Source organism: Microtus oregoni, unplaced genomic scaffold (genome assembly GCF_018167655.1).
Source record: "Microtus oregoni isolate MIOR12 unplaced genomic scaffold, Mior012 000003F_ref0000135, whole genome shotgun sequence".
Classification (NCBI taxonomy): Eukaryota; Metazoa; Chordata; class Mammalia; order Rodentia; family Cricetidae; genus Microtus; species Microtus oregoni.
In genome coordinates, this window is record NW_024543062.1 from 32427308 (window position 1) to 32570800 (window position 143493).

Here is a 143493-nt window from a genome sequence, read left to right on the forward strand (position 1 = left end):
GCAGGCTGAAGAGCTCTTTGGAAGCTTTCATAGGTAAGCGACTTGGAAATGGGGGAGGGCTGCCAAGGAGAAACTGAGCACACAGTGTCAGGAATCTGGTCTACTGGATAAGTCAAGCAACTGTCCAAGCCCAGCTCTACCTGTAAGACTGGGAATCCAAAATGCCTTGTCGGACTTTGTGCACATTCAGCAAAAACAAACCCCGGGCAGCATCTGCTGGATTGTGTGCTTGGGAGCTTGCCTGCTTGAGGAATCCCTACCGGTGTCATAGAGGGAAGCAGACCACAGAAAGAGATGAGAATGAAAACCTGGGTCAATCTTTGGGGAGTCTAATAACAGGCAGTTTATTCTCAATGTATTTAAGCCCAGTATAATTCGAAAAAAGTTTCCTGGTGTAATACAATCCCTATTGCACAAGGAATCGTAATTACATTGAAACTCAACTCAGGGTACAAGTCATTTCTCCCAAAAGATGGGTCCTAGAGATACCTGTACCAGATTAAGGGTCTAAGGGTCTGGCCTGGTTTAGGTCACACAGATAGTACAGAGGTCATTTGGGCTATTGGCCACCTCTGGTTATTTAGATTACTAGCGGTCTCGGTCCTGGTTGTAAGAGCTCGGTGTGGCATGATTTAAAGATAACACAGATCACCAGGCTGTTAATCACTTCCAAATCTCAGCTTTCTAGATGGAAGAACAAGTTTTTCATCTTTCCCACTGGAAAATGTGTTTCTCATATTCCAGGTTTCTCGGGAGATCTGTGACCGCAAGGATCTTCGTGCTATGCTCCCAACACTTGTTCTTGTTGTAATGGCTTCTGCTGTGCTATCTCTGGGGCCACTCCTAATCCAAGCCATCGATTTGGGAAGCTGTGTGCATCTGCTTACATCTGTGTTAAGCTTCCAGGAGTGTTAAGCTTTGTCAGTGTGGTGAGAGAAGAAAATGTAATGTCTCTGTTTGTAGTTGACCCGGAGTATCGTGAGGAAACCTCAGGCCCATCACAGGTTCAGTGGGGTCCTACCCCAAACATATATGTTGACATCCTTAGTTCCAGCATCTTGGCATCTCTCTGCAGATGGTTTTTATAGAAGTCGGCAAGCTAAAGGAAGTCCTTGGGGTGGCCGAATCCAGTATGACTAAAGCCCTATGCGAAGGGACTAATGCAGGTCCAAAGGGGAGATGAGGCAGAGGAAACCAGAGGCCATTTACCTGCAGGCAGGGAGAGAAGAGACACCTCACAGTCCAAAGAAGGAAAAAAATCCTGCAGATGTGAGCTGGCCTCCTGCGCTATGAGCACAGCCTGCATTGCCCATGGCCCATGGTATCTTCTTGAGCTCTGTCATCAGACCCAGCAAAAAATCCTGCCCAGTTGTAAAATTCCAGTTTGAGTGACAGCTGATGTGCCTCAAGAGCTTCCTCTGGATGATCACTCTCAGTCCTTCCCTCTGGGTTGTCACGTCCCCTCCCTGTTTTCTGTGGGCGAAGAGGGTGTGGTGGGGACAGTGTGACTCCTAGGGAGGCATGCGAGTTGAGCATTTCCTCTCCTGGGTGTGTTGCACATCACCTGTGGGCACATGAGAGTTCGTAGAAGGAGCCTGTTCTGACATGGCAGACTGGGGTCCCCCAGATGTGAGTTTTAGCACCTCAGTCTCACACCCCATGTAGCTTTTGTTAGACTACTGCTCACAGGTCCGCTGGGATTTTCCCAGCCTTCCCCAGGGCTGTCTTGATGGCTCCCAGCGCACCTGCAGGTGACATGCATCCCTGGTGAGAGGTGGGTTGAATTCCAGAGAACCTTCCTGCTCTTGGAGGAGCCCAGCCCAGGCTCCAGGGCTCTCTCCTGCTCTCCTCCCCCTCTCCTTCTCTCCTTCCCCTTTCAGTTCTCCTCTTGTGATGCTCCGTCGACATTGACAGCTTGATGGGATCTCGAGTCAGGCACCATGGAGACTTACTTCTGGGTACCAGTCTAAAGATTGCTTCCAGAAAGGTTGAACTGGAGAGGAAGACACACCCTAACTGTGGGCAGCACCACTCCACAGGCTGAAGTTCTGGTTGAGTAAAAAACGAAAAACTGAGCAGAGCTCCCACCTTCCTCGCTTGCTTTCTGCTTCTGACTGTAGATACAGCGAGACAGGCTCTTGGCACTGTAATTTCTTCACCACGATGGACTGTACCCTAAAACTGTGAAGCAGAATAAACCAAACCCTTCCTTATGGTGTTTTTATGCCATAGTAAAAAGAAAAGCAACAGGCTTCTAATACACCCAGATGAGCCTGGAGAAACAGAGCCAAGGTGGTGTCCCTGATCCGGAAGAATCCGGGGCTGGGCTTTTCTAGGCTTATCCTCCGTGTGTTAAAAATAATAAAAGACGCCTGGGCTGCAGGTCAGTGGTAGAGCACTTGTCTAGCAGCCACGCGGCCCTGGGTTTTACCCCAGCACCGTAAACAGGCGAATCAAAGCAGAAGTTGGGGAATCCTTCAAGGCAGGAGAGCATCGCTGGGCTTCGAATGTGGCAAATGTGGCGTGTTCCCCGTGAGCATCTGGCTCTCAGCTGTCAGTGCTGTTTGGGGCGGGGAGGAGGGTGGTGCCTAGGGTGGACTCCTGAGGGTCATTGCCTCATTGCCACTGGTGTCTCGCACACACTCCCTGCTTCCTGGCCCCTGCCACGAACATGGGCTCCTTGGCAATGACCTCACCTCCCTCCCCACTTTGAAGGATCCAGCCCTCAGACTGTGAGCCTGAGCAATCCTTTTGACCTTCAACTGTTCCCACCAGGAACTGTGGCCACAGAGATGCTAAAGTAACAAACACACCCACGGCAGGTCCCACTTCTTAATGCTGTCATATTTGAGGTTAAGATGGATCATGAACCATGTAGGAGACACAAACGCTTCAGCCACAGCCCTAGGGATTCTCACGGCAGAATGAAAGAGCCTTAGTGGTCCTTAGGACAAGTCTTCTGTCATCATCCATACATTCCCCAGAGTCCACAGATGGTAGAACCAGCCCTAACAAGGCGGCTGGTGACATGCAGTTTAATTCAGGGCCAACTGCAGACGGCAGCAACAAAGGGGAGAGAGGTCTCCTCCCTAGACGGTTTCTTTGCTGCTGCTCTCAGGCTCCTGTGTGCAGTCACACTCGGTTTTCTGCTATTCACAGGGAACTCCATAGATTTCTAGAAACCTGGCGATGGGCGGTGGCTGGCAAAGATGGACGGAAAGGGTGGAGTGGTGTGGCGGGTTCTTAATGCAGGTGGAATGGGATTAACGCTGCCTGGAATCTGGGCTCCTGCTGCCGCCGCTCCTGAGCTTCTTGCCTGAGGGGTCTGAGAGGTCAGAGTGCTTGCTGGCATGCTCAGCCCCAGGTTCCATGCCTAGCACACACAAACAGGGGTGGTCATGCATGCCTTCAATCCTAGAGCTTGGGATGTGATCAGGGTCATTCTTGGTTACATAAAGAGTCTTGGGCTAGCCCAGCCTGGGTTATGAGAGACCCTATCACAAAAAAAAAAAAAAAAAAAAAAAAACAGAAAAAAAACCAGAACAAAAATCGCACTACACTAAGGCCCCTTGGTCAGCCCTTTCGGGGTCCCCGGCATGTTCCTCCAGTCCTCACCTCCCTTCCCTTGATCTGTTCCATTTCACCAGAGTCTGCTTCTAGCAGTTGTCTGTAATTAGATTGAGTAGAATGGAATCACAGATGCCTTTTGGTTCAGGGGCTGTAGAGACTTCTAGGTAATTTGTTTGTTTTTTAACAAACCAAAATAAAGAACTGATATGCACAAACAAGCCCATTTTAATGGGATTAAGGAAAGGGTTTGGACTTTAAAGCACAAAGGGTCCGAAGAAGGAAGGGCTGCTGGAGACTCCGGCCTTTCCATGTGCACCTCGCTCCCATCCTCCTGCACCCAGCCCCAGCTTCCTGCTGAGCACATTATAGGCTGTGTTCCCTCGGAGTCTTGGAAGGATGTGAGCTAGCAGTTTCCCTCAAACATCTCCTTCCCCAGTTGCTTCGTTCTCTCCCACTTGATAAATGGCTCAACCATTGGCTTTGGACTCAGACTGAAGGTCTGTGTCCCGGCCCCACCTCCTTCCAGCTCTCAAAAAATCTACTCCAGCCGCTGTACTTCAGTGCCCTTTGTGGTGGAAGGAGGTGACAGTGGCTTCCATCCAGTAGGGTCTGTGTGGGAATGCCTGTTGCCCACGCTGTGGCAAATCAACCCCCACTTCACAGGTTCGCCACAGCGGTGGCCTTAGGACAATGGAGGGAGGGTGGAAGCCAAATGCTAGCTGGAGGGAGACCCAGTGAACTGAAGAGGCTGACCCCAGCAGGTGTGACCTACACTCTCTTTCATGGCAGGGAAGGTGTCAGTTCAGCCTCCAGCCTGAGGGACTAGGGATGGAATTTTGGAGTTGATGGTGTTAATCCCAAAGATGGGAGGAAAAAAAACAGATCATCGTGGCCAATTTTTTTTCCCAAGACAGGGTTTCGTTGTAGTTTTAGAGCCTGTCCTGGAACTAGCTCTTGTAGACCAGGCTGGCCTCGAACCCACAGAGATCCGCCAGCCTCTGCCTCCCAAGTGCTGGGGTTAAAGGCATGCGCCACCACCGCCCGGCTTCAGTGCAAGCTTTTTTATTCGTGTACATGGGCTGCCTCCCCCTAAGACGGGGTTGGAGAGGTCGACATTGGGTGTGAGGAAGACAAGGCTTTTATAGCTCAGGGGTAGGGGGTTTCCGAATGGGGGAAATGGGCGGGTTACAGGAGCCGAACATAACAGGTAGTCAAAACAAGGTCATCACAGAAGGTAGTCATAGGGGCTCATGTAACCTTTTCAAACAAAGGTAGGTTTGCAAAATGGGTATAAGCAACTTGATGAATAAAAGACACGGTGGCCATTCCTGTAACAGGCAGCACAGAACCATTTGTAGTTAAGGTTCTAAGTGGGGATAGCCCAATCCTCAGGAAACAGATATAATCATAAACAGGACTGAACCTAGTTTGTCTTTACTACAAGATGGCTTTTAAACCTGAGATGGAGGCAGGCTGGTTCTTCAATGGGATGGGCCTTGGAGTTTGAATAGGAGGGGCACAGCTGCTCCTCCTTAAGTATAATCCAAAGAGGTCCTCCTTCCTCCCTTCCCTGTCCCTCCCTCCCTCCCTCCCTCCCTCCCCCCTGCCTCCCTTCCTCTTTCTTTCCTTTCCAGTGCCAGGATCAAACTCAGGGCTACACCAGTACTTCACCACTGAGTCCCAACCCCCTCACATTTCTTTTCTTTTAAGATTTATTTATTTATTTTGTATATAGTATTCTGTCTGCATGTATGCCTACAGACTAGAAGAGGGCACCAGATTTCATTACAGATGGTTGTGAGCCACCATGTGGTTGCTAGGAATTGAACTCAGGACCTCTGGAAGAACAATCTTAACCTCTGAGCCATCTCTCCAGCCACCCTCATGTTTTTTCAACACAGGAGGACAGTGGTGATTGTTTTAGAGCCCAGGAAGGCCTTGAGTTCACTATGTAGCAAAGGCTCCTTCCCCCACTTTTCAGACACCGGGATTACAGGGTGTGCTACCATAGCTGGCAGTGACCCCTCTTGTCCCTGAACCTCCCTGCCTAGAACTACAGATAGTGGCGAACCCTATACACATCGTGCTTCCCCTTCCGTATGCACAGACACCTAGGACAGCATTTGTAGATTGACATAGGAAGAGATCAACAGCAGAACAAACAGGACAGCAACGACAATGCACTGTGACTCTGCTCATCATCTCTGTCTCTCTCAAGTCAAGGCACTCTTGTTTTCAGAGTGAACCCTTGGGTGAGGTGTGATGGTGACACGGACCCCAGACTCTGGTCAGGGTCTGGAGCAGGGCCTGAGACGGAGTCCACTGTCACCTCCTAGGAGACACTGACAGGGCTGATGCAAGGCCACACCTTGAGGAGGTAGAAGCTGGTGAGCCGGTGGGTGGGGATGAGCTCATGGCGGGTGTGGACTTCGACACAGCGCGTGAGAGGACGGTCTGCAGGAGAGGACGGTCTGCAGGAGAGGACGGTCTGCAGGAGTCGGCTCTCTCCTCCTGCCTGTGGCTGAGAACTGAACTCGGCTTGTCAGGCCTGGCAGCAAGCACCTTTACCTACCAAGCCATGTTGTTGACCGGGGGCTGACTTGAGCCCAGGCATCCGCCCTCTTTTCTGTGCCCTGTTCACAAACCCCCAGCAGGATCTGCAGCAGGTGGTTGTCACATGGCCAGTGTGATAGAAACAGCATGGGGGGGGGGGGGCTTTGTTCTGTTTTTCAGTTTCCAAGGGTTCAGCTTTTGTTGTTTGACCACATGTGTCTGGGCAGAGCAACAGGGAGATGGGAGCATGTGGAAGAGGAGGCTGTACTTCTCATGGTGAGCAGAAAACGGGGGGGGGGGGGGGGGGGAGAGGAGAGAGAGACAGAGAGAGAGACAGAGAGAGAGAGAGGATCAGGGACAAGATGCCCCAAAGTCCCCAGGGACCTTCAACAGGTCCCACCTCCAGAGGGTTTCCAGAGCCTCCAAAAGTGTCATTCCTGGGGTGGGCGGCGGGGCTAAGCATCCAACAAGGAAACCTCAGGTTGATTTCTTTCTTTCTTTCTTTCTTTCTTTCTTTTTTTTGTTTAAGAGAATGGCTTCTTTCTTTCTTTTTTTTTAAATATTTATCTATTAATTATGGATACAATATTCTGTTTGCATATATGCCTGCTAGAAGAGGACACCAGATCTCATTACAGATGGTTGTGAGCCACCCTGTGGTTGCTGGGAATCGAACTCGGGTCCTTTGGAAGAGCACGCGATGCTCTTAACCGCTGAGCCATCTCTCCAGCCCCCTCAGGTTGATTTCACACTGGACCATAGCACAGGGCACTCTCTGGATGGAGTTGGGGTGGTGAGTTTGTTCTCCTGTAAAATGTATGCTATGCATCTCTCTCTCTCTCTCTCTCTCTCTCTCTCTCTCTCTGAGGCAGTCTCACTATGTGGCCAGGGCTGGCCCACAGAGATCCATCTGCTCAGCCTCCTGAATGCTGGGATTAGAGACCCACACAGCCTTGTGCAGCTCCTGAGGTTTTATTCTAATGCAGGTGGTGACAGGGTCTTTCCCCCATTTCCTGGAATCCCACCTCACAGTGTTTTGTGATTGGCTAGGTTTTTTAAAAAAGATTTATTTTATGTTGCTCTGTGCTTTGCCTGCATGTGTGTGCACCACGTGCCTGCAGTGATGAGGGCAGAAGAGGGGAGCAGATCCTCTGAATCCAGAATTACAGATGGCTGTGAGCCACCACATGGGGGCTGGGAACTGAGCCTGGGTTCTCTCCAAGAACAGCAAATGCTCTGAACCACTCAGTCATCTCTCCATCCCCATTATTGGCTAGTTTTAAAAGAATAGGCACAAAAGAAGTGGAAAAAGTGGGTGTGGCCAGCTGCTCTGGGCCATGAAGTTCTGGGGGGTTCAGGGAGGAGGGACTTTGCTTGAAGAAGAGTTTGGCCCAGGAGGAAGTATGAAAAGATATGCATTAAAGTTTTACAGGTATGTGAAATATTAGCCACGACTGCCGGCTACCTCCCGCAGAAACAGAAATAAAACATTCCTTACACGTGGGCGGGAGCACCACTTGTCACCTGAGATAAGGGAGTGGAAAGTTAACGCTCATGGTGGAGGAGCCAGGCTCTGTGAATGGTTCTGTTGATGGGAAAGTCAAGAAAAGACAAGAACATGTAAGTGGGTTTCTCCAGCCAACTCTCCTGTTTGGCCAGAAGTCCAAAGCTCAGGGGCTGCCCTATCCTGGCTGGAACTTCTAGGACCCAGAGCTAAAGAAACCCTTTAACTGTATAAATTAACCAGCCCAGGTGCTTACTGTAGCAATATGAAGCCAACTAAGACATGCTGTGTGTAAAATACCTTTCAAAACAGCTGGCAGAAAAGGTAACCCAGGGTGGAGGCAGCAGTCCCACAGAGGCTGCGGCCACCAGTGCTCCAGAGGGTCAGGTCCCACAGTGGCCGTGGCCACCAGTGCTCCGGAAGGTCGGGTCCCACAGCAGCCACAGCCACCAGTGCTCCGGAGGGTCAGGTCCCTTAGTGCCTCTCACTTTCCAGGCATGGGGTAGGGGTCACATTCCTAAGGCTGAGCCAAAGGAACTGACAACAAAGTGACTTTGGAGTCCATTTTCTTCCCCAAGGACCCTACTTCACCCCCTTTCGAGTCCCAAGACCATCAGACTTACCTTCTAAGGACTTGAGAATCGGGTTAATGACTGAAAGTTCTAACACCTGAGGGCCTGGCTTCTCTTTGGGAATTAGCTAATAATTATAGAATCCGTGCATTTAATTAGGCAGAAAACAGCCCCTGATAACAATAATTAGCATTTAAATGTCGCTCTTTAACATCAACTTCCATTAAAGGCGTGTTTATTAATTAGACACTTTCCATAGCCCACAGAGACAAGGGGTGGGCTGGTTATTGCTCTAGGCTGGCCTAGGAAGGCCAGGCAGTGGGTGTGGGTTTCCCTGAGTCAGGCTTCTCCAGCCTCTGGGTCACTTAGAGACTTGCAGAGAAGGGAGTGAGGAGAAGGGGTGAGGTGGGGCTGATGGTGTAGGGGAAGCAGGTGTGACCAGCCTCTTCCCTCTCTTCAGTGCTTCAGCCATAGTCTGGTTTTGTGACTCCAGGTCTACGCACAAGCCCTTCTTTGTCCATGAATCCACAGGATCCTTAGGGGCTCACCTAGTTCAGCACGATGGATTTGCAGAGAGAGTACTGAGCTCAGGAGATCTCAAGGCCTTGTGACATTTCTGAACCACAGCAACCCTGATGAGAGTGGGAGAAATGAATTGAGGGTGAAGGAAGAACAGATGGAAAAATATGGGTTCATCTCCCACAGGACTTGAGCAGGGAGTGGTTTGAATGAGAAATGTCCCTCATAATCTCAGATATTTGAAGACTCGCTTCCCAGGAGGTGGTACCATTTGGGGAGTTTTAGGTGATGCAGTCCTGCCAAAGGAAGTAGTCATGAGGTGGGGGTGGGGTCACTAGATGGAGGGGGCAGGTATGGTGGGTTTTTTTCTTCTTTTTGTCAACTAGACAAAAATATAATAGAAAAACCAGGGAAAGAATCTAATAAGGAAATGCTTACCATCAGTTCTGCCTGTAGGCAAGTCTGTAGGGTATTTTCTTAATTAGTGATTGATGGGGAGGGCTCAGCCTATGGGGGGTGGAGCCAACCTTGGGTTGGTGGTCCTGTTTATAGAAAGCAGGCTGAGCAAGCCATGAGGAGCAAGCCAGTGAATAGCACTGTAATGGTCTGTCCTGTCCCTTTAAGAGAAAAGCCCCGCCCACTTTCCCATTCCACAAGTGGATCTTCCTTCTGCTTCCAGCCTGTGAGTGCTTTTTTCTTTTCCTCCTCTCTCACAAAGAGGTAGCTTCTCCTCTCCCCTCCTCCCTGTTTCTCTTTCTCTCTCTCTCTCTCTCTCTCTCTCTCTCTCTCTCTCTCTCTGCCTCTCTCTCCTCATCCCCCTTCTCCTTTTCCCCTCTTTCCCCTCCATAACCCACTAAATAAATATCTACTTTCTCTGCACGGCATGCCTATCAGTCTCTTTCTCTCACCTGCAGTGGTTCCTCATGGGACGAGGGCTCTCACTGGCCACACAGCTCCCTGCCTGGGACCCACCACCCCTTGTGGCACATTGCCTGCTGTGGCCCCTGCCCCTTGAGAACCTGCGGTGTTTTATTTTTACCATTTCAAGCACCCCTCCTTGGCTTGTGCATCAGTTCCTGCTTCCAGGTTCCTGCCCTGTTTGAGCTCCTGTCCTGACTTCCTTCAGTGAGGGACTATAATGTAAAAGAGCAAGCCAAATAAACCCTCCCTCCCCAACTTGTTTTGGTCATGGCCTTGTGTCACAGCAATAGAATGTCAGAGACCAACTTCAACAAGGATACTACTTGGATACAAGGGTTGGTGCATGGGGACTAGAAAATAAGTAAAGAGAACGAAGATGCAAGTAAAAATAATAAAAGAGAAAGAGGATAGTACTGGGAGGAAGTTCCAGCGAACACTGAAATCACCCATGTGTAATTTCCATTTGCTTAAATACCCCAACCCCCCAAAAGTAGGAGTAAGATAAAAAAAAAAAACTGCATTAACACGATACAAGGAAATGAAAAGATCACTTGAAGATTGTGGGCTACATTCTTAGTTAAACATTCTGTTGCTAGAACAAGATAAGTCATGCTCACACCCTAGACCAAAACATTCTGTAGGCAAATCACTCCCTGGGTGGAATCCAGTACTATCTCCTTAAAGGAGTAAAAACTTAGTTGGGTCCTGAGACTTTTGTTTGAGGTAAAAACATATCTACATCTCTATTCCTGAAATACTAGGTCTGCATATTAGCCACGCTTGTTGACAATGACCTTGAAAAGAACTCTGATCTAAATCAAGGTGGACCTTTGAGGTAGCAACACACAGAAACCTTGAAGGAACAGAAGTTCCAACTCTCTGACCTTTGGTCAGGGTGGAGTGGATCTACCTCCATGGGTCATCTTAATGTCCAAAACCACTAAGTAACCACACCCTAGGTCAGGGTGTGTAGCCACAGTTGTTCTCAACAACTTTGAGCAAGCTGAAACTCTCTGACCTTCAGACAAGGTGGAAGTAGGCTACATTTTCGGGCCTCCGTGATAGAAGATAGAAACCCTAACTAGGACACACTCTTCCCCTACTCAGACCTGATTATTCATCTTTGAGATGAATCCTGATTTAAAAATCTGAGTAGGGAGCTGGAGTCTGATGAGGGTATAATGACCCCTCAACCCTTGAATCGCTAATGAGTAGTCATAGCTGCTCTGGTTAAGATGGTGATGCCCAGTGGACAGTGTCTGCCACACTGACTAGGGGCAGGGACTTCAGTGTGACCATGACAAAGAACAGGATACTTGCATCGATGGTTTGAAAAAATCATTCAACAGCTGCAACCCTCAGAAGCCAACAATGGAAAATCCAGCAAATGTGGGAAATCCAGGCTTGCAAAACACCTGGCTCCATAGCATGTGGAAAGGGGCAGGAGAAGATAGCCCATTCAGAGGGGAAGAAGCCATCCAGTCCTTCATCCATCCAGTCATCCTCCCACCCATCCATCCATCCATCCATGACTCATTCACACTCTCGTCCATCCATCTCAGGCATTCTACATTTGCTGGTTCACTCTCTTCTCGGCCATTTTCTGGTCCATCTGTGCATTCATTGCCACCATCCTGCCCACTCCTCACCAGGGAGCTTCATTTGCCCAGTGCACCCTACAAATGTGTCCAGCCCCGTATCAGTCACTTTTCTGCCACTGGCATAAACACCGTGACCAAGGAAACTTACAGATGAGCGTATTTGGGCTTATGGTTCTGGAGGGATAAGAGGCCTTCGTTGCATGGAAGCATGGCAGCAGGGGGCAGACACGGCAGCCAGAGCAGGAAGCCAAGAGCTCACATCCTCAACCACAAAGCATAAAGCAGACCAACCAAGCTGGACATGTCTCAGGTTTTTAATCTCAAAGCCTATCATCTCAGGTTTCTATTGCTGTGATAAACAACACGACCAAAAGCAACCAGGGAAGGAAAGGGTTCAGCATACGGTTCCACATCACAGTTTATCATCAAAGGAAATCAGGATAGGAACTGGAGGCAGAAGCAGAAGTCATGAAAGGGTACTGCTTACTGGCTTCTTCCCCGTGACTTGCTCAGTCTGCTTTCTTTCTTTTTTTTTTATTTTTTTAATTTATTTATTTATTAAAGATTTCTGTCTCTTCCCCGCCGCCACCTCCCATTTCCCTCCCCCTCTCCCAATTAAGTCCCCCCCACCCTCAGCCCGAAAAGCAATCAGGGTTCCCTGTCCTGTGGGAAGTCCAAGGAACCCCCACCTCCATCCAGGTCTAGTAAGTTGAGCATCCAAACTGCCTAGGCTCCCACAAAGCCAGTGCGTGCAGTAGGATCAGAAACCCATTGCCATTGTTCTTGAGTTCTCCGTAGTCCTCATTGTCCGCTATGTTCAGAGAGTCCGGTTTTATCCCAGGCTTTTCCAGACCCAGACCAGCTGGTCTTGGTGAGTTCCCAGTAGAGCATCCCCATTGTCTCAGTGTGTGGGTGCACCCCTCGCGGTCCTGAGTTCCTTGCTCGTGCTCTCTCTCCTTCTGCTCCTGATTTGGACCTTGAGATTTCAGTCCTGTGCTCCAATGTGGGTCTCTGTCTCTGTCTCCTTTCATAGCTTGCTGAAGGTTAATATTCAGGAGGATGCCTATATGTTTTTCTTTGAGTTCTCCTTATTTAGCTTCTCTAGGATCACTAATTATAGACTCAATGTCCTTTGTTTATGGCTAGAAACCAAATATGAGTGAGTACATCCCATGTTCCTCTTTTTGGGTCTGGCTTACCTCACTCAGGATAGTGTTTTCTATTTCTGTCCATTTGCATGCAAAATTCAAGAAGTCCTTGTTTTTTATTGCTGAGTAGTACTCTAATATGTATATATTCCATACTTTCTTCATCCATTCTTCCATTGCTAATAGAATCAAGGACCACCATCCACAAAGGGCTGGGCTCTCCCCATAAATCACTAATTAAGAAAATGCTTTGGATCTTTTGGAGGTATTTTCTTAATAGAGGCTTCCTCCTTTCAGATAATTCTAGATTGTGTCAAGTTGACATAAAAACTAGCTAGGACAGATAGGAAATAAATTTTAAATTTGTAAGATAGAGTTTTATACAAGCCCACTAGATTCCAGGCCCTTCATCTGAGATTTGAGATTCTCAAATATCTCCTGGGTGGAGAGCTCTATAATAGAGGCAATGGTCAACACTGAAAACAGGGTCCTACTGCTTTAACTTGGAGAGTCTAATTTCCTAATTCAGGCCCCAAGGGATGGATTTATTAATTTTTGGTTTACTGAGACAGAGTGTCATGTAGCTCAGGCTAACCTTGAGACCACAACAGATCAGGATGACCTTTAACTCCTGATCCTCCTACCTCCATCTCCTGGATCCTGTGATTACAGATGTGCACCACCACACCTGGATTATGTGGTGTTGAGGATGGACTCAGACACTCCACCACCTGAGCTACATCTTCAGTCCTTTAGTGGATTGAAGGACCACAAACAAATTTTTCTTGAAAAGACAATTCATGGCTTTGACTCAACGCCTCCTTCTCAATCTCTTCCACATATGCTAGTTGGGTGTTTGTGGTTTTACACTCTTCCTTTTTTACACTCCACCCTAAATTAGTCCTGTACCCTCATTTATCATCAGGAAAAGGACCACACCTTCCTTTCTCTCTGGCACATTCTTTTTTTATGGACTATGGGGTGGGGTGGGGGTAGTTCCAACAGGAGAAAATGTTGCAGAAAACCTATGAATCCAAGAATTCTTTCTTGCCTGGCAGTTGTCATGGGAACCTGTAAGTGATCTGTGCAGCTAAGAACTGGGGGGCATCTGCATGGCCACCCCTGAGCCACTGCACTCAGAGTGTCTTCTGTCCATTTCACTTCACCCGTATGTTCTGTACACTGTGGTGAGGAGTGACAGTCCTTGCCTCTACCCACTAACATGCCAGCAAAACTGCAGCTGTGGAAGAACCCAACAGCGCCTCCAGCATTGCTAAACGCCTGTGTGGGAAGTTGGGGTTTCATTGTGTGAATCTGGGAACCGCAGCTTTGAGAGGCTTCTTATTTCTCAATCTGAGTCCTAGGGTAACCTCGGAAAGCCCAGCTGTGTGCCCCACTTCTCCTTCTCTTCTCCTTGGTAGAAAGTCACCCTCAGTTGGCAGAAAGTCACCCTCAGCACCCCTCCTCCCCAGTGTCTTGTTGGACCCATGGCTTCCTTCTTCCTCCTGACCTCATGTCTACCCCATGCCTACCATCCAATACATGATTACATAAGTAGGTTCTCAGGTCAGATGTCTTAGTATTCTGTTGCCTTGAAGAGACACCACAACCAAGGCAACTTGTATGAAAGAAAGCATTTAGCAGGGAGTGATGTGGGATGCCCCTCTGTATGCTATGAATATATTTTTATTACCATTGGTTAATAAAGAAGCTGCTTTGGTCTATGGCAGGGCAGAATATAGCTTGGTGGGAAAGTCAAATTGAATACAGGGAGGAAGAAGGAGGGAGAGCCACTGGAAAGCAAGATATATGGTAACAAGCCATGAGCCTCATGGTAAAATATAGACTAATAGAAATGGGGTGATTTAAGTTGTAAGAGCTAGTTAATAATAAGCCTTAGCTAATAGGCCAGTTTGTAATTAATATTAAACCTCAGAGTGGTTATTTGGGAACTGATGGATGGTAGAGAAACATCCAGTTAAACAGGAGTTTCAGAGGGTCAGTTCATGGCCATCATGGCAGGCATGGTAGCAGGCAAAGAGCTACATCCATAACATAAAGGGACACTGGGACTGGCTTGGGATTTTGAAACCTCAGAGCCCACCCCAAGTAACACACTTCTTCCAACAAGGCCACACCTCCTCATCCTTCTAATCTTTTAAAATGGTGTCATGCTCCCATGACTAAGCATTCAAATAGATGAGCCTATGGAGGCTGTTCCTGGGTTCAAAGTCCTCTTCCACCTTTAAGCTGTGCAACCTTGGCCAAACTACCTTCCCTCTCTTAGCCTTCATATCCTGAAATAAAATGGGGAGGATAAGAGTTCCTTCCTTACAGGGACCTGGGAGTGATTTTGAGATGCTAGCATCTATCAGCACACAATTGGTGCTTAGTAACCAGCAGTTACCATCACCATGGGAACCATTATTTCCCATTGTTCCCCTTCTCTGGCCAGCGCCCAGAAGATGGATCTTTCCATCCCTGAACCTCAGATGCTTGAGCCCTGTGGGTGCCGGATGTGACAGGATGGGCACATCGTTCTCCATCAGGTGAGTGCTTGTCGCTGCCTGAATCAGGAGATATCTGTAAACGAAGGGGGAAGACTGGAGAGTTCACAGCTTGAGGAGGTATGTGACACATGCATGTACATGCACACACACATATACAGTCATATGTAGTGTATGAGCACACATGAGCATACCTCGGTGTGAACACACATAGGCAAACACACATATACACATTAGCAACACAAAAACACAGCTCTCACCTGAAAAAAAGAGAGAGTTTATTCTGGAGATAGAGTGACTGTGGCTGGGAAACACAGGTTTAGGTCTTCCCAAATTCCATGTCCCAACTAGTAAGCCGTTTCATGAAGTTTTTATAGGAACAGAAAAACTCAGCCACAGATGAAGACACTTTCTAAACTCACTGGTGGATGAACCTTGGCTGAAGGCCTCGGTTATGTTTTGATGATACTCAGCTTCCAGGTTGGTGGGAGCTGGGGGGGGGGGTTCTGCTGAGTTAAAACATCTTAGGATTTACCTGTTAGTCATAGCATGTTAGGGCCAACACAGGCAGTTAAGGAACGGCTATTCAGGGAGCTGGAGGTAGCCCAAAGTGGTCCTCCACAGATCAGGCTCTGGACCTGCAACATTCCCAGCTCCCCACAGAGATGCCATTCTGGTGAGTCAACCGGCCTTTGACAACACAGCTTTAGTCTCGTGCACAACACACACAAACACATGCTCTGGGTTCTAACATGACTACATACTGTCATATCCAAAGGCAAGATCAGGGTGGCTGAGGAGAAGCTGATTGTGGTCTGTGTGGTCAGGTTGTCTGGGAGAAGAAGCCTGAATAGAGTCCTATAGACAGTTAGCCATCAGCCACTTCCTGGGAGGACTGGGAGGTGCCCCCTACGTACATCTGTTCTGTAGTACTGACCAGTTCCCATGTGGCATCACTACTTGTGCACAGCTGGCTCCTGGGGACCAGGATAAGGGCTACACTATACGGTTAGCTTTAGGAATTCAGGTGTGGGGGGTGGTGAGAGCAAAAGAGATCTCAGTGTTTATGGGAGACAGATCCCAGGCAGCAAGAGCTATCTTAGGCCTGCTGTGGGATGGATCCCAGGCAGCAAGGGCTATCTATCTCAGGCCTGTCCTGGTTGCCGACTGTGGCTTCTCTCAGGAGCTTTACTGGAACACCACTCCTTCAGGAATCCCTGGGCACCTACTCTGTGCTGGGCACCAAGTGGGGCGACGGCCATAGTCATCAGTGCCACGCCCTTGGGATGATGTGTGAGTGTTCTTTCATATGTGACATAGGCAAGCTTGGAGGACTTCCATACTGCCCCCACCATTAGCTCTCATTACTGTGGTCCTTATAGCAGGAAGCTCCTAACCTTGGGCCCAATCTGTGGGAAAATAAGGTTCAGAAGATCTGAGATCAGCAGTCATGTCGTGTTCAGGAAGCCTGGGTGGCCATAATGACAGGATGAGTGCCCACCTCAGGCCTCACCAGAGACTTCTCCCTCCAGCCCTTCACTTGGGGACTCATGAAGGTCACCAGCCAGGCTCTGCTCTGCCACTCTGCCGATTCTTCATTCCCTGCAGTCTAGAAGCCCATGCCTCCTAATGCCCCAAGTTATTTGCATCAATGAGCCGCCTCCCTCAGGGTCTGCCCATTTCAATCAGACACAGTGCTGCCAGTCTGCTGGAGTATTGTGACCACTTCTGAGATGAAAGCCAGGGTGGGGGTGGGGAAACGCCTCACCATTCCCTCCTTTTCAGGCATCTCCCCTGAATGCTGGCAGATAACAGGCTCACATCTGAAGGAAGCGCTAAACTGGCAAAGAGGAATAGATAGATGCGCTGCTGTGTGCACCTCACCCTGTGTGCCATGCTTTTTGGAAAGAGGTGGACATGTTTGTTTCCACTAACAGCTCTGTGCCCTTCATCCCCATGCCTCGTATATCCCTGACTCTTGAACACCAGCCTAGAAGGGGGACCCAGTCTGTCTTTCTAGAACGGAATACCTCTGGACAGATGTGTTCTTTGGAGACCGTCCTTTACAGCTAAGCAGTCTGTAATGCATTCGGGCATGTAAAACAACTTGGGAGCAATGATTTAAGGCTCCTCAGCCCTCTGTCCCTCCTTTCCCCTTCCTGCTCTCTCTCTGCCCCCCCCCCTTCTCTCCAAGTACACCCTTTGCCTCTCCAGCTTCCAAACAGGACTCTGATGGTTTCTGGTTCCAACCCAAGCATTGTCACCAACTTCTGTGCCCCAAAGTGAACAACTTCTTTGAGCATCTCGTGCCTTGGCCACACTCTGGGTGGTTCCCACCTCCGTGTTTCTCCTTGGAGGAGGATGGAATGGGAGATCTCTGCATCCTTCTTTATGCTCTCCTACCCCCATCCCTGCTAAGAGAAACAGGAAACCATAGGAAACTTTCCCACCCTCACCTGATCCCCCTATGCTCCCTTCAGTCACAGGATCCCCCTGATGTGAGGGGCTGCTGAGCCTGGGAGCTCCAGACCCCGTCTGCCCTTTTTGTCTTTTCTACCTATCTGCCCTTCAGGCGCTTACCCCAACCCTCTCCACTTTGTCTCTCTTATCCCTCACCCTTTCCAAAGCATCCAACAATGATCTGGTGCTGGAGCACTGTCCCCTCCTGGAGGGACCAGAGCAGAGATCACATTGAGGCACTCAGCCTGACATTTGTTCTCTCTTTCCTTCTCTCACTCATTTCCTCCCTTCTTCTTTCTTCCTTTATTCTATTATTGTAATAGCAGAGTTAAGGACAGGGCAGTGCAGCCCCAGCCTGCAGACTCTGTTGCTAAGGAAACCACTTCCTTGGTTACCAACCTTGGTACATTTGTCTCATGATGCCTGAATCCCACAAAGCCACCCCCACTCTGCAGGATGAGGAGATGGGGTAGGAAAGAGGGAGGAAGGAAGGAGAGAGAAGTTGAGAGCTCCAAGGTCAAGGGGTAGAGATGGAGAGACACTTGTAACAACAATGCAGCGACCAAGTGGATGGTGAGGACAGAGAAAGGCAGAGGGACAGTCGGGGGCAGGCAGAGAAGGAAGAGGCACCCTAGGTAGCTGGCGGAAATCAGACCGCAAGGAGGGAAACCATGGCTGTAAGAAAAACAGTAAGGAGGAGGAGGGATGAGAAGAAAGAAAACAAAAGAGATACGTAAGGGAAAAAGGGCTGAGCCTGAGCCAGGGCAGCTTTGGAGGACCTGCCCGTTCCCTGGCTCTCTTCTTCCCTCCCACGCTGGATGTGGCCACCTTCATGGCGCCTGGGAAAACCTGGAATTGATTCCAAGAATCAGCCTTATTCTACTTGAGTCTGGGAGCCACTGTGAGAAGACAGCAGGATTCAGCTTGGATGCCCCCTGCCCTCCCTGTACTGGGGACCACTGGGACCCGTAGCTATTTTTCATGTTGCTTTCCATAGTGAGAGCCTTGGCTCTGAAATTAATCTCTGTGTTGGGGTTCAGCAGTGTCTGCGGCTCACAGGGGTCACCAGAGACCTTACCATTCTCTTCCCCAAATGCTTTCTGATACTTGAAATGACTGCTGGGTACCTGGTAAGATGTGAACTCTATAGGGATGGAGGCTTTAAATCCTCTTTCAGACTCTAAAACAGGGAGCAGGGTGTGCCACACCAACAGTGCATGCTTAGGAAGTATGTGCAGGGTGTCTCACACTGACAGTACATGCTTAGGAAGTATGTGCAGGGTGTCTCACACTGACAGTACATGCTTAGGAAGGATGTACAGGGTGTGCCACACCAACAGTGCATGCTTAGGAAGTATGTGCAGGGTGTGTCACATCGACAGTGTGTGCTTAGGAAGTATGTGTAGGGTGTGTCACATCGACAGTGTGTGCTTAGGAAGTATGTGTAGGGTGTGTCACATCGACAGTGTGTGCTTAGGAAGTATGTGTAGGGTGTTTCACACTGACAGTACATACTTAGGAAGTATGTGTGGGTGATGATCACAGAAGCTACTTTAGTTCCTCCTAAGTCTGAAATAGAAAGATTTGAATGCAAATGGCCGCAGGCTGGGCAGATGTTGGCAAGTGCTTTAGCCTAGCTTCACCCCTGGCCGTGGCTGGACCATCAGGGAAGAGTGGAAGATGGATGCAGCAGGTTCCGTGTGATCCTGAGACAAGAATCCAGGCCAGCTAGATGCTACATGGCTTCCCTCACTGGGAGTGGGTGGGCACAAGTGGCCTCAGGGACATAGAGAGACTTAGGTTCAAAACAGTTTATTGGTTCTGGCCACTAGGACTAGTCAAGCCTTGATGTAAGATCACATCAGGGGACACACGGCCAAGGCTAAGACTCCTCCCAAGCCAAGAATCTAACTTAGTCAGCACCAGAGTCAGTCAGGACACAGATTAAGGACCAGTCAAGAGACATCAATTGCATCTGTTTGGGGCAGGTCAGGGATCAGCCTGGGAACATGGTCAGAATGGTCAAAGAACCAGAAGTAGGGTTCAGTATGCATAAAACCAGTCTTGGGACTCAGTCAATGTGGAGTTAGGATAAGGAGTATGGTTAGTCTAAGACTGATCATGGACCAGCATGTGTCTAGAATCATATAAACTGTATCAGGATTTAGCTGCAATCCAGGTACAAGGGTCTAGGTTTGGGTGACCCAGGTTCAAGGGTCTATGTAGATGGAAGTTTCTGTCCTGTCCCATCCCAGGTGACACATGTTCAAGGGTCTAGGTTTGAGTGACCCGGGCTCAAGGGTCTAGGAACGGATACATCTGTGACAGGTAAGAGTTGGCTTACGATTGAGATCTGAGTCAGCCCAGGCCCACATGAACTTATTCACCCAGTATGGTTCTCAGGAGCAGCATTCCCTCCCCCATGACTCTACCACTCAAGTCCTTCTTGCTCCTGTGTCGGGGGCTGGGACTTTGAGTGGGGTGAAGCCCCCCACTGCCAACAAGGCAACATTAAAAGCCCTTTCTCCCTCTGGCTGGGAAAGTCTCTGGTCACAGCCCTCCCCAGAGAAGCTGCAGTCTGGTGTGAGAAGCCAGGGTAGAGGTCTGGGGACTGAATGGGCCAACCACAGCATTCTCCGCATCAGAGAAGCTTCCCTGTGTCTCTTTGTCACTGGCTCCCCTAGTGAGGAGACATGTACAGCAGCCACACGGGGCCTCTGTCACTCACATATACAGAAGAGACCTTTTAAGAACACGTCTTCCACATCTGTGCACAAGCGCAGAGAATTTCACACCTCAGCCCTTTCTTGGATATTCTCTTCTCTCTCTCTCACACACACCCAAGAAAACGTCTCATCTGTGAGCGCAGCATCTACAACAGGGCCACATTGTAGAATTAGCAACAAAACTCTTTAATGATCGCATTGACCTGAGGAATCTTTGAACAGAAAGTTCGTGACCAGAGGTGGCCACTAGCAAGGAACTGGTCCAGGTTCTGGAGCCAGAGAGAATGACCTCCAAACTGGAGGGGAGAGGTGGTCATCTGCTACCCAGTAAAAGAAAACTAAAAATGAGCCTGGAGGGAAAAAACACCATACAAAATACATTCAGAGCCCTCTGGCCGAGCCCTGGGGTGGTCCAAAGCCTCCAGATGAGGGCACTGGAGAAGGGAATCAGGTAGAGTCTCTGGCCCTTCCTTTTTGCGTGGCCAGTATCCAAGGGGCAGAATGTCTTGGTCATATTCCTCTTAAAAAAATATATCTCTTTTCATGAACCTTCTCCTGGGTTCCTTGGCTAGCTGGGAATGAGTGTTTGCCCCCAAAGCTGCGGGCGGGGAGCTGCTCCAGACAGAAGAGCAAGGGGGCTGTGACTATGGCTTTTGTTTCTGTGCAGTGGAAATGATGAAGGTGTGGGCTGGAGGGGAAGCCGCAGGGATCCAAGGTGGGGAGACAGGATCCTGGATGCATGCGCTTGAAAACATGACCAGTGACCTAAGTCAGAAATCCTTTGGTTTGGTGTCTCAGCGTCGAGAGCGGTGGTGCTGTGAAAATGGAGGGCCATCCATTACCCCATTTCTAAGGAGTCCCCAGTAGGGACTGGCCCTGTTGGGCTATATGCAAGGGAAGGGAGGCTGATGTCTTGGCAGGTAGGGGGCTATTTTGAGTGTGCCACCTTCTGAGTTGGAGCACTTTTGTGCTCCCCTGGGTAGTAAAGGACTCCCCAGTTAAGGGACTCAGGGGGGCAGTGTAAGATAGACATGTTGGATCCCACCCTGAAAATATGGGTCACTGGGGCTCTGTATTCGGCACATGGCCAACTGCTGGGTTGGTTTTTGGTACCTAAGGGACTTTGGAAGAAGGATCAAGAATCCCAAAGTCACTCCCAACCCCAAGACATAGTGTGGGCAGAAAGGACAGTTTCAGTCCTGGTGGAACGGTACCCAGCTTGGATCTCACATGTGGGGGCAGCTCCCACGGTGGTGCCAAAGCACCGGTCTTCCTACCTCAGAAGTCAGACTTCTAAGGCCATGGAGACACATACCAGACACCTGTCTGTCACACAGAGGATCAGAAAGCCGGTGCTTGCTCAGGGAAAAAGACAGGGGCCCTCACAGTCAGCTGCAGGGTCACTGCATATAACCGTCTATCAGCTGTCACATTCAGAACCTCCCAACCACTGCCGTCTCCATGATAAACATTTCCCTTTTCTCCCCAACATCAGGGATATGGACTCCCCAAACCAAGCAGTCAGGGAAAGGTGCCTGGTTGTCTCCTCCCCAGGCATCGGAGGGGCCTCTCTGATGGCAGGCAGAAGCCCGGGGTTGTCTTCATGCCAGAGGGAAGTCAGCTCTTGGAGCCACGGGGGTTGTTCGGTCCCTCCCTGGCTATCTATCATCTTGGGCCGTAGGCATCGGGCACCCCTGTGAGGTTGCGACTGCGCAGTGCTGTGTCTACCATCCTGATGTAGGCGGCGATGGTCCTGCGCATCTCGGCCGTGTACGGGTCATACTCCAGCTTGCGGAGCCCGGAGCGCTTGAAGTTGCCGTCCTTCTGGCTCTCCACGCACAGCAACCGGTCTTCCCTGACCACCACACCCAGCAGGCTGACCATTCGGCCCAGCTGGGCAAAGAGGTCCTGCTTGAGATCCTCGAAGTGCACCACTAGTACTGTCTTGCCAAATTTGAGCCAGTCCAGCGTGTGTGTGGCCCACCATGGGGCATAGTTCCTCACGAACTCAGGCCACTCTGCAGAGACAGCAAAGGGTCAGCAGATGACACACCTCCCAGACATCTGAACCCACCTGGAGTGACATTCCAATTGTATAAATAAAACTTGCCTGAAGATCAGAAAAGTAAAATAGCCATTCTGGCCAGCCTTACAGACCAGGCAGTGGTGACACACCTTTAATCCCAGTAGCCACACTAGTTTGCCATAGAAACCAGGTGGTAGTGGTGCACACCCTTACTCCCACAACTAGAGAGATTATAAAACAGGAGGAGACAGCTCTTAGTCTCAGTCTGAGGATTCCTGGAGGCAGGATCGCCATTTCGGACTGAAGTCAAGATAAGAGCCAGTGGCTGGCTGCTTTGCTTTTCTGGTCTTCAAGTTAAACCCCAATATTGTCTCTGAGTTCTTATTGATCATGCTACACCCACCTGTGATCTCTGGGGTCACACACACCTGACTGGAGCCTGGTTCACTGACCAGACACAGTCAGCCCTATATACAAGGAGACCACAACATGTAAGTAATGCTACCACTATGTGGAGGTGCGGAGATAAGAGATGCAGAATTATACAGGAAGGTCTGGGGAGTAGGCCCTTGCTTGCCTAGAATGCTGCAGGCCCCAGGTTTGATCTCAGGAACCAGAGCTCTTAGAAAAAAGCTGCGTCTCCAGACCCTGATTGATTAGAACGGCAGCACCATGGAGAGGTGGGATGTGTAGGAGCAAATTACCTTCCCTTGGACTAGTTCTAGCTCCTTGGAACCGCCATTCCTTGCCCACTCCTGCATCAGAACTAACTCCCCTGACCAGTAGACAGAAACTCTTTGGAATCCATTAACTTAGCAGATCACTAGTTTCCTGCAATTCAGAAACCAAGACCGCCATCAGAGAGCTTCTTGGTCTACAGCAACGTCTTGCTGTAGCCACCTCTCTGACAGACCCACCAATGCATTTAAACTTGCCTTGATTCAGGCTGTATCTGTCCTATAAAACTATAAAAACTTTATAAAATTGCTTCCATGTTAGAACATGGAATTTGGGGTAACCTAAATCTGTGTTTCTGAGCCATGGTCACTCAAAATGACTCCAGAATAAACGAGCTCATATTTCCTTTAAGATGAGAGCTGTAGTTTTTGTGTCGACAGATATGGTGACATGCGGCGTTCTAAAAATGGTTCACTTTTCACAGAGGAACTGCCTGAATGGAAGCCAGGTACCTGCATGCATCCCGTGAGCCCTGGCCATCTGGTGTGATTTCCTCAGGTGGGTCGTTGGTGAGCTCTTTCCTGGGTTTTGTGGACAGTCTATTTGTCGACCCTGAGCTGGTTAAAAGACCATATTTCGATAGCAATCTCTTTAGTCTGCTTTCAGAATATTTGCTTTGCGGTTATCTGTTTGTTTGTTTGTTTGAAAGCATTTTGTTCTAATATTTGGTTTGGTTTGCTTGCTTGCATTCAGAATTCTAAAGGCAATTTAGATTCTGCTATTTGGCTCCTTTTCAGTATTTTATCTGCTTCTGGGACTTTGAAGGCATTTTAGTTTCTGTTTTGTTGTGGTTTTTCTTGTCCTTGAAATGTTTTCATTTATATCACTTGACCTTTGCTTCCTGACATTTGACCTTTGCTTCCTGATGCTCCTCAAATCCTTAATTCTGCTTTTTTTCTGTTACTTCTCCTGTGACCTTGTCAAACCTTTAGCTTAGGAGTTTTATGATAGGGACACTGAAGGGGAGAAGCACTTGTTCGCCCCCACCCCAAACCACGCCACAGAGTTGAGGCATCAGGGGGAATGCCTCTCTGTGTGCAACGGCCTCAAGGGAACTCAGCAAACGTGCCTATTCTGGGTCAGAAGACATTTCACTGGCTCGTCCGTCTACCCGGAAAGACACCGGTTTGTTCACCTAGAGTCTTGAGCGCCCTCACGCTTATGTAACATGTAAGGAAGACCCAGTAGGAGAAGTTGGTTTCAGGGTAAAAGCTGAGAAAGCCTTTGCCAAAAGCAGCACACAAAACTGACCAAAACCACGTAGTCTCTAGCTAGTACAGATGGGTAACTTCTCAGAATGGAAAAAAGAAAGAGAATGAGGTTTCCACAGAGGGGGAACTGCCTGGAGGTAAATGGCCATCTGCCTCTCCAGCAGCTCTAGGAGTGATAATTGCTGACTAACTTGCAAGTGTTTGGAAAAAACACACTAAAGATAACCCAAACAGTTACCTCCAGAGTAGGAGGCAATAAAAGCAAAGTCCTAGGCAAAAATCACAAATAGGCAGCTGGCTTTAACTGAGATGTAAAATGATCTCCCAAAACTGATCAAATAGGCAATTCACAACAAATAGCTCTTAAGCCAGAGGAGTTAAAGTAGATGCTAAAATAAAAAATTAATAAAAACTTTTGGGAGGTTTATGTCAAAGGTCAATTCTGAGATAGCTCTCCCCTCCTCCCTCTTCCCCCACCCCTCCCCTCTTTTCCCTCTTCCTCCCCTTTTCCCTTTTTCTCTGGTCTGCTCATCGTGGCCTCCTACCTTACCTTCTCTTTGAGCAGCTTCTTTCCCTTTAACTCCCACGCTTACATCAACGTGTCTTAACCAGCTCTAAAAGTCCTTTTGGCCTTAAAACCCCAAATCTCAGCTTGGACTGAGCTTAGGGGACCACGTCAGACTATTAAAGATAACCAAATGCATCTGTCTGTGTCCCCTCTCCAGCATTCCTGGGGACTTATCCTGAGCCCCATCTTCAAGCATCTTGGGGAGTTTCCCTGTTTGTTATCTTGATCTGCCAATCCTCCTAAACATGGGGTTCTGCGTCCCTCTTATCTAACAAGAAACTCTCTAAATGTTTAAGTGCCACCGACACCAACGGTAGACATTTCCCAGAGCCACCAGCTCTGCTACTGGGTCACATGTGGTTTTTTCAGGAGAACTTCATCATCAAAACTGATTCCCGGAGTAACCAGTCTGTTAGAAATGGCTCTCAAGAGACACGGGTCTCAGTTGACTGTCACCATTGAAGCCATGGAACCTCAGGACATAGGAGTTCCCCAGGTATCTCATGTTGGGAGTGGGAAGGGCACCAGCTGGAGGGGGACCTTGTCTCCCTGACTTCAAACAGTTCTAGCAACTTTTCAAATCCCTCAGAGAGACTGAAGCCTGATGACGGCACCACCTCCACCAGGTCTGATTAGTCTTGCATAGCCTCAGCCCTCTATACACTGACCTCACTCCAGGTCCCGAGACAAACTTGCAGGTTTGATGGATCTTATTGTCTCCCTTCCCAGTGTTGATCACATGACTAAATCTCCTTTTTGTCCATTCCACTTTTCATTTGGCTCTTTTAATGGTCCCAAATCTTTTTTTTGGGGGGGGGGCAACTAACGTGAGTTTTTAGATTAAAAAAAATTAAATCTGCTTTTAAGAACAAGATGTGATCTCCTGATCCTTAACCCAGTCTGGTTTACAACATGGACCCTAACCCTTGAGGGTGGAAATTAACTATATGATGCTCCTTCTCTAGGATGTTTTTCCCAGTGAACAACCGCCACCCTCGACACACTAAACGCTAGCCCATAGACTAACAGGCTAACTCACACCTGTGCTTTCGTAGGTCTCCTTCACATGTGTTTGTATGTGCACCAACATTTCAAGGGTGTTTTTGAGCAGCGCTGCCTCTTTAAAAATAAACGAGGGGATGAGCAGGGTTTCAAGCAGGGTTGCGTACCTTGGCAAGGCCAATGGAAGAGAAAACCCCACATCTGTATTTTTTGAATTGTCATTTTAAAAACTTACTTTGAGGTTTGCATAGACATCTTAGAGTTTATAGATCATCTTAATGAGTTACACCATAGTTCAGAATGTAACAGAATTATTCAACTCTGTTTCTAATTAAAAAGAAAAATAAAATCATGAATGCTGAGCTCTGCCCCAGTCTTTACGCCTTATACTTTTGGTGACTAAAAAAAAAGGAAAGGCTTTTGCCAGCCATGACAACAGAAATCCCACACACATAAAAGCAAAACACTTCAAAGTACCTGCTATTGAAACTTTACTCTTTAACAGACACTTAATTTAAGTTTGCTTAAGTAAACCAAAGCTAATCTACTTTACCTGTATTAATGACTATTGAATATTTAATATACCATATTTTGTTTTATATTACAGCCTCCTGAACTTACTTTAAAAATTACCTCATTAAAGTTTTTCTAAGATAGGTGTGGTGGCGCACACCTTTAATCCCAGCACCAGGGAAAGGCAGATCTCTGAGTTCGAGGTCAGCCTGGCCTACAGAGTGAGTTCCAGGACAGCCAAGACCTCATAGAGAAACTCTGTCTCAAAAAACCAAAGAAAAAATTCTTTTCTAAATTTTGTAATAACAATAATAATAAGATCAAAATATGTTGCAAAAGGATTGTTTGAAATGGATATGGTTATAATGAGGCTAAAATAACACTGAAGTTATAAAACTTAGAGGTCAATCAGTGCCCTGAGATAAAATTGATGCTTAATTCTCTACAATGCTTTCATTATTGATTTGTTTTTAGTAATGTTTACCCCTCTCTCCAAAATAAAAAACCACTTAAAACAACACAATCCTTTGTTTATTTAGCTTTCGACTTAAATGGACATTTAAAACCTGTGATTAAATGTTTTCCCACTGAAGAAAGCTTTTGTGTTTTGAATAGTTAGTCATTGCTTTAATCATTAAAAAGAAATCTGTTTATAGTCTTATACCTATCTAGAATATACTTACCAAATTCAGTAATGGTTGTAAAACTTTGAAAAGGACAAATATTTAAATCTGTTTACACAGTTTGGTCTACTAACTAATGAGCAACACGGAGTATTATAAGTTTTTTAAGTAGGGTAACTAAATTCAAAGTTAGTCACAGACTCTTCCTTAAAGGGTAAAGACAATCAGACAGTTTCATCAACTGAAAGGAAAAAGATAACATAGCAAAGACTCCATTCTGTGTCCAGGTCCTTGTGACTCAACCCTGGAGACTATACTCTGCAAATTATATAACAGTTATATAAAATAGATTTTGTTTTGTTTTGTTTTTTTGAGACAGGGTTTCTCTGTATGGAACTCACTCTGTAGACTAGGCTGGCCTTGAACTCAGAGATCCACCTGCCTCTGCCTCCAGAGTGTTTGGGTTAAAGGTGTGCGCCACCTTTATAAAATAGATTTATATTATATAAGATTTATGTAAATATAGTCATACCATAGGGCTATAATTTCCACCAATATAGTAATATAAAGGTGCATTGCTGGATGGTAATTGTGTTTTCACCATGTTGACATAGGAAGGAGTTAGCTCTACTCAGTTCTCACAGGTCCGTGTCATGGTGGTCATCATTTAACAGAAGAGGAAACCTAGGCAGAGAGTGGATGAGCCAAGGTCACTCAATGAGCCGCAGAGCAGGACTTGGGAGACGTGGCTGCAGAATGTGGGTCTTTTGCTACCATTAAACAATGACAGCCTGCTCACAGGGAGTGGTGGCTGTATACAGGGAGTGGGGGCTGTACACAGGGAGTGGTGGGCTGTGCACAGGGAGTGGGGGCTGTGCACTGGGAGTGGTGGCTGTGCACAGGGAGTGGGGGCTGTGCACAGGGAGTGGGGGCTGTGCACAGGGAGTGGTGGGCTGTGCACAGGGAGTGGTGGGCTGTGCACAGGGAGTGGCGGGCTGTGCACAGGGAGTGGTGGGCTGTGCACAGGGAGTGGCGGGCTGTGCACAGGGAGTGGTGGGCTGTGCACAGGGAGTGGCGGGCTGTGCACAGGGAGTGGCGGGCTGTGTACAGGGAGTGGCGGGCTGTGCACAGGGAGTGGTGGGCTGTGCACAGGGAGTGGTGGGCTGTGCACAGGGAGTGGTGGCTGTGTACAGGGAGTGGTGGCTGTGCACAGGGAGTGGTGGGCTGTGCACAGGGAGTGGCGGGCTGTGTACAGGGAGTGGCGGGCTGTGCACAGGGAGTGGTGACTGTGTACAGGGAGTGGCGGGCTGTGTACAGGGAGTGGTGGCTGTGCACAGGGAGTGGCGGGCTGTGCACAGGGAGTGGCAGGCTGTGTACAGAGTGTGGCCAGAGCCCAGGGCAGTGGGGGATGGCTGAGGAGGTGGGGGTGGGGTGGGGACAGACTGTCAGCACCCTGACCAAGCCCTGCAGCTGTGCAATAAGCATGTCTACTCTCCTCCTTGCTGTGGCTTAAGAAGTCATCCTGCGGGGCTGGAGAGATGGCTCAGTGGTTAAGAGCATTGCCTGCTCTTCCAAAGGTCCTGAGTTCAATTCCTGGCAACCACATGGTGGCTCACAACCATCTGTAAAGAGGCCTGGTGCCCTCTTCCGGCCTGCAGGCATACACACAGACAGAATATTGTATACATAATAAATAAATAAAATAAATATTAAAAAAAAGAAGTCATCCTGCTGGCTCCCAGGGCTCAGGCCTCCTTTGGGCTCTGCAGGCCCAATTCTTCCTCCTGACCACACAGTGAGTCATTACTGTGTGGTCACCCTGCTTACGCATCTGTCTCCACCGCCCATTGAGCCCGTGGGGATGGTTTAAACAGGATTGTTAATCTTGATTGTGTGGTCTCTCAACTCTTTATTTAAGCTGTCACGAACTGTCTCTTTGTGGAGCTCATCAGCCATCTTGCCATGGCATAGAAAGTCATGGGAGGGCGCCTATGAGGTTGCCTGTCTTGAGAGGCAGGTTACACGGAGCACTGCAGGCAGGTTACACGGAGCACTCCAGGCAGGCTACATGGACCACTCCTTGGGTAGTTGTAGAGCAAGCAAATGAGAAGAGCTGCTGAGGCTCAGGTGGGAGGGAAGTCAGGAGACTGCCCAAGAAGGGCACTGGGATGCTGGGATCAGCATCAGCCCCAACTCAGCTGGAAAACACCAAGGAGGCACTGAAGGCTCAATGGTTGATAGGGCAGCACATGACAGACCAGTGAGTCTCTCAAGCTAGGTGGGGGACCTTAAAATCCTCCTAGATGCTCTGAAAGGAAAAGACTATAATGCATCTGTCACCAGGAAGGAGGCTAAGACTCAGACAAGTGAAGTGACTTGGTCAAGGTCACGCAGCAGGGAAATACCATCCAATCCAGCCCGCCTCACTCTGGCCCAGATCCTCTCCAGACATCAGCAGCCTAATCCTGGCTTCCTCCCACAGCCTGGTACCCAGCAGGAGCTGGGGGTAACCGCTGCTGAACTAAATTGAAATTCCAACTGCTAAATTGCTCCGTGATAAAAGGCTGCTTTTCTTGACGGAAGCTGTCCTGAGATGCCTCTCTTCCGGTCCCCTCCTGGAACCCCACGGCTACTTGGGAAATATTTATGCTGGTGACAGGTTATTTTTTATTCCTAAAATAGATTATTCACAAGGCAGCTGACTAATTGGGCCCGTACTGTTATAATGGGCTAGGACCAGATGTATCTGGATGATTGGGAAACTTTAAGTACGCATGGGGGCTCCTTCCCTTAGCCTCTTTCCCACTCTGGAGTCACCTCCCAGCATCCTTAGTGACTCAGGACAGCTACTGCAGGAGAAACCCAGGTGAGGCTGGCCTTTGTCATCTAGCGCCCACAGGTCTAGACTTCAGGTGTGTCTCCGTGTGACCATCTTGAAGCCATTTGCCTATGTGTCTTCCAATCACACCACCTGCACTATCCCGAGGAAGCTGCCTCTCTGTCTATCGGCTGTGTCCATCTTTCACCTCGGCTGCTGGCTAAGACATAGCTGTCCACGGATGACTTTCCAGCCAGGTGGCTGGGCTGGGAACCCTGCTCTTCTCCATCCACACTGGGTGACCTTGGAAATGCTGCTTGCTCTCTCCTTGAGCGGCATCCTTAACCTCTCAGGCTAATAAGCTTTGCAAAGGTCCCGACAAGGTACTAGGTGCAGAAGAGTAAATACTACCTATGACCATCCTTGCACTTAGCTTTTCCTGAGACAACCCCCAAGTGCCCCATCCTGCTGGTCCGACTTTCCCTCCCAAGGCTTAGCAGCACCCTAAGCTGTTCTGAGCTCTTCCAACCCTTCACCTCTCAAAGCCCTCAAATGACTCCTCTGCAAAGAAGAATAGAAATGGAAACAAAAGCCCTCCCTAGCTCAGGGCTCCTGGTAACTGATTAGCACCCACAAATCCGGAAACAAAGGCACCCCGGGGAGCCAAGACCACACAGATGTGCCTGGCTGCACACTGCGCAGAGGTCTCCTGCTTCATCTTCTGTTGTCAGGAGAGAGCAAGCCCTGATGAATGGCTGCTCGGTGCCAGTTCCCCACGGAATCGTTAAACACAGGATCTGTTTCATTACACAGATCCAGGACAATTCACCTTGTGTAATCATATCACAGAAAATTTTGCCTTGGTCCTTCTCCAGAGGGGCTGTAAAATTAACGTTATGGAACCAAAGTTTGGGGGTGGGGAGGCTTATCTCCATCTAATTAGGAGGGGGCAGTGCTATGGTGATTGGATGCACACAGCAGCGGCTGAGGGGCCTTCCCTCCCAGATAACCCTCCCACCTTACATCAAGGGTGTCCCAAAGCAGTTCTTAAAGCTTGTGAGAACACTGGAGCCCTTGAGAAATCTGCTTGGACACAGACTCTGAAGTATCCAAGGTGCACTGGTGCCATTGGTCCCAGCCACCCCTGAACAGGAAGGGTTTAAGGCAGTGGCACTTAAGTTGGTGTGTGTATCAGGAAGGTCCCCAGAGGCTGGTAAAAATGCAGCATTTCTGGGTGGGCAGCTCTGGGGTGGAGTCTGGTAACTGGCCTTGCTAATGAGTCCCCCAGTTGTCCTGGAACATAGGGTGTCAAAGAAGAGGGCTGGGTAGGTGGAGCTTGAGGGCTCTTGACCTGAGGAGTTGATGGGGCTAGTCTGTCGCCAGTAGGAGGTGAGTCTGGACCAATCCCCCACGTACCCTCTGTTGGTTCAGCCCTGACTCAGCACTGACCTAAAGGGCCCAGGTGTCCAAAGAAGGAAACAGAGCAGATGAGGCGGCTGCTGGGGGAGTAAATGTCTCTGGACGTGGAGGCTGGCATGTGCGTGTGTGTGTGCGTGCGTGTGTGTGTGTGTGTGTGTGTGTGTGTGTGTGTGTTAATCAATGCCTGGGTTGGAATCCCAGCTCAGCAGCACCCAGGGTGCTAACCAATCTCTGTTTACCCTGCTACAGGAACCATAGGGGTGGCTGAGTGATGAGTTGGGGGCCACACTCCCCAACTCCCCTCTTCTCTCAGATCACAGGAAATCCAGGAAGAGGAGAGCTGGGCAGCTTGGTCACTGGGCATCCCAGTGACCTTAGTGGTCTCTACCTCTCTGGGCCTCACTTAGTGGTCACCTCTCTGGGCCTCACTTTTCTCAGGGTCCTCAGGGCAGATGCTGGGTCCATGTTCCAGCCTCGGCATGTTTGCTGGCACCACAAGCCTCTCACACAGCTGGGGAAGAACTGTCAAATCTGCTTTACCTTGGGCCTTGCTCTCCACCCAGTGGGGTGACACTAACAAGCCTCCAAGCCCTTTGAACCTTGTGGGTTGGAGCTGCTGGGTGGCTTCACACAGCTGTAGGGTCTAACCGCCATGGAGGGAGGGGCTGGACACAGGCCATGTGGTACCCAGGGAAGGACCCACAAACTTGTGGCCATCAGTGCCATCTAGATTTCACCAGCAGTGTCTCTACCACCATGATGAGAACCATAGCTGGTGAGTAGAGAAAGGTTACCTTCTAGATCCTTGCACCCCACTATTTTCTCATCTCCCTAAGTCCAGAAAATTAGAGCTATTCAAGAAAGTGTAAGGGCTGGGAGTCCCCTTACAAAGGAGTTCCTCTGCAAAGTCTGAATCCTTAGCTCCTGGGCTACATAGCTGGTACTTTGGGTATGGCCCCATGGAGCCTTAGCAACCAGTGCTGCTCTGCACAAGCTAAACTCTGCACAAGCTAAACTCTGAAGAGTTTCCTGCAGAGCACCCTGCACCCCATACCGCCCCAGGCCTGGCTTGTCACTCCATGCTGGCCACCTTGCACCCCATACCACCCCAGGCCTGTCACTTCATGCTGGCCACCCTGCACCCCATACCACCCCAGGCCTGGCTTGTCACCCCATGCTGGCCACCCTGCACCCCACACTGCCCCAGGCCTGGATTGTCACCCCATGCTGGCCACCCTGTACCCCACACCACCCCAGGCCTGGATTGTTACCCCATGCTGGCCACCCTGTACCCCACACCGCCCCAGGCCTGGATTGTCACCCCATGCTGGCCACCCTGTACCCCACACCGCCCCAGGCCTGGATTGTCACCCCATGCTGGCCACCCTGTACCCCACACCACCCCAGGCCCTCCCTCCAGTACCTTTGCCTTTCCAGTGGGCATGGGCAGCAAATCCTATGTGGCCTCCATACTTGCGGTTGAACTCAGCCATGAGGGCCTTGTAGGGGTTTCGGATGAGCAGAATAGCTGCATCAAAGGCTTCAATCTCCTTCTGGCCACTCTCATGGGTCTTGATGCAGATGGTCCGCCCACTGCGCCAGTGGTCTCGCTCACCTTTGAACCCTGTCCCCAACCCCAGGCAAGAAGTCAGAAGCTGGTGAGAGGGGAGGCAGGAAGCACATACCACTCCTTCCACACCCTGTCTCAGCATTCCTCACTCTCTTGACTCAGGGATTCCTTCCTGTGCATTCTGAGCACCCACAGTACTGAACATCATGACAGAAGCTGAGCAGAGCCTTAAGGCTTCTGAGAGCGGCGTCTGTTAACCCAGGCTGCAGGAACTGAAAGTCACAGCCACTGTCAGTCAATGCAGCAGGACAGGAGCAGGCCTGGGAGGGATTAAGCTGGGTGGTTCTGTTTTGGACCTGGGCTACACCTTCACCTTCTGAGGTACAGACATGGCCCCAGCCTTCTGGGTAGAGATGCTTAATTTGAGAACCGAAGGTTGAAGAGGAACCGGCTAGCCCAAGACAAGAAAGGATAGGGACCACAGATATCAAAGACCTGGGGTGACTGAGAGGGAACATTGTAAGGTGGTGGCGGAGAACAGGGAGCTAGAGAGGGCTGTGGGAGTCCTGATGCATTCAGAGGCACCAAACCGAGGCTCCCAAACCTATGTGTCCTTACCCCTCAGGACTCCCACACTCTGAGCTGAGGCATTGGGGACAAAGTCAAGTGTGGCCTTCATGCTATTTCTAAGACAGCGAGTGACCCCGACACTACGTCACAGTCTCTGGGCCTCAGTTTCTCCATCTGCACCTTCTTTACACAGCCTTTGTGAGAAACTGGTGAGGCACACAGCACGAGGACTCTGTCCTGAGGACTGAGCTGCTCCCTATCCCCCTTCCCTGTAATTATGGACTGAACGAGCCAAAACAGATCCTCCTTTATACTGTTTTTGTTAGGATTTCTGTCACAGAAACTAACAGAAGTCACAGAAAGTCCTGGGCTAAGAGGTCCCAGGACCTAGCAGGCTGTGGGGTACGGCGTCTTCCTGCTCAGCCTATGTCTAAAAGCTTACATACAGCTTTTAAAGTGGATGGAGGTAAGGTCTGGCATGTCACCTGATCCTGTTCTAGGGGTCCAGAGAGTCGTGGCCGCCCTCCTAGGGCCTCTGGGCAGAAGAGACGGGAATGGGCTGCCCTTTCCCGAGTCATGCTGTACCCTTGGGCTGCTTGGGCCGAGTCCTGGGATTAGACCAGCCTTGCAAATTTGGAATGGCTCATACCTGTGACAAGATAAACAGTTTTGGGGGTTCTCTGTGGCACAGTATCCTGAGGACACAGAGGTTGAGGCTTGGGAGAGAGAACAGGAAGTTCACCACACACACCCCGGCTAAATGCCATGGCACACGTCCCGTTGGTGGGATGCTGTACAGCCCACCTGTATTTCATTCTGTGGTGTCCCACCTGTGGCTTCATTCTGTCTTCACTGAAATCCATTTTATTACAGGCCCAGCAATGGGCAGATGCAGGTGGCATACAAGAACGCACACGCTCTCAGAGGAGAAAATGTCCTCAGAAACATGGCATTCCAGATGTAATGGCAATCCCCATGCCCAGGAGCTGAAGCTGATGGACTAGCATTGCCACAAGATGCCATGAAGCCATCCTGGTTATAGTGTGGACCCCATCTCCAGAACCAAACCCAACAAAATATAAGGGAAACTTCCTAATTCCCTATACAAGGAATCATGATGTCATTAACAGGGACAGTATAGAAAGTCACCTCCCTGTCTTGGGAGACCTGAGATGCTGTCTCTTTGATGCCATGATGACATCAATTGAGCTTGATATTTGTGGAGACTAAAAATAAATACAAACAAACAAAGCACAAGCAAGATGAGCCAGGATTGTCTAGAAATACTTAGAGTCCCTTGGGGAGCTGGCCTGTGGTCGGGGTGGGGTTGGGTGGAATGCATTCTAGAAAGAAGCTTCAGGGAGACGATGGGCTAGGCTAGGCGTTCCTGAGGAATGTTGCTCAATTGACAGAGTCACAGGGAATTGCTGAATTCCACTACCAGAAGCCCCACTTCTACACCCCTCTTTTCTACAGGACCTGGCACCACTATTACACAAATGTGGCATATTTAAATATCACTTTCCAGAGTCAACACAGGGATCTACTTATTTGGGGAGCATGTGACCCTTGGGCTCTAAGGAGCCACCAGGAAATTGTTCTAAGACATGGGCTCAGAGCTGCAGGAAAAAAAACCCTGTACACACACACACACACACAAACACATATGCACACACACACATACATACACACACATACACATACATACACACATATATACATATACACAATGTTTTCTCTTGTTTCTCTCTCACACTTTACACTACCAATATTACAGATTGTGTGTGCCTTGTATCACAGTGTCCCTAAGGTCCCCTCCTGGCACTACCTGGTCATGTAAGAACATGACCAGAAAATCTCTGATGCCAACTCCCCACGTTCCAGATGAAGAGCCCAAGGCTCAGGAGTGTGAGGCTCTGAGCCCAGGCCCTGTTTAGAAAGTGTTGTGAACTTTCAGACTGATGGCCCCTTTGCTCTCTGACGCCAGGAGGGAGTTGGTGGAGGAACAGTACCGGGTGTCTAGGCAGCTGCTTCCCTTCCCTCCTTCAAACCTCTGAGGGAAAACAGAACTTCAGAATCCATTTTAACATGCCTTAGCAAAGTGGGGTTCACTTAACTTGACACAGGAGATGAAACCACGTTAGGTCTCTGACCTCAATGATCCTACAGACACCCTCCTCTGAGGGTGGAGCCTACCTGAGACGGTCTGATCTGTCCCCAGCCACCAGTACATGAAGACAACACAGCACAGGTTCTGCTGAGGGTCTGAGTTCAAATCCTGACAGTCACTCACTCACACATAGTAGGTGCTAAGTAGCTGAGGACAGAAACCCAAATCAAATACAGAGAACTGGGATCCAAAGGTCCAGGCCCTGTGTGCTCTTTTGTGTTTGTCAACAACACAACTTCGAGACATTCATGGAGAGGGAACCCCAGCTCAGGAATTCCCTCCATCAGATTGGACTGTGGGGCATTGTCTTGATTAATACTTTATGTGAGAAGGCCCAGCCCACTGTGGGTTCTATAAGAAAACAGGCTGAGCAAGCCATGAGGAACAAGCCAGTAAAGAACACCCTCCATGGCCTCTGCAACAGCTCCTGTCTCCAGGATCCTGCCCTGCCTGAGCTCCTGTCCTGACTTCCTGCACTGGCAGACCATATGACCTGGGGTTGGGAGATGAAATAAACTCAGTCCTCTCTACATTGGCTTTGGACAGTGTTTATCAGTCAACTGAGCCCTCCAGCACCCCCACTGGCTCCAACCTTCCACCCCACCCTCCTCACCTCTTCACTCTCTGCTTCTCATCCTGGGAGATGCTGCTGCCTAGCTTTCCTTAGCCGTGCCTGGCACCCACGCCATAAGAGCAGAGCTTATTTCCCGTGTGCCGGGCTTGTTACATGCAACAACGTGTTCACTTTTATCTCACGATCACGAGGCACAAACTGTTAGCTGTAGTAGGCGCATGATCACAGGACCAGAGAGCTGCAGCAGTGTGCCCAAGGGCACACAGCCAGGAAGTGTTCCTCCACTAAAACAGACACAAAGCCGCAACCGAGGGCTGTGCACACATAGACATAAAACCATATAGAGGAGGGCATTTCATGTCCAGTGCCACCCATGATTTCTAGTCCCCCAGTGAGAAGCCCGAGAGTGACAAGGACACGAGAATGAAATCAGGAAACAGCTGGGCACATTTGAAAAAAATGGTGACTCTGGGGCCAGTTATTTCCCACTTTGTCAGCCTCCGCTTTCACGTCTGGAGTCAGGTCACAGGGTATCCGGGGGTGGCTGAACTCCCCTGAGACTCCTGCCCACAGTTGGTGCTCCCTAAATGCATCTGGAAAACCACACAAAGGGAAACCCATTTCTAACATAATGGTGCCCAGTAAAACACAGTGAACAACATCAAAGCAAAGCATGGTATCCAGCAAATACTGTGGGTGAGGAGCCTGGCAAATAGTTGGCACTTAATAAGTGCCCTGATGTAAACACAGTTATTATACTTCTACTGATAGCACAGAGCTGTTGGTTACTCAGTATCTGTGGTAAGCTCTGCAGCAGGTGCTTAAGAAATGGTCGTGGCAACCTAAGTGGAGGAGAGTTAACCAGCACAGTAACTAACAGTACTTAGTAATTAATAATTAACTAACAGTACTTAATAGATGCCAACTAGTCAGCAGGCTCAGGACACACTGCATGTGTGCGTCAGATATAAAAGGGAGGACCGCCAGAGCACACAGCGGGCCTTGATGGACAAGCCCCTGCATGCTGAGTGGTGCAGGGTGTCCCCCTCACCTTCCACCCCTCTCACCTTTGTTGTACAGAGAGCCATCGAAGTAGTAACTGCCGGTGTAGAAGCCAGTGGCCAGCTCAATGAGATGGCGGGCCCACGTGTTGCCGGCGCCCGGGAAGCTGGCAAGTGCGATGAGCTTCTTAGACTTGGCTGGGAGGAATCTTCTGTTCATGCACCGATTGTCTGCCGGAGGACAGACAGACGGGTCAGCACAGTATGCCCCGGAGACATGGTTATACACGGAAGAGGAGGGGCACTCTATGTGCTGTGTCCAACAGGAGGATAAGCCTCCTCTCCATTCTCAGCCGTTCCCCCAGCTAGAAAGTGTCTCACAGTGAATCAGCTGCCGAGGTGCAACTTGACCTTCAACTTGATGGGGCTGAGAGCCCTGCCCACGGGGACCCAGCCCACCCACTGCAGTCCTTACCTAGCCAGAAGGTTCTCTGGTCTCTTTTGTGCTTAGAGGGTCAAGGGTCATCAAGTGATCATGGGCCACCACACTTAAAAGGTGCCTCTCCTTCTATGGAAATGGGACTTAAAAGAAATCCCAATCAATTGTTGCATTGTAATTAATGTTTCCCATTGGGGACCACACTTCCTTCAGAGTGACAGGGGACAAGGGGCGGAGAGAAGTGTAACTCAGTAAAATAGTACTAGGGGGCAAACGGGAGCCTCTGGCTGTGCCCTAGGCAATAATTTACTTCTTTTCATAACAAAAGCTTAGCTGTGGGGGCAGGACACAGAACCTATCCCTAATTTCCCACTAAACAGAATTCTCCACACAAACCTTCCTGGGAGGTCATGGGCTGGCTCTGCGGTTAGGGCTGTTTTTTCAGTGTTAAAATTTATTTTGTTTCATTGGTTCTGAAGCCCCATAAACCAAGGCAGGAGCTGCAGGCTGTGTTTTCTTGACCCTGGGAAGGGCAGACCCAATTGTCCAGCCTTTACACTTGGGTTTCACCTCCCTGGAGCACACTCTCCTCACTTCTGACCACTCAGAGAGGAGTGTCAGCATGCCTGTGAGAAGCCGCGGTTAGGGGTGAAGTCTGAGATCCTGATCACCGGGCTTTGAACCCCATCTCTGCCCTGCTCCAGCTGTGTGGCTCTGGCCACACTGCTCGACCTCTCTGCATTCAGTCACCCATTTGTAAGGTGGTCACCACAGCAAGCATGCCATGGGGGTACTGGAGGGTTCACGGGCTAAGGTGGTGAAGAGGGTTCACGGAGCTGAGCACACAGGTGCTGTTAGTTCCCACCAGGACCACAGGACTTATCGTACAGGAGAACCACGGTGGACCAAAATCTGGGCAGTTTACTAAATCTCTGGTGCACACCTCTCCTCAGGGTGGAGGATCTGCTCGAGAGCCTTGGGCAGTCTGGGGTGGTTTGCTGGGATAAGAGCAGAGATGCTATCTGCTGGAGAAGAGCCATCAGCATCCAGCAGGGCCTCAGCAAAGTCACTCACAGTCACAGTGCAGATAGTCTGTGTAAGACTCTGTCCTCCAGGCCAGGGCCATGCAGCTCTACCCAGATGCCAGATGCATCCCAGAAACCAGCACACCCCTTCACCTTCACTGGACTGTAAACGAGCAGTGGGATTGCCTGCTAGGGACCACCAGACACTTGTACAGGATTGTTATGATGCAAAACACAAACAGGAATCTGCCACTTCCCTCTAGGGTGCTGGCATGCGAGAGCACAGACTGTCTTGCATGCACTTTTGCTGTGGACACACTTATGCAGTGTCCAGGAGCCTGTCTGTCTATGCATTGTTGCTAGGAGGTAATCTGCCTGGAGATGTACCATTTGCTCTCCAGACTCCAGATGGCTTGGGGATGTTCTTTCCATTGTGAGTTGAGGATTCTAGCATGGTCTTTGGAGTCATCTCTGAAGGCACATTGCTCTCATATGTAGGATTATGGCCAATTCCCTAACCCTCTACTATCTGTAAAATGGGGACAGCTCTGCTCATTGGCTAATTATGGCCTTTACATCACAGGGTGGGCTGAGGCTTAGCCTGAGGCTGGTGCACAGTGGATGGCCAGCGTATCCATGCTGGTATATATCCAGGGGTTCCCTTAGGTTTTGTTCCAGCGTGAGTACCCAACCCCACACCCACTTCTCTCTGAGATGCCCCAGCCAGGAATAAAGGTTTATAATCTGTCTGCAGCAAGTCCCTCAGCTAGTCTGATGCTCACTTTCCCAGGGAAGGAGGAATGACCATTGATCCCACCTCACAGGACAGCTGTGGGGAGGGAAGTATATATGAAGGCCTTAGCACTGAGCCTGGAGTGGAGTAAGGCCCAAGAAACTCATTATGCCATCTCATCACCAATTTAATCATCACCCTCATCACTATCGTATTGTCATCACCATAATCAAACCACATCATGATCAGCACCATCGCCTTCTTTACCAATATCACCACCATCATCACCGTCACTACCATCACCACCACCATCATTATCATCATTATCCCAGCTTGCTTCTCTGTTGCTGTGACATGAAACCGACCAACGGAAAGGGTCTGTTTGGCTCACATGTCCCAGTTACAGCCATTCACTGAGAGAAGTGAAGGTAGGCACTCAGCAGGAGAAGAGGCAGGAACTGTGGAGAAAAGTTGTTTACTGATTAGCTTTCCATGGCTCGCTCAGTTTGCTTTTCTATACAATCCACGATCATCTGCCTAGGGTGTGGTACCACCCACAGTGGGCTAGAGCCTCTCACCTCAGTTATTAACAAAGAGAACGCCCCTCAGACTTCCCTATATGCAATCTGATGGGGACAATTTCTCAGTTGAGATTCCCATTTCCCAGATGTATATAGGTTTATGCCAAGTTGACAAAAACTAACAAGCCCAAGTGCATCATCATCACCATTATCATCAACACCACATTATGACCGTCATCGCCATTATCATCACCATCATCGTCACCATCATCAACAACAAATCATGACCATCATCAACACCATTATCACGACCTTCATCAACACCAAATCGTAACTGCAATCACCATTATCATTATATCATCATCAACACCGCATCATGACCGTCGTCATCACCGTCATCATCACTATCATCAACACCTCAAGAAGACTGTCATTACAATCATCATCACAATCTTCATCAACATCCCATCGTGGCCATCATTGCCATCACCGTCATCATCACTATCACCATCAATACCACAACAATACTGTCATCACAATCTTCATCAACACCCCATCGTGACCATCATCACCACCATCACTTTCATCTTACCATTCTAGGCACCCCACACAAGTCAGTGAGGGCTCTACTGGCAAAGAAGGGAAGTGAGGGAAAGGATGATCGAGTCGGGGAGAGGACGAAAGAGAGAGAAGGAAGAAGGTATAGACACAATGATAGAATCCCAGAACTGAAAAGGACCTTGGAGGCCAACCATCTACAGCTTCATTTTCCAAATGAAGAAACTGAGGCCGAGACAGTTGGTGTGAGCTGTTCAAGATCACTGCTGCGTCTGTATTGGAGGAGAGGAGACCCAGGGCTCTCTTTCCACTCACTCACTCTCATTGCTAGAGGCAGTGATGAGGGGCAGACATAGGGTCATCAGAACTTCCTCTCAGACACTTCCTTTGTCTTCTACCCAGGAGCCCTAAGCCTAGGCAACGTCACCAATCCAGTCCTCTGTTCTCTTCTTCCCACGCTGCAGGCTTTAGGAAACAGACCGGCCAGGACACCTCTGGGAAGGAGGGTCTGTCGAGGCAGGCTGGCTTACCTTGGACCTGTGTCTGGTACACAATGAAGTAGCTGGGGTTCCCACAGCTCTCAAACTCTTCAGCACTGCACTTCTGTGCACACAGCTGCTCATCCTCCCGGTCATGAAGAGGGAATCGCGTCGTAGGAAACCCGCAGTGGCAAGCGGTGCCAGCGAGAGCTGCCAGGGGGTACTCCTGGGCATGAGAAGAGAAGGTGAGTCACCTGGTCCTTGTACGGCCCAACCATCCTCCTCCCCAGACATCAGCAGCTACCCTCCCTGGCAGACTGCCTCCATTCCAGCACTTGTGTTGATTAACTGTTTATCTCATTCCTTATTTGAAATAAGACTTCAGGATAAACCTGGTATCCGTAACCAGGAAGATCAGTGGAGAAGCGGGTTCCCACACATTCCCACGCAGCAAAGGGAGACCCATAGACTATACCAGCTCTTCCCATCTGTTGACTCCATGGTGAGGTTTAAAAAAACATTCCAGAAAAGTACTATCTCGTCACTGAACACCTGGACCTTTCCTTTCCCTCAGCGATCACCATAGCAACTCCTTACACAGCATTAGTACCAAATTAGGGCTTAGAAGTCACCTAGAGCTGAAGATGTGCAGGGCCTCTGCAGAACCTTGACAGTTCAGTAAGACGCAGGCAAGGCAAGGCGTGCTGGAACTCAACCCCAGGACACTAAATGGCTAGTGTTGGTAAATGCTGCCTGGGTTCTGCTGTGAGTGAGCCTGGGGTCAATGCCATCTTTTCTGGCAAAAGGGATTCACTGGGAGCTGTGGTAGAGAGAGTCAGCACTACACAGACACTTTCCCTGGGAGCCTGGGAGAGAGTCAAGGGCACATGCCTCTGTTGATCTTGCCCCTGTCTTTTGTGTGACTGTCACACAGTTCACATCTTGGGAAATGTTGTAAATCATCCATTGATCATGTGTCCATGTGCATGCCATAGTGTGCATGCGGAGGGCAGAGGGCAGCATGCAGAAACCAGGTCTCTCCTTCTGCAGTGTGGGTCCTGGGACTCAAACCCAGGTCTTCAATCTTGGTGGCAAGTCTTTACCCACTGAGACATCACGTTTGATGTGGGATTCCCCTCTGTACGCTAGGAATATGTTTTATTGTCATTGGTTAATAAAGAAGCTGCTTTCAGCCAGGTGGAAAATCCAAACAGACATAGATATAGAGAAAGAGTAGATAGAGTGGCAGGGAGAAGCCATGTAGCTGCCTAAGGAGAAAGACGCCTGCCAGAGCCCACTGGAACCTTGCCAGTAAAACATGAGCCCCATGGTAAAATATAAAATAATAGAAGTGGGTTATACTAAAATGTAAGAGCTAGCTAGAAATAAGCTTAAACTATTAGCCAGACAGTATTGTAATTAATATAATTTCTGTGTGATTATTCAGGTCTGGACGGCTGGGAACAAACGAACAGCTCTGCCTACACTTGTTGGCCCAAATCTGTGTGCTTTTAAACCAAAAGGATATAGGTGTGCACACCCAAAGAAGCCTTGGGTTGTCTCTTTTGACCCCAGGCTAATTCTGTCCGGTTGGCTCCCAAACCAGATGCAGACCAGATTTCCCCCTGGTCACAGGTCCAGGAAGACTCAGGAGAGAAAAGCACACAGCACATCCCGTGAGCTCTGCTCCCACAGTGCTCGCTTTCTCAGATAGTTTACAGGAACTCCTTAGACACAGAGAGAAAGGCAGCATGCACCTGGGTGCCACTGGGCCACTACTGATGTCACTACCTACCTAGGAGTGTTTATTGTGCCTCCTCAGGCATCCTCAATCTCACACTCCCTCACCACTAGATGCAAGTAGGCAACTCCTGCTACTCTGTGTGACTCTACCGCCTTGAATCCATGAACTAATGTATTCCCGTCTCATCACAGCCACGACCTGTGACCTCATCTGCTGCAAGTGACTGTGACTGATCCAGCTCACATCCTGCTCCTTGGACTTCCTGACACCCTGTCCTTGCATCCCGAATGCCGCAAACAGCCCTAGCTTACCTTCTCTGTGCAGAGGTCCACACACCTGTCTACAGACATGTTTGGCATGGCGACTGTCACAGGCAAGGCCAGGGAGAGGTTGTTCGGTCGGCGGAAGCAGCCCCTGAATACAGCACTTCCATCTGAAGAGGCAGATAGAGCTGTCAGACCTAGGGACAGCTAATTTTGATCATCAACCTGATCGTGTCTGGAACCAATTAAAGCCCAGGAAGCATGCGAGGGATTTTCTTGATTGGATCACTTGAGGTGAGAATCTGGACCACACCTTTAGGGGCAGCCCCATACAAGGACAAGGAAGAAAGCTGCTGCCTTTGGCCTACTTGCTCTCATTCTCACTGGCAAGTTCATCTGTCTTGTCCCTGAGGCATTCCCTCGCTGACATTAGAATCCACATATTCAGGATCCCAGTGTAGACTGAAGACCAGCAGCTTTCTAGAATTTCCTGGGGCTGGACTGGGGCTGTTGACAATTAGACTCAAGGACTGAACAGCTACCAGACCCTTAGCCTTTCTGTCAGAAGACAGCAATTGTTGGACTGTTCAGACCACAGCCTGTATGTAAGTCATTCCAATAAATTCCCTTCTGGAAGGAAAATCTAGAGAAAGCAGAATCTGCCTGAGGTCACACAGCAAGTCAAAACAGACAGGAAAAGCACCGGCTTGCTCCTGGTGAATTGAGCTCAGAATTTCAGGGTACGCTCCTCTGCCCTGGCATTTGTGTCAAGAGGTGGTCGAGATGGGTTCACTTTACCCCTTTTCTTTTTTGGCCCCCCTGTGCCTCATGGTGGTGCTACCCCACTCAAGGAACAGACACATGGTATGCAGGGTTTTTCACATTCTCATAAGGGCCAGCACTGCAGGACGCAGGGAGCAAAGCATCTGGCAGCATCCTGGGTACCACCCTTCCTCTCAGCTCCAGGGTCCCTCTTCCTCCCCTGTGCTGGGCTTTAGGGGAAAGTCCCCGACCTCAGACATCTCCGCTGACCCAGAACGGACTCAGATTGGCTGCAAGAGTTGCTATAGTGGCAGGAGATGGGAGGGGACTCTTTTTAAGATCCTTAACCTGGAAACACCCAGTGGCATAGTAGAAGACTGGGAGCCCACTGCTGTGTCCCCAAGAGGAGTCGCCCCTGAAGAAAACATCTGGCTGGCTTTGGGGAAGCAGAGCCTGGGGTAAGAGTACAGTGGAAAGCTCTGGATTGGGAAATGTGGAACTCTGATGGGTTCAGGAAGGGGGTAAGTGCATCTCTCTTTCTCTAATAAAAGCTCTTTTCTATTCCTTTCCACAATGAATATGTATTTTATGTAAGTAAGAAAAGTAGGATGTGGCCCCTGTGATCAGTTGCAAGGTTCATGGAGCATATTTCAAAATCTATCGGCCTTGGTTTGAGTCTCAGATCTTGCTTTCTTGCAGTGCTGGAACCAACTCAAGTTCCTAGTACAGTCTAGGCTTGCTCTCCCACTGAGTTACACCCCAGCTCTTTACTGCTCAGATCTTGACTTGAATGTTTTTTTCCAGAATCAATAACGACAAAGAACCGAACTCTTGAGCACAGGATCAGGGACTGATGGCACTTACACTTACTGAGCACCGTAGAAGTACCAGCATGTTCCAGTCTCCTGAAAATTTTGCAAGGGGCCTATGGGTGTGGCTTGGTTGGTAGAGGCTTGCCTAGCACGTACAAAACCCTGGTTCCATCCCCAGTACCACATAAACCAGGCATAGGGACAAAAGACTGTAATCCTAGCACTTGGGAACTGGAGGCAGGAAGGTCAGAAGTTCAAGGTCAGCCTTGGCTACCTAGTGAATTTGAGGCCAGCCTGGGCTATGGAACGAAACAAACTCCAAAAGTCTGCAAGAGGCAAACTCACTGAGAAAGTTCGATGAGAAACTAAGAAGCAACTATTGTAGAGGTGTCCCATTCTTCCCAGCTGCTCTCAGAGCAAAGGAAGCTGCGGAGGGCACAGGCCTCCAGCTCGGCGGATCTGAGAGTTGTAGGGCAGATCTACATTCTGGTGCATACACACCTTAGATTCATGGGCTGGCAAGGGATGGAGAATTTCTTCCATGCAGGAGATGCCAGCGTTCAGGAATAGCATGTCTAAATTTTAGGTCTCAAAGATATCCTCATGGTCATTTCTACCATCCGACGCCTGGGGCCTGAGCTCACGGTGGCACTGGACCACAGCACAGGCATTGCACAGGCTTCCAGGGTAATTCTTATGTCACGCCAGGGTGTGTGCTGTCCTGCGCTGTCTCAGGTTTCTATCTGGGACAGGAGGGGCTGGAGGCAGCAGCACTGGGAAAAATGCAGCTCATTCTGTGCAGTCTCTCCAGGCCTCAGTTTCCCTGCATGGACACGGGGAGCAGAGACTGGACTACCTTATCAAGAGAGCACTTGGGAAAGTATGGATTCACCTTTGATTAGCACAACATCTTGAGGCTTCACCAGCACTGAGCCCTGTAGGCCCATAGGCCCCTTGCAAAATTTTCAGGAGACTGGAACATGCTGGTACTTCTACGGTGCTCAGCACCTCTCTCTAACACCCAAAAAAGACACCAATGCCCCACAGAGAAACGCCAGAGTTGCCCATCCAGCTGCATGTGTGGGTACAGAGGAGGAAGCCCCCTTAGGCCACCTGGGGGCTGGTGAAAGAAGCTCACCTATTTGCCAAGCAGGGGAGGGAAGGGAAGGGAGCGTGGTGTCTGAGCGTAAGGTTTAGAGAATAAGGCAGGAAGCCTACACAATAACCCATATGATCTCTGTTGGCCAGAGAGCTCTTTTAGCTGGATGCCAGCTCAGGTCATGGGGCAGTGAGGTGCTGGCTTGGTAGTTGTCTCCTTCCTGCTCCGACAGTTCTCACTGAGGCTGTGCTGACCTGGGCTTGGGTATCTTGGAGCCTGTCTCTCTTCATAGTAGCTGTATGAACTGTAGCTGTAGCCCAGCCGTTCTGTGTCCCTTCCTATCACCCTGATGGTGCCTAAGACCCTCAGAAAGGACAGAGTTGAGTCAGAAGGGGTGAAAAGTGTTGAGGTACATGGGAAGGAATGTGTCTGTCTACATCCAAGGGGATGAGGGGATGGGAATGAGGGCACAGAGGGCCTGACCTCACCAAGTGTGTGTGTGGACAGTGGGAAGGTGTGGGTGGGATGTGTGTATGTGAGATTGTCCATGATGGATCTACCTGTTTGGGCACACAGATTCCAGACTTGGAGAGGCAGGTGGGACCCTGTGGGCTTCTTCAGGGGCAGTCCTGGGCTCTGGGAGTGGGTATGTGTCTATCTGCCCTGCTGGATAGCCATTTAGCCATGGCAGGGATCCCTTCACCTAGCTCAGGACAAGGCTGACCTAAGTTAACCTGCCACTCTGAGCTGACCCACAGAATACACGGGGGTCCAGTATTTCCCAAGGGTCCTTTGAGCAGCCAGGTCTGAATCTAAGAGGCAATGTACTTTGCAGAAGGGGAGCAGGAGGGCTGGGCCTTGGCCAGAGTCCAGTCCACACGGGGAAGTCTCTTCCCAGAAAGGTAAGTGCTTCTGGAGAGATGGCTCAGAGGTTAAGGACACTGACTGTTCTTCCAGAGGTCCTGAGTTCAATTCCCAGCAACCACATGGTGGCTCACAACCTTCTAAAATGAGATCTGGTGCCCTCTTCTGGCATGCAGGCATACACGGAGGCAGAACACTGTATTGTATACATAGTAAATAAAGTCTTAAAAAAAAAAAACATTTTTTTTTTTTAAAAAAAGGTAAGCACTTCCCTGACTTCCCACAGCCTGAATGTTCTCAGGGCCTAGATTAGGAATGATATGGAGGAGCCTTGTAAGCTGCGGCTCTGTACCTGCTGCCCTGAGAAAAGCGGGAGAGAAGCATAGAGTCTCAGCCTGGGCATCAGGAGCCCAGACTGCAAAGGGCAGGGAGAGAATGAGGACTTTGCAGCCAGTGCCGCTGAGAGGAGTCTACTTTGTCCTGTAAGCAGCTGCTCATGAGTGGAGCCAGGGAGAAGGGCTGAACAGGAAGCCCTGATTTCAGATAAGGTGAGGATTGCTGAGCCGCAAAGCGACAGAGACAGCAGCTTGGGGAACAGGTCCAGAGGGCAGCAGGGTGAGAGTCAGCTCCAGCAGCAGCAGTGTCTCAGGTGTAGGATGCTCCTGTTGAGCCCCTGGGGAGGACTGCAGAGCCACAGGGCTCCTGAAGCCCAGGAGAAGATGGGGAAGGCTTCTAAGTCAGCAAGGAAAGGGTCCAACCAATCCTCAGGAGCCCTGGGAGCCCAGTGGAGGCCATTTCTGTCTTTTAGTGACTGTCCACTACAGCCTGGTCAACTGGACACTGAACATGCTAATGGTGGCTGGACTCTGGTCTCCTCACTGCCTTCCTTCTCCCTTCTTTTCTATGGGTCACAAGAATATCTGCTTACTGTCTCTTAGATTTGAAAATAAAACTGAGGTGGCCAGTGGCTTCCTTTGGCCTCTGTTGCATAAAGATATTTGGATTTCCACAGGACTAGATGATGTTTTAATGCTGGAGAATCTCTGGAGTCCAGGGCAAAGTCGACTTCTCTGGGTTAGTGAATTTAGAAGATCACCTTCACGTTTCACTGAGCCTCAGTTTTCCTCATCTGTGAAAGGGGTTGTCCTCCATTTCACTTGTACACACAGAGGCTTGGGACTAAGCAGCAGCTACTGTCCATATTCCTTTAATACGCACACCCACCCCAGGACAGGATGAGGGTGGCTAGACACTATGCTTTAGTGTCTAGAAGAAACTTCCCCTGGAGCCACCCTCCGCCAGACATGGGTTGGAGTCGGGGAATAAATACTCCAGCCTTCTGTTCCTCTGAAGGCTGATGGGGGCTCCCGATAGCTCCAGCGGGCCTAGGGGACTCTTCATGAGTGACTGGCTCCTTAAGACTCTTCACGGGCTACTTCTGGTCTTGCTACTCCGTTCCCTAGCAGAGGCACCGTGGCACCAGCCTCCAGTCACCTTGTATCCGGGGAAACAGTGTAAGGGCTCAAGGAAGAATCCCTTCTAGAGGCCAGGGTCAGAGCCTTTCAGAGGCTACAGGTCGAGTGACACTTCCCAGTCACGTTCCACCATAGCCTTTACCATAGCAACCATAATGACTGTAACAGCGACTTCCGTGTGCATCATGATGTCACGCGTATTTCATGCAGAGTCTCATTTGTCTTCACAGCAACCTGTGAGGCCATGCGAACTATGACCCTGTTCTACAGGCCGAGAGCCCAAGACATAGAAAGACCTGTCTCCAGGTCCCTCAGCCATCCTAGAAGGACCCGTCTTTAGGTCCCTCAGCCATCGGGAACAGAACTGGCCTGTACCCCAGTCTTTCTGCAGTCACCGGTGCTTTCTAACTTCTGTGTCTCCATGTGAGCTCTGCCCAACGCTAAGGTGGGGCTCTGGAAAGCACACCAGCCACGCTTATTTCTAGGATTCTTCTCAGGCTCCATAGCAGGATCCTGAGGAGGTTGCAGAAGCCTGTGCTCCACACTTTGACAATGTCAGCTCTTACTGGCAGTCTATCAGGGACACTCGCGACCCCCATTGGCTTGAACTTTTTACTAGAAAGAGTTGAGCAGAGCGACGGCATGCTTTGGGGAAAGGTGCATGAAACCCAGCCACTTCAATGTTCTGGCGTGTCACAAAAAATGAGGTAAATGTTACCAGGCACCAGCTCAGAGGCAGCCATGGAGGAATCCTCCTTGGCCGGGTTATTAGGCCAAGTTCATGGTATTAAAGATGCAGGCTAGCAGATGATGCTAGCCAGAAGCTATTCTCAGCCAATGAGCTTCCTACAGTCAGAGAGGCACTGAATACACAAAGAACCTCCCTGTCTAAGAAGGGTTCAAGGTGGCTATTTTTATACATCACCAGAAGATCCTGTGGGTGTTGGAAATCCAAGTAGCTTGAACTAGGCAGCTCTCAGAGCAAACCCGTGGACTCTGTTAGAAGCAGCGCCACCATGCTGATACTGTCTAGACTCTCACTTGCTTTGTGCCCCAGTGATGGTTGGGTTGTCCTTAACTTACAGACAACTCTCAGAGGTTCAGAATGGATCTGTAGGCTGGCCAGAGTCAGTGTAGCAAAGAAATAAAAGTTGGAGTGGAAAAATCCACACCACTCCCTGTGTCTGCCTGCCTGCCTTCATGAATTTTGCTTAGAGAAGCTCCAGCCAAGTCCACCTGTTATGATCAGTACTGTCTCCTGTTAGTGCAAGGGTCACCAGTGCCATATGTTAGCTTCTGGCGCAAACCAGAAAACAAAAACCTCACAGAATTCTCCTTCATACTCTCAAAGATGGGAGTCTCCAGAGCTAACATGGACAGAATTCACCACCCAAGCTAGCAGCTAATTGCAGGATTCTTCAGGGTTATTGTGAATTTCATAATGACTGATTAAGAAGGGGAAGGGGAGGAAAGGTGAGAGTAGGAACCTTAGTGGGGTGAAAGAGGGGAGGGGGAGAGGAGCAAGGTGGACGAAAGGACTGAGCCCAGGGAAAGCTGGGTGACAGTCACGGGTTTGAATTGCACCAGAGGGCGGTCAGCACCGTGGACAGCCACACACAAGGCACCCTGGGAACTCCCCTGGCTCAACACAACTCTCAGCATCTTCTCCACGGGAACCCAGCATCTTTCAGGCAAACGCAGCCCCTTGTGACCTCCTAATTAATCACAACTGTCTCCGACCACCAGCTGGTCCGTCCCTCGGGGAGAGAGCTGAACTCGATGGCACGTTTAGCAAACTGGTGAGACAAATGCAACCTCACCAAGAAGATAATCCATTTCCAGGTTCTTTGACATCGAGCCTGTGTTAAGGCAGAATGGCAGGGCATCTGTAGGGATCGACCTGGCCCACCTCTGAATATCTTCACTGCTTGCTGCAGGAACAAGCGACCCCCTCACAGGCCCATCCGTGTGATGCTCAGGGAATAAATGCCCCGTGGGATCTTGAATGGAGGTGTTCTATGTGTTTTCTCAAGAGACTCTGAAAATGGAGTCTTGTTTCTGCCCTCTCCATTTCCTGGAAAGGTCACTTGCTTCTTCACCTATGTAACCTGTGCTATTGGTCATGAGCCAGTGACTCGGACGACACACCTATCTTAGTTGTTTACAGCTAAAGCAGATCCCAGGTATGAGAGTCAAGGGTGCTTTGGAGTTGGGGCAAAGGCAACAGAACCAGGAGACAGGAAATGGGTCAGGGGTGAGGGATCAAGGGAGAAAGAAGTTAGGCAAAACTGAAACCTTATAGAAGCGATGTTCCAAATGGGAGTCAGAAACCCATTCCAGGCATTCACAGTCTGCGGACGGCACCATGGCGTTGGAAAGACATGCTGGTCACGCCTCCCGGTGTGCGTCCAGGCCTATTCAGGTCTAGACCTCTTTGCCAAGATTTCCCCCATGTTCCTTGGTAATGTGTCTCAGATCTGGGTGCTCTTTCCTTCTTTACTAGAGAAAGCTTTATCCACCATTTGAGGATCCCTACCAAATGTGCTGCCTTCTATGATGTCTGCCAGGGTGTCCCATGGAGTCATTTCTGTTCTCTGTATATCAGTTTCCACAGTGCACAATGGAGACAGATGAGGAAGATTATTCCAACGAGACATTAGCTGAATCTGGACTGTTGCTTCTGGCTGAAAGCTGGTTCACCTAGACTCCCCAGAAGAGGATTCCACTCAAGTGTCCCCTTGGCTCCTTCAGGCTGCCTCTGCTTACTCCCAACTGGCATCCAACTGCTACCCCAGGATTGTGGCTTCCCTGGAAGAGAGGCTACACCTCCCATGCTGCAGCTACATGAAAGTGCACAGTGCCCTGCTTTTCCATATGCCACGCTGCTGACTGCTGAGTGGGAGCCTAGAAGGCATCCTAGCTGGACATCTGGTCAACCTCCTGTCTTCTTGCCCACACCACCTTCACTCTAGTCTCAAGGGAAGCAGCCTCGAGGCTTGGGCTTTCCTTTAGTTCTCTGGCGGATGGCTTCATTCCTTGCGTACCACCCTCTGGTGAGCAGAGGGTGTAGAGTTCTTCTCTGGGTAGAAATGACCCTGTCTCCTTTTAGACACGATACGACAGGCAGTATGATGCCACACTCAGGGCACTTTTACTATCACAGAGATGGGCAGGCTGAGTAGGGAGGATGCTTTCCTGCCAGCCAGTCCTCCCTCCATGTGTAAAGACCACTTCACATAAGAGATATCCACCACCTATGTGTGTTATACATCTCATCCAATTGAGAAGCTTTTGGTTTAAGTGTTACACCAGAGGATTGAGGGTCGTGGTGTCCCAGATTATCTAGTTAGCAAGACACACAACCTAAATCTTTCCCACCCATCCCAGGAGCATCCACAAGCAGCAGCAGCAGCAGCAGCATCCTCTCTAAGCAACTGTAACACTCTGAGGCCGTCTATTCAGATGGTCAACATATTACTATTTTAATGACTTGATATTAGTACAAATGAAGTCAGTCATGAGGATGAGAAATCTGCCACTTTCTTAGAACCTTGTTGCGCCAATGGTCAGACCCAAGCCCACTGCACAGGTTTTTCTCCAGCTGAGATTTCCTCCCTCCGCACTCTGACAGCTAGATCTTCAGACATGAACCAAATGGGGTAAGCATGCATTTGCAAACTGGTGACAAGCACAACCCTGTTAGCAGAAGGCCACCAAAGCTCAGGAACTCAAGCCCTGAACATATCACCCAGTGACAGACTGTTATAGAGACAGCCTCAGAGAAGACACCCTGTCCCCACAGCCAACCAGGAACAAAGCTCCTGCCAAACTCAGCTGTGCATTCCTGCCTCAGTGTACCAAGGATGGGGGCTATGGACCAACAGCCTGGAATAGCCTGTGGGCATCTTAGGGATGTAGAACCCAGCTGTGTTCAGACCTGTCATTCCAGCTGCTCTGGAGACTGAGACAGAGGCTTCACAGGTTCAAGGCTGCCGGGGCTACGGACTGTTTAAGGATGAAGATGGGGTGTAGACAGGAGTTATCTAGCATGTCTGAGATCCTGGGTTCCATGCCCGCCACTGCAAAAGCCAAAATCCAAACCAAATGAGGTCATGGTAGTTTGAATGAAAAAATGTTCTCCATCATCTCAGGCATCTAAAGACTTAGTTCCCCAGCTAGTGCTGTTTGGGGGAGGTTCTGGGGAGGTATGGCTTTGCTTGAGGAAGTATGTCACTGGGGTTGAACTTTGAGAGGTTTTTTTTTGTTGTTGTTGTTTCTGTTTCTTTGTTTATTTTTGAGATAGGGTCTCAGTCTGTAGCCCTGGTTATTCTGGAACTTACTCTGTAGACCAGGCTGGCCTCAAACTCAGAGGCCTGCCTCTGCCTCCTGAGTACGAGATTAAAGGCGTGCGCCACCACACCCAGCCCTGGACTTCGAGATTCAAAGCCTGGTGCTATCTCTGTTTGCTCTCTGCTTCATGCCTGTGGCTGAGATGTGATTGCTCAGCCTTCTGCTCCTGGCTCCATGCTCTTCTCTTTCTAGAACCACAAGCACAAATAGACTCTTCCTTCTCTATGCTGCCTCGGCCATAGTGTTTTAACACAACAGGACAAAAGTGACATGTACAGAAGCTACTCCATTTCATGAAGTGAAGTCTGAAGTGGAGCCTGGCTCACAAGCCCCAGGAGCCTGTGCCTGGCTAGTTTTATGTCAACTTGACACAGGCTCAAGTCAGTTTGGAAGAGAAAATGCCCCTGCCACGTTGGTCTGCCTGTACTGTACTTTTGTTGATGACTGACGTGGGAGGGGCCCAGTCCTGGATTGATGGTTCCGGGTGGTATAAGAAGACTGGGTGAGAAAGCCATGCGGACTAAGCCAATAAGCCGTGTTCCTTCATGGCCTCTGCTTCAGTTCCTGCCTTGAGAAGAGCCTGACAGTCTGGATGATGGTCTGTGAGGTGGAAGTGAGATTAACCCTCTTCTCCCCAAGTCGGTTTTATTGGGGGGTCTAGCACAGCAATAGAAACCCTGACGAAGGCGAAGCCCTTGTGGTTTTTCTTCCTGCCTGTGTGGGCCTTGGCAAAAGTCCTTCAATGCATAAAGCCTCATCCCCTCTCTGTGGATAGCAATGGTTGCTAGTGGCAACTCCTGGGAAAGGCTATGGGAAGAGACCTGGAGTCAAGCCTGACCTGAGCTTAGCACCTGGTTACCAGTGGACTCTTGACAAGCAGGTAAGAACTGGAACTCAACACCCCCTGCTTAGGAAGGGGCTGTGGGACAGCGGCTGCAGCAAAGACATCTCCTGCCTCTCCCACCTGCTCTCCTTGGTTGCAAACTACCAAGCTGGGAACACTGGCAAGCTCAGGGGAACTCTGAGAAGCCAGCGGAGCTAAAGAAAGTCCCCACTGCTCAGAGTTGTGGCATTGCAATGGGTTTCTGGTCTCAAATGGAAGCAAGTAAAAGCAATGCCTCAGGCTTGCCCATCCTCCCTCCTTCCCTTCCTTCTTCCACTTCTTTTTATTTTGTGGTCCTGGAGATTGAATTTAGGGCCTAGTGCACGACAGGCAAGTGTTCTACCACTGAGCTACATCACCAACACCCTCCGAGCCCTTCAACTTGTTTTGAGACTGGTTCTCACTATGTAGCCCAGGCTGGCCTCAAACTCTCTGTGTAGCCCAGGCTGGTCTTGACTTGGAATCATCTCCCACCAGCCTCCCCAGCAGCAGGGATGTCAGGCCTGTGCCACGAGGTCCGGCTTTCCTTGTGCCTACTTCCAAGGCCACTATGAAGATGGCATGAAGTGCTCGGGAAAGGACAAAGGCTTTGTGCTCTATCTTAGAAGAGACAGGCCAAGATCAGGTTCAGCCTCAGGGCAGAGGAGAGCAGGGACACAGGAATGTTGAGTGGCTGGAGTGGACGCCGGGGTGGGAGGGGAAGCCTATGGTGGCTTTGGGGTGATGGGGCGTCATAGACGGCGCAGGGCAGACATTGAAGATGAGAGCAGTGGGCAGTGGAGGGCTAGTGTGCCCCAGCAGAGGGGAGGGGAAGACTCACGTACACCTGCGGGCAGACTCCTGGGCCAGCTGTAAGCGGTAGACCGAGAGGCGGTTGACCCCACCACACACGCTTCCTCGCTCGCCCTTGCAGTCCATATCACACTCGGCTTCGCTCACGTTGGCTGCCTGGATCTTGTGGCCACAGTAGCACTCGGCGCCGAACTCCAGCCCAGCATACAGGTAACCCCTGGGGGAAGCAGGTGTCAGGCAGGACCACACGGCCAGGGAGACCCCAGGGGATGGGAGACACCCTCAGGTAACAGGATCCGGGAGACTTTGGGGTACAGGGGATGGACAGAGTCTCCACGAAGCATGGAGACCACGGAGTGATAGCACATAAGACCTCAGAAAGGGGACAAAGGGGCTGGAGAGGCAGAGAGCTTGGAGGAGGAATGGGGGGTCATAATTACTACAAAGGGAAGGACAACCTGTTGGGAGTCACAGAGGGTGGGGAGTCAGTGAGCCTGAGGCACCTGGAGGGGGGAAGGAATTCAGAGACCCCCTTGGGGACAGGGAGAACATCTTGGGGATACCCACCAGCCCTCATCACTGCCTGCTGTGCTGTATCCCCATAACACTTCCCATGTCCATATTAACACACTTACACATAACACACAATTATAACACTCTATACACACACAGATTCACTTATACATATACATTCACAGATACTCATACACATTCACTCATATACACACATTAACGCATTCACATACAAGTACAAATTCACACAATCACTCATGTGCACACACGTATTCACTCAAACATTCTCCCTCTCTCTCTCTCTCTCTCTCTCTCTCTCTCTCTCACACACACACACACACACACACACCCCTCCTCCAGTCCTCTCTCAGCACTGCAGGCCCCAACCTCTGCCTTCCACAAAACATCACCCAAGGAGACACCTCCATTGCCAAGTCCCCTGAGAAGCACTGGGGAAGGGGAGGAGGCAGGGTGCTTGCACCCCTTTGGCAGGCTATAAAGCCAAGCTCACAGTTCCAGCCAAGAAAAAAATTTCTTCCCCGAAAACAAAGCAAAACAAAATTCCAGGAGTTCTAAGGAGATGCTATTTGTTTCCTTGCTGTGAAATTCATCCCTAAAAAGGACACTCAGTGGACACGGGTCTAAACACAGTCTAAGGGAGGCTGTGGGCTTTGGCTGAGGACTCGGGGAAGGGGATGGGGAGGTCTTGTCAGCCCCCTGACCACCATGCTCCCAGAGACAGTCTCCAGAGCCATGGGGGCTCCTCAGAGAGAGACCTGCAAAAACCCCAAAGGAATTGTCAGTGGCTATGGCTGCCTCCTACTCAGTGCTGGTGGATGGGCAGAGCCGCCAGATCTGTGCTTGCACAGACCCCGGTGACTAGGTGGCGTTGGCCTTTCTCCATCTGCCTACTTTCTGGGAGGCAAGAACAGGAGACATGACTGAGCATCTTGGAACCTTACTTGCCTCCATGTCCTTGTCGCTCTGAGCCTGCTTCTCAGACATCCCCGGGCCCCCCTCCTACAGCGGAACCCACAGACAGACATCCCCGGGCCCCCCTCCTGCAGCAGAACCCACAGACAGACATCCCCGGGCCCCCCTCCTGCAGCAGAACCCACAGACAGACATCCCCGGGCCCCCCTCCTGCAGCAGAACCCACAGACAGACATCCCCGGGCCCCCCTCCTACAGCGGAACCCACAGACAGAAGCAACATTCCCAAGGAAAGTATGTTACTGATTCTGAAACAAGGGATAGCCTGTAACTCAGAGCCAGAAGGGATGAAGGTTGAGGAGGAGGGGCATGGTTCTAGAGAGGACTCAATGGCTTCCAGCTGGTGAAGGGGCTTGTATTGCCAGTTGGTCCCCTGGCTTGGAAGAGCTGGGAGTTCACAGGGCATCTGTACACTGCTCTCTTAGAGAGGTGCAGTTTAAAGCCACGCATGATGGCACAGGCCTGCAATCCCAGCCACTCGGAACCGGAGACAAGAGATTGAGAAGACTTGCGATCACACAAGGACTGTTTCTTAGAAATGGTCAGGTGTCATGACTACGCTCATCAAAGTAACCAGCTGACCGTGCACACCATACCACACAGCTGACCGTGCACACCACACCTCACAGCCTCCTCCCCAGCACAGTTCACACAGCTGACCATACACACCACACCTCACACATCTCCTCCCCAGTGCAGTTCACACAGCTGACTGTGCACACCACACCTCACAGCCTCCTCCCCAGTGCAGTTCACACAGCTGACCATACACACCACACCTCACATCCTCCTCCCCAGCACAGTTCACACAGCTGACCGTACACACCACACCTCACACATCTCCTCCCCAGTGCAGTTCACACAGCTGACCATACACACCACACCTCACACATCTCCTCCCCAGCGCAGTTCACACAGCTGACCATACACACCACCCCTCACACATCCCCTCCCCAGTGCAGTTCACACAGCTGACCATACACACCACACCTCACACATCTCCTCCCCAGTGCAGTTCACACAGCTGACCATACACACCACACCTCACACATCTCCTCCCCAGTGCAGTTCACACAGCTGACCATACACACCACACCTCACAGCCTCCTCCCCAGCACAGTTCACACAGCTGACCATACACACCACACCTCACACATCTCCTCCCCAGTGCAGTTCACACAGCTGACCATACACACCACACCTCACACATCTCCTCCCCAGTGCAGTTCACACAGCTGACCGTGCACACCACCCCTCACACATCTCCTCCCCAGTGCAGTTCACACAGCTGACTTGCACACCACACCTTACACACCTCCTCCCCAGCATAGTTCACACAGCTGCAGTCATACTCCCACAGACCACACTCACATGAATCTTTGTGTACGCACAAGTATGTGAACACATATGCACACACACATGCACAAACATGTATATATACGTTTTAGATGTGTGTAGACACATGCATGCACATTAATCATGATTGCAATCCTTTGTTTCTACAGCCCTTGTCCACCCTCTGCCAGTCTTTCCACAAGGCCAAGGACACCATGGAGGGAACCCTGGGTAGAAAGAGTTGGAATGGATATGTCTGGGAACATGGTAGAGGCGGTGGGGTGGAGGTCACTACCGTTCAGCACAGTTGTCCTGGCAACGGAAGACTGTCATCTTTTTGTAGTCAAAAAACGATACTCCTCGCAGGGCCCGACTCTGGGTGTTGTCCAGGTAGCAGCCGATGTACTTGGCTATGGGGAAAGAGGAAGAAAGGAGATGAAGCTGGGGGTCTGCAGGAGGCCCTTCCCAGTGTGGCTTTGCCAAGTGTATATGTAATGCCTGATTCTGTCCTCAGGGTACAAACAGGAGATGGGAAATGCCAGACCCTGGCCGATGAGGGCAGTGGGCCTGAGTGGGTGAGGCTGCAGGCCCTGATGACCAGGGCACAGGAAGGACTCCCTTTCCTGGGCCACAGCCAAGTCCAGCAGTCTCCTGGTGACATTGGCCACCGGGGCCACATCCCTATCCTAGAAGGAGCTTGACTCACCCAGGATAAGGCCTGTTTTAGCAGCTGTGGAAGGTCTGGAAGGCACGCTCCTTTCTGTTGGCAGCCTCAAGGGTCTCGCTGCACTTGGACAGTTTGAGGTTCAGCCCACATTTCACTCTGTAATTCCCCAGTTCTGATCTACGGAGCTTAGGTGGGGTGACTTTCCCAAAGCCTTGCTTTCCTTGATTTGGGGCTGAAACTACAACCAGCTGGAGTGGAATGACTCACAAACGTTCCTACTGTCCTGTCCTGTATGTACTAGGCGCAATGTTCTGCGGAGCAGGATGAGAAACTGGCCGCTCACTGGGCAGGGCACACTTTACAGTTTATATCCGTGGTGGAGCTGGGTAGATGCTTCCACCTGCGAATCACTTCAGATGATTGCTAAGAACCATCCAGTTATTAACTGTGAACACATGGCTTTTCTTTATGTCAACCAGGAACTCACACACAAAGATGGCACTTTACAGTTTGTGCAAAATCTCGCCTCACTTTTCTTAACACCTGGACTCAAGCTACAGTAAGTGCTTTTCATGCACAACCCACTGAGTCCTCACCAAGACTCTGTGAGAATAGCATCTCTGTTCTGCAGTCCAGAGAGGACGTCATCTGCTCAGGGTAACACAGCATGTATAAACGAAGCCAGAGTTGGGCACGCACAGCCTGGCTCCAGATCCTGCTTCTGGATGGTTGGGACGTGCCTGCACTCTGGGAGACCTGGCATTTCGCCCTTACAGAGGCCTAGAGAGGAGAGACTGAATGCTGGACAAAGATTCACATGCGGGTCTCTGGGACCCACACCAGCTCTTCCTGCCCTTTCCCTTGGGGAAAAAAGGATCCATCTGGGTCCCAGGGAGTGACCAGGAAAACCTCAATGTCATTTGACACTTCTCTGCCTAGGGGACTGCCCAGGTTAAACAAGCAGCAATCCCTGTCCTTGTACTGAGGGGCTGTTGTCAGTCTCTGTCCTGGCAACTTGGACTTCCTTCACAAGAACAGTCTGACTTCAAAGGGAGTATTGCTGCCCCAACATGTCCCCTCCCTGCATCCTGTGAGCCCATCACTAATGACAACTCTGGAGGGTCCCACTGGCCTTTTTTCTTTTTGGACATACTAAATGCCTCCCGTCTCAGACAGAATCTCAGCTGACAGGGTGCTACAGGCACAGGACAGGGTCAGCCACATGCTTCATTTGGGCCTTTGCTTGTTTATTTCTGTTTCAGGTAAAACCCAGGCCTGACACATAGTTGGTCAGCACTCTACCACGGAAACACGATCTCAGCCTTCCTAACATTTGAAACTCTAAATTTACAGGCTCCTTAGGAACCCATTTTTTTAAAAGTGTGTGTGCGTGCACAGATGCCTGCAAAGTCAGAAGGGGGCTTGAATCCCCTGGAGTTACAGGAGGTTGTGAGTTGCCTGATGCAGGCGCTGGGAACTCTACTCATGTCCTATACATGGGCAGTGTACGCTCTTAACTGCAGAGCTACCTCTCCAATCCCACTGGGATCCATTTTATAGACAGAGAGTCAATTATTGGGACACTAACATCCTCTTGCCTCTGCCTCCCAACTGGTTCCCTAACCCAGTTAGGGCTGGTAGCCCTGCCCATCTACTGGCCTGCTGGAGTTATGCCCCGAATTCTTACGGATTAAAGCTGGCAGTCCCCTGCCTTCCCTGGCTCATGATGCTGGCATTCTGTAAGACCAAAGATGACAACAACTGGTATCAAGTTCAGTCTGTGCAGGGGAGCAATAAATGGGGGTGTATGTAGAACAATGGGGAGGTGGGAGAGAGAATAAGGAAGGAGAGGGAGGAGAGAATTAGGAAGTGTTGCAGTCTAGGTATCAGAGCCCTTCTGCAGCCCAGCAGCGTGGGAGGCAGGAGGACACTCCCCAGAACCTGATGCTGAAGCTCACTGACTTGCTGAAAGACCACAAGAAAGGTCTCAGACTAAACCCCAGTTCAGATTCATCTCCTCCAAAGCTGCCATTTCTGGCAATGCTACCCTGAGGCAAGACCCTGGGGGTTTCTCCATCCTGCTCACACACCAGGGTGGGGGACTAGACAGTCAGGGTAGGATCATATGTCCTTCTCCCCCCAAATCGGGACTTTTAGTTTGAAATGGAATGCTCACTGTGGCAGACTCCTTTCTCAGTTAGTATGGTGTGGTGTGGGGGATGGAACTCAGGGGTCTAAATGGACTACTGGATGCTGCATGACTCTACCCTGGCCTCCCCAGGCTAGCATTAAACTGAGATGTCCTCTACTTGTTGAAGGGACACTTGAAGGCCTGTTTCCTCATCTGTCAACAGAATGGAGACACAAAGTCCTCTGTGCTTTAAACACAGGCCTGTCACCACTGCCCTGTGAAGTCAGTGTCAGGATACACAAGCTGAGTTACTTTTCCTACCTCCCCTGACCAGGAGTCCCCTCCCTGGCAGCCTATCTGGTCCCGATCCCTGGACTATCACAGTGCTGCCAAGGTTGAGCTCAGTCTCATGAATGACAACCCTGGAACCTCCCTCAGCCTTTCCCAGGACCTGTGCTCACATCTCGCAGTGGTGGCAGAACCTCTCAGAGACAGGGGAGTTCAGGTACGTAAAACAGGGACACAATGTCACAGGCCACATGAAGGGGGATTAATGGCTGAGCTCACACAATCCACAGCATCTCCAGCACCCCAAAGACTGCTGAAATACTAAGGAGCCGGGCTGGCACCATGTCCAGCCTGGAATCTGGCGTGCGGCATCTCATAGCGCTGAATCTCCTCTCCACACATTTTCTTCTGCTCTCATTAATTCATGGAATTTCCCCCTCTCTGACAGAGGCCGTCTGCTAAGAGGGTGGTCGAGCACGAGCAGGTTTGAACGCTTTCTTCTGTACTGTTGGGAACACACCTCTGAGATTCCCGCTGTGCAGAGTCAGCCAGATCTGGGAGTGCGGTGCCTATCCACAGAACTGGGCTCTAGCAAGTGGGATCAGACATTCTACCTGGGGTGCCTTGAGGTGACCCGTGTCTTACACACAGCCCCTGCCCAAGAGCGACACCAGAGTCTTAAGCCCAATACCTCAGAATATTGCCTTGTGACAGATGGCCACACTGCCCCAGATCAGGTGATAAAGTCAACTGGAGGAGGGAGGCTCCAAACCAACAGAGCTGATGATCATGTGACCAAATGAGATGAAAAGAGGACACTGGAGAGAGCGTGTGGCCCCTACAAATGGAATAAACGGATGAGTGGAGATAAGTGTGCATATATTTACATGAATAGTATGTATTGTTTGATTGTATGTTCACAGGTATACGTGCGTGTGTATGTGTATTTGTGTGTAGGGTGAGCATTCATGCATGTGTGTATTGTGCATCTATGTGCACACGTGTATGGAATGAACACTTCCATACACATGTACACATCATGTGTGTATATTTGTGTGTTGGGTGAACATTCATGCATGTGTGTGCGTGCACATGTGTGAGGTGGATATTTCCATACGCATGTGCACACTGTAGCTGGAATCAGGTGCTGCTCCTCAGGTGTCTTCTGCCTTGCTTTTGAGACAGGGTCTCTCACTGGCCAGGAACTCACCTAGTAGGCCAGTCAGTGAGCCCCAGGGACCTACCTGTCTCTCCTCCCCAGTGCTCAGATTGAGTACTACAAGCCCAGCTTTTCTTATATGAGCTCTGATCCTCTGGTTCTCTGTGTGAAATGGGACTCAATAATTTCTACACGCAGTGATGTGCAATCCCAAGCACTTGGGCAGACTGTCTGCTGCAGTTATTGCTTCTGCATCTTCCACCAGAGGAGATGAGGAGTGGGCTCCCCGCTACTCCTGAACAGGGTCACACAACCCTCCCCATGTCTCTCCTTCACACTCCCTGCTATCTCAGGGAAATTTTGAAATCTAGCTGGGTCTCGCTCCCTGGCTCTCCCTGAGCAGCTGTGTGACCCAGGCAGCTCACATGACTTCTGTGCAGTTCCCTCCCTCAAGGGCAGACCCCGGGGTGTTGGGGATATTATTGTAAGGTGTGTGACATATGCTTATGCTGCATTTGTTTAACTCTGTGAAGCTGGATTCTTTGCCTGCCTACAACACCTGATGATCCTACTAAAGGGTTGAATGGCCAGTAGCAAGACAGGAGCAAGGACAGGTAGGGCTGGCAGGCAGAGAGGCTACGAGAGAACAAGGGGAGGAGGACATCAGGAGCCAGCCACACAGCCAGCCTCAGAGTAAGAAGGAAAGTAAGAGATACAGAAGAAAAGGAAAAAGCCTGGAGGCAAATGGTAGTCGGGATAATTTAAGTTAAGAAAAGCTGGCAGGAAACAAGCCAAGCTAAGGCCGACCATTCATAACTAAGAATAAGCCTCTTGTATAATTTATTTGAGAGCTGGGTGCTGGGCCCCTCAAAAAGCCAAAAGAATAGAAGAGAAAGCACAACACTGGGGCAACTTACGGATCCACATCTGTGGGTTTCGGTTTACACACTTACTCAGCCTGTTTTGCTCCTGTGCTCCTTCCTCCTTGGTTGGAGGGAGTCATGAAGTACTCCATGACTGTTGTGGGGTTGGAAGCCATACGTGATGCGTGCACACTGCCCTGGGAAGTGCCTGGCTCTCAGCACCCTCCATTTGACTCACAGCCATCTGAGGTTGGATGCTTTGTCACCCATGACCTGCTCAAGGCTGTACAGCACAGCTTGTAGCATAGGGATCTGAACCCTGGTCTGGGAGCTCAATGCTCAGGCTTTCACAAGGCTGGCATGGGCGACAGACTCACGAACTGACCAGTACCGACTACACCCGGGGGTCTGACGTCATCTCCACCCAGCCGCAGTTCTTCCCCTCCCCCTCTTGGCCCCATGGGCTCAGAAGCTCAGGTCCTGCATGTCCACATACAGCAGGGATGCTCAGGAGGGAGCCATGCTTCAGTGCCAGATCAGAGAAGACTTCGATCTCGATGGTGCTGGACCCCAAATCAGTCCGTCAACAGATGGGCTGCATCTGTACTGTTCTAAAGACACTGCCTGCCGAGAGTCTGGAGTTTGGGGTTACTTTTCTGTACCCTTTCCCTTCTTCCTTTGCATTTCATAAATACGTATAAGCACAGAAGCTCTCATGCTTTGGAACTCAATCACCCTTGTTTCAAACTTCAATTATCCTGCAAACAGCCGGTGTAACCAGTGGAAGCCACTGCTCTCTGAATTCAGTCTTATCATGTGTAAAACGGACTAAAAGGGCTTCTAAGTCATGAAGTGGTGCTAGTTAAATAAAGCAACGGATCAATCCAACATGGTCCAGTCCACAGGGCAGCTACTAAGTGACATATTATCACAAACCACAGGGTGTGGCAGGGACGTGCATAGACCATCCCATTCTTGTGAGGGCCCACAGTTCCATCCTAATGGTCAGAGTTCAGGCCCATTCTTGCTCCTCAAGGACGAACAACAAAATGTTGACCAAAGGTGTGGCTACTGGACGCCTTACTCTTCAAAGGCCAGTCAACAGGACGTTTTGAATTAGGGCGTGGTTACCAGGTGTTCTGAGACGTAAGGAGGTAATTATGCTTGCTTGCCCTTTGTATCACGGAGTCTTGTGTCCTCCCCCTTTTGTTTGCATTATGTAAAGGCTGTGAATAAAAACTCAGGGATTTTGGCTTTTTGCTTTTGGCCACAGTATCCACTGGACGCCCTCCCGACTCTATCTGTTGGCTCTTATGTATTTCTTCCCTCAATCCACACTCCCGTCCTATGGAACATACAGACCCGGACACATTCTAAGCCAGGAGCAGGAAACAGTGCTGAGCATGGCTAGGCAGCTCAAAATGGCATTGTTAGTGTTGACGGCCATAATGGCCATCTATTAGTATCTCAGTATGCCACAGTGGTGGGGTCCAGCATCCCTTGTGACTCAACACATGTATGAAATGCGGTGTTTGCACTGAACTCCCTCACGAGTTCTACAGCTCTCTCTAAAAGACTTTAGGCCCTAACGCAGTGCGAAAACTGAAAATTCAAGGGGGGGGGGGGATCCTGTGTATGTTCCTTACAGATGCATTTTTCTCCTGTGATTTTTGTTTGTGGTTGGCTGAAACCGAAGGTATGAAGCGTCAGTCATGGGGAGCTGACTGTATTCATTCTCACAGCCCACAGGGACATCCACGCCCAGATCCACTGTCACAGCTGCTCTTGCATGGTACGGAGAAGAAAAAAGCATCTGATTAGACTCGGAAGGGACAGTGTTCTGGAGGTAGACAAAGCTGAAACTAGGAGGTCCCCTGGCAGAGGGAGAACCACACATTCATTTTCCCATCCAGTCACTCTCTGGGCCCGCCTGGAGCCACAAGCGTCCACCTGGCGCTGTCCCAGGTGCTGACGGGTTGAGCTGGCCAAGCACTGGAATATTCTTGCCCCAGAGTGCAAAGACCCAATTGTACAAGGAAGGTGCCTTTGGATGGTGATGCACCAGGCAGCAGAGTAAAGCTAAGGAGTATGATTGTGACCAGACAAGGAGCAGAACTGGTTAGGACACTCTGGGAGCGGCTACGGGGGAGAGGGGGGGACCTGAGTGGTGACTACAAGGAAAGGAACTAAGCATTATACAGGGAGAAAGGGCAGAGACCCTGGGGCAAAGACAGCAAGGAGAATGAGTGTGCAGGAGGGAATCTGAGAGCTTAAGGAGCAGGCAGGCGAGGACTAGGAGCTTTCATAAGATTGGGAGGTGTTTGGAGTGGTCAGAGATGGAGCTTGAGTGGAGAATATGGAAAACAGAGTGATTTCTCTAAAAGATCAATCTCTCATGCCTTGCCATGCTAAGACATGGCCGCCCCTCGAGTAGATCCTGGAGGTACTTCCTGAACACTGATTGCTAACTGCCAGTTCTGTCCCAGCTGGGTTGCCTGATCCACGTCCCACTGGTTCTCAGGACTTCTTAGAAGTGAGCCACTGTTAGGTCCATGTGTCAGGTGTGGAAGCTGAGGCACGTAAGGTCAAGCCATTGCTTAGACCACACAGATGGCTAAGGTGGGGTTGAAATCCTAGGCCAAGACCCCCAGGCCACTCTGTGAGCTCTGGGCTTTCTCACAGTGTCGGGAGGTAGAGTCTCCTGGAGAACTCCAGAGCCAGGTTCAGGGTGGGACTGGGGCAAGAGCACCTGTCCTTAAAATGGGTCTCTTGGTGAACCTTGTGCCTTTTGGGGTGGAGAGGGGCTTCCTACAGTGGCACACATGGGCTTGTGGTACCAATCCTCTCATCCCATTCTCACTGGGTTCCCTGTACATCCTCCCATATTAATCTCATGAGTTGTGGCTATGACTGGTTTCCCTAGCTTGCGGTCATGTGGCATCTGCCAGTGGAGTGTGGGACACCTGTAGTAGCTGCCAAAGGAGTGGGGGTACCTTCAGAGAAAGCCAAGAGTCTGGGCAGATGGTTTAAAATCCGGATTATACTGGAACTGGCTGTGCAGTCCTGAGCCAGCATCTTTACCTTTCAAACCTTGGTTTCCACATCCAGTTCTTGTTTGTTTTTAGTTAAGTGCTTGTGTGGTGGTGGCTTTGTGCCAGAGGCATGGGATCCTCCTGGAGCTGGAGGCACAGGTAGGTGTGAACCACCCAACATGGGTGCTGGGAATGAAACCCAGGTCCTCTGCAAGAGCAGCATGGGATTGTGCCTAGCTGCTGAGCCGTCTCAGCAGTACCATCTGTTGTGAGGCTGGGTCTCTAGCCTAGTCTGGCCACCAATTCCCTGAGTAGCTAAGAATGACCTTGATCTTCCAAGCCTCCTCCTTCTGCCTCCCTAGTTTTGGGATTATAGATGTGCCCTGGAGGTCACATGCTACAGAAGTGTTCTATTAACTGAGCTATACTCCCAGACTTCCACATCTGCTCAACTGGCACAAGTTCATCTGTACCCTGTTCAATCCTGTGAAATGTACCGGTAATCAAAATCCTTCTGGCTGTAAAAGGCAGAGAAAATGCAACAAGGCAATGGAATTTACCCGGGGCAGTGTTAGTGCCCAGAGCTCCACTGCCCTGACAGAGCTCAGCAGATGGAGAACTCTTTGGCATGGCCATTGCTTTGCTTTGCTAAGTAGCTGCCTTCAATCTTGGGCTCCTGGTGTCCCTTTTTTCCCCCTTTGAGAGAGTCTCAGTACATAGCCCAGGCTGGCCTCCGCCTCCTCCCATCTCAGCCTCCCCAGCGCACCCTGCCCAGCTGTCTCACTGTCTTTAAGGCAGGCAGAGTAGCTGGTTAGTACCCTGGAGATGCTTCCGCACGTGTCCAGTGCTCACCACAGATCCCAGGACACTCAGTGCTCTGGAAACACACATGCTGGAGTTTATGTGTTTAACAAGCAGGGATAAAGGGAAAAGGGGTTCCAAACTGAGGCAAGCAGGGGTTCGAATGGAACCTGCAGATGAGGAGCTCATTACGGACGACAGAGCAGATTTCCTGCCTACTGTACCTGGAGCACCTTTAGCAGTGGCCGGTCGCTATTTCTGCCATTGTGATCTGTATCCTGTACTTTTTCTCTTTCATCAGTCCCCCCAGGCTCTTACCTTTCTCCTCTTCTTTTTCCTTCTCCTTCTCCCGGACAGCCCTCCCCTTGAGGGCTCGGCTCCAGGCTCCTCCGTAGTCGCTCAGCTTGGCTTTCTCGCCGGTCTCCTTGCCTTTGAATGAGGGTCCGTACCTGCGTGCGATGCTGGAGGCCTCTCCCGTGTCCCGGAAGCCTCGGCCCAGGTGCAAGTCACCCAGGAAGGGTAGCTCGGCTCCTTCTGCCGGGCTCCCCGCTGCAGGGCTGGCCTGATCCTGGGGCACAGCAGGCTGGCCCACGAAGCCCGCGTGCAGGAAGACGAGGCTACCAGCGGTCAGGTAGAGAGCCAGTAGGGTAAAGAAGCGCACGGGTTTCCTGCGGAAATACCGGAAACAACGCTGGAACTTGAACCAGAGCTTGGCCATAGCCGGATCATTCCGGACTGGCTCAGGGCTGGCTGGGCTGATGGCTGGGAAGGGGCGAGGAGGGCGTGGCTTCCCAGGACACCGTAGTTTGCAACTCCAAGGGCGTGGTACTCTGAGCTCTCTCCTGCGTTGGAGGCGCGCTGTAGCCAGAAAGCAGGCTGGGCTGAGGCCAGAGGAGAGGAGGCCAGAGGTTCTGAGTCCCAAGCTCAAGGTGAACTGCTTGGGGTCAAGAAAGGGGACCTACAAGACGCGGTCTCCTTTCCCCTCATCTTGTTCCTCTCCCCAGAGTATGGCTAAAGAACTCTGGTGAGGAGGAAGGGAGAGGAGTCCAGTACTGCAGGTCACTCTCGCCCCTTCTCAGCCCCTTCTGGGCTGTTGAGCCTGATTAGTTCACTAAGGGCGTTGACAGTGGCCTCTCCTCCAGCTTCGATGGGCGACCAAGCTGTGTGCCACCTTCTGGGCACTCGTGCTGGAAGGCCTCCATCTGGTCAAGCTTCAGGTTTCTGGGCTACCACCTGCAAAACAGCAGTGACACGGGCATGAGGGTCCCACACCAAAACCCAGAATGCAAAGAGGTTCTGAGCAACATCAAAAGAGTATGAAGAGCCCCAGAGAGGGCTGGAAGCCAACGACGGCGGAAGGAAGCACTCTGTGAGGGGTTGCATGGGCTTCGGGGTTCCAGAGCCCTCTCTGCCTTCGTTTTCTGACACAGGGGAATTGGAATGCTTTAGTTTTAATGGCAATTGAAGCTTGGGGGAAATCTTGACCTCAGACAACCACAAGTTCTTATACATTATTTGTACACATCTGTCCCCCAGAATCCACAGGACCTTGGTCCCAGGGAGGCTCAAGTATCTTGGGTACAAAGGTAGGGTTTTATAGGCTCTGCCCACACCCTCCTATATGTTTCAAATCATGTCACATGTCCTAGCACACCTAAGAACTTCAGTGCTCTAGAGTTGTTACAGAGTTCTTAAAATAATGGCAAAGGAGAGCTTTTCTATACATTCAGTATGGACACTGTGTGTGTGCATGAGTGTGTGTGTGTGTGTTGTGTAGCATTTGTGTGTGGAGAGGTTGATACTGGCCAGTTTCTCCAACCACTCCCCTACCCCACTGTGTTTTGAGACAGGGTTTTGTCAATACTGAAAGCTGATTTGGCAACACCACTTGGCCAGCGACCATGCTGAGGGTCTGAACTCAGGTCCCTACATTTATGTGGCCAATTCTTTACCAACGGAGCCGTCTTCCCAGGCCTGGGCATATTTCCCATTTGTTCTCTACCCATGGTTGGTTGAATCTGTTTGTAGAATCTGCCAACAGGGCAGCCCCAGCTGCTTGCCCCTCCCTTTCTAAACAAGCTTCGAATATATTTGTCAAACAAACATGGATTTGTGGGTTCCTTTGAGTCTAAAGAAAGCCTCAGAGACTTTCTGAGCCCAAATTCATTCATATCACTGCCCTTCCCCAGGAAGATTTGGGGAGACCAACTGTGTCCCAGCTGCAGGGGAGATGTGGAGGTAAACACACCTTTTGAGGGTGTGCGCTCTGATGCAGGAACCAAATCCACTGGCCATCATCTGCCTGAGGCAGAAATGGGAAGAGAAGGGAGCAGGCTTAGGTAGCAACACATCCCTGTGATTGGTATTTGCTGAGGGCTTCCAGGTGGCCAGCTCAGTGCCGAGCCTCCTCTGTAGATAGGCTCATCTGTTCTCTTCTGTCTTACAGGTGACAGCTTCAGGGATGAGTTGGGTAGCACTGAAATTTGAAACCACACATTTTTTTGCTTGTTTGTTTTAGACAGGGTTTTATGTGGTTAGCCCTGAACTCCCCATTCTTCCTGCTTTTACTTCCCAAGTGCTGGGATTACAGGTAGTGCCATCTTGCTTGGCCAAACCACAGCTCTTGGCCTTTTGGATTAGGTCTCTTCCCACGTACTCTAGACACTGCCTGGCAATTTAGAGGTAGCCACAAAGCAAAAGCCCACCTCTTTCCAGCTACTGCAGCAACTTTGAGGAGGAGGAGGTTAGGAATTTGAATTCCCCCGGGAACCGATGAAAAGTTCTGACTTTCTAACTAGCATCTCTGTTGTCACAGGTGGCCCTGGAGAGTGCTCCTGGGCACCTGATTTTGGACAGTACATCAGATGGAAAAACAGGATGTAGCTAACTATTGGGCAATGCTGTTTCATATTACCACAAGCAGGGGGCGACAGGATGCTCTCAGCCAGCGCAAGGGGTATCCAACCATTGGTCACCAGCAGAAGCGTGACTCTGGGATAGGCCCTTGAGCCACACAGCAGCATGGAAGCTCTGCCGCCCCACTCATTCAGAAACTCAGTGCTTACTGCACTGACCACCTCCTAGGCACGCAAAACGCAAAAATCCATGTACTTGTGACATCAAACATCCATCCGTCTGTCCATCCATCACCCTCAACCATCACCCACCCGTTAATTTATCCACCCATCCATCCATGTCTGCACTCATCTGTCAGTCTGTCATCTTCCCTCAGCCCACCCACCCTTCATCCCTGCACCCATCCTTCCATCCAACTCCCCACTCAGCCAGGCACTTCCTGTCCTTGCATTCACAGAAAACAGGGCCAGGGAGATGGCTCAGCCAGGAAAGGCAGTTGCCGCCAAACCTGAAGTTCAGTCCCAAGACTCCACATCATGGAGAGAACTGATTTCTAGAAGTTGTCCACTGACCCCCACATGCATGCTTCGGCAAGATCCTACGCACATGTGTGCATGCACACAAATAAATATAATTTAAAATATGTTCATCCTAACTATCTGTGCTAGGAACACAAGAAAAAATAATTTACTCTCTGTTTTCATGGAATTTTTAGTCAACCAAGAGAGAAAGCAAGCAATTCCACAGTTGCTATGTTAACTAGACAATGATAGCCCAAGGTATATATCTCATGATACATAACAACAAGGTGGTATTAACAGGGTTTACAAAGCACTTATATGTGCCACTCCACAGTACACTCACACACATGCACACTCACACAGCATACTTACACACATGCACACTCACACAGCACACTTACACACATGCACACTCACACAGCACACTTACACACATGCACACTCACATAGTACACTTACACACTCACACACAGTAGCACACACACATACACAGTACAATTACACACATGCACACTCACACACTACATTACACATATGCACACGCACACACACTCACACACTCTGACTTAATTCTCCCAACAATTCCGTGAAGCTCTGTGTTGTCTTACAGACCTGAGAACTGAGTGTCAGAGAGGGTAATTAACTTGTCTGAGACCACACAGTTGATAAACGGAAGGTGGGCTATGAGGGCCCTAGGACTTCAGGACCTGGGCATCTTCCTGCCTCTTGCTTTGGAATGATTAGACCAAGTACGTGGACAGAGACAAGCCCTTGCGTGGAGGTCCCAGATTTGGGTTTAAAATGTCAGGAGATTTGAGGACCCTGCTGACCCTGGAGTATGGGAACCTACAGCAGTGGAGGGTCTATTCTTATTTTTAATTTTGGTATTTCTCTGTAGCTTTGGAGCCTGACCTGGAACTAGCTCTTATAGACCAGGCTGGCCTCAAACTCATAGAGATCCGCCTGCCTCTGCCTCCTGAGTGCTGGGATTAAAGGTGTCTACCACCGCCCAGTGCAGTGAAGGGTCTAAAACTGCCTGGGGAGAGAGATCAAACAGGGCTCCTCAGGGAGCTGTCAAAGCCAGTCTAGGAAAAGTAAATAACTCCCTGGAAAAAGCACAACAGAGGAAGGAAGAGCCAGGCCAGGAGGCAGAAAAAGTGTGTGTGTGGGGGGGGGGGGGGGGGTGGGGGAGCCAGACCACAAGGATCCCCAGTGACACGGCCCTGCTAATGGCACAAAACTCACTGAGGTTTCATGATTACTACATTTTAGTCTCTTAATTTTTTGAAGTAGTGTCTCCAGGTAGCCCAGGCTGCCTCAAATTCACCATGTAGCTAAACATGGACTTGAACTCCTGATCTTCCTGCCTTTGCCTCTCAAGTGCTGGGATTGGAGGTATGCACCACACACCTGGCTTAACTCAGGGCTGCCTGCATGCTAGGCAGGCACTCTGCCGACCCTGCTGTGTCCTGAGCTCACTCCACACTTTAAGAAGCTCACCTTGAAGCCAGTGTGAAGACACTGTCTGTGGGAGCCTATGCACTTCACACTCACGTGCCACAAGAGGAAGTTAGGAGTCACTCAGTGCTTCCAGGAATCCCCTCATTCAGCTGTGTAGATCACAGCCTTTTAGATCCACGTGTGGGCCCTGGACATGGCCCACCTGGATTCATGTTGACTGGACAGAGACAGCTGTTCCCACAGCCTTGGGTTACCCAACTCTCCGCTCCCTGCTTCCGTTGTTAGAGGATTAAAGAAACTGAACACTCAAGGCTGCGCCACTGCCTCCTCCAGGCTCCTGTGAGCGCCTGGGAAGCTATTTCCCACCTCAGCGAGGGACAGGCTGATGGTCCCTGCAGCTATTCCCTCGCTGAGGATGCTTCTGCAGCCACTCAGTTGTTTCCTCTGTGCTTTTTACACTGCCACAATCTTTCCCTGAAGTGGTTGCCAAGTGGGCGTTTGGCAACACTGAACTCATTACAGCGGGCAGGAGACAAGGAGAAAGGCACGGTGGGGCAGGGGACAGAAGGAAGAGGGACAGAGAGCAAGGGCTATGACACCCACCTTCAGCAGGAACAGGAAAATGTGAACTTCCTGCCAGGATTAGGAGGGAGAGCACCCACACACTATGCCTTAGCCTGGCACCTGGTGTCCAGTAGGCCCCCAGGAAACCGTGGTGAAGGGGTGAGGAAAGTAGGGACTGGCATCATACCATGGACTGATGTGCTCAGGTAATAGCTCTGTGTGTGTGCGTGTGTGCATGTGTGTGTATGTGTGTGTGCACGTGCGCGCGTGTGTGTGTGTAAATTTGGGTCTCTGAGGGGCAGTATATTGTATTATTTGTCACTGGGTGAGTCTGGGTAGAGAAGCCTGAGACACAGTATCCTGTCCTCAGAGGAACCTAAACACTTCTGCCTCCTGGAGCTGCCAGCCCTCCCCCAGTCAGCGGCTCTCTCTAAGACTTTGTCTCTCATTCCCTCTTCCTCCCTCGCACAGACAGAAACCGTACTCCAAGGCAGACAGAAGAATTAGCGAGCCGTCATTTGCTGAACACACACTATTCTAGGTGCAGGGCTGGAAGGACTTACAAGGGCCTTACACATTCTCTCCTCACAGCCTTTGAGGCTCCCAAGCCCACGGTGTGCGTCCACGGTGTGCGTCCACGGTGTGCATCCACGGCCCTGCATTGGCTTACACAAGCCCTCTCCTCCTTCTCAATTCGCACCATGGACTCTGTTGCCCTTGGCACTTAAGGTGTCTAAACCTCCCTGGTGAGTCAATCACAGAGAAATGGTGCATGGGACTGGGGCTGGCACCCACTGAGGGCAGGCTTTCATGCTACCCCGACCCCTCTTCATTGCAGGAGACCTCTGGGGTCTCAGCATCCTCATCTTCCAGGGACAGGAAGCCTTTGAGTGATTGAATGGAGATTATTTTTTAACAATAGAAGCAACAAAGGGGTTGAGTGGCCAAGTAAGCACTGGGTGCTGGCTGGGGTAGGATGCTCTGCAGAAAGGGAAACCAAGGGGCTGCCTGCCCTGTAGCTCCTTCCTCTAGGAGCGGAGAGTTTCCACACTCCCGAGGGGCTCAGCAAGGATGCTCTGTAGGCTGGGAAGGGCCTGGGCCTCCCTTCCCTACCCCAGAGCTTGACTGGGGGTCAGAGGAGTTGTGGGGTTGGTTAGACAACAGGGACCAACTAAACCTAGGACCAAATTTGTCCAAGAAACGGCTGTTGAGGAAGAAACCTGACTGGTGAAAGCCGACTGGCTCCTCTGGGCCGTCTCTGTCTTCATGTCCAGCCTCCAGACAGCTCACGGAGGAGACGAGCGGAGGAGCATGCCTCCCAGGGAGGGTCTCCATCCAGTCTGGACTTTGTCTCACAGACCCATCCTGTGCATGCCCCCTGGCCTCATCTCATTTCGCTTTTAGAATTTAACCTGTTATTATACTGTGTGTGCACATGTATACTGTACGTGCACATGTGCACAGTGCCTGTGGAGGTCAGAGATCAGTGTTCTCAGTTCTCGCCTTCCACTGTGGGTTCCAGGGCTGAGCCTGGGCTGGGCAGAAAGTGCTGAGCCATCTGGCTTGCTCTGTTTTTTTTTTGTTTTGTTTTGTTTTGTTTTGTTTTGTTTTGTTTTGTTTTTTAATTTTGAGAAAAGGTCTCATGTAGCCCAAGCTAACCCCGAACTCCCTATGCACCCGAGGATAGCTGTGGACTCCTGACCCTCCCACTTCTGTTTCCTGGGTACTGGGTTACAGGCTTGTCCCATCATGCCCAGCTTTGTCCCATCTTTCCCATAACACTGTGTAGCACTGGGACAGAGGTATGGAGAAAGAGGGAATCCTGGTTCTCTTCATCGTTTATCCAAAACTCCAAATAAATACACTTCCCTTCACCAGATTCTGTTTCACAGCTGCTTTAGAAACCAGGGAAACTGAGGCAGCAGCCTAAAGCTAACATTCTCTTCCATCTGATCCAGCCACCGTTACTGGGAAAACCCGGGAGGCCCTGTTTAAGGGCCATCCACTACCAGGGAAGCCAGGTCTCTTTTGGATTCTTAGTCTTATTAATAAAATAATTTTAAAACAGGCTCCAAAGGAAGCCCGAGGACAAGTGTGGTGTCTGAGAGAAGAGCAGCGGGCAGGGGAGCTGGGAAGCTGCCTGGAGGAGGGAGATAGGAAGGAGAAGGGGAGAGAGCCCTGTCCTTCTGTCCTTGTAAGCTAGGGTCCAAGAAAGCCACAGGTCCAGTACCCTCTACCCACGCTGTCAATGCCAGTGTAGGTCAGATCTCCTGTACCCCTCCCCACGCTGTCAGTGCCAGTGGGGTTCAGATCCCCTGTACCCCTCCCCACGCTGTCAGTGCCAATGGGGTTCAGGCCTGTGGCCAATTGCATATGCTTCCTTCATAGGGTCAGAGGCCCTAATGAGAACAGGCATGACATGGCAGAAGAGGGATGGAGACAACTTCAGAGAAAGCGTGGGAAAGCCCACCATGTCTGGGAATGAGGCCCAGGCTTTTGGGCTAGTATCGATAGAAAAAGGAAACAGAAAGGTCAGCTTTTCTGAGTTAGGTGCCCCATCACAGAAGTTCTGCATCTGCAAGATCCCTACCACGAGGCCTGTGGGGACAGAAAAGTATATATGACATCATTAGGGGATAATTACTCTTCCCCTCTATGGCTCAAAGTTCATGGGGGAGGGGTCTATTCCCAATGACCTCCTAGCCTGTTAACGACCTAATGCTCTGGTCTCCTCAGGACTCACCCACAGGAGTTGAAATCCCATGGACCGCCAGACGAACATGCTGTCCGGCAATGACGAGGTGTAGATGCCTCATGCTACCCAGTGAAGAAGCCAATCTGAGAAGAAGGCACACAGTGAAAGTCCAACCATGAGACAGTCTGGGAGAGACAGCAATAGGAAGGGTGTTGGCCTGCAGCTTGGTGTGTGTGTGTGTGTGTGTGTGTGTGTCCTGATGGAGTGCAGGACTTTTGGGGTGATGACTCAACCCCACTGATACTGCAATGGTACCTGTATGTCATGTTATGTCCAGAACCATAGACCACGTGACACTGAGCATAGCCGTGAAGCCTGTGACACAGAGTAGCCTCTGACCCTATGAAGGAAGAATATGCAAATGGCCACAGGCCTGAACCCCATTGTCACTGACAGAGTGGGGAGGGAGTGCAGGGGGCCTGAACCCCATTGTCACTGACAGAGTGGGGAGGGGGTGCAGGGGGTCTGAACCCCATTGTCACTGACAGAGTGGGGAGGGGGTGCAGGGGCCTGAACCCCATTGGCACTAACAGAGTGGGGAGAGGGTGCAGGGGGCCTGAACCCCATTGGCACTGACAGAGTGGGGAGAGGGTGCAGGGGGTCTGAACCCCATTGGCACTGACAGAGTGGGGAGAGGGTGCAGGGGGTCTGAACCCCATTGGCACTGACAGCGTGGGGGAGGGGGTCTGAACCCAATTGGTGTTGACAGTATGGGCAGGGAGTACAGGAGATCTGAGTCCCATTGGCGCTGACAGCGTGGGCAGGAGATACTTTGCCTTCTGACTAACTGCTACCTCGACAAATACAACAAATCTGTACTCCAAGCTAAGCACACGTTTCCAACAGCTAGGAGAGCAGACTGGAGTGTTCTAACACGAGGAAATGACACACGTCTCAGGCAATAGATGGGCTGGTCCCTCCGATCACCTCATCACACAGCTCACACATGCACCGACCTCATCACACAGCTCACACATGCACCGACACATCACATCACACAGCTCACACATGCACTGACACATCACACAGCTCACACATGCACCGACACATCACATCACACTGCTCACACATGCACAGACACATCACATCACACTGCTCACACACGCACTGACACATCACACTGTTCACACATGCACCAACACATCACCTTGCGTCCTATAACACACAGCATTATTTCAGCTGCAGTTAAAGTGTTTGTAATGGTTCATGTGTTTGTGTCCAGGAAAGGATGGTCACTTGCCAACTCTGTGCTGGGCAAAGTAAGAGAAGCTAAAGAGAGAGAGGGGGGTGGAGAGAACAAGGTTGGAAGCAGTGTCCTGTGCAGTGGTTCTGATGACCTGGCTGAGGTCCCCCCAGCTGTGGTCCTTGCTGCCATCAGCAGCCCAGATCATTCCCTTCCCCGAGAGAGACTGTAAAGTAGGGGCCCTGGGCCCCTATCATTAAGCCATCTGGAGTCATCGCTCTCCTGCAGGCGCTGCTGTGTCGCGGGTCAATTAGTGCTCATTTGCATAGCCATCCTTAATAGGCTGCTAATTGTCAGGGGGATAATGGATGGTTATGTTCCAGGGCAGAATGTTTATCCAGGGGCCAGACCCATGGGGAGTGGCAGAGCAGGGAGAAAGGGGAAGGAGGGGACCTGAGGCGCCCAGGAGGGAAAGTGGAGCCAGCTCTGCCTGGTGGCCCCATCATCTGGAGTCTGGTGAGATGCAGGTGTGCTCCTCATGTCTGCTCTAAGCACAAGCACCACGGGGAAGGACCCTCTGGGAAGGTCTGTAAGCTGAGACCTCCAGAGAAGGTCCCCAGCAGGTGGACACCATGCAGCATGTCTGAATGGATACTAGAACAGGAGTGGGTCCATCTTGCAGGGGCTGTACCTCAATCTGTCCCCTAACCTGTGGATGACTCTGCCTGCTTCCTAGGGTAGACACCACAGGGTGGAGGAGGGAGGCCTAAGATTCCTCCTGGGGCAGCACTGGTCAAGTCTTCGCTGCCCTGCTAGGAGACAGGATGCACACTCCCTTCTTGGCAGGGCTGAGACCTGTGGCCACAAAGCCCGGCATTCAGTGTGGCCTTTTGAAGAACACCTCTACTGGCCATGTCAGCCAAGACAGCTGGCAGGGACGCTCTGAAGAGGGGTTTAAGGGCCATCGAGGGACATGACATCACTCTGCTTCGAGAGCTCACACCATCCTCTCGTCAGCATCTTCCCTGGAGTACGGAACATGGACCACCCAGAAGGGGAAACTGAGGCTTAGGGAATCAAAGCGAAAGGACCTCTGTCCTATGAGATGCCAGACACAGGCTGGGCCAGAACAGGTGTTCAGCGATGCCAGCTCTTGGTATTGCCGTCTCAGAGAGCAGGGCACTCTTAGGATCCAGCTAGGACAGGCAGATGATTGAAGGACTCAGAGAAAGTGACCCAAAGTCACACGCCAGGCCAGTCCCAAGCTAGCTCCAGAAATTGCCACCCTGTGTCCACGTAGCTCGTGGTCAGCTCCTTCTAGCCACAGCACCAGCAAACTGCCACTTGCTGCCACACCCGGTTAGACTCTAATTTGGGAGCAGTGGCTACTTCCATTAGAAACCCTTCCGCGGAGAGGAATTTTCCACCCAAGATCATCTCTAGCCCAGTCCTGTGTCCCTGCCAGGGAGTGTGTACTGGGGGAGGCGTCTCTGATCCCCCAGGAGCTCCTCAAGGCCAGGTCCTTTTTCCTCAGACTCAGAGGCAATCTTACAACCCATATGCACTAGAGGGAGGGCTACCTGATCCCCAGGTCAGATAGGGAAACTAAGGCTGGGGGTGGGGCTCTGTGTCACTCCGTGCCTCTTCTAAGGCCCAGGCCTCTTGTTGGCCTTAAGCCTTACACTCCCAGAAAGGAAGCATAGCAAACTCTATCCCTGCCTCCCAGCAGATCCACTGCAGTCTGGACCTTAATCTTCCCATCATGGACTCTTCTGGGGACTCCATGATAGAAGAGAAAGCCAACCCACGTGATGGAGGCAGAGCCAATGAACAGCAAGGTGACTCTTAGACTCAGGTTTGTGCTACTTCAGAACCTTCTGCCCACTGCTGACCTGGGGCCTCCAGTCTGAGGGAAGAGCACCGTGAGCAGAATCCCTCAGACTCAGGAAGCCTTTCTCCTTTGTGTGTTCAGAGCTCACGCCGGGAATGAGGAATTCCTGGAAGGAGCAGAGGTCCCTGGCCCTTGGCATCTTCACCATGGCCTTCAGTGGCTGGAAAGAGGGTTCTGGGATACCTAGTGGAAAGGTGTCTCCTCTCCTTCTCTTCCCCATGACAACCACAGGCTCCTCTATCAGTCACCTGGACGTCATCATAGGAGACAGTGTCTGAGCCCCTCATGACACACTCCATGCCTGTCCTTACCCCACTCCAGCACAGATTCTATCCTGTATTGTCCCTCCTCATTCCCAGGCCAGACAGGGGTCCTGAACCCCACTTTGCAGATGAGGATCAGTAACAGCTGACATTTGCCCCAGAAACCTGGTTAGTGCTGGGAGCTTCTAACTAGATTTCATGGCTCTTGGGAGTCGAAAGTGAACGCACAGCTGGAGCCTGGAGCCCCCAGGCCAGATTCGGGTTCCTCTGAGGCCACTGGTACCGACCTGAGCTATTCCCAGCATCATGGCATGGTCACCCACACACCCCGGCCTGCACCCAACAGCGTTGTTCCACAGGGTGCATCTGTAGGCACAGTTTCTGACCGGCCCTGGGGAACAAGCCTGGAGCGTTGGCCACTCAATGCTTACAGCTCTTAGATCGGATTCCACCTCAGGTTTTACCCAGCCTTCCATCACTGAGTCTATCTTAGGGTTCGATGCTAGGGTCCCCATTTGTAGGACCTTGTACTAAGGTGGCCAGGGTCTACCAACTGGCACCAACTGGCAATGGACTCTCTGAATGGGACATTCATATTCTGGTTCCTTCTGTGAGGAGGTAGAAGCTCCCCGGGAGACAGTCATACCTCAGTGCCTTCCAGGGACTGGGGAGAAAGACACACCCATGAATTATATATTTCCAGTCATCTCCAAATTGCTTAGCAATTACAGAACACCACAGGCAGCCACAGGGGGCAGAAGCCTCCCTGAGGGCTGAGATGCAGCTGGACAGAAAGGACCTCACCAGCTGGGCTGGGTTAGGAGGAAATTTATGGCTGTTTTTCTTTTCCACACCAAGCTGTGCTTTGAAAAATACAAGAGAGTTATGTGAGGGCTCTTAAAAATGATTTGATTTTATTTATTAAGGATGTATGTGTCACAGCACACACTCGGAGGTGGAGGTCGCAGGGCACCTTGAGAGGGTTGGTTCTCTCCTTCCATCAGGTGGGCTCTGGAGATCAAAATCAAGTCTTCGGGTTGGATATCAAGTGCCCTTGTCAGCCATTGCGTGAGATTTGTTGCCAGTTAGAATTGGGTTTGAATCTCGACTCGGACAGCACAAAGAACACGGAGGCTGTTTAAGGTATTAGCGCTGCAGCTGCTCATGCATGTGACACGGGATGGGAATACAGGTCTCACCCCACCAGGCTGGCTCTTGAGAGGGTTAGCTGACCTAACAGGTGCAGATGCTTAGCAGGGGCCAGGCTCCTTGAGCTGCTAGGTACTTGGATACCATGTCTGAATTGCAGGAGGTAGTCCAGACAGCTACGGCAGAAAGGCAAGACAACGGGGAGAGTCCTTGTCTCTCTGAGCCTCCATTTTCCAAGTTTGATAGCCCATGGCCACTCCATAGCCCGTTAGCCTGTGGGTATAGACAGCATAGGGCTGGGGCAGAGGTGAGAGCTGGAGGAGACTCCTGCTTGTCTTTCAGTTTATTTGACGTAAAAAAAAAAAAAAAGCCACCCATTTCCAGCCCCGCATTAATAAGCTGCCGCTGAACACGTTTTAAATTTAAATTTAGACAAACATCCCCCCTCATAAACGCTCACCACCCACACACCCCCAAGAATAAATCCGCCCGGTGAAGGGGAGATATCTGTGTGGTTACAGCCCAGGGGGTGAGGGAACAGGGAGAACGGGGTGTGCAGAGGCACCTGGGGACAGGAAGTGCCTCTCTGTCTTTGGTGGTGGCATTAAATGTTCCTGCCAGGAGCACTGGGCAGGGAGTCTGCTCTGCAGGGCTGGGCCGATGGAGGGCAAGGTCGATGGGTGAAGGCCACTTGGGGAGCTGACTCCCTGCTGCCGGCCTCCCTGAGGTGTTTTCTGTCTGCTAAAGTAGTGTTCTCAGACCCACAACCTGCAGTCACCCTGGCTCAGGGCAGAAAAGCCTCGCCTGGTTCAGTGCTCTCTTGTGGCTTCTTGGAATGTTTATTGAGAGAAAGGGTGGGTATTGTCCTCTCAGGCTGTCTCCTGTGAAACACCAGTGGCTACAAATGGTGCTGAGGGCGGGTGGAGAGTCCTGCAGGACATGAAAAGCCTCAGGCTGCAGCCTCTAACCTCTTTTCTTCCTGTCCCACCTTCAAGGTCGCGCTATAGCTGTGTGACCTTGGCTAGGTAGCTTGCCCTCTCTGCCCTTCTGGTTCTTTCTTAGCAAAATCAACCAACCAATCATAAAGCAAACACAAAAACTGAGAAACAACCAATCAAAAAAAAAAAAACCCTACCATATATAGTCTAGCTCTTACCTACTGTCTCCCTCTAATAGCCAAACTATAGCTCGCTCTTCATTCAATCAACAGACCCTCAGGACCAACTCACAGCAGGTACTGGAGGTTACCAGCAGGGAGGGTTCATCATACGTCATCCCATGGACAGAACACCTGCCTCACATCTGGAGAGAGTTCACTGTCTGCTCAGAGACATCCTCATCCTCCCACCCCTCTCTGGGTCAGTAGCAGCATGCGCAGGCATGTCCTCTCAGCACTGAACTGAGTCATCCCAGAGCTCAAGAGGGTGTGACCCCTGGTGCCAGGAAGCTGGTGGCTTTGTAGTTTCAGATTTGGGGTGTATGTTGGTTTAGTTTCACCTCACTTCAGCTTTCAGAGTCACAAAGCAGACAACTTCCAAAATTTGAGATGAATCTGTAAGGCAGGTAGTGTCCCCATCACATGGGTGAGAAACTGAGGCTCCCAAAGGTCATGTAGCTCGTCAGTGCAGAGTCAAGACTTCCGCCTGGGCCCGTGTGTGTGTGTGTGTGTGTGTGTGTGTGTGTGTGAGAGAGAGAGAGAGAGAGAGAGAGAGACAGACAGAGAGAGACAGAGAGAGAGACAGAGAGAGAGAGAGAGAGAGAGACAGACAGAGAGGGGGGGGAGAGATCCTCTCTCTATTAACACCCAATCTCCTGTTTCCATAGGAATGGCACCTCAGAGGTAAGCCCTGCCCCAGCTCTGTTGGTGGTGGTGGTGGTGTGTGTGTGCGTAGGGAGCTTACCTTTTTTTTTTTTTTTTTTTTTTTAGACAGGGTCTCACTATATAACCCAGGCTGGCTTTGAACTCTGATCCTGCTGCCGCCTCAACCTTGTAAGTGTTGGGGTCTCAGGTGTGCTACCTGGCTAATGTAGCCTTTTGAACCAACCTAATGATGTTCCCTCAGAATCTTCAGGAAGGGTGAAAAGTGGGCATTCTCAAGTCACAGCAAGCCTCTGGGATGCCACTGAGAGCATGCCCGCTGCATGTCCCACACTGTGCATCCAGCAGCGCATTCCTACGGGAACCCTTTGACAGGAGACGTGAAGCATGCGTTCACGGTCTGAGATCCTGGAGAACCAGGGCTGAAATGGAGCTGGGTGCTCCAGGGCACGTGTCCTTGCCCACTGTTCTCACCAGGTTCTGCTGAGCGACACTAGGATGGCAGATGCAGCAGCCAGCATTTTAACTAAAGCCAAGACAGAAAACATTAGAGCGGCTGAAACAGACAGCAAACTCAGTGGAGTGGGTAGGACTCCCAGTCACCATGGCAGAGACGAAGAAGGGAACAGATCCCCTTGGAGGACAGGAAGGCTGTGCCTTACATGTTAGACAAGTCTACTTACTGTGATATCAACTATCTCCCTCCTTGCTTGTTAACCTGAGAGAAGTGATGCTTACAGCAAACCCCATTTTCAGAGGCTGAGAGCAGTTCTTACCCTGCCCCCACAGACCCTCCCACCTCAGGCAAGTGGACCCAAGGTGGTGAGTCCATGCCTCAGGGGAGCACTACTCAGGCCTGGAAGAAATTGTGGCTACACAGACCAGCCAAGCCTGGTGAGTCATACAGGCTGATGGGACCCAGAAGAAAAGAAGCTGGAGTCTGAGGGTTGTAGGATCCCATTTCTGTGGCATTCTGGAAAAGGTGCTTGCCAGGGCCCAGAGTGGCACAGTCAGAGGGACACTGAATTCGTGTGTTTCTTGATTCTGGAGCAGGATGCTGAGTTGCATGGATTTGTCAAAGCTCGCAGAACTGCAGACTAAACTGGGGGTGGGATGTTACCGCAGGCAAATTATACTTGATGGAAAAAAAACTTTAATGCAATAACAAGCCAGCTGCCTCCCCAAGGAAGCAGGGTTAACATCTGCTTTCTCACTTATCTGGGCCCCTGAGAGGTTCACCTGGAGGACTGGGGTGCTCCCGGGAGCACCCGGATTCCCACGTGACCCCAGCTCTTGCCTCCTCTTTCTCCTGGAGCTGCAATGCTCAGGGTTGTTTTGCTGCAAGCGGGCCCAGTCGCTGAGCTGTTTCTCGGCAGGCAGCCGCCACCCCCTGCCGTGTTTACACTAAAACACATTTGCACAGAGTTTTGTTTCTACCGTTTGCTTCAGCAGCCAGGATCCTGTGAAGCCTGGGGCAGCCTGCTTATCCAGCTGGAAGCAGCCGGTGGGGGAGGCTGCTGCAGAGGGGCAGCCCAGGTAAGCCCTTGCTGGGAGTTCAGGGATCCTGGGCTTCTGCTCAGAGGGCTCAAGAACTAGAGGCGCTTATGTGGTGTGTGTGCACACACGGGTATTCTCAGCCCTCACAGGGCATTGACAGGGAGGGTCTGGGATGTCCTATACCTTGCATGCAGGATGTACAGCAAGCACTTGCCCTCTGCCTTCAAGGAGCCTCTCCCCGCCTAGTCAGGAGGACCCAGGTTCAGTAGATATAATCAAGTGTCTTCCCCAGAAGGGTCTCCCATTATGAATCACGCATGACTCTCACCTTGAGGCTCCTGTGAGCTCAGCTCAGCTTCAGTTCCCCCTCCACCCCAGGACAACCACCACTGTACGCCTGGCTCCACATGTGAGAGGCTGTGACTTATCTCGGTTGTTAATAGACAGGATCTCGTGCCCTTGGATGAGACCAACTGGGCACCACTCTATGTTGCGTTCAATGAGGTGGGAAGACCCGTGCCACGGTGGAACCACCCTGTGGGGTCCTGGGTCACAGAAACAGAAGAAAGCCAACTGCATGCCAGCGTTCATCTCTCTCTGCTTCGTGAGAGATGGATGCTGTTTCGTAGAGTGGTAGCCCTGGGAGAATATCTATATTCTTCCATCTCCAAGTCCAGAAGCGCCGTGGATATTAATCATTGGCTTCCACGTGTGCCTGCTGCTCAGACTAGCACAGCCCCTGGGTGACATATCACTAACACCCCCTCTCACCCGGCTTTACCTGGCCTCCCTGTGGTGGTTCCAGTTGCCCTGCTGAGGCTTCGCTGGGCTGACTAAATCCAGTTTGTTTGGGCACCTTCTGGGTTTGTGTGAAGCTGGGTTTGTGTGAACCCAGCTTGGGGTCAGAGAGCCCTGTGGGTCAGAACAGTCCCATAGAGATGCTATGTTGGGGAGGCCCCAGCTCAGCCATGCCCAGCTCAGGGCTGGCCTCCTATGTGTGAGATCATGCAGGACTATCAGCAGGAATATCAAAGCAGGGTCTCTAAAGGTCAGTGTGTCTCCTGAACGCCTGCACAGTCAGACACGGACGAAACATGCAGCCCAGAGCTGCTGCTTTGTCTCCATTTCACAGACAGGTACACTGAGGTTCTAGGAAGCAAAACTGCTTGTTGAATATCTTGCCAGCAGCAACGATGGATTCAGTGAGCACAGACCTTGTTCACAAGTTCTTGTAGAGATGACGTGGTCAGCAGAAATCAAATCACGTAGAACAGTTTGGGGCAGAAGACGTTTCTCCTTATCACTGCGAAGACCATTGTTATTGCCACCACCATCAAATCACACCATCATCGTTGACATCGTCATAGCTACCACACTGTTACCATTGGCATCATCACCATTATCCATCATCATTGCCACCACTGTCAGCATCGCCACCGTCATCACCATTGTCATTACCATTATTTCATCAGCGGCACTGTCACATCATCGTTGGCATCATCACCTCTGTCAACACAATCCCATTATCGTCTATGTCATCATCATCATTGTGAACTGTCGCTATCAACACCACTGTCAGCATCATTACCTACATCATCATCGTCATTGTCAACATCATCACTACTGCCATCGCTGTCACTGTCAATAGTATTGTTACTGTCAACACCATCACCATCATTGTCTATCTACCACAGTCATTGTCAACCGCCACTGTTATTATCATGGTAACATCATTACTGTTGCTGTCGTCACTGTCAACATGATCACTGACATTACATCACCCCTCATCCTGTCTGTTGTCCTTGTCATCATCAGCATCACCATCTTCTGCCTCCTGTGTGACCCAATCACTACGCAAAACACTGTGTCTGACCCAGTCACTAACACACACGGAGCGAAGGCCAGGTAGAAAGGTGGTTCTGTGTGGAAGTCATGCAGACGCCCATGCACCCCCACCCAGCATGCTTTCTTTGGATGGAGAAAACAGTACACAGCACAGAGAATGCCCCGGGGACAAGGAAACACGCTGCCCCACCAGCTCTATGGAGTTTAGTTTTCTCTTCCTGGCACAGGGATGCTGTGTCCTTAGCTTCTTGGCCTCCCTTTGGAGAAATTTCCAACTCAAACAACCTCTCTTAGGTCTGAAATGTGCCCCCACTGAAGCATCTTGTTTGCCCTGCTCTAGCGATCCAGATAGCAATTGCAATCGGCTCCATGGAGCTCCCTGGCAACTTCCTCAGTCCCTCACCTGGTCCTGGTCCTTCTCATTATAAAGCCCCTCAGGTCAGCCACGGGATGCTGGCAATGGGGGTTCACTGCAGATGTTTGTGTGTGAGGGATCTACCTGCACCCCAAGGCTTGGGGATGGGAGAACTGGAGAGAAGAGGGAGCGGGTTTGCACAGTGATCTGAGTGACACTGGAGTCACACACAGCTCAGAGAGCTGCTTCCCCCCAGTTCACACTGTCTATTAAACTTCACCTTCTGCTGGGGTCCATGCTCAGCGGCTCTGAGGACACCAGCCACTGTGGAGCTGCCCCCTTGTTCAGCTAGTTGTATTGAGCTACGGAGGGCACAGGCTGGCACTGGGCTGATGGAGAGGCCAAGCTCTAGCTCCGAGTCTTTGTTGTTGTTATTCCTTTTGATACGGGGGTTTTGCTCTGTAATCCAGCAATCCTCTTGCCTCATCCTGCCAGGATTACTGCCGTTCACCACCGCACTGGCGGCCCATCTTTCCTGCACAGCGATGCCTGGCTTTGCCATTTGTTACATTGCCTGGATTTCTTTCTTTGCTGAGCATAGCCCCTTGTCAATCAATTACATGGTTAGCTAACACAGACCGCCCAAGATGGATTCTGGTCCTGTTATCCCATTGGGCAGACAAGGAAAGAGAGGCTCAGAGAGGGGGTGACTGCCCAGAATTGCTCAAGGAGCACATGGAGAATCTAGATGGCTCCAGAGTCTGGGGATGCTGAACCTCACGGAGGGAGTTCCCTGCCATTCTGGGGGTGGGAAGTCAGGCTGAGACCTGACAGGCGCACAGATGTGGAGCAGGCCAAGACGAGCGAGCGGGAGCCCATGCAGAGGTGGTGACTATGAAGGGGACTTTCATGTCATTGGGTTCCAGCTCAGCAGCACGGAGAGAGGTCTCAGCCAGGGCTGCTGTCTCCAAGACCATGTCTCCACATCTCTCTGCTCATCCCGCATCCCTTTACTTCAGGAGCCTGGTGCTGTAACCAGCGAAGCTAAACCAGGGCTCTGCCAGAACCCGAAATAGCTACAGCTTCCAGGTGAAATTAGTGCAGAACACTGACTGCCCCATTCAGCACACTGACTCCTGCCTTGTTATTTTCGGGCAACATGGCACTGGGGATGAGAGAGGTGTGTGTGTGTGTGTGTGTGTGTGTGCATGTGGTATGTCTTTCTATCTGTGTGAGTGTGCGTGCGTATATGCATGCACGTGTGTGTGTATGTAGTTCTGTGTCTCTGTGTGTGTGTATATGCACATGCGTGTGGTATGAGTATGTCTGTATGTGTGTATGAGTATGGTGTATGTGAATGTGTGTGTTGCTGGGTTTTTGCCAGAACCTCAGATTGAAGCCCCCCCACAACATCCCCTCCTTTTGCCCCTCTTTGCTCCCAGAGTTTTTAGCAAGCTGAGCTTAAGCAGATTCACCTGACACTCAGGTCAAGGAAACTGGCCCGGCCTGGCCTGAGCCAATCAGCCTGGCCCATCTCCCCTGTCCACCAGAGCCATTAGAGACTTGGGCTGGAGAGGGGTTCCCAACTTCTTGTGGATTTGGGCCTGGGAAAGGCGAGCCTAGGCTCTGTGAGCCTAAGGGAAGTGGGGTGCAATGTGAGACACTGAAATCTGATGGGCTTATTTGAGCTTGGGTCAATTCACAGCTGAAGCAAGATCCCAGTAGATCTTGTTGTCCATGAGTCAAAATCAATGATTCTCTTTTCAGAAAGCCACCCCCAGGGCTCTTTCAGCATACAGAGCCTGCCTGAATGAGGGGAGCTACAGATGGCCTCCCAGGGTTCTGAACTCACTGGGTCTGGGCCTTGAGTAGCACCCAGGGCATGGGAGAGAGTGGGATCTGAGGACTGATTCTGGACAAAGATTTAGGATGGTCACATACCCAAGAGGTGACGTCGGATCCACAGGGCACTGGGTCACCTCATGGCTTCCTCAAGAGAACTATCACAGCAAACTATGCTTGGCCGTTACCTACCTGGCCATCAGGTTTGTGAGTCACCTCAGGTTTAATAGCCCTGTCTGCAAGCAAGTTACAAGGTGTGTGAGTGTCACCAATACCAGTCTTGCTTTAACCTTGGCAGGATCCCAAGGGCAGTAAACACTCCTGGGCATGGCTTTGGCTGAGGCTGTCCTGGGAGGGGCCTTGGCTGACAGACCGCTGCTACTCTGCCTGACCAAGACTTTAGCCCTCCTTCTGCATCCACCCCTTGACACTGGAGTCATGGAATGACACCTCACAAATATGTCAAGGAAGAGCCACCCTGTGGGTGTCTTCAAGGCAGGTGCCAAGACAACCCTGTCATATAAACATGGGGGCCAAGGTTCAGAGGGGTAAATCTCCCTATCCAATGTGCTGGGGCTAGGCAAGCATTCAAATACAGCCCCTATACAGTCAAACATTTCAGGAGGACAATAGAAAGTTCAGACGTCACCTTGTCAGGGCTGATGCCAGTGTGAATGAACCTCTGTTCACAAAGCAAGGAAAGGATTCGCTTTGAATCTCCTCAGTTAATCAGGAGGAGAGTCCTGACTACAGACCTTTAACACTGCCCCCCAACCCTGCCTCAGCCTCAGATCCACAGTCCTCAAAGTTTGCTGGAGCCAATGCACCCTGCTGCCTTTGAATATATACAGTGATTGGCCTCTTTAGGGAAGCTGTGCCACCCCATCCCATGCCCAGCAGAACCCAAAACTACTGTCTCATCGACTCAGCAAAGGACGGTGCAACACAGACCGTGGAGCTGGTGTGGTATGGGGACCCACAGTGTGAGCCTGTTCCACCTTGACTGGAGGTCAGAGTCTGAGCTTGTTTTTGCTCTCTCAAAGTTGTTGAGCACAGATGTGACGACGAACGAGGAATTTGGACCTAGGGTGTGGTATTGGGTATAGAGGTGGATCCACTCCACCTGGACCCAAGGTCGGAAAATTCAAGTCTATTCCCTATGTCACGTTGATGAAGTCTGTTGCCTCCCCCCTCCCCTTTTGGAGTGAAGTTCAGAAGCGTGTGGAAAATAAACAAGGCAGACTCAGTATTCACAGAATGTCCCTCCCAGTGCTGTTCTGTGTTTCTCTCTCTTATTTCTCTTCTATCTTTGTTCCTTTTGATTAATAATTCTAATCCTCACGCCCTGGAACAGAAGAGTTTTGTCGAAGCTGGTCTTCAACAGTGTGGCAAGAAGACTGCCCTCTTCTCCCTCACTCTGTCCCAGGCTCCATGTTAAGGCCCAAACTGTGCCTGTCTGCTACGGCTGACAGCAAAACACCACAAACCAGGCGAGAGGTTTACAGTCTATCACCACTGAGCCCTGACAGTGGGGCTGGTCCCTCTGAGGGCATGAGGAAGGGGCCGTGCTGGGCTTGCCCTGACAGTGGAAGTAGAACCAGACTCCTGGAAGCCGTACCTCTCCCCTCACGCCTGTCTTCATCTCTGCACACTGGCTTCCTGTGTCTGTTTGCCCATCATCTTTAATTTTTAATTGACAGCTTCATACATGTATATAACAAACTTAGTCATTCTCGTGCCCCGTTTCCTCTCTTCCCACGGCTTCTCCCATGAACCCTTTTTCTCCAAACATGTCTATCCCACTTCCTGTGCCTTCTTTTTGGGTGAGTCCCACGGACTTGAAGCAGGGAAGCTTGCATAGGTGTGGGTAGAGGTTACTTACTGGACTGGGGGAAATTCCCAGTGGTCCCACTTCTTCCCCAGCAACCATGAACTGTCAATTGTCCCTCAGAAAAGGGTGGGGTCTGGTGTATTGGGTGGTTTTGTGTGTCAGCTTGACAAACGCTAGAGTCATCAGAGAGGAAGGAAGCTCAGTTGAGCAAATGCCTCCATGAGATCCAGCTGTAGGGCATTTTCCTAATTAGTTACTAGTGAGGAAGGCCCAGCCCACGGTGGGTGGAGCTATCCTGGGCTGGTGGTCCTGAGTTCCATAGGAACGCAGACTGAGCAAGTCAGGGAAAGCAAAGTCCGTGAGCTGATGAGCCTCTGCATCAGCTCCTGCCTCCGGATCCCTGCCCTGCTTGAGTTCCTGTTCTGACTTCCTCTAACCACGGCCTATGATCTGGAATTATATGGCAGATGCACCTGTTCCTCCCTAAGCTGCTTTTAGGTCATGGTGTTTTGCTGGAGCAATGAAAACTCCCACTAAGACAGGACCCAAGAGCACTTCCCATCCGTGGTGAAACGTGTACACGGGGCAGGGATGCTGCGATAACCACACGGCAGGGAGTCTGAGTTAGAGTCTCTGTCACGCCCGAGACACGCAAGTCACTGCACATCTCCCAAACTCTGGCCTTACAACGCCTTTTCCTGGTGTCCCCCCCCAGTCTTGGAGGGAGGGACGCAGCTGTCCCATTGAAGTTCTCTACCATTGTTTATTCTTGGCATTTTGGCCAGCTTTGGGTTTTCGCAATAACCTCTACTGGCTGCGGAAAGAAACTTCTGTGATGAAGGCTGGACATTGCATTAACCTCAGATGGTGACAGGAGCCCCTCTACATCTATCTACTATCTATCTATCTATCTATCTATCTATCTATCTATCCACCCACCCATTCCATCCATCATCTATCCATCCATCCATCCATCTATAATGTGCATGTGTGGTCAGAAGACAACTGTGGGAGTCACTACTGCCCTTTCCTTCCACCATGTGGTTCGGGGGAGGGGATGATACCGGTGCCTTCACTTGCTGAGCCATTTCACCAGCCCCTTCTTCCTACAAGTGCACCGTCATTTTGTGTCAGGCCCAATGTCCTGTGTCCCAATGCCATAGTAATGATTTCTCTAACAGCCGCTTCCAAACAAGGGTGGGTTCTGAGGGTCCTGGGTTTAGAGCTTGAGTATAATAACCACACCCAGGTCAGTCAGTTTACTGTTGCCTTGACAACTTAGAGGAAAGAGGTTTGCTTTGGCTCAGGATTTCAGAAGTTTTAGTCCATGGCTACTTGGTCCCATCATTTCTGGGCTGTGGTGAGCAGGATAGCATGACAGAGATCCATGGCAGAGCAAGCTGATCACCTCATGGTGATAAGGAAAGGGAGGAAGGAGGCGAGAATAGGAAAAAGCAAGACCAAAGGGGAGGGAGAAGCAGGCAGAGGGGGAGGAGGTGAGGACAGATATCCCCTTCAAGGGCAGACCCTCAGTGGCTTCCTTCTCCCTGACAGCCCATTCCTCCAGTTCCCACCCCCACCCCCAACCATTGATTCAGCTATGAGCTCATCCACAGATGACATGACGGCAAGGTCATAGCCCTCACAACCCAGTCAGTTGTGAGCACTGCCACACTGGGGACTAAACCTCAGTTTGTATGCTTTCAGGGACAGGAACACTCCTGATCCAAACTGTCACAAGCCCTAAATGCACTGTGACATCTGTTTTACAGTGGGCCTGGAAAGTAGGCTGGAATTTGTGCTATGTAACAGGTGAATAAGCTTCAGAGAGGCGAGGACTCTATCCAAAGATGCAGACACAGTGTGTGTCATGGTTGCACCAAGGTCCGTACCAGGCTTCGCAATTCCTAACTCTGCCTAACTGCCTGCACCCTGTACGCGCTGTCCCCCATCTTCCTATGTTACCCTTTCTACTTTATGAATAGGAAAACTGAGGCTCAGAGAAGTGACAGGTTGCTGAGGCTGCACAGCAGTTCAGGCTGAGCTGAGGGGCCTCCAGGCATCTCCCAGGGATGGCCTCTCAGTTTGCACCAGGAACACCAGCAGCTACTGCACACTGTGATGGGAAGGGTCACCAGGCACACCAGCAGCTACTGCACACTGTGATGGGAAGGGTCACCAGGGAAACCAGCAGCTACTGCACACCGTGATGGGAAGAGGAGTCACCAGGGAAACCAGCAGCTACTGCACACCATGATGGGAAGGGTCACCAGGGAAACCAGCAGCTACTGCACACCATGATGGGACAAGTCACCAGGGAAACCAGCAGCTACTGCACACTATGACATGAAGAGTCACATACAGCACCCCAGAAGGTTGTAGTTTCATGGTGGTTTGACTTACAGGTGCAGACTGAAGAAGGTACGACAGGACCTCCATGAGAGCTATGTATCATTAGTGGGGATCTCTCCCCCAGGCTGTAGCTCTCTGTAGTACACATTTCTCGTCTGCCACTGGGCACTGGCAGCGAGATGTCACTCCAGCCTGCCCCATGATGTTGAGAGGGGACCCACAGGTTATGCGGAGGCACGCATCTGAGCTGATTCAAATTTGGGCATATGCCGAGATTAATCAGGATGTGGCCCCATCTTAAGCTGCGGAGTGTTATAACTGCCTTGCATTATAAACCAATTCATTTATCACATTCATATCGCATCACGCTATGCCATGTGACACTGGTCTAAGCACATATCAGATCATGCTACATGTCAGTCATACCATACCACATATATGTCTTATGTTATGTCATACATAACCCCAGAGGGCAGGAATTTAGAGGCAGCTCCGTCCTTCTGGCCACTGGAATCCTGCTCACCCCAGTCCAGCAACCTGTTTCCATCCCCACAAGATACCCCATCATGACTTACTTTCAGCTTGGGTCTCAGAAGCAGCTCACACCCAAACAGAAGCCTTGGAAGGCCAAGCGTGTATCCCAGACCGGTCAAACTCTTATGTGAAGTGTGAAGTTGTAAGGAGGGGGCCTCAGCTCTTACACCGCTGGGCCTGACTGGGCAAATGTCTTTATCTGAGCATAGGAGAAAGCCCAGACTCCCTGCCAGTAACACGCCCAGGGATGCCCAGCCCCTGGACTTTGTTTCTAGCCGTGGCAATTGTTTGCTGGGAAATGTCACCAGGGAGAAAAGCCAGCACCTTCAACAGCCCTCCTCCCACAGCTGCCTTCCCAGCAAGGGTGCTTCAGGGACCCCTGGGCCTGGAGATGGAGTCCTCCCTGTGCAGGACCAATCCCTTCTGCTCACATGATCTGAGAAGGGGGAGCCTTGTGGCACAGTGTTTGCCGAGTGCTTCCCCTGTAGGCCAGGGAGGCAGAGACCTATAACAGAAACCTGTCCATGGGGCAGTGCCGGGCAGAGGCAGCTGCAGGTCTGGGGAGCTGAAGCTTAGCCATTCCCATTTGTAGAATGGAGATAGGCATGGAGTCTTCCCCGGCAGGGGTGTGGATACTACCAGGCTCAGACTCAGCACAGAGCCAAGCACCCAGAGAGGCAGCATGACGCAGGGGCTTCAGGAGGCTGGAGGAGTCCAGAGAAGAGAGCATAGTGGGAAAAACACCATGGATGGTGCAAGGGTGGGGACCACATCCAGTCCCAGACACAGCAGAGGGGGCCATGGCTAGAGCCTGGGGTGGTGTCTCCCAGCAGAAAGCAGAGGAGGCTGGGTCAGGGCAGCTTGCGGTAACGGTCCCAGCATCTAGGACACACACACGCACATACGTGCGCATACACACACACACACACACACACACACACACACACACACACACGCAAGGCAGGAATGAGAATGATGGTTGGTGCCTTGTATCCCGGGGGCAGGGTGTGGCCCGTCTGCTCCTTGCTGTGGCTTCAGCACTTGGCTCACAGATGTGCGGTAACTATGTGGGTTACTGAACGAGGGGGAGAAAATACCTGCTTTCAGGACAGAGCAGCGAGGAGAGTGGCTGCTGCCTTTGTGTTCTGGCCCTGAGCCTCCCACTCACTACCCTGTAGCACTAGGCCCCCTAAGCCGCAATTTAATCTCTGGGTGTCCTGTTCTCTGCCTCACGCCAGGAAGGGGGTCAGTGGGGTGAGTTGCAGCGTTAGCATAAATTATTGACCCAGAGCCACTGGAGGGTTTGTGGGGCAGGCAGAACACTGCTGGTCAGAGAACACAGGGGAGCCCAGGACAGCGCCAGGGCTGGGTGGTTGAATGGCCTCAGAGGAGTCGCTCTTGAACTCCAGGGGATTAATTTCTACCAGTTGCCTCCGTATCTGTTAGTCTTTGTAATTTCAGGCAGGTGGCCAGACTTTCTGACATTTAGGCAGAAACAAGAATGACCTTCAAATAAAGACTGCGGGGTGGTCATGGGTGGGGGAGGGGCATGGCCAGAACCTCAGTCTCAAATCCCTGGGGAGGGAGAGGCGCAACAGTAACTGGACAGGCAGGGAGAGGGGGAGAGCCACTACCCTGCTGGGGAGCAGTCCCACCCCAGGGTCACCTGGGACATCAGACTGTGCTCAGGGATCCTGTTCCTCTGAGCTGGTTTATGCCATGGTTCAGTTTTTAAATCTAAGCAGCTAAATTAATTAACTTTAAAATTTTTGATCTTTTTTTGAGATAGCCCAGGCTGGCCTCGAACTAGTGATCCTTCTGTGTCTGTTTCTGGAGTATAGACATAATATAGTCATATACCCAGCTAATTAATTGTTTAAAAATCCAGAAAAGACATACCATGTAGATGGCAGAAATCCCAGTGGCGGTCAGGGGTTCAGAAGGGAATGGATGAGTAGCAGAGATACAGAGAGATCCTGGGAGCAGTCAGCCCTGGAGGGTGCCTCAGTGGTGGTCATTATACAATTGTCACCAGCGCAGACTCCACAAGGAGAGTAGGCCCTCGGCCAAGGCGTGCTGCATCTGAGTAACGAGAACGTGGACCCTGAAGCTGCTGTGGCAGGCTGATGGCAGGACCTGCAGACCAGCAGGAACTCTACTTTCTGCTCACTTTTTTTTTTTTAGACAGAAAACATCCCCCTAACTCAAGTCCAGCCCAGCACACTGTGAGCAGGAGGGAGCCGCCCTCAGCCTATTGCTGTGACAAATACCATGACCAAAAGCAACTGGGGACGACAGGACTTGTTTGGCGTTCTAGATCACAGTCATACTTTATCACTGAAGGAAGCCAGAACAGGAACTCAAGTAGGGCAGGAACTTGGAAGCAGGAGCTGATGCAGAGGCCATGGAGAGGTGCTGCTTACTGGCTTGCTCAGTCTACCTTCTTATAGAACCCAGGGCCACCAGCCCAGGAATGGCCCCGCCCACAGTGGGCCCTCGCACATCAATCATTCATCGTCAATCAATGAGATGCCCCACAGACTTCCCTGCAGAGTCAATCTGCTGAGGTATTTTCTTTACTGAGGCTCCTCTTCCCAGATGACCCTAGTTTTTCTCACACTGACATGAACCAACCAGGACACCTCCCTCTTCTCCAGTTGTTAACTGTGCTCAGAGCTCAGTGGTGGGCTTCTGGGGGTGATACTGCCAGGAGGAGGTTGGATGTGAGGGGGTCAGGGGTGGGAGAGACAAGCAGAAAGCATGGGTTTTCAAACAAACCCCTGCAATGCCAGAAGGGACATCTGATGCTTGGTGCCCCCACAAACACCAGCTGTCTCAAGCCTGTCCCATGTAGAGAGGACAGAGATGGGGGCTGTGCTGCAATGGCAAATGGGGGGTACCCCGGGGACAGGTGTGTTTGCTAGGGACACTTCTCGGTCCCTATGGGCAGGGAAATGAAGTGTCTAGCATTCTGTGGGGACATGTTATGTTTGACTTAAGGGGTTCAGTAAATCTGGGGTCTCTGGGACAGCTGATTTGGGGGTTGAGATGGATTCCACGCACCTTACACACCCATGCCTGTCCACTTCCGTGCAATTCTGCAGCCTGCCTAACCCTATTCTTCAGAACATTGGCTCCCGCACACTGAGACCGGGCCGGATTCCAGCCCATTCTTCAAAAGGCTGCTCTCTAAATCCCGCCACCATGCGCCATTCCTGAAAGTACAGGGTTCAGCTAACAGGGAGTTAACAGACTGAAGATGGACTGTGTCCCTGCTTTCCCAAGCCTCCTCAGGAGCACTGGCAGCTGCTCTTGGTTGGCCAGGCTGGGCCTTTACTGTCACCTACAGGACCCCGCGGATGTGCTGTTTCCAGTGAGCTGTGGTTACGAAGAACGTGGGAAGGGAGGTGTCCCCCCCAACTTCCCAGCCCAGCCCCCTCCTCTCTGGGACAAGTCAACATGTCTGGCTTCATTTTCTTCCCATCTGATTCTACCACACGACACAAAACCAAATTAAAAAAGGCTATTTTCTGCTCACATGAAATTTTTAGTTCTGGCAAGCGTTCGGGAAAACACTCCCAACACAGCATCTGAGCAGTTGAGCTGCTACAGGAATTCTGCTGGGACAGAACGGAGCATATGTGTGGGGACCACTTCACAGGGTGTCCCTGACAGTTCCTCACACCTCCAGAGGGGCCTTCTCGGCCAGTGGGGGTGGGGCACCGATATCAGCAATGAAAAGCTCCTCTAACCGTGAAAGATGGCATGGCTCCAGGCTTTGCATGTCATGTATCGTCTATTTAAACATAGCCGCACACTCCTAGTCAGTGTTACTATCCACATTATACACAGAAGACAACTAAGGCTCAGAGAGGTGAGGCGACCTGCTTAGGGTCACACAGCGTGTAAATGGTAGGACTGAGATTCTAACCCAGTTCTGTCAGGCTCACAGAGTCCTCCGGGGTGGTCAGTGCTAAGAGAGCTGGAGCTTTTGCTGAACACGGATCTCTTAGATTATCCTGGGAATCATGCAGCCCTTTCTTTGGTCAATCAGTCATTCAACAAGCAGATCATAACTAAATGCTTGCTGTAAGACTGGCATGAGGTTACAAGGCTGAATAAAACCCAGCTTCCTCCTAAGAGCTTTCCTGAGCATGCTGGTGGCTATCCCCGCAGGGACAGGAATTCTCACATCCCAAATCAACACTGCAACCCTGTTTCCCACGATTCATCATCACTCAGGAGGAGACCGAGTGAAACAGGACTTGCTTCACTTTTTACAAAGCGTGAAATCTGGGGACACCCTGGAAGACAGATCAAGGCGAGCCAAGAGAGCGGCTCTACACTGAAAGCTGTCTCCCTCCTGGAGCTTCCAAGGTCTCTTATACTTTCAGACACTCCCACGGTCTCCTCCCAGAACCCTGACATGTCACTTGATAAGACTGCATGTGATGGGGAGGTTGGTCTGGGTCACTCCCGTGCATGGTGGTATCACAAGGGAAAGAGAGGCCAGGACGCCAGAGTGTCAGGGCTAGCTGAGACCTGGGTGCACAAGGAAAGGGCAGCGGGCCCAGGGATGTGGGCAGCTTCTAGAAGCTGGCTGGAGAAGGGCGGGTTCTCTTAGCGTCGCCAGCACTTGATGTGACCCAGATCTTGACTTTAGCCACGCAAGGTTCCATCTTGGCCTTGGGGCTCTCACGTCTGTGGGAGTGTTTGAGGGCAGAAGGTGTGAATGCTACCGAGAGGGACACTCCTGCCTTCAGCCTTCCTCTCAGGCTGCTGACTGGCCTGCCTTTCATGTCCAGGCTGCACAGGGATGAGGAAAGCCTCCAGCAGGACACAGACTCATCAACTGTGGCCAGTCTTCCTGGGCTCTCGCTTGTCCTCTGCACCGCTGACTGTTCCAGGGTGACCTGTGGCGACCACGCCAACACTCAGTAACGTGTGCAAGAGCAGGAGGGGGGCAGAACCATTGCTGCCTCAGTTTCTCCTGGAGTGCTCTGTTAGAGGTGCCCAGGGACTGGTGGATTGTGCCCACACGGCGCAGCTCAGTTTCTCGACTTGCTGACCCACACTGAGGTGGAGCTTCTCAGTGCAAATGTGGAAGGCACACTTCTCTTGAATGGGCAGCGGAGCCAGCTCTGCTCTGTTTCTGACCCTCAGGATAACTGGGTGAACACTAGCCCAGTATGAGGAAACTGAGGCATGGGAATTAAGTCGCTTGTCAGAGGCACTCACTAGTGGGGTCTCATTGCGAACTGTTGAATGTCGCGCAGGCTGTGACATGGTTAAGGTCTGTGAGGAACCCCCTTACAAAGACGATGGTGCCTCTCAGCACCACTAGATGCCCCCATTTTACACCTCCAGTCAGCTCTTCCCAGGGCCATGCATGGTGGCAGCCTTTTTCTGTCAGGGAAAGGAACCTCAAGTCCCCACGGTTGGGTTTCCATGGTGAGCCTGGCTAATCCTTTGGTGTCCTCTTTGCCTTGGGGCAGACTCTTATCAGCCACTCTTACTCACTGGCCTGTTCTGCACATGCTCTGCCCAGGCGCAGTCTGCAGCAGGGGTGACTGCCAGGCCTCAGGCGCTGGCCACATGGTGGCTTTCTGTTGACTCCCAGATCCTGGCTGGAGCCTGCGGAGCTTGGCACTTGGGTGCCCATGTTCCCATGCCAGAAGCACACCAGGCCCTTGTTCTCCCGCTTCTCCTCCTTGCCCTGCTCAGGTTGGAGCCTTGCCTGGAGCCAAACAGGGCTCCAACTTTGCTGTTTCTTGGCCAAGTTCCTATCGGCTGCCCACGGGAAAACCGAGTCAAGGGGCCATTTGCTGAAGCGTTCTGAAACTGGAGCTGTCCGGGTCCAGTCTACAAGTCCTTGAAAGGGAGCTTGTGGGGTCTGCTTTCTGTTTCTCCTCTCTCCAGTTCCTCAGTTTCCTCCGAGGTCCCAGGGGAGGAGAAGCTGTGCTAAAAGCCTCATTGTAAAGAACCAAAGCACCCCAATGCCTTGAGACGGCCCAGAGGGCAGTTACGTCAGCCAGGGGGCCAGGGCCCTCTTATCAAGCACAGTTTTCCTTTGGTATAAGTGAGGGCTGGAGGAAGGGAGGAGGGAGGGCAGGGACTTGCTGGAAAGAACTGGTTGAACCTCAGGGGAGGCAAACCCAGTCTCGAAAAAGAGGAGTGTTATCTCGCCAAAGAGAACAATTAATTGGCCATTCCCCTATGGAGGAGCTTTTCTTGTCTAAAAGCTGAGAGAGAGAGAGAGAGAGACAGAGACAGAGACACAGAGAGACAGAGAGACAGAGACAGAGAAAGAGAAAGAGAAAGAGAAAGAGGGAGGCAAACAGGAACTTCAGGGAGCCATCCCACTGAGCCTCCTGCTGGTGTGCCCAGGAGCTCTGTGGTGTACAAGTGTCAGGGCAGGACTGCAGGGAGGGAGCAGCACGGGGAGCAGCAGGCTACATCAGCACCCAACTTTGATCCCAAGAGGCTTTGCACCTTGGATGATTCTCCTTCTCTCTTGGCCTTAGTTTCCCCAAATGGAAAGCAATGGGGTGGCGGCGGGTGTGTGTGTGTCCAGATGTTCTCAGCGTGCCCACCTCTGTTGCACATGCTACAGAATTGACCACTCTCCCTCTGCCCTTTCTTCCCAGAGGACTGAGGACCCTACGCTGGCTGGCACTGCTTCCTGGAAGTGGAAGGCGATTGCTGGAAGCCAGCAGCTCTGGAGAGGGTAAGGGTAGGGAAGAGCTAGGCAGGTGAGCAGCACTGGGCGGACAGACAGACTCTGGGTGCCCTGAGGGTGTGGAGGGCCGCAGCAGCAGCAGCAGCAGCAGCTGCCTGGGATGGTGAAGCAGGTAATGGGAACTAAGGAGAAACTGGATCACGGGAAGGGATGTGTGGCACGGCCTGGTCACTCTGAGTCTTTCCAGTGGTGACTAACCCAGGTGGGCCTCTCATCCATGGCTTCCCATGGTCTTTCTCATCTGGGGACACTCAGCTCCAGAGACCATCCAGGGAAGGGTCCATGGATCCAGGCTGTGTCTACCAAGGACCCAGGATTCTCTAGCTTGGTCCCTCGGTACTGACACAGGCTACTGTCTATTGGTCTATCCACCTGTCTGTCCATCAGGACCTGGACTTCTGCTTCAGTTTCCTGCCACTGAACTTGACTCTTCACTCTATGGCTGAGCAGCAGCTCCCTTAATGCATTATTGCAGCTGTACAGACTCCCTCAGCCTTCCAAAGCCTTGCAACCTGTGGCAGCCTCTGCAACTTGTATACCATGCACATCCATTCTGTAGCCCCCCTCTGTGCAATGCATGCATCCATTCACACACATATATGTGCATACATCCATACTACACACGTGTTCACACACACATATGCCCATACACGTTCACACAAATATGTACACACATACGTGTACATATACATATATACACATACACACCATATGTGTTCACATATGCACATGCAGTAACATGCGAACATACACATTTACTGTGTCCTGTGAGAGCTAATATTAGTAGTTAAGACTGCAATAAAAGAGCCTGTTCGTCTGTTTTGGGCACTTATAGCATAGAGAGTGGGCTCAGGTTGCCATGGGTCTCCTCACAAGAGGTAGAGCCTCCTGGTTCATGGGAACTGGAGTTAAAATCTCAGTTCCACAAGTGCTAATTGTACTTAGAGCCTGGTGCGGAGAGGGCAGAGGAAGAGCAAGAGAGATGGAGAGGTGGAGGAGGAAGGAAAAGAGACCGGGGGGGGGGGGAGTTAGAAAGGGTCCCCTTCTCTTCCCTCAGGCTGCTGGGGCTGTGGTGTGCAAGGATATGTTTTAATGAGTATCTACCATGTGCTGGCACCCCCATGCTGTGGGGAGAAAACTGAGGCCCCTTTGGGCACACAGCTCAAAAGAGGGCAGCCAGGAGGGAGCCCTCCCTTCCCTGAGGGCACGGCGGATGGACTCCATTCTCAGCCTCTGCAGCTTCATCCCAGGAAATCAGGGAAAGCATTAATAATCCCAGACAGCAAACCAACTGCTTCGACTCAGCTGAGTCTCTACACAGAGCTGGATACTTCTAAAGGTGCCTGAGGCCACCATGATCCTGCTCTCAGAACAATGGAGGGTTTCTGGGGCTCTTCAGGGCACTGGGGAGGGGGGGTCCCCATCCCCACACTGGCAAGACCCTCTTCGCAGGAGGAGGTAGAGCTGACTTTGCAGTGTGGAGGCTAGTGTTCGGCACCTGGATACACATAGGTGTACACACACACACACACACACACACACACACGTGTCTAAGTACATAGACAGCAGAGGGCAGTGACCAGTCCAGAGTGCCATGGGGCAGCTGTGAAGTCCAGACTGAGCGCCCAGATTGAGGGCTCTCCTCAATGCTCTGAGTCCATGCTGAGAACACGCCTGGTCCCTGTGACACCCTGCCAGTGACAGGCTGTGCACTTGGAGCTGTGTGCCTGAGGCAGGGGAGGCCTGTGTGTGCTGGGCCTCCTTTCATCTATAAAGTTCTCAGCTTGCCTGTCAGTCACTTCAATATGACTGGTGCTGAGGAGGCCTTGACTCTCCCCTGGGGTTCTCCCCTCCCTGACCATCTGCCAGTGTCTGTGGCTTAGGAAACTGCAGAGGGCCACTCCCTCGCTGGAGATCCTCCCCCACCCCCAGTCCCCTAGGCTTTGGTTGGTCCTGAGCGACTGACCGTGATTGAGAATGTGGCTGTAATTTGAGAACCACTAAAAGTGATTCAATGATGTGGTTCTGGGGGTGCTGATAGGACCCAGTGCCAGAAGCAAAGAGCTGGGCTGAGAGGGAAGTCCACAGAAGAAAACAAACCAAAGGACCAGTAACTGTGAGAGATGAGGAAGGGGGTGGCGCTCTCAAGCTCCTGGATCCAATCAAGCCTGAAGCTCTGGATTAAAACTCACACAAGCGGATACGTTCCCCTTTCTGCCCGAGAGTAAAAAGAATGCAATGTTTAAGTTGAGATTTTTATCTCTTAGCATTCCAAGAATGCAGCACTGGTGAACACTACCGTTATTTCCACACTGCGTGGGAGGGGGGTGAAGTGGGCTGGAAGCTGAGAACTGGGCCTGCCCTCCCCCACTTCCTCCGAGTCTAGAACCCGCAGCTTCTGGGGGCTGTCCCCTGCCTCCAGGAGCTGAGACACGGTGCCCTTAGGACCTGTGTGTGTTCAGAGTTCACTAGGCCATGCACTGTGCCAGGGTGGGCAGAAAGGGGGCTGCTCAGAAATGGGATTCATAATTATTATTTCAATCCGTTCCCATGCCATAAGGAGAAGAATCAAAGCTCAGTTGCACTTCTACACCGCTGTTATTAATTCTATCAAAACACAGCTGGGGGTTGCTTTTGGGAAGGGTGGGGCTCTCCTTTAATAAAAAGAAAATCTCGTTAATAGAAGTTAAGACAGCCCACAGGCCTCCAGCAGCAAGGGGATAACGGCGGGCAGGCGTTTAAGGGACTAACAACAGCTTAGGAAACTCCTTGGACTCTTTTTCCTGTTTCCCCCACCCCAAGGCCAAGGCCATGACAGGAGCAGAAGCCACTGCCATACCGTGGCTCCCTGGGGAATTTCTGCAGACTCCCCTCATACAGGGCAGCTTCTTTCCGGCTGCTCTGGCCAGTATCACGAACTCGTCTCATCCCCTTTAATCAAATCCTTCAGAAGCTGTCCCTCTGCCAGATGACAGAGAGCAGAGGCAACCCCCCCCCCCCAGGGTCCCTGAGGACTGTGTTGCTCTGCTGGGGTATCAATTGCCCCCCTCACAAAGCTCTATAGCCTATACCCATGGGCGAGTCGCCGGGACCTCAGGGCCTTTGCAGCTGCCGTCCCCACTATCTGGCGACAGCCTCAGTCCCCACCTCCCTTTTCTCTGGAAAGCCGCCTGCCCATCACATACTCCTGGCTGAGCAGGCTCTCCACTTTGGAGTGTATGCTCCCAGACTCCTTCCAAGTTATATAGGACTCTGGCATGTTTACCTTCCACATCTCACACTGCAACACAAATTTGTGGGATCTTCCTGGGCTCTGCTGGAGCCCACGGCTCCCACTCCAGACACCTGGAGATGCTCTTCCCTGTAGTGTGTGAGATCTTATCGCAATAGAACACAGCAAGGGAGTGACTGGAAGTTGGAGTGCCTGCCCTGCCTCCGGGGCCTCGACCATTGAGGTATCTCTTGGCCTCTAGACCTCCAGTTTGTTTGTGATGAATACCCAGGAGGCTGCGGTGTGGCGGGGACTCAGAGCCCCTGCCCACATACCTGAGGCCTTGGACTCCTCTCAGAACAGCTACAGAAAGGCCAACAGCAACAACCGACAAAATCGAGTAACGTGTCATCATCGTGGAGTCTAAGGGTTTGTTTCGGGATGTTAAACGCACACCCATAGTCTGTTGTTGCCTGGGTCTAAATTTCATCATGTGTGCATACATAAGCGTGTGCCTGCTTGTGTGCCTGCATGCATGCGTGTGTGATCTTGTCAACAATCTCACTTTATTTAGGCTTTCTGTCATCACAAATACCGTGAGAAGTTGATCTGTGTGCTCACTCTGGCTGGACCACCCACAGAAGGGGTATTGGCCAAACAGGACAGGACAGTGGAGTTCTCAGAATCTGGAAAAAGTTCCTGAAGGAGAGGACCCAGGCTGGGAGCTGTCAGTTGTCATACAGTCGTTGCTTCTGAATTGGCCCTGAGCTCAGACTCTTCCTGAGGACACAGGAGTAGCAAACTTCCTTCTCCACCATCAGCCACAGACGGCTCTCAACATAACAGGTAATGCTCAGTTAGCATGTCATGTGTACAGTAAGCAAGTCTGTGCCTGAGGAGGCCACCTGAAGGCCACCTTCCTTGGTTATCATAGAAGGCAGATGAGGAGTCCCCCAGGGGCATCACGTGGAATTGATGGGGACAATGTCCACAGCGTCAGGAGTTCTGGAATAGGGCTTGAGTGATGGAGGAGGGTCATTTGTCTATGTGTTAATTTCATTGGTTAATAAAGAAACTGCCTTGGCTTTTGATAGGACAGCAGCTTAGATAGGTGGAGTAGACCAAACAGAATGCTGGGAGAAAGAAGCAGAGTCAGAGAGATGCTATGGAGCCAGCCACCAGGTCAGACATGCTGAATCTTTCCCGGTAAGCCACCACCTCGTGGTGCTACACAGATTATTAGAAATGGGTTAATCAAGATGTGAGAGTTAGCCAGTAAGAGGCTAGAGCTAATGGGCCAGGTAGTGTTTAAAAGAATACAATTTGTGTGTTGTTATTTCGGGTGTAAAACTAGCTGTGCAGGAGTCAGGCAGGATGAAAAGCAAGCCTACCTGCTCCTTTCACTACAAATGATGATCTTTTTGCTGTTGTTTTTCAAGACAGGGTTTCTCTGTAGCTTTGGAACCTGTCCTGAAATTCACTCTGTAGACCAGGCTGGCCTCAAATTCACAGAGATCCACCTGCCTCTGCCTCCCGAGTGCTGGGATTAAAGGCGTGTGCCAACATTGCCCAGCTGGGCTTGAGGCTCTTGATGGCAAGCTTAGCTTAGGCCACACAGCCAGGCACTGTCCTCACAGGGATCCTCACATGGAGGAGACATGAAATTCAGATGGAGATTGGAAATGGATGTGGGACCATGTAGGGCAGTGAGACTCGGGATGTGGGTGGACCGTGCTTGGGAGCTCCTAGAGGGTGACAGCCTCCTGGCTTGTTTATAACTTTGGCCTGTAGAATAGGAGACTAAATCAGTATTTTATAAGCTATACACCCGCGGTCACCTGTCACAAAGCTGCAGGAAAACATGCTTGCAAAAGTCGGAGGAAACCTGGCAGATCAGGCCATGGAAGGCCCAGGTTCTAGTACCAGATCATAGGCATTAACTCTGCAAGCCCATAGACAATTCCAAGTCCCAGTGTCCACATGCTTTGGGATTCCGAGGCTGAGTGGCCCCTCCTGTGAGCCCTGGAGGACCTTCGGTCCCTTTCCCTCTGCTCTGCTCAAGTTCAAACCCAAAGGTATGTTGGCCTCGAAGAGCAGAGCCTTCAGGTAGATACTGAGGGCTGCCCAGGTAGTTGTTTACTCCCGGCGCACTCAGAAGGAAGTCACAGCTTAGCCTTGAGCCAGGTCCCTAAAGCAGGGGACAGGCAGAGCTGACATTAAAGTCAGGGGCAAACAAGGACAAATGCCAGCCCCTCTCAGCCTCAGGAGGATGACTAGGAGCAGTCCCCCAAACCACAGTCCCTTCCTTTCCTGTTCTCTGTACTCTCTGCTGCCCTGTGCAGGGAATGGGCTGAAATGCTAGGCCCTAGTGACAGGGGTACACTTCCCGAGCTCCTGGGACAGCTCCGGGGACACAGCCCGAGCTCTGCTCTCAATACTGAACTCTCACCCAGCAGTCTGGGCAAATCTGATCATTGTCATCTCTGTTTTACAAAACAGAGTAGCATCATCCCAGGCACTCATAGCCAGGCATGGGTCCTGGGAGACTCCCCTCCCCCACTTGCTCTCTCAGCTGACATCCTCTAACCAAGAGGGGACATTGCTTAGCAACACAAGCTCATCATCCGCATTTTACAGATGGGGAAACTGAGGTATGGGATGGTGACCATGGTGTATATAGTGACCGGCCTTGTCAAAGTTTCTCTTCCACTTGATGAACATGGATGCTGAGCCTCAGAGGGATTGATTCAATGGCCCAAGGCCACACAACCGAGAGACGAGCCCAGGGTATGTGACTCTTCCTTGCGTCTCTGCTGTGACACAAGGGGGAGGTGGTGAGCACATGGAGACATGCATCTCATTTTCTCCCTCTTCGTAACATGGCAACGGGCTGAACCAGGTCCGAGGCCACGGCCAATTGGGATGATCCGTTCTTTCACCCGGAGCCTGGTGTCTTTTTCCTGGCTGCTTAGGTTTCTACTCACCATGATCCACACAAATCTCTGCTATTTTAAACCAGCTATGTCCTGTCTGGGCATCTGGCTAGAAGCTCTATGCGGGTTTTTGATCCAAGACAAGCATTGTGCTGGAGGTTTGTGAGACTTACTAAGTGTCCCTATGGCCCCAGGAGAAGGCACATGCCATTGCCCCACTTACAAGAGACAAGACTAAGGAACGGGGTTCAGACATTGGCCAGCTAGCGAGAGGTGGCAGGGCTCTGGGACCCTGGGTACAGTTAGGCAAATGTCACTGACCTAACGTGGTGGGAAGCAAAGCATCACATTCTGACAAGTCTCCCTGGGTGTCAGATCCCACAGCAGCTTAATTCCATCCCTGCAGACTCCTTGCCCTTCGCTCTGACTGCTAAACAGGGCTTGTCTGTGCCTGGGGCGGACACCCTGGCCACCAAGCCTGTCCTGTAATAACAAGTTAAGAACAAGCTGTGGAGGGTCCTTTGTTCCCCGCCAGGGGCCTCTCCAGCGCCGTGCCTCTTTTTTCCTGCATCTTATTTCTTCAAAGTCCTCAGCCACCCATGTCCCAGAGCTGCTGGCTGTCATGCCCAGCTGGACCTCCTCCACCATCCCACACGCTCCTCATTCGTTCCTCTAGACATGGTCATCTTGAGAACCAGGTCACCAAGCTTATTAGAGACAGTGGGTAAAGAAAGGAAGCAGACACTGAGCAGCAGCACACGGAGGCTCTGTCCCCACACCGTGCTGGCAGTGACATGGGACAGTGTTCCTGTTCTAGGTGTGGTTGAATATCCAGGACAAATGGGGACACATGAAAGAGTGAAGAGGAGGAGTCTGCTCTGAGTGACACAGTTGTGTGTATGTGTGTGCACACATGGTGTGTGCATGTGTGTAGTGTGCATGTGTGTATGCATGTGTGCATGTGTTTACTATTATTGTTGTTATTATTATTACTTGTACTTGTACTGTACTATGTACAGACAGACATAAAAAATACAGAGCCAGGTCACTATTTTGCAAAAAGCCACACTGGATGGGGCATTGAGGTCACATAAACAAAGTGGAGGCCACGGAGGGGCAGCTGGAGAATCCCATCGGTTTTGAATGTCTCGCTGCACCAGCTCCTGGAGCTAAGGCCTCCTCCCATGAACCTGCAAGGCTGGAGCCTGGTGTGCTCAGCCCAGCCCTAGCCCTGCCTTTGTTGCTGCTTTATTCTGTCCTCGCAGCCCCTGTGTGCTTTGCTGCCACCTGTGACTCCTCAGCCACCAACTTCGCTGACAGCTGGAGGGACACAGGTCAGGCCAAGTCATTTCTCTATCACTAGCCCACCTACACACACAACAGGAGGGCAACATGCTTCTTATGGGCTTCTTAAATGCTTGTCATCTCCACCTATTAAAAACAGGGTCTTCACAGCGGAGGACACGAGACATAGACTCTGAGGTTAGGCATATCTAGGCCTAAGCCTCAGCTCTGCCACGTACTGGCTGTGTGACCATGAGCAAGGGAATGAAGCTCTCTGAGCCTTACTGTCCTGTAGGAAAAGTGGAGAAAGGGGATTTTGGCACCAGGCATTGTCAACCCCTTCCTCAGAGGCAATGGTGACCAGGGCGTCTCCATCTTAATGTACAAGTGTTCTAGTCCTCCCAGGCTTCCAGGAGAGGGGAGTTCAGAGCTATACTGAGAAGAAAGGGAGTTGGGACCCTGTGAAGGCAGATTGTAGGATTATTCCTGGGTATCTGTACAACTCTTCCCTTCCATTTTCCAGATGGGAAGACCGAGGCCCACACAGAGGAAGGGGTCTGCGCAGAGAGGCTGCATCTGCTCCTACAAAGCTGAATGGAGCTTCCCCACCTTCACTTCCCACTCAGGAACTCTCTTTTTAGCCTCCACTCACAGGACCACACCCACTCACAGGGCCACGCCCCACTCACAGGACCACAACCCACTCACAGGGCCACGCCCCACTCACAGGGCCACGCCCCACTCACGGGACCATACCAAGCTTGGGGAGGAATCAGAGCACGATACAGTACCCAACAAGTGAGCAAGCAACGTGGACATTTAAACATGGAAGCTTTGGGATGGGGTGCCCCATTGCCCTAGGTTTCCAGGTGCACTTGTTGGAGTCAGGGCTGGCGGGGACACAGATGTGCTCCCAGAAGTCTGCATCACAGCCACTGTCCCCCACTGTCCACATGGTCTTGAGAAGCCCCACCCCACCTCTAACTAATAAGCCCACAGCTCATAGTCTCGGGAGTGGCCAGTCTTTCCTGCCCTCTGAGTAACTCACCAGTATAGGGCAGGAACCTCAGAGGCCACCTGATCCATGGTGGTCCAGCCAAGTTCATTAATGCCAGACTCATCTCCTCTCCCTGGCCACAGTTTGGGGAGCTGGAGGAGTTTGGGCGGGGCCAGGGGTCAGTGATTATTTTTTTTCTAGCAGGGTTCGAACAGTAAACACTATGGACCGTGAAACTCACATGCTTTCTGCCCTGCCTAGCACTGCTCAGTACTCCCATAGAGTTCACATGAGCAGACCTAGCTGTTTGCTAATAATGCTTTATTTACAAAAAAGAACATGAGCCTGATTTACCAGTTTCCTGTTCTTCTGGGTCTTGCTGAGCAGAGTCTGGCTCCTCCTCTGGGGTTGGGCTGAGCAGAAGGGAGCTTTTCCAGACTTAGCATGGGAAGTCCTGATCCAGGAAGGCTGGGTTCTGAGTAGAACAAAGGGTTACCCTCCCCAGACAGTTCTGCTCTGTGCCATCTGGCTGTCTGCTGTATAAAGGGGAGGGAGGACTGTCATTTATTGTGGTGTGAACTGTGCTGGGTGCTCGCAGAGGGCTTAGTGAACATGTCCTCCATCACAAAACATAAACAGTGTTGGGAGACCAGGGCTCCTTCTGGAAGGGGTGGAGACTGGACATCCCTGCCTCAGGTATCTCAGGTTCCTCCAGAGCCCAGACCCTTCTACCTCTCCAGACCATGAGCTCCTTGAGGACATCACTGTGACAACTGTGACCAACACAGAACACGTCACCCAGGGGAGCCCAGCAAACACTGGGATCAGCAAATACTGACACCAAATAGGTGGATAAATATGTGTGTGTGATTGATTGCTGGGTAGATGGTGAGTGCATATGTCAGTGGATGGACGGATAGGTAAACAGACGGACAGATGGATGGATGGATGGATGGATGGGTTGTAGGAGGGTTGGGGGATAGGGAGATGGGCTGACTGATGAATGATAGGGAAATTTCCCCCACATTTATACAAACATTGGCTTGTTCTGTGCCTTGACCTGTTCCCATCAATACATCTTCAGGCGAGCTAATCAGAAAAGGTCTCATGAGCTCTGACTTGTATTATGCCAGACTTGCCTTCTGGCACTGGGGAGGCAATATGATATCATATTTAAAATGTACCATCTGACATCAGGTGGCCTCTGTGAATTCCCAGGAAGGCCTTTTTCTGAGCTGTGTGACCCAGATAAGTCCACACACCTCTCTGAGCTTCACAAAAGATTTTAAGAGAAACAGTTTCATAGGGCTCCCACGAGTGACAGGTGACATTTGTGTCAAGTATGTGGTGTGTGCTGAGAAAATGCTAGTGTCATTGTGTTGGACTGAGCGGAGAGCAGGTGGGGCTGGGATGGCCACCACGAGCAGGACACTGGGTGGTTCTACACAGAACACCAGGGTCAGACAGGGTCAGGAAGGCAAACATACTTAGTGGCCACCGTTGTCACTCAGCTAGACCACAGTGATGGCGCATATCAAACAAGCCCCCGTGGCTTCTCCAGCTCACCTGTTTGTGACCAGACTGAACTCTGCTCCTCCCTGAGGCAGCACCAGGTTTGGGAGGCAGCAGTCACGCAAGACAAGCCCTGTCAGCCAGGTTCTCACACACACACACACACACACACACACACGCCACACGCATTGGCATTTCTGCCTCTTCTAATGCGCAGTGACAGACATGGGGTTGAACCCAACCATGGGGTCAAGAGTGCAAACACTGTCTGCCCCTTGAGTGAGACAAGCAGCAAACGAGGTCTCAGGGCAAGGCTGTTAATGCAGAGGGGGCTGGAGACACACATTCACATGTATGTCTGTGTACACACGTCTATCCCACGGCCCTGCACAGCCAGGCTGGGGAAGGGCCTGTGCCCTCCTAGTTGGCATCTCACTTTCACCCCACTCCATGCCAAGAGGATCCTGAGCAGATGTTCTTTCAGTCTCCGGGACCAAAGATCCAGCTCATGTTTCACCCCAGTTCCCACCTTCCAAACATCTGGACCTGCTCGGGGGAGCCATTAATCTCCAGCAATTTCTTTCCTCACTTGATTTGTTTATTTAAGGGAAACAAGTTGCTCCTAATTAGAAGCGCTGTGGAGATGCTCGGCACATCGGGGCTGCCTGCTTTCAGATGTTCTGCCTGGATGCATACCTGTGCTCTCAGCATCTGGGGGTGTGCAGCACCTCTGTGGGGACTTCTGGCGAGAGAGACTCAGGCGTGCAGGTGATGAGGGAGGCTGGGAAGGCACCATGCTCCGGGGCGCCTGCGACACACATGTCCACATCTCCACAGCCACCCAGTCACACACAAGGCACATACAGAAGCCACACAGTCTCTCACAGGCAAAGACTACAATGACATACAAGATGTTGCAACCTGATACTCTGGGTACATTCAGCGCAGGAGATGAATGTAGAAGTTAGGCACTTCAGAGAACACAGGCACATTCAAGTGGACACTGTAGATGCACACACGCACACACATGATACAACTAAGGATGCAATGTTCCACACATTCATGTGTATGTCTGTGTACACACATGTGCATGGTTATAAGGAGGCACACACTGATACAAACGCACATATGTGCAGGGACATGATACTCACACGCTTCAAAATTCATATGCAGAAGCTTGCGGAGATGTAAATGCAGAGATGCCCACAACCCAGAGAGGGTCGAGCCAGTGTGTCAGGCTGTGCTTCTAAACATGTACAGACAGGCCTGAGAGCCACATGTGTGTCTCCAAGTGCACAGTACACTCACCTTCCGTTCCTCATGCACACCTACAGGTAGTTGTTCTCTCAGAGGCACGCACACACAGCATGCACATCCCTAAACCCATGGGCACACATGTTCATTAGGTGTCAAGTTCACCCTGGCTGTTCAGACACGTGCACGCACACGTGCTTGGTGCACTCATGACTAAATAGGCACGCAACTGCAGCGACTACACATGTGTTCCTTCACCCACATGCCCCCCCCCCCCGTCCACCAGGAGGGCAAACTATTCATTTCCCAGCGTCCTGAAATTCTACCGCACCAACTCTACCAGCGCTCGGTGGATCTATCCCCAAGCTGCACCCCCTACGTCCATCCATGCAGGACACGTTCTGCTCTTCCACCCACAGCGTCAGCAAGAACCCAGAGCCGACCCTGGGAGGCTTCGCAGCCAGTCAGACTGCCCCTCTCCCGGCAGTCTCTGGCTTTGCCCCACCCCCACCGGAGATCCAGCAGGCACGCTTCTCCCAGCGTTGGTTGTTCCTGCCGGGAACAGCAGCTTGCCATGCCCAGCCCCGAGGCAGACTGGATGCCTGACCGGGAACAGACAGAACGTCCCTGCCCTGGGTCCCTAGACAGCTGCAAAGTTGAAGCCATGGAGACAGCTTACCTCCATCTCCCGTTGTCATGACGACGCAGCAGCTGGGTGCATCCAGCCCTCCCAGACTGCCCTGGGCTCCCCACTGGGAGCAGCTGGTCCAGCAGCGGTTTTAAAAGGAAGCAAGAAGGGGCGAAGGGGCAGGGACTGCAGGTATCCTGCGATTGGAGACTCAGGATACTCTGAGTTCTAGGAAAGCCTCCGTGGGGGAACGGTTCCCAGGATCCGTGCACAAGACCTCCAAACAGGAATCCCCATTGCTTCCTTACTCAGTCAGATTGAGACGAGTGCTCCCGGCATCATCCCAGTCAGTGCTCCTGGCACCTTCTGAAGTAGGAACTATAAACTCTTACTTTTCAGTGGAGCAGGGGCCAGGGGCCACCCAGATCTACTTTGAGACCTGGGTTCCTAAACACTAACTTGCACTGCCCGCCCCCCACATGTGTACACGCTCGCGCACATACATATGCCCCCAAATTTTGAAAATCCCACCTGTCACATTGCTCAGGGTCACAAAGTGGCCTGAATGGGGATCTCTGAGGATACATGGTCTTCATTCTTAAGAGAAACAGCAGTTGAGCTCAGAAAGGCCTAGTGGTTTGCCCTAAGTCACACAGCAAGTCAAAGACAGGTTTGAAGCTACCTCCGAAATCAGAGCAGGGTTTTCCTCAAGATCTCTGGCACAGACTCCCGTTGGAGTGCCTGCCCTTGGGCAGCCTGGGAAGTCGGCTTCAGAATCCGAAGCTAAGGCAGGACGTCCTTAAAACCTCAAGTAACGGTTCAAGAACCCCCAGCAATGGGGCTCTCCAAAGGCCAACACCCAGCTCCAGCAGGAGGTTCATCCACCGCCAAGGGATCATTTCCAAACACAGCTCATGGCCAGAAGAGTGCCCAGATCAACCAGTATGCCAGTGACTCCAGCCCCAGGCAGGAATGGAGGACAGTGGTGTCCTCCATCAGAGTGTGGACTCAGGGCTGGCCTCTTGGAAGTGTGCGTTCTCTAGGGAGAAAGGTGTGTGGCTACACTCAGAGCGGTGCTCTGGTTTGGGACAGCTTCAAGGACCTGAAGTGGCCAGCCGCCAGCTGGGCAGGAGGTTACCAGCCACCCGGCCACGGGTCCCCTCTCATTAAGGAGTGTTGGCAGCTCCCTCTGTTAGATTTCTTTTATTCTTTCTTCCTCTCCCTAAAGGAGCAGCCCCTCCAGAGCTCCAAGGAGTGGGGTGTGCCCCTTGGGAGCCTCAGAGGGAGTCAAGGGGCTCCTGGAAGGGCATTTGGGCCTGGTGGGTTTTGGATAGGGTAAGTGGCTGTCTCCCTCTACACACCCCTCAGGACCCACAGAAGCCAGTCTGCAAAGTGGGCTTCGCGTAGCCCTCGCTGCGGGGGCCCTGGCTTCCGCTTGGTTCCCAGTGCGGGCGCCACCCCAAGGCCGGCTCATAGGTACCGCTAGCCCCTTCTCCCCAGGCTGGGAACTGGCCCGGCAGCGGGGTGCGCGAGTCTAATCTAAGGCCCCCCGCTGCTCCAGTAGCCTCACGACCCCAGGGATGTCCCCAAGCGCGTCCGCAGCCAGAGGAAAGTTTGTCATCTCCCCAGAGCCTCCTGTCACCTCTCCGTAGCGCGGGGTTCGCTGGGGACCCGTGGCTGCTGCTTACCTGGGGATGCGCCGAGGTCTCCGCGCCCAGAGGGGCGCAGCGCGGGGTACGGAGCTCAGATCGCGAAAAGCCGGGGCTGGGGCTGTGTGAGGCTGAGCCCGGGCAGGAGGCTGGGGCTGCGCGGGCGCCCGCACTCCCGGCCCTGCTGGAGCAGTCTGCAGCCCGAGCTCCCGCGCCCGCCGCCTCCCCGCAGCCCGGCCCGGCTGCCCGCGCTTAACTCCTTGCGTCCCGGCCACCCGCCGCGCCCGCCGCAGGCCTGGGCTCCAAGCTGAGCATTGCGCTGAGCCCTGCTCCTGGGCTGCAGACGAATGCACGGAGGCGGCAAAGGGCTGGGCCTGGCGGGAGCGTGTTACGCGCTGGCCGCCGCTGTTCAGTGCCTTGGCCCCGTGCCCGCCCGGCAGGCAGCTAAAAGAAATCCAACAATGGGCAGTTTTGTTGATGGGTGTTCAGTGCGTTGTTTTAACGGGCCCTGAGTTTCAGCTGTGTGGCCTCTGGGCTATCGTATTCCCTCTCTGAGCTTGTGTGACCCTGGACCAATGGCCCAGCTCCTGAATGACTCCTGCTGAGACCCCTGAGGGACCTCATCAGACAAGAGTGGAACATAGGGACTTCTGGGATGCCATCAGCTCAGTTTGCAGATCTAGTGTGGCTTCAGGTTAGGTCCAAACATGACTAGAAAAATCTAGGTGTAAATATTTTTATTTTATTCATTAATTTATTTTGGATTTCGAGACAGGGTTTCCCTATGAAGCCCTGGCTGTCCTGTAACTCTTGATGTAGAGCAGGCTAGCCTTGAACTCAGAGATCCACCTGTCTCTTCTTCCTGAGTGCAGGGATTAAAGGTATGAGCACTACACCTGGCTTAGGTGTAATATATTATTGTGTGTATTGCCTGCGTGTGCACATGCACGTGAACTTGTGTGATGGTGTCTGTATGAGGTCAGAGAACCACCTGGGGTGTTGGTCCTCAGCTTCTACTCACCCTCCTGGGATTCTCCCATCTTCCATCTCATATCTTAGCTGGACCACTGGGTTACAGATGTAAGCTATTGCTTCCGGGGATTTGAACTCAGACCCTCACACTTACACAGCAAATGCATTACCTGCTTAGCCATCTCCCCAGCCCAAGACCTTGTCTTCTGTTTTTGAATGCCAGTTGTGGAGCTAAACTAGAGCCTCCTCAGAGGAAAGGGATGCCAGGCGTGACTGGGAGAGCGAGTTTGAGCCTCGTGGAGAGCTTCAAGTGAAAAGTGAGATGCCAACTTACCAAGGCAAGTGTGAAATATCACAGCCTCCCCCCTCGTCATTGCCTGGAATACAAGTGTCTTGGGCATTTTTCATTTGTCATTTGCTAATACTTACTGTCTAGTTGCTGGGACAAAACACCCAGTGAAGGAATCTGAAGGGCAAGTGTCTATTTGAGTGTGTGAGCAGAGGGCACCGTGAGTCCGCGTCAGGGAACAGAGGCCAATGCAGGTATTCGGCAATCTTTCTTTTTACTTCTGTCTGGAGTCTAGCCCATGGAATGGGACCAATTACATTCAGGGTAGGTTTGCCCAGTGAGCTGGCCAGTTTTAAGTCAACTTGACACAAGCTAGAGTCTTCAGAGAGGAGGCAGCCTTAATTGAGAAAAATGTCTCTATAAGATCAGGCCATAAGCAAGCCTATAGGGCGTTTTCTTAATTCGTGATTGATGGTTGAGGGCCCAGCCTATCCCTGGGTTCTTGGATCTTTAAGAAAGTGGACTGAGCAAGTCATGGGGAACAAGCTAGTAAACAACACTCCTCCGTGGCCTCTGCATCAGCTTCTGCCTCCAGGTTCCTTCCCTGTATCGGTTCTTTCAGTGATGGACAGTGATGTGGAAGTGGAAGCCCCTTCCTCCCCAAGTTGCTCTTGGTAATGGTGTCTCATCACAGCAGTAGTAACCCTGACTAGGATACTCAGTTAAAACACTCTGAAAGAACCCTCATGGGCACAGCCAGAAGCTGCGTGAGGGTGATGGGTCTTCCAGCACCATTCTTGCTCTTTCTGGATTTGTGTCTTGGGGCAGTCAGGACTCCCACAAGAGTGGCTTAGCCCCACTGCTAGTCTTCACATGTAAGAAGTGATTGGCTATGCAGAATGAGCAGCGGCTGTATCTGTGGAGTTTAAAGACCACAGACCCAGGAAGGAGGGGAGTCCAGTTTTCTGGACTCCATTGCTGAGGGCACGCTGTGCCCTAGCCTCGTCCCAAGTGTGATCTGGCCATGTGGCTCCTTCCATAGGCTTCTTCGAGAGTTCAGGGTTTGCTGCTTCGAGCCAGAATAAAGGAATAAAGGAATAAAGACCCAAGCAAGACGGCAGCCTCTGAAATGGATCAGAAAGATCAAATGGTGATGTCAGAGAGTTTCTCATGCAAGATCAGACAACACCCCCGAGCCACGCTCACAGAACAAGTCGCGGCCCATGTGTCACTGTCATTCGAAGCACAGCCTCTAGAAATAGAATTTGCTCTAATTTTGGGTGTAGCCAAGGCAAATGGAAAGAATGTGCGAGAATGGAGAGGGCCATGTCCAGCAGTGAGTAATTCCCTTTGATGGCATTGTAGTGGAAGGAGGGGCCTGTCCTGGTGGCAGAGGCCTGTGGAGTCAGCTACACCCAGGACAGAGCTCAGGTCCTGCCACTCGCCAGCTAGGCAGCCTTGGGGAAGTTAATGACCCTCTCTGGGCTTCCACATTCTACAAATAGTGATAATAATTTCCAGCTCACAAGGACTATGTGCAGATTGAGTGGCATCTCTGTGCAGTTTGCCGCTGACTGTGCACACACGAGGCACACTGTGACCTGCAATCAGAGTGATGTCAATGGCGGCTGACAGCCCTGGCAAGTGAGAGAGAGCACTGCCCTGGAATGCGAGCACATTCAGAGTTCCCATGAGATGTTTCTGTTTTGTCTTGTTTGCAGGCGCAGAGCAAATAGTGTCCACACCACTGTTGTGTATGAGAAAGAGAACGCAGTGCCAGTGTGGTGGGCACCCGTGATCCTCCCAGAGGCTGAGGCACGAGGATTTAGAGTTTGAGTTTGAGGCTAGTCGGGGCAACATAGCAAACTCAAACTGGGGGGTATATCCCAGAACACTGGTTAGGGATGCTTTATTTTTTGTTTATTTAATTTAATGTAAAAATCTTTTTGCATAATGTGTGAGGTGGGCCACAAGCCATGTGTGTCCTCACAGGTTCACAAGGCAGAGGGCAGCCTCAATCAGTTCTAGTCTCCCACCTTGTTTGAGACATGGTCTCTCATTTGCTGCCCTGTACTCCAAGCTAGCTGGTTAGAGACTGTCTGGGAAATTCTGGCTCCTCCTCCCAATAGGAGTGCTGGGGTTATAGCAGGGGTGGCAGAGCTGGGGTTTATACAGGTTCTGGGGATTAGGACGTAGGCTCAGGGGCTCAGTAAGTGTGTTATTCACTAAGCCATCTCTTCAACTCTATCTATCTATCTATCTATCTATCTATCTATCTATCTATCTATTAATTTTTGGTTACCAGATCTTATTATGTAGTCCTGGCTAACCCTAAACTTGTGATCCTCCTGCCTCAACCTTCAAAGTGCTAGGATTCACCACACCTGACCTTGACTTTAGGAGAGTCTGTGTGTCTCAAACACATTTAAACTATCATGAAAGAGACTATGAACCATCCCTCTTTTATTTTGGTTGTAGCTATCTCAGGCTGGCCTAAATATGTAGTTGAGGGGTGACCTTGAAGTATCGGTCCCCGACCCCGACCTGCCTTCACCTCTTGAGCTCTGGAATGATAAGAATGCCCCAGGGTACGCGGAATCAAATCCTGAGCCTTGTCTGTGTAGTGTAGTGCTCGGTTAGCACTGTCTTGACTGAGCCACACCCCACCTCCAGAGCCGGTCCCAGATCTGACAGCAGTATGGAATGGGTGTGGCTTGTCTCCCATTTGCTCAGGTGTTTGAATGCGTGGTTCCTAGCTGGCCTGGACCTGAAGGTGGCCTGGACCTGCAGGTGAAGCACGGGTGAAGGAGATGAGGGTCCTGAGGCCTTACTTCCTGTTTGGTCTCCTTGCTTGCTGGCTCTGGATACAATGTAACCTGCAGCTCCTCCTGCTGACACGCCTTTCCTACTCTGATGGGGGGCATCCCATCCCTCTAACCTGTGAGCTAAAACAACCCCCCCAAGGCATCTTCTCAGGTGTCTAGACAGCAGTGTGAAAAGCAATTAATTAATTAATATGTTTAACACACATGGTTATGTCTTAAAACAGAAACACAGTAGGATCCATTATTATAGCCACACATCACTGCAACACCATACAGCAGCGATCACAAACTGTGGCTGTCAGGAGTAAACAGACGAATGTCACAAATATAATATCCAACAAAAGGAAGCAGACCCACTTTGGTTCCTGGCTTTACCGCCGTTTCTGTATGGAGTTCAGAAGCCTTAGAACTGGGGCAGGGGTCATACTTGCGTAGGACGCTGTTAGATACTGAGGTAAAACAGGGACTTGGTGGCTGTGACCCGGGTCCTGGCTGGTTTTGTAGGTGTGTTCTTTGAGAAAGGCCTGAACCTGTACTCTTCCTCCTGGCTCCATTAAAAACGGTTTATAAGTGTAAAAAATTTGCAAGTTCCAGTATTTTAAACTTTATTGGTTACAGAGGCTTAATCGCCACCCTGGATAGACCAACTAATGGGGAGGTGGGCATGGAAGGCTAAATAAGCCCTCTCTCCCAGCACTGGCCGTAAACTCACATGCTACAGGCTCCTTTCCAGCTACCTGAGAGGGGGATTGTGTTTGGGGCACCAGGGCAGGTGGGGACAAGAGCCAGGACTGGGACATGTGATCTAGAGAGACAGGCTGGCTGCCCAAATTATCTGATTTGGCAGATTCCCGGGATCAAATGACCCAGATAATGGCACTGGCCACTGTGAAACCACACACCATAGCCAGAATATCTGTAAGGGAGACCTTTTGGCTAGGGCCACGCTGTGGGCAAGAACAAGGCCAGGTCCTCTGGGTCTGATTTCAGCAGGAGGATCATGGGAGTCTAAGCACAGAGGGCTTCCTCGGCCCAGAGCTCCACCGCCCCACTCTGCCCCTCATTGCACTGACGCCCTGTGTCCCGACAAGGTGCACAGCCAATTCCCCCGCTCAGAACCATAAACTTGCCTCTTCTAGTTCACTCCCATCACTCCACAGCAATGGGATAGCAAGGAGGGAAACCGAGACCTACAATGCTCAAATGAGTTGTCATCAGGAAGTCGCATCATTTGGTTTTGAACTGGTTCACACAGCTGCGCCCTCAGCCCCCAGAAGGGGCTTTTCTCCTTCCCACCCTCATAGGCTCCACTGTGTCTGCCTGCAGGAGGTGTCTGGGGGAAGCTACAGGGAGAAGCAGCCCAGGAAGGAGGAGTTCAGGCTGTCAGTCTGGTCAGGAATGAGGAGCAGAGAGGAAGGATGCGGAGTGAGGGTGGGGAGGAAAGAACAAAGGAAGGAAAGAGGAAGGGAGTAAGGCAGGAAAAAGGAAAGAGGGAGTGCAGAGGGTTCTGGAAGGACCCCGGTGCCAAAGGAGCTGCAAGGCAGACTGCCCAGTGGGTAGAGTCTTGGGTCGGGGGTTGACTCACATCTTTCTGCATCCCCAGAGCAGGAGTTTCCAGAGGGTAAGCAGAGTATTTGTTTGTTGGTTGCGGGGCGGGGGGGGGGGGGGGAAGCATCTCTTGGGTATCTGTTATGCTTATCCTGTGTGGCTGTTTTCTCCGCTGGTCTCTAGACTGCACCAGGGAGGGGAGTCCTGTCCCCAAAGCATTCTGGCTTAAGTAGGTGCTCAGATAGCCCATGCTGCTGACCAACCTGCGTCTGTTGACTGGCACACCTTTCCTGAAGGCATCTGTCTTTCCTAGACAGTGTATTTTGATGCTACAAATGAAGGTTCAGATGTCAGATCCAGGTTCAAGTTTTAGACTCAAGTCTACTTTACTATGTGGTTTTAGGAAAGTTGCCTCACACTCTGGACTCGGTTTCCCCATGAAAAAAGCGGACACTTGTTGCCTGCTGTAAATGAGATGGGTTATAACCACTGTGAAGCACCTGCATACCCCTTACGGAGAGCAGAGAGGGTCAGCCTCAGAGACTGATCCTGGCAGCCTGCCCTGGAAGGTGGGTCCACCCCTGTTCTTCTTAGCTGATGTTCTCCAGAGGATTTCCACATTGTTAGGGACCCAAACTGCAGCCACAGTCATGTGACCATGAGGCTCTCAGATCTGTTAATTTAATTGCACCTTGCAAATAGAGATACTGGCGGCCCTGTGGGTGAACTGACTTCCCCAAAGCCACGGAACACGAGGATAACAGGCTTGGGATGTCCTGATTCTTCATGGAAATTTCCCATAGGGCCTTGTGGCTGATGAGCCAGGCTAATGGGTGAACCCCAGAGGCACCTTAACAAGGTCCACATTCTCTCCAGAGAGACACTGGGCTGACCTCCTTCTGGCATTTTCCAATTTGGACGCACCAATCTCTTAGGAGGAAAGAGAACCGTGGGGGCATGGGCTACAGGGCGTTTACCTCAGACTTGGCTGAGTCAATGTGGTCAGTCACAGCGCTGCTGCCATCTCTACTGCCCTCACTGGTCAGCCCTCCTCCTTGTAAATGCCCTTGGGAACCACCGCTGGTTAACAGAGGCAGTATTTGCTGGGCTCTGGCTCCATGGCCGTCTAATATCTACCCATCAGGAGCCATCATTTCTGCTTTGCCTCTCAGTATTACTGCTATTGGGCAAGGAACAAATACCCACCCTTTTTCCAGATGGGAAAACTGAAGCCCAGATAAAGTCGGGGTGCCTGCCTGCCTGCATGTGATGTCAGTCACAGGGCTGGAACTTGAAGCCAACCAGGGCCGAGCTGTAGGCAGGAGCCAGAGAGGGGGTGCACTGTTACTCTAAAAGGGTTTGAGACGTCCCCCACCTTTGAAGAAAACATTTGGGGCTACATCTTGTCCTTGTTGAGGCTCCCCCAGATGCCTTTTGGTACCCACAGCTGAGCCCAGATGCTTTCCCTAAACACAGGGCCTTCTGTGTCTGGCCTCACGTCTCCTTCCCACTCTTCTGCTGCAGTCACCTCCTGCCCTTTGCCTTCCTTCCACCTCCCTAACCAGCATGTGCCTGCCCAGCCTGCCCTTTCAGATTATGCCCTGAATTGGGATGCTTTCATTTTTGTAATACCCTCTTCCCAATAACATGAGCGATCAGAAGAAACCGGTGTATCCAGCAGAATCTCCTTCCTTGCCAGGCAACTTAATAGCCATTGCATAGTCTCAGTACAAAGTTACCACAGGGCTGGAGTGAACCCCCAGATTCTCAGCCCTGAGTGTGCAGTCATGTCCTCGAGCCCTGTTGGGTCAGCCTTAGAACTCCCGTAGCCCTGTCCACACCGTTCATCCTGGAATTGCTCAGTTAGTTGGGGAACAACTCTAGATGGGAAGCAGGTATGTTTGTGGTAATCCTGGTAATCCTGGACAGTGTGTAGTGGCTGAAGTCCTCCTCCAATTGTATCACATGGCAGCGTCATCTACAAATGTTTACTAAGGCCCCAGTGTGGACAGCTCTCTGCTGAGCCACAAGGACGCTGCTAAGAGCTATGCTTATGACACTTTGCCAGCATGGAGCTGGGCTGTCTGGTACAGTAGCCACTAGGCACCCACAGCTTATTTAAAATAAAATTAAGTGGCATTTAAAAACCTGAAGCAAGAAAACAAATCATTCAATTAGAAATAGACAAGGAGTTTTGAAAAAGATGTTCATTCAACCAATTTGTATGAGAAAGTGTGGGGACCATTAATCAGCAGGGGTAAATACCACATTGTAGTCTCTCTCTCTTTCTCTCTCTCTCTCTCTCTCTCTCTCTCTCTCTCTCTCTCTCTCTCTCACACACACACACACACACACATCGGGATGGGTGTCATCAAAGCAAACAGCAAGTATTGGAAGGGGCAGAGAACCTCACAGCAAATGTGGAACGGCACAGCCATTATGAGCACAGAGCTGCACCCAGCAGCCACGCTTCTGTGGAATATTCCAGGAACTTCAGTCTGTTTCAGGGATAGTGCACTTCCATGGCCATCACAGGAAAACCAAGGTGTGGACTCAACCTGAGCGTCCATCGATGGGGAGCAGATAAAGTAAACAGGGTAACACGCTCACTTGTTAGAAAGAACAGCCCCGTGGTCTGCTCTGACACAGATGGACCGGAAGGGTGTCGTGTGAGCCAGGCACAGGACGTCATGAAGGAACGGAATCATGGTAGGGATGACTTTGAGGCAGAGAGCGAGCTAACAGGCCAGGCCAGGCTGGGCAGTAAGACAGGGGAGTGGCCAAGGGAAGGAAGGCTCCCCATTATGGGGACAGGGAAGTCCACCTGTGTGTGATGCTGTGGTTAATTACAACATACCTTTGTTCCAGAGTTTCAACTTTTCTTTCTTTCTATTCGTATGTGTTAGCAAGTGTCCCCCCTGGACTGTATCCTCAGCTTTCTCTCCCCTCCTGGCTGCCCCCCTCTGTGTGTGTGTGTGTGTGTGTATGTGTGTGGGTAACTTGAAGCCAGAGGTTGGCATCAGGCTTCTTCCTTAGCCACTCTCTGCCTTATTTTTGGGGGGTGGGGGGAACTGAGCCTCTCACTGAACCTGGGGCTCACAGATCCTGTCAGGTTGACTGGCCAGAGGATGCCAAGGATTCTCCTGTCCCTGCCCTTCCCATATCTGGGATTCTCAGTGTGTGCCACCATGGCGCTTCCTTTATTTATTTTAATGTGGCTGCTGGGGACCTGAATTCTGTCCTTGTCGCGTTTATGTGACAAGTCATCTCTCCAGCCCCATGTGAAGCCAGCCTGGCTGCCCTTGAGCCCCCTGCCCCCTGCTCTGGCTGGCCTAGGTGTTGATGGTCTTGTGTCAACTCTCTTAGCTAGAGATGGAATCCGGGGCCTTGTGCGCACTGAGCCTCCCCGACCCCACACCACAGAAGTGGAGGAGGTTGATATGCCACGCCTGGGGCTGGGTTGAGGCGTCTATGGGCCACTGATGTAGGTGCTGGGATCCAAACTCCAGGGCTCTGAGCACCGCTCGCTGCTGAACCATCACTCTAGCCCCAGTGTGCACACTTTGATTGACACACTTTTAATAGCCAACAGTGCCTCACAACGCTGGCAGAGACAGAGCACGTTGCTTCGAAACCTCAGAGTATCTTTACTACTTCTTATTTTCTCCAAGGGAAACTCAGCCCCTTGTGGAAATCATGCCAAAGCCAGTTGAAGCCCACGTAGAACCCAGACCCTATATATGTATGCACTGTAGTCATGCATATATAAAATTTTTATATAAATATACATAGCACTTTATGTGCATGACTTTCTGTTCCTTGTTTATGTCAAAGGCTCGGCAGGCCTCCTGATGGCACGTCCTTAGCCTGAGCCTCCACGAAACAAAGCATGGTGGCTGAGGTCTGACACTCTTGAGCTTCTCTGGAAGAGTCGGAAGCCGGTGTGCTGGTGCACACTGATAGCCCCAGCACGTGTTAGGCTGAGGCAGGTTGGACCTTACTAAGGATTTGGGGTTAGGCTGGTTTACGTAGTAAGATCCAGGCCAGCCATTGCTACGTGGAGAGACCCTGTCTCAAACAAAATAAAATAAAAATAAAGTACAGGCTGAAGTGATGACGTACAAGAACCTCCAGCACCTACATGAAGAAGCTGATTGTTGTGCTGCGAGTTTGTAATTGCATCCTTAGGAGAAGGATCCCTAGAGTTCATGGCGGCCAGTCTGGAAATTTGTAAACCCAGGTCCCAGTGAGACCCCTTCTCAGAAACAAAACGGTGATAGAATCTGAGAGGCAGCAGTGAGTTTGATGATCTACACACACACACACACACACACACACACACACACACACACACGCGCAAAGGCACACATACACATACATATAGACCACAAACACAGACACATACAGAGACACAGACACACACATAGACACAGACACACACACATAGACACATGCACACGCGGAGACACATACGCACACACGTAGACATACAGACACACACACGCACATGTAGACATACACACATACCTCATCTCACACCACATGTCTACTAATTGGAGTCTCAACCATAACCAGGGAAAGGTGCCCCATCTCCACATTTAAATTGCAGATTTTGACCTTTCTGCTTGAAATCCTCTCCGACATCCTGTTTAGTCGTTCTGGGCTTTGGCACTCAATAATCCTTCAAATTATTTTCCTTATTTTTTCTCTCCCATGACAGTTAAGTGTCTCGTTCCACAATCCCCAACCTCACGTGAAATGTGTAAACAGAGGTGTGTGTGCCCAGAGAAGGTGCAGAAGCTGGGAGTCGGGTCCTCTCAGCACAGTGTGTGTGTGTGTGTGTGTGTGTGAGAGAGAGAGAGAGAGAGAGAGAGAGAGAGAGAGAGAGAGATCACACGCACAGTACACAGAGAGCAAAGGACTTTGCTAAAGGATGGAGAGCTCCTTGGGCCCACAAGTCTTCCCTGTTTATGGACCGGTCACACCCCAAAACCTTAGTGAGCACGAGTGACCAGGACAGGCACAGAGAGGGTCGAGGGAGGTGAAAGTTTCCTGCATGCAGAGCTTGGGATCATGACTGCTCCGTGTGACTCAGGCTCCCTGGTATGAGGCCTGGGCTGATGTGTTTGGTGGCCCCACACTGTGATAAAGTACACAAGTTTCCCCGGAGAAACTCTTTTTTTTTTTTTTTTTTAATTTTCGAGACAGGGTTTCTCTGTAGCTTTTGGTTCCTGTCCTGGAACTAGCTCTTGTAGACCAGGCTGGCCTCGAACTCACAGAGATCCGCCTGCCTCTGCCTCCCGAGTGCTGGGATTAAAGGCGTGCGCCACCACCGCCCGGCTCCCAGAGAAACTCTTAAAAGTGAAGGTACCCAGCCTGCCTAGGAGGTGTTGCAGGCTAATATTGCAGAATCGCCATTGTGTGGAGCCTGAGGGCCGCCTGGTGCCCCGCTGCTTCGGTCGCCTTCCTTTGGAAGATTTTTTTTTAACATGATATGTTTGCCTGCATGAATGTCTGTGCACTGTGTGTATGCCTGGTGCCACAGAGGTCCTCTGGATGGATTCACGGGGGTTGTGAGCCACCACGTGGGTGCAGGGAACCAAACCTGTGCTCTCCAGAAGAGCAACAAGTGCTCTTAACCACCGAGCCATCTCTCTAGCCCCATTTTAAAGATTTTTTTTGAGACAAGTTCTCACTCTGTAGCTCGTTAGCTTAAACTCACTGCACAGCCCAGACTGGTCTCAGAGCCACAGCAATCAGCCCTCCTTCAAGGCACAGTTGTGTGCAGCGACGTCCATGTGGCTCCCGTTCCACAGACGAGAGGTCAGAGTTCTTGACCACGTGGGTAGTAAGGAGCAGATTGAGGTCACGTCACCCCCCCCCCCCCCCACGCAGGATCCTCCTGACTTGACTGTAATGTCCTAAACCACCTGGACTACAGAAAGATGTCGCCTGGTTCTCTCAGCTCCTGAGAGTCATATTGTGCAAGGCTCACGTTTGCAGTTTATCAGACACTACCGATTTGTCCTAAGAAATAGATTTATGCAGTCAGCTCCACAGAGATCTCACTGTATAGGGCTTATGGTCAGCTGGGCAAACCTACGCAGCTCGTTAGAGACACCCAAGCAGGGCTCCAGCCACTAGTCTAAGCTGTCGTCATTCTGCTGCCTGTCTCCCTGACAAAGCTGGGATGTGAAGGTTAAGGTTGAGTATTATTTGTGTCTTGCTCTTCTACAATCTTCTAATACTTCAGCGAGGCTGGGTCTGGAGGACCTTTGGAGCAACTCTCACCCACCCTGGGGCCAGAGCCCAAGGGAGGTGAGCATTCCTGTGGGAAGAGAGAAATGTGAGCAGGCCACAGGGTGCCAGTCTGAGGGACCTGGGGGTCCTGAGGTTCCTGCTGCAGGCCTGGTGGGTTGAGCGGCCCCCAGGACTCCCGACCACCACCCTGGCAAGAGTACCCAGGAATTCCAGTGAAGGGGCCCCTAGGACGCACCCCACATTCTCTACATTCCCCACCACCTCAGGCGGAAAGAATTTCCAGCCAGACTTGGCAGCGGGGGACCCTGTGGTCTGGACCCTGTCTGTAGGAGCTGTCAGGAGCCCTGGCTGTCCAAAGGACCTTTTCTTCCCCTAACACGCTGCTAAGAATAACCAAGCTGCCTCCACACCCACTGAGGCTGCAGTCGCTTGGAATTCCTCCCACTAACCCCGCTTTGGTAGGCGAGACAGGGAGCCTTGTACTCTGGGCTCCGAGCTGCTTCATCCACGAGACCCCCTCACTGCCCACCAGCAGAAACTACCGCCCCCCACCTCCACGTCTTTCTGCTTTCAAAATGCTTGCTGCCCAGTGCACCATCCTACATACCTACATGCTTTGTTTGCTGGCTACCCCACCCAGCAGATATCAGCCCCGGAGGCCAAGGCTTCTATCCGAACTTTATTCTCAACTCATGAGACAGTGCTTGGAAGGAGGTAACTGCTCAAACAATGTCTCGGTCTGGCAAGATGGCTCAATGGGTAAAGGTGCTTGCTGCCAAGGCTGACCAGTTGGGTTCCTTGGATTGTGCGTAAAACTGAAAGGCGAGAACCAACTCCATGAAGGTGTCTTCTGATCTCTACATGTAAACTGTGGTGCAGGTGTGCACACACACACTCACAATAAATAAAATGACCTTAAATGAGGTCCTTATGAAATGGGCACTAACATAGAGAGATGTGGGAGGGTGACGGGGAGCCAAGCGCCTGGCGTGCGCATGTGAAAGTGTCACAAGGCAGCCACTACTTTGCACATTGAAAATGGACAAGGAAAGAAACCACCTGACTCTGCAGCACCTAGACACCATTGCTGTCAGTGCCACCGACACTGGACACTTAGTGGGAAAGAGACCCCTGGTTTCCACCTTCACTGTGTGCCAGGTTCTGCTGATGTAATGAGGGATCAAAGAACTCACCTGAGCAGAGAGAGTGCTTGGTAGGTCCTCCTTCTAGATTACTGCAGAGATGGACATTCAGGAAAAAACTGCCCAGTCAAGAAGGGTGGATGTCTCAGTCAGCAATGGCTACAGTAGAGCTGCGTAACAAACACCCCTCACCTCTAGTCTCATGGGGCTCTACTGAGTTGTTTCCTCATGTGGGGCTCCAGATGAAGAAGGAGGTTAGAGTCAACTAAGGTAGAAAAATGGCCTAGGACAAAAGTTCACTGGTGTTTAGAAAAGGTTTTTGTGGGGAACCCAGGGTCAGGCTGGGAGGGTGACCTCACTCTGAGAATGGATCTCTGTAGGTCAGACCAGGTAGGATTGAGTTCTGATCCTGCTTTCTCCATTAAATACAACTCATGGGGCACAATTGACATAAATTTGGCTGAGCCTCTGCGTCCTCTGTAGGTCTTGGTGAGAGCCGAGGTGGTGATGTAAAGTCCTTAGTCTCTGGAACGAGGTAGTTGGTTGAGCTCTTTGTTATATACAGTGTATCAGTCAGCTACTGCTGCATGACAACCATCCCTGAACTTGCAGCCTCAGCCCTTTCAGTCACTGTGTGTTGACTGGTGACTTTTACAGACCAGGGGGAACCTCTTCAGTGTCTGGCCATTGCTGGAGGTCACCCAGGTGGTTCTTTCCTCCTGGTGGGATGGAAGTGTGCATCAGCTGATCTAGGACAGCCTTAGCTGTACTCTTTTAGCAGGCTAACCTGGGCTAGCACTTTGTGACTGGCCAGTGTCACTAAAGACAACTCCAGTGTCCCCATTCCCTGCCTCCAGAGCTAGGGATTGTTAGAGTTGCTTCCACCATCTTCAGTCAGCCAAAAATTGTGTAACAAGGTTAGACCAGAGTCAAGGATTCTAGAGAGATGGACTTCATTTGTTAGGACAGGAGATGCAGAGGCACGATGGGAGATGTGTACAGAGGGGGCAGAAGGCTGGAGCCATTTTTACATCTGTCACACATGGCTCTGGGGTCACGAGACTCTGGAGTGTGAGAGAATGTTCCCACGCTAGACAGCCCAGAAGTCCTCTCTCAGCGTCTTTCTGCAGCTGCCTGCTCTGACAAGCCCCCTGCCTCAGCAGTCTCAGCAGAGAAAGCTCTCCCTGTACCTCGAGGACAACAACGCAGATTTCAAAGTTCTGGTCCAGACCCTCCTCTGCGAGTCCTGAACGCAGGAACCTGGCTCGCCCTGACTGTCCTCAGTTGACACCCGGTAAGGCTACAGCTGTGCCCTCCAAACTGTCCAGAGAGTCCCACTCTGCGCATCTGAAGGCGTGGGAGCAGGCATGGGTGCTACTACTTGTGTGAGATTGGATTCTGAGGCCAACTTCCTGGGTGGGAGCTCACAGCTCTTCCCCACTGCTAGAACACTGGGCCGCCACATTAGTTAATTTCTCTTGGTGGCTGTGACAGAGTGCCCTACACAAAGAACTTAAGAGGCAAAGGACTGTGTCAGCTCATGCCTTCCAGCTTCACAGGCTTCAGTCCTGGTAGCCTGGTCCTAGGTACGTGGGTATAACAAGGCAGCAGGTACTGGGAGAGCCTGGGAGAGCCTGAACCCCACTTCCTGGTGTGTAGCAGGGGGCTGTGTAAGAAGAGGCCAGAGATAAAATGCTCCCAAGAGCATGCCTCCAGTTCCACCTCCTGTCATGCCAGCCTGTGGTCCATTAGCTGGGTCAGGCTGTCAATTTTAACCTCTCTAGAAGCAGCTCACAGACTCGCCCAGAAGTGGGGTTACTAAACCCCTGGACATTTCTAACCCAGTGAAACTGATGAGCAATGCTGATCACAGAATCCATGTTACAGATAAGCTGACCAAAGCTCCGAGAGATTCAGTCCATGCCCAGGGGCATGGTACTGGGGAGTTTCTATAAGGGCAGATGCCAGAGAAGCTGATGGCAATGCATATCCGTCCTTGTCTCTATACAAGACTGTCCTGTGCAGGTAAGAAGACTCCACAGAGTCTCCTGACTATGTCCAGAGGCCCAGGGACCTTTAAGTCAACTACTCCTTTCCTTGGGCACCTCTGAAGTAATAAGGGTGGCGGCGGGGCTGCGTCCCCAGCACCCAGGCTGCCTGCTCGGCTAGCTTATGCCCCGAAATAATTACACAGACACTGTTTTCTTTTAATCACTGCTTGGCCCTTTAGCCCTAGCCCTTACAGGCTAATTCTCACATCCCGATCAACCCATCTCTAATAATCTGTGAGCACCGGTCTTACCGGGAAGATTCTAGCCTAGTCCATCCTGGGTCGGAGCTTCATCCCGGGAGCGGGGCATGGCGTCTCTCTCTCAGGCATCTGCTCCCGAGAGAGCTGTGTAGTCTCTGCACTCACTTCCTCTTCCTCCCAGCGTCCTGTTCTGTTTTTCCTCCCACCTATCCTCTAACCAATAAAATGGGCCAAGGCAGTTCCTTTATTAGCCAATGACCTTCCTCCATCACACCTCCATTTCTCCATTGTCACATTACACCCCCACCAGGCAAGGGTGCTGCACCCCAGTACCAGCGTGGGTCCACGTGGGATCCTGAGCCCTGAGACCTTTAGGAAGAATTCATGGACAGGAGTCTCCTACTTTCTGTTGAACGCTGATGCTCAAGCCACTGTCCGCCTTGGTACAGAAGAGCCTACAGAGAACTGGAGCTCACAGTGAGCTAAGTGAACCTGGGAAAGTTTGACTGGACACAGCAGGACCTGGCAGACCACACTGGCCATAGAGTCCCTCTGGGAGGGGTTGCAGAGCTGTGTCACCACCATCTGGATGGCAGCAGCTTTGGTCACTAAGCAGGTCTTCGGAAGAAGCTGGTGGGGTCTCCTAGAGGGAGACAGAGAGGTCACTAGCGGCCGGCCGAGTGCTGCACTGCAGAGATTTCTGGGCCCCGGCAAGGAGCTGAGAGAAAGCAAGATGGCTGTGGTGTGGCCTGGGGATGGGGGGGCTTCGAGGCGGGAGTCCCATGTGAAAACCCAACCTCAAGAGGTGGGGCCCATCCAGGCCTGCTTCTGCAGCCCACTTGCTGCACTGCTATGTGCTGGATTGCAGCAGCAAGGACCCCAGAACCTTTTCTGTCTATGGCCCTTGTCCTTGGCGTTGGGTCTGTACCCCAGTGCCCCCCTGTGCCCCTTTTCCCCCTATACCCCCTGTGCTCCCCTCCGTGCCCCTCCCCTGTGTATTAGGTACTTTCCCAGTTGTGGTTATAAACATCCAACAGAAGCCTCTTCAGGAAGTAAGGGTTGATTTGGGCTCACAGTCCGAGGGTGCGGTCTGCCATGGTGGGGAGCCCGTGGTGGTGGGAGCTTGAGTCGGTGGTCCCAGCACATCTGCAGTCAGGAAACAGGAAGTGATGACTGCCAGTGTTCAGCTCTTATTTAGTCTGAGGCCCAAGAGCTGAGAACGGTACCTCCCACTTTTAGGGCGGGTCTTTCTTCCTCCCTAGGAACATCCTCACAGAAACACTCAGAGCCTTCTAGGTGACTGCAAATCCAGTCACAAAAGGTGAGTTGCCCTATTTTACCACATGTGGCTCGTGCTGGCCTCTGAGATTTTAGCAAGAAGAGACTCAAATGGTGCCCGTGCCTTTGCCCACAGCACGAGACCATGCCCAGCCTGTTCAAGGATGATAGAAAGGTGGAGAACCCACAGCTGACTGGCTGAATCTAGAGGTTTAAGAAAACTCATCGAAGACTGGAAAAGTCGCGTGTCCGACCCCGCAGTCACACTGTCGCTCACTGCTGTATTCAGTGTTCCCCAAGGATGTTTGTTATACAGCGGCCTCATAGCCATGAGCAGCAGACACAACTTGGTACAGGCTTATGCTGGTCTATTTCAGCATCCAGAGACCCTGATACTAGCTCACATTTGGTGAGTCTGGTTCTGCCGGAAGGGGTATTCCTAGCAGGACTGTCTAGCAGAGCTGAGTCACAGGCACCACCTCGCTTACTTCTCTTATTCACTGAGATTCCCCACTGGCCTCAGCCTCCGAAGTGTGCGTGCACCTCCCCATTGCAGAGCCGCAGAGTCCCGTGATGCCCAGAGTTGCTCACTCACACAAGTGGGCTGCCCAGCACCCAAGACGCAAGACAGCCAGGCCGTGAGTGCCTCTTCACAGGGAAGTCTCACAGAATGATTGTAACTAACTCCAACGATGCACACACATCCAGATAACCACAGGACCACATCCCCGGGCTCAAAGTTTGTCAATAACAGAAAGAACTATCCGATGACACACCAGAAATTCTGCATTAAGCCGTTTAATCCTCTCAGGACAGTGCAGTCTGTGCCCTTATCATGAGATTAAAAAAAGAGTAAAAACTTGTAAAAGAGTAAAAAAAAAAAAATTCCTCACTATAATAGAGCATGGCAGCCATACCTGAAATCCTAACACACTCAGAGGCTGAGGCAGGGGGATTCCTGTAAGTCAAGGCCAGCCTGGACTACATAGTGAGATGCTGTCTCAGTTACTGCATTAGGATAACACCCACACTGTTAGAGACCTCACACGTGCACAAGGAATGCCAAGTGGGAGAAAAGAAAGAAAAGAAAAAGAAAACGGAAAATATTGGAATTTATGGATGAAATCCATGTGGCCAAGAAACAAACGGGGCAAGGGTTCGAATTTTCCAGCGTTAGAAAAGTGCCAATATTTCACCAATGAAATACTGTCTCTCCCAAACCTCCGGAATGAAATGGGTTACAGCGCCCCCTGCTGGACAGGGTCAGATGAAGGATCTGCTCCTGTCTGGTGGCAGGAAGTTGTCAGCCTGTCTCAGAGACCAGGGATGCCTGTCCCAAGATGCTTCTGTTAGCCTGGGAATAACAAAAAACCTTCTCTGGGGGCTTCTGAGCGGATGCTGTCTACTCCACCCCCTCCTCTTTGAACTTTCCCCTTCTTCTTTTCTTTCCTCTTCCTACTCCCCTTCCTCTCTTCCTTCCCCTTCTCTTTCTTTCTCCCTCCTGGCCCCCTCCCTTCTCCTATTTCCATATTCTTTTTTCTCTCCCTTTCACCTTCTCTTCTTTTACCTCCTGTTCCCCTCTCCTACACATCCCCTCCTCCTCTTTCATCTGGCCCCTCCTCTTCCTCCTTGTCCTCTTCTTCCTCTCCCTTCTCCTCCCTGTCTTCCGTTTTGGTAACAGGAACCTCTTCAAAGAAGTTTTTAGGGAAACCGCAGCCCCATGGAATGACAAAGCACTGTTGAGGTTGAAATTGGGGACAGGAACCTCTTCAAAGAAGTTTTTAGGGAAACCGCAGCCCCATGGGTGACAAAGCACTGTTGAGGTTGAAGTCGGGGACAGGACGTTCCAGTCCTCTTTCCTTCCTGACATCTTCATCACGGAGTCAGTGACTCTCCCCTGACTCCACAGAAGGGACAGCTGGATAGTCCACAGAGTGCAGGCACTGGCTGAGGCACACAGCTCATGGTGACTGGTGTTGGCATTCCTGCCATGTGACTCCTGCTGTGCAGTTCTCATCAGTGATAGGGACACCCAGAGTCCTCTACGGACCACCGTCTGAGGAGCGGCAAAGTGTGTGCTTGCCAATGACGTACGGTGCCTAGCACAAGCTAACTGAGGGATTGAGATGTGACAAGATACGCCCCACCTCACAGCAGGAAGTGGCAGACACAGGATGGGAGACCCTGTCCCAGTGTACAACGGGTATGCTTTCTACAGTACCATTGCCCCAAGCATTGTCAGCTTTGACCACCCTATGTGGCGCCTGCCACTGTCACGCTTGTTTGTGGCCACCCCCTCCCTCCTTTCTTCGGGCATTGGGTCTCTACTCCTTCACTGTGGCTACTCAATGGCCATGACTGTCAGGATATCCATTCTTAGGGTTCAGCTATGTGTCAGTTTTTGGGGAGGGAACTGGAGACAGAAAATCCTGGGGTCATAAGAGAAAGCAAACCTATCCCATTGTGTGATCAGCTGGGCAGGGTGCCCACTGCTCTGGTCTATAGTAATGGAGCTGACCTAAGTGATGCTGCGGGCTCAAGTAGAAGAAGCTGGGCACCCCAAGGCAGGAAACCTGTACCAGAGCAGCCTCTGGGTGGAGTCAGGGCAGCACAAATGAGGCTCCATCCCCTCCTGGCTTTACCTTGCCTATCCCATCCTCAGGCATCTTCTGGCCACATGACTCCCCACAATGGGGTCCCATCCACTTGAAGCTCCAAGCAAGGAGGGGCCTGTTCCTCTTTCTTAAGAGGTTTTAAATTATGTGTGTGTGGGGGTGGGGTGTAGGTGTGAATGGGTATGTGGGTGTGGGTGTGTGGGTGCTGGAGTCACAGGCAGCTGTGGGCCTCCCATGTGGGATGTGAACCTGGTCCACTGTAAAAGCATAATGTTCTATTAACCAGTGGGCCTTCTCTCAAGCCCAGTGGTGTGGGCGGACCCAGACCACAAGGACCTAGTCTCTGATGTCCCTACTGAATTGGGTCACATGCTTACTGTCAGCCAATCATCTGCAAGGGAAATAGCATTGCTGAGCCAGTCATCCGCAGGGCAGTGGCTGATGGGAAGTCATACAGATATGGAGAAAAGGAACTGAAGGAGGTGCGTGGAATGTCCTGCCCAGAGGGACCTCTGCTGTTTTCCACTTTGAATCTAGGACACTGGGGGCCTCGGGCCACTCACTGAAGACATTCAGCAGCTGGTGAGGGGGATGGCTCTCCCTCCATTCCTTCTTCAGGGCTCAATTCCACCAACCTTAGTGATCAAACACAGTCATAAACCATGGTGGAGCAGGGAGAAATTAACTCATGATTTTCAAACTCTTTGGAAAGTTTTGGGCCAGGCTCAGGTGACCGGCTCCCTTGGGCTAGAGTGATCAGGACTCAGGTAACGGCTCCCTCGGGCTAGAATGATCCAGGCTCAGGTGACAGCTCCCCTGGGCTAGAGTGAAGCAGACTCAGGTAACGGCTCTTTTGGGCTGGAGTGATCCAGGTTCAGGTGACAGCTTCCCTGGGCTGGAGTGATCCTGGCTCAGGTGACCGGCTCCTTTGGGTTAGAGGGATTTGATTGTGTTGTTACTGCCTGGAACTGGTGTGATAAAGCAATGGTTCTTGGTTGGAGACGAACCCCAGACCGCTTATTTAGTAATAATAATTGCAGATGCTCAGAACAAACCTGTCAGGTCTGTTTAGGTAGAGGGACAGACAGAAATGTCAGCCCAAACCTACAGAAAGGGGCAGTGCTGGTCACAGTTCACTTCCAGCATGGAGAATGTATGGTTAATTTCTTTCTCCTTGGAGCCGTGGTGAAGAAGGGACTATGTGGCTGCCTCAGCCTGCATGGGCCTCATGCTAGGAACTGTCAGTCCAGACTTCACTGCAGTAAGCAACGACATTACCATGGCAACTTCCCCGCCACTGGGACCCTCTGTGCCTGGAGATATGCCATGGCAAAGAGGCCTCAGTTTCTCCATCGGTAAGGCAGGAGCTCAGATGAGGCGTGAAGGCAGCCTAGGGTGGGTCCTCGATAACTAACCAGCTGCAGAGCTGAGATATGAATGGTCGTCAGAGCTTGGCCCCCCATACCCTGTTCCACCAAGTGAGAACCATCAAGGAACCAGAGCTCTTTTCTCCAGACTGCTGCTCTGCCATGCCAGGCGCCCGTGCCTCTTCCTCTTGGCAGAGACTCCCTGGAGCCTCTTGGTTCTAGAAATTCCTCAGCTGTGAGGAGCCCTCTCTGAGCATCTATTCCTCCCCCTTTCTTTTCCACCTCCTCTCTCTCCTTCTCTCTCTCTCTCTCTCTCTCTCTCTCTCTCTCTCTCTGTTTATTGAGATGAAGTCTTGTTGTGAAGCACTGGTTAGGTTCAAACTCAAGGTAATCCTCCTGCCTGAGCCTTCCAAGCTAGAATTACTAGTGTATGTTGAGTTCTTTGTTTTCTATAACAGCCCCTCTCACTTTCTGACTTTCCTATAAGCTCTGAACTTCCCTGTCCTGGAGACTACGCCTTGTTCATTTTCTATCACTTCCGGCCCAGCAGGCAGATGGGCGAGGGCAGACCGTCTGTGTGGAAACTGTGCTTTTTACAGAGTGACGAGCACTGTCGGCTAGAAGAACGAAGGAGGGGCCCCTTAAGGTGTTTAAACTACCCTGTCAGCGTGCTTGTTCTAGGCTGGCCCCTGGCATTGCGGGCCATGGGATACACTGTCTTGCTTTGGGTACTCTGAGTGCTATGAAGTGAGGGTCTTTGTCTTTCACTTGCAGGCAGGACACGGGGTACATAAACAACGAGTGTGGCTAGCCATGTTCCAATAAAGCTTTATTTACAGCCTGGTCGAGCTGGATCATGGCTTGCTGACCTCTGTCTGGAGGAAATCAGAGACTGATGGATGGTCCAGTTTTCTTACCCAGGATTCCACTACTGTAACGTAGTTATGCAAGTTCTGGGAGGCTTTACTCGGAGGTGTCCGGAGCAGGTGTAAGAGGGGCGTTCTTGGCTACACACATGCACATCAAAGCCCAGGCTCTGGGTTCAGAGACAGAACACAGAGCCCATTTCACCATTGAGGTGTGACTTTGGGCAGAGTCCCACTGTTCAAGCTTCTGGTGCTGTGGCTGCAACAGCACTGGCCTTTTACAGGTTCATGGGGGAAGAGAAAACAACATCAAGCGTCAAAGCAGCCTTGGCATGGTTGCGGCGTTGCAGAGTGCCTAGGTTGTGGGAAGGAAAACTCAAGATTAAGACCCTTGGCTGTCTATTGATCTGTAGTGCCTGGGATTTCTCTGCAAGACCCTGTAAGGTGTTTAACCCTCAGGCCGGATAAGCCCAGGGATCGAACACTGGAGATTCTTTCTAGGGGACAAATGCACCTGAGTTATGTCCCCAACATCTCCCATGTCACCCTGTACATGTGCAGGCGGGGGACAGCACCCAGAGCTCCAGGATTCACTCGTGGCCCTGTGCTCTGTCCATTGCAGTGGACCCACTGGGGAAGCCTCGTGAGTGAGCATTGTTATGATAATCCCGGGATGGGCGGAATATTCAGTGGGGGGGGGGGGGTGGGAGGTAGGGGGGTGGGGATGTAGGGTGTGTGTGTGTGGGGGGGGGGGAGTCTGGGTTCATCCTGGACAGCAAGTGGATTGACAGAGATCTGAGAAAGTAAAGGCCAATGGCCTCTGATCTGCCGGAAGTTCTCAGAACCAGAGCTTTCCCACACTCCATGATCTCTTTAAAAAGGTTCATGAGGCCTTGATTCCCCTGCACATTTATCTGGGACCAGGATAGCTTCAGCCAGAGCTGCTTCTCGTGGCCAGTTCCTGGGGTGGGGGTAACTATCTGTGTAGTTCAGGCTAATAGTGCCGTGTCAATGTATCCAGTCACCGGTGACCTGAAGCCACCCCAGGCTCTGCTAATGTGGGTGGCCAGGGTAAGAGGCAAACCCTCAGCCTTAGCCTCCTCCATTCCACCTTCTGAACGTCACTAGGTCTCTGCTGTGCCAGGCATTGAGGACCCGGAGGCAAATGAGCTGAGAGAAGGTCATACTCAGGTGACAGGATGTCACTTTGTGGAAGTTCCGAGTCAGCAGGATGGGACTGGAATAAAGGCGATGAAACCCTAGGTAGGCTTCCTAGAGCTGCAGTGAAGCACCATGATCAAGAAAGAAGTTGGGGAGGAAAGGGTTATTTGGCTTACACTTTGATATTCCTGTTCATTATTGGAGGAAGTCAGGACAAGAACTCAAACACGGCAGGATCCGAGAGGCAGGAGCTGATGCAGAGGCCATGGAGGGATGTTGCTTATTGGCTTGTTTCCATGGCTTGCTCAGCCTGCTTTCTTATAGAACCCAGGACTACCAGGAATGGACCACCCACAATGGGCTGGGCCCTCCCCATCAATCACCAATTAAGAAAATGCCTTCTAGGCTTGCCTCCAGCCTGATCCAATGGAGGCATTTTCTCAGCTGAAGAAGTCTCTTCGATGACTCTGTCTTGGGTCAAGTTGACATTAAACTCTCCAGTACAGTAGGGTAGACTTGCTCAGGCTACCATCGTGATGCAAGTTCTGATTGTCAACAGCTATACCATGAGGACAGGAGAGAGGATGACACTGTGGAGAAATCCTTACACCACCGCTGCTGGGGGCTGTGGACACAGACCCTGAATTTACTGTAAACAACTTGTTATGCTTGCAGCTGCTCTGAGCAAAACAACTTGTTTCCTGTGTTTGTAGCTGCTCTGAGCAGGAGACCCTCAGGAGTTCCTGATGGCAGGGGAGTGGTTTCTGGTGGGTTTGGCTGGGGCGTGGCTATTAGTTAAGGATCCATATATGAGCGGCTCTGGTAGCCAATAAAGGGGATTTTTGTTTCAAGGATGGCCCGTGTCTCTGTGTGTCTTTGTGTGTTTAAGTCTCCAGGCCCTTGCCTGGCTCGCGAAGGGTCCTGTGGTGCAGGCTCCACACTACAGGTGCAGTACCGTAGTACACGTAGTAGTACGGATGGACGGTACACACCGCCACTCCTCTGCTGTGCGTTCCCATCTGAGCAGCCTAGAAAGGATGGATGCAAAGGCTAATTAAAACCTTTACATACAAAGCCAAGATTCTAACAACTGCTTAAGGTCCTGGAATAGGGGCCAGTTATGCAAGTGAGCGCCTGGCTTTCAGCTTCCAGCTATTCTGCCTGGCGGAAGGAATCTGAGACACTCATGGGAAGAGCCAATGATGCAGGCAAACACAGCATCTATACGTGGTGATTGAGAGAACAGTACTATGGCCTGGAAAGGCTGCTCGAAGAGGGAAGCGTATGAGAGTAGAGGGGAGGGAGGCAGGGACAAGGTCAGCTCTGCCTTGGCTTAGACCCCAGGCAAATGCCCACACTGGCCTCTAGTTAGAACCCTAGACCTTACTTCTTGTTCCTGGAAAAAAACTTTTTTCATTGCTAGAGCCCCTGGAAGCCACAGGCTTAAGAACACCCGGCACAGCCTTGAGCTCAGGCTAGCAGCCTAGGGATGAGAGAGGACTGAAGCTGGTGGACAGCAGCCTTGTCATCAGTCCATAGGGTTTTGCATCCTAGAATAAACCCGGATCCTCTTCTGTAGGTTTCCACACAGGATAAAAGGAAAGTCAGAATACAGGGGTTTTTCCTCAGTCATTGAAAAAAGTTGCATGCATGTATATACATGTGTGTGTGCATATGATGAATATAAATACATATACATAGACACATACATACACATATACATATATGTACACATGCATATACACATACATATATACATACATACATACATACATGTAGCAACGGGTGGAATCTGTAACTTGCAAGCCCATTCCCATTACACCTTTTGTTCAGCCAGGTGATTCTAATAATAATGTTACTGTATCTAATAATAATGATATAATGTTTTGTCTCTTTCAATATAGCAAAGGGAGTTGGTCCCTCCCCGCCTTTGCAGTGCTAGTGATGGAACCCTGGTCTGGTTGGTGCATGCCAGGCAAGTGTTCTATCCCCTAAGGGACACCCTCAGTCCCAAAGAGAGGGCTTTATGTTCTTACCACAAGGCAAAAATGTGTGGTTTTACTGAGGACTGGGTAGCCAGGCTTCCTGGGGGTTCCTTCTGGTGTTGCCACGGTTTCTAGAGTTCCTAGGTTTCTGTGTCTGCTCCCTGTTTCCCTGCCTCCTCCAGTTCTGGGCCATTACTGTCCAGCAATCATCCACCTCTTCTCTATAAAGTCCCTGGATATAGAGGCTTAGAATGAGTTAAAATCTCTTGTAGGAATGATTTGTGCTGTGTTTTACGTCCATAATCCTCGCTGTTACTGCCTCTGTAAACACGCCTCGGACCTGGGTCACAGGCTGGAACTCAAACCCCTAAACAACCAAAAACCAAAACCAGATTCTTAAAAATGGTGCTGTATAGCTCACAAACTCCATAAATAACTGGAGATCAGAGCCCCGTCTCTTCAGAGCACTAGATTCCTGGGTCTACGAGCAGGACCCGGCAGGGTCAGATGGGTTCTCCAACTCTCCCAATGCATCCTTGGTTTCTTAATGGTCCAACTCCTGCATCCCCCTCAGCCCACATGCCCAGCCTCAGCCACCAGCCGGCCAGTGGGAAGCTTGGCTAGCTGCCTGCCCAGTTCCCTTCCCAGGGGTGTGTGAATTCCTTCCTTCTTTCATCTTTGGAATGTGGCTAGTGACTGACCAGCTCCAGCTTCAGACTTCATCTTTGCATGCTGGGTAAGCTCAGACAAACAGCATCTCTCTGGGCTTGCTTCACCACCCACAAGACAGGGGTGAAGAGATCACATGACCAGAGACTGCTGAGTGTTTCAGGAGGCACACAAGATGTTGGCCTGTAGACAAACCCTCTCCTGTCCCAACGAGGCAGGCAAGCATAGGGTAGTTTATCAGTCAGAGATCCCCCACTTTCCTCCAGTAGCACACAACCTACTTCAAAGAGTGCAGAAAGACACTCCTCCCTTAGCAACCCCTGGCAACGCCCCTTTTTGTGGTCAAACACCTCCTGGTTCTTGTCTGGGAACTGCAGGCAATGGGTTGGTCCAGCCTGGACTGGTTTTGGGTGAGTAAGATAGACTGTGTCCTCTGAGTGAACGTTCAGGGAGATTATCTCAGTCGCCACTTTATGACTGTGCATTGAGAAAGTCTATGATTAGAATCATACACATCATAGAAAAGGACATTCCCTACCTCATGCCTGTCAATCATAAGAGAGAACCACACCCTACTATACCACTTACCACTAACTCCTTCTCCCAGACTCATTAACGGAAGCCCCAAGCTGTAGCTGCTGCTCTTTGCCACACTAGCTCAAGGAGCCCACTGCTCCTTGTGTGCGGTCTGCACTCTTTAAATATTTGATCGTTTAATTATTTGTGTTGGGGGTGGGAATAGACACTAACTCTGTGTTGTAACTGAAAGTTTCTCTCCTGACAGTCAGTTTCTGAATAACCAGTCTGAGGTTAAATATTAATTACAAACCATTTGGTTCAGGCTTATTATTAACTAACTCTTACATCTTAAACTAACCAATTTTTTTAAATCTATGTATTGCCACGTGGCTGCCGCGTGATCTCACGCCTTGCTTCTCCAGCAGCTGCTGGTGTCTCTCTGACTCTTTTTCACCCTGTATCTCTGTTTGGATTTCCTGCTTGGCTCTATTCTGCCTGGCTATTGGCTAAATGGTAATAAAAACATATTCACAGCATACAGTAAGACATTCCACATTGCGCGCTCTCTCTCTTTCTCTCTCTGTGCACGCACATGCAGTATTTTTGGAGTCCAGGAAAGGTCATCAGACCCTGGGGCTGGAGTTATAGGTGGTCGAGAGCTGTCTGATATGGGTGCTGGGAACACCCATATGATATGGGTGCAAGAGCAGTCTGTGCTCTGAACCGGTGAACCTTTTCTCCAGCCCCCTTAACTGTGTCCTTAAATCAAACAGCTGGCGGCTCTTTGACACTTTGTTTCCAATTCTTTGATTAAAGCACCAAGAACCTGGACACACTTAGTCCAGATAAGACCATCAGCAACACCACAATGTCACGTTTGGGTCCCTGAGCTTTACAGTGTTCCTTGGTGCATGGTGGGGTGTTGGGAGCCAAGACATGGCCTGGAAGGAGATTCCTTAACGTGGATGTAGGAATTTTACCGCAGCAGCCAATGGACGGGATCAGAGCATCTGGACGCTTCTTTCCCGGCTCCCAGGACTGGCGACCACTCCAGGGGTGACAATTGCCTCCAGCCAAAGATCTGAATTGAAGAGTATCTACTTCAGTAGGGAAACAGTCTGTGGAGTCTGGAGGAAAGCCATCCTCTAGAGAAACCAGCGGGCTCCCATTATCCCCCTACTCAAGTAGATCAGACAGATCAAGTCCTCAGAAAGCCAGAAGCCCACAGAGGGCTGCCAGTCACAGGCAGGACTCACTTTATTACCAGGCAACAGGAGAGAGCTCAGAGCACAGAACGCAGGTTTCCAGGGAGGTTTGGAGCCCCGAGGAATTCTGGGAACCTGAGCCAGAAGAAACACCCTGAAGGCAAAAGGGTGGGACCAGAATAAACCAAGAAGCTTCCCATCAGGCTGGTGCTCCACTTTTCAAATCAGACCCCCCCCCCCCCCCCGCCCCCAGCATTTCCTGACTACAAAGGCATTTTCTGCTCATTTGAATAGCCGCACAATTCTCTGCGGGCTGTTGTGTAGTTTGCGTCATCATCTCCTTGGTTACACATTTGGGTTATTTTCGAGTTTTCGCCTTTATAAGTGACCTTGGGCTGAGTATTGTGTGTGTGTAATATTTGATTAACTTAACTCAGAATAAATTCCTAGAAGAGAAATTGGCCAGAACATGTACACTACAAAGGTTTAATGTGGGCATGAAGCCCCCCTTCCCTGGACCACTGCGCATGCGCAGAAAAGCGTGCGCGCTGTAGATGAACGTCCTGCTGTGTCCTGAGAGGTCCGCTCCTCTGTGGATGCTGCTGTGGGATGGTTGTGCTGTCTCTCCAAAGAAATAGAAAGGGGGCTAAGACAGAGACCCTGTGGGAAAGTTGTGGTCTTTTAAGGACTGGGCTTACGTCTGCAAGGTCTCATGAACCTCGTTGCATTCTGAAGGAGACAAATGGGCGGGCCTTGCCCCCCTTCTCCCCCCCTGCCCCCCCGCATCTCCCAGGTGAGAGCCTGGCCTTCGGGTGCACTTTTAGAAGCTGTTGTTTTAACCCAGAGAGAAGCTCATGGGGCAAGTGCCCCCGAGGAGGCAAACCACAGGCCGGGACCTCGAGAGATTGCTCAGTGGCCCCAATCCCATCATTGCCCGCTCCTCAGAGTCGCAGCATTTTGGCTGTGGTTAAAGTGCAAACTGTACCTGGAAGGGACGACACAGAAAGCCATTAGCAGCCTGGATTAAAGCCAGGCCGCATCTGTGTCCAAATCCTATCCTCGGTACCCTTGGCTCGCCTTTTAATAATTTAAAAATATTGCCAGAAACTCATGTTTATTCTAGAAATTTAGAAAATGTGGAAAGGCAAAATAAAAATAAAAAATAAAGGCAAGGAACAATGACAGCTCTTTGAAATGTCGAGAGGGGGCCCTCCCAGTTCCCCGCAGTAAGAGAAGGGGGGCTTGGCAGTTTTGCCCAGGGTGTCTGGGGATCTGTTAGTCTCTACCCAACTCACCAGGGAGGGCTTTTTCCATTCCCCTGGCTGAGATTGGGGGTGGGGTGTGCAATGTGGACTTTGCCAATCAGCGTCATCGCCATGATTGGGTCGCAGAGCAGTGCACAACCGACTCCAGACAATAAAAGCCTGACCCATTCCTAGTGCAGGGTCAGATGGCTAGGAGCGTGACTGTTTAGATTAGAAGGAGGATGCGATGGTTGTGTCTTCCTGCAATGGCTTAAAACTTAAATGGCCTCCAAAGGCTGCTGTGTTGAGAGGTTTGGTACCCAGATGATGTTATTACTCTGAGGTGTGGCCTCATCAGGAGGCAGGGTCTGGTAGAAGGCAGTGAGGTCATCAAGGGGATACAGGGACTCTGATCCCTTTTTATGAACCCTGATATGTTAATCTTTCCTAAATGTGGGACACCAAAGAGCAGAGGTAAGAACAAAAGCAACCACTCCAACATCAGCCAGTCAATCAACCAACCCTGCCACCACCAGCATTGTGGACTCTGTGATGTAAGGACATCGGCAGTTATTAGGGTCAGGCTGTTGCTGTGGTAACCACCATCGATAGTCACAGTCACATTAGTGAGAAAACTGTCTTGTATTGGCAGGGAGGTGCTGATGGAGCCAGTCATGGTCTCCTGATTTCCTGTGACATGCACAGCCTTGGTCCTAGGACTCACTATGGAGAAAGCAGGGGTTCGTTTCCCATTACAGAGAACTGCAGAGCAGATCTGGGATTCGAACCCTAGCACATAGATGATTTCTGATTTTTTGTTTTGTTTTGTTTTTGGTTGATCTAAGCCCCTGTATCCACAAAGTATCCTAAGGACAACGAAGCTCTGAGTGAGCATAGTACTTCTGTGATGGGGGCATCAGCCCACCTAACTGTTGAGCCTCTAGCTTTCCAGAAAGGACCATGGGCAGAGAGTTTGGGGTGTACACACTGACACAGGGGTCACTCAGTCTTGGTGAATCAGAAGATGGGATTTTTGCATGACTTCAGGGTATGGATGGGAAGGCAGACTGGGATAGCCTGGGACAGGCATAGTGGAAGGCCACGGTGATGGTCTCCCTGTCTACGGCACATGTATGAGGATGTACTCTGCCATGCTGTCTGTACTGCAGCACACTGAGTCCCTCTGAATGTCTGTCCTCAAACACAAAGATGCTGAAAATTCAGGGGAGACAAGGTAGGAAGACCACGTGGCAACGAACAGGCAGCTTTTAGATTAAGTCACAGTGTATGACAGATGGGCCAGATGAAGCCCCCAGCCCAGGCTGGGGGTGAAAACCACACCCAACACACAATACATTTCCCAAGAGTGAATGGAATACAGCTCTGTAGAGCCCAGGTGCCTGGGAGCGGGGAGCGAGTTGGAGTATCAACAGGGATGCCTGAATGAGGGGACAAATGAACAACATGTAGGGGTGCTTGCAGATTGCAATCTGTAGTCGCAGGTAAAAAGCAAGCGTACCCCAAGATTCAGCACCCCAGATCCAAAATCTCAGCACACTCCAGGCCAGATTTGGTTAGGCTTGAGAATGGAGGGCCCTGGAAAAAGGATCAGGACGTGTAGCAGGCATTTCTGCACCCAGCACCATCCAGAGTGCAGCATCCTTCTCTCTCCTTCCCTCAAGGACCATGCTGCTGTTGGACAGGCCAAGGACAGTGTTTGTCATGGAGAGGTGAGAGGGCTTGCCTGGGACTGGTCCCTGGAGGAGCTGAGTCCTGACTGGCTAAACTCTCTGCTTCCCCACACATCAGACACTGTGGTTCTGCTCCTGGGAAGAAAAGGGTAACGTGATTTTGCCCACAGAAAGCAGAATGAGAGGATCCAGACAGGTGTGAGTGGGGAGCTCACTGGATGCCGTTGAAGCTGGAATGTCAGCCCACGGTGTCTGCAGCATCCTCAGCTTGGCTAGCTCAAGGGTGTTCTTTGAACACTCAGGATGAGCCTCTGGTGGCGAGGTGGAGGCTTGGTTTCCTAGTCTCCATGTGCCACCTGCTCTTCTAGAACAACAAGGAATTCTTTTAGACTCAAAGGGAACAGTGGGCTTTTCTGTCCAGGAGGAAAATGTTGGTTGAAGAATAAGAAGTCAGGGGTTCTGGGCCAGCGGTAGAGGAGCTTGCCTCCTGGGGCAATGATGGCGCAGCCATTAGCACCCATTCTAGTGCAGGGCTCCAGAGGGAAAGGAGAAGATGCACATGGATGTGAGGAGGGGTCCCCAGAGCCTGAGGAGTCTGTAGCCCTGAGCAAGATATGACCTGCACAAAGACTGTTTGTACACCAGGATCCGATGAGAGCTGCCTGAAGGACCAGGCAGAGCCAGTCCGTGGTGAGACTGTTGTCATCACCTGCACCGTGACTCCTCGGGGCGCAGAAAGCAATTCTCTTCTTCCGAAGGAGCCAGAGCTGGCCAGCGGGCTCCTTGTCCTCCAGCTGCCCTGGCCTGGCATAGGGCCAGCTGCCCCCTAATTCCTGGATAAAGGGAGGCAGAAAGGCCATCTGGCCACTTCATCGGTGTGCACTCAGTGCCGGTGACAAGGCAGAACCCGAAGCATCCAGGCTGTGGCTCCAAACTAGGGAACAGAGATGAAGGGAAGGGGGAATCGGTCCCCACAGTCTATAAAAGGAGGATTTGGGGCCAGCTTCTTAGGGGACAGATCCAAAGCCTCTTGGGGACACCTCAGCCATTTCAGAATTTCCTCCTGTCCTGCCATCTTGGAGACCAGGCGGAGGCAGGCAGGCAGCCCCAGCTCAGCAACTCCTTTGCTTTTGCTCTAACATAATGTCGATGCCTACAGGAAGAGACATGCTGGGCGGACCACACCAGTCGTTCCTGGAATAAACCCCACCCTCCCAACAGCAAGCAGCAGTGAGCACAAGGAACAAGGACAGTGTGTCAGGAGCTGTGGAGACCAGGAGTCGCCATCCGGAACGGGTGTCTTTCTCTTCATAGTTATAAAGAGCAGCCGGAGTTCCCGCACTACAGCTCCATTCCAGGCAGCAGGAGGGAGGAAGGGACGCAGAGAATCGCCCTTACCTTTTAGGGTCTGTCAGGTTTCCACTGCTGTAACAAAATACCCAGAGCAGCTTAGCTTATATTAAAAAGAAGTTCAGTTAGCTCACAGTTCTGTAAGTTCAAAGGCTGAGGTCAGGCAAAGGTGAGCACATGGGTTTGGCCTTGTGAGTGGCGTGGAGCGGATGGTGCCGCATCACTGTGGGAGCCTGGGAGAGAAGACAGGCATGCCAAACAGCTCGCTTTCCGAGCTGTGACCTAAGGACCTCCCCTGAGGCCCGCCTCTTCCGCCTGGATGGCTACTTTGCAAACCAAAGCAGGTATGACGGCATCTTTCCAGGCATTGCTGGGGACACACCTGACCCTCCTCTGGCCAGATGTCATCATCACACACCCGTCTTCAGCGTTGGGGGAGGGCTAGGAAGTGTATTTACTGCTCGGGCCTATGGTCCAATTCAAGGTCAGGGTGGGAAAGAGGAGTCTAGGAATCAAGAGGGGGACAACTGTGGGCTTATTCATCCTGCCACAAATACGACTATCACCCTGCTTTTATTTATTTATGTTCTTATTTTTTTCTTACAAGCCTACAGCACCTGATATTCCCATGCGCACCCTGCTTTTATGATGAGAAAACTGAGCCTCAGGGGGATGTCTGACATGGCAAAGTTCACTGAGCTGGAGCAGGCAGTGGAACCAGGGTCTTCTGTGAAGGGAGGGGGAGGGAAAGGCTCCAGGACTGAGAACTCACACACAAGGCTCCAAAGATGAGCCTTGCTGCACACAGCCGCAGACCGGTCCCCGGAAATCGGTGGCTTCCATCTGGGCTATGGACCGAATCTTAATTACAGCATCCTGAAGATCTCAGCATCAGCAGGAGCAGAATCCATTTAGAACATTAGTCCCTGCCAAGTCTGCCTGGGCAGGGAGGGAGATGAGCCAGCCTGGAACTGCAAAGTGCAGACGGGGGAGCTTTCTGGGGACCTGGGTCTTCAGCCCTCTTTGGTCTTAGGGTGAGAAGAGTCATGGTTACTTGAAGGGCCTCTCAGAGCAGGGAGGAGTAGGCCCTGGAGTCTGTGAAGAGGGTCAGCTCCGAGTGGATGGTTCCCGGCTCCCACCACTGTGACAGCATCATGTAGGTACCCTTGGGACCAAACCCTCCGCCTCATCAGCTGCATCCATCTCTGACCCAAATCTCCTGGGAGAGGAAGTGAGATGGGCTTCCTTCTCCACAGGTTCTGAGTCCTCAGATCCAATCCTCCACAAATTCTAATCTGTAGGGAAGAGGACAATGAAAAATGATACAAACTGAAGTCTGTGTGCTCTTTACGCAGCTGCCACTGCAGGCTAGGTGTGACAGGCAGCCCAGAAACTCCCCAAAGAAGACAGGGTGCGCACAACTGTGTGCAATATCATGCTGTTTTACAAGAGGCTTGGATTTGCCTTCCATCAGACACCTGGAGCCGATCAGGGGCTGAGCAAGGAGGACAACAGCCAGAGAGAGTCACTTCTCACAGTAATATCCCCTCCTCGTGCTGCTCAGGGGCCTCTGCGAATTATCTTTATTTAGCAGGAAAAGGAGACTTGGAAACCCAAGCACAATAGCACAGACGTTTGAGGAATCTGTTTGCCGGCTTCTAAAAAAGCACAGATATTCTTCCTATCTGCCCAGCAAGTCTAGGAAGTATTCGCCCAAGAGAAATGAAAACATACGCAGACGAAAGACTTACGGGGAAGTAATCCAAATGTCTATAAGCAAGAAAATGGGTAGAGGTGGCCACACTGTGGAATATGGAATATCATTCAGCAGTGAGAAAGAGCAAGCCTCTGCTAAGTGCGGAACTT

General features: G+C 51.2%; 1 protein-coding gene across 4 annotated transcripts; it reads right to left on the bottom strand.

The window, feature by feature from the left end:
- Positions 1-20013: 20013 nt before the first annotated feature.
- Wscd2 (WSC domain containing 2) lies at positions 20014-110811 on the bottom strand. Of its 4 annotated transcripts, none has more exons than XM_041649138.1 (10): positions 110429-110811; positions 67713-67940; positions 65783-66697; positions 56819-56933; positions 53716-53900; positions 42695-42816; positions 40691-40865; positions 36951-37115; positions 32423-32623; positions 20014-22099 (listed from the first exon to the last, which is right to left on the bottom strand). In XM_041649138.1, the coding sequence occupies exons 3-10, from the start codon at positions 66180-66182 to the stop codon at positions 21747-21749; spliced, it is 1716 nt and encodes a 571-aa protein (XP_041505072.1). In that variant the 5' UTR covers positions 66183-66697; positions 67713-67940; positions 110429-110811; the 3' UTR covers positions 20014-21746. The 4 variants fall into 4 exon arrangements, with proteins under 4 accessions (XP_041505072.1, XP_041505071.1, XP_041505070.1 ...); XM_041649137.1 differs by lacking the exon at positions 67713-67940 and adding an exon at positions 92082-92264; XM_041649136.1 differs by lacking the exon at positions 67713-67940.
- Between the last annotated feature and the right edge of the window lie 32682 nt (positions 110812-143493).

Coding starts and splice junctions, on each gene's coding strand:
- Wscd2 (XM_041649136.1), bottom strand. CDS start 66,182: ATGGCCAAGCTCTGGTTCAAGTTCCAGCGTTGTTTCCGGTATTTCCGC. Junction 40,866..42,694: donor TGGACCTCTGCACAGAGAAG/GTAAGCTAGGGC, acceptor TCTCATGCCCAG/GAGTACCCCCTGGCAGCTCT. Junction 37,116..40,690: donor GTACCAGACACAGGTCCAAG/GTAAGCCAGCCT, acceptor GTCCTCCGGCAG/ACAATCGGTGCATGAACAGA.